Source organism: Panicum virgatum, chromosome 3N, assembly GCF_016808335.1.
Source record: "Panicum virgatum strain AP13 chromosome 3N, P.virgatum_v5, whole genome shotgun sequence".
In the NCBI taxonomy this organism is placed as follows: domain Eukaryota; kingdom Viridiplantae; phylum Streptophyta; class Magnoliopsida; order Poales; family Poaceae; genus Panicum; species Panicum virgatum.
Window position 1 is genome coordinate 68,990,417 of NC_053147.1, and position 139,138 is coordinate 69,129,554.

Sequence of the window (139,138 nt, forward strand, 5' to 3'; positions counted from 1 at the left end):
ATGTCAAGCCTGCAATTACAAAGCAACCTATCATTAGCAGCTATTTCTTCTAGGAAAATATCTACGAACACTGCTGGAGAATGTTATATTGGTACCAGCACGTTAGTGCCGGTCCAATAGGAGCCGGCACTAACGTGCCTGTACAGTACAAGGCGGGCACGTTAGTGCCGGCTAGCAACACCAGCCGGCACTAACGTGCCATCCCCCAACGGTCCGCTCGCAGGCCACAACGGTCATAAGACACGTTAGTGCCGGCTGGAAAGTCTAGCCGGCACTAACTTGGTCAATTGCAAGTTAGTGCCGGCTGGTAGTTCTAGCCGGCACTAAAAGTCCACACTTAGTGCCGGCTAGAACCACCAGCCGGCACTAAATTGCCCTGTATATCAGGCACTCCTTCTTCCCCAGCCCGACCATTTCATTTGGCCGAGCTCCTCCTCTCTCTCATGGCGTGTTAGAGGGGAGGTGCTGCCCATTTCCCTCCAAATTTGTGAGGATTTCATCCATCCAAGTGCACCAAAGGTTAGTAGCTTCTTCCACTCTTCTTTCACGGTGTTTATTCTTTGTTTCATGCTTTCTAGATAAAGAAAATAGTGATTTTAAGGTTGAGGAAAAATGAGCATAATTTTCCGATTTGTTCATTAATTTGAGCAAAATAGAATCGATTTGTTACTTTTTAGAGAAGGTTTTCTAGATAGTTTGACTATGACACATTTAGAATGATTTTTTTTGAATTATTTCACGGGGACATGTATATATGTTATTATGCAAAATTTTAAGGATTTTAAGGATGAGGGAAAATGGGCATGATTTATTAATTTGTTCATTAATTTGAGCAAGGTAGAATTGATTTGTTGCTTTTTAGAGAATGATTACTATATAGTTTGACTATCACACATTTAGAATGTTTTTTTGAATTATTTCATGGTGACATGTGTATATGTTATTGTGCCAATTTATTTTGCTATTTAGTTTAAATTTACTAGATAGGTGGCCTATGACACATTTACATTTATTTTTGAATTACTTCATAGTAACCTGTTTTTACTTTATAGGGATAATGAGCATGATTTTTTTTTAATTTGTACAGATGGACCGGCAATGGATGCACGGAAGCCGGAGCACCTCGGCATGGATTCAGGGTTTAGATTCTTTTCTCAAGGCGGCAATGGCAAATAGGTCGCCAAAGGGTTTAATGTGTTGTCCATGCAGTATTTGCGAAAATAAAAAGGAATTCCGAAAAAGAGATACTCTATGGAATCACCTGGCCTTGAATGGTTTCATGAGTAACTATAGCCTTTGGACTAAACACGGCGAAGTTGGAGTTATGATGGAAGATAATGAAGAAGATGACGATGGTGATAACAATCTTCCAGATTGGGCATGGGTTCATGAAGCAGGTGGCTTTCAAGATGAACCAATGGACGAGGGTGAAGCAAATGTTGCACAAGAGGAGCCACCTGACGAGCTAGGTCAGGCGTTGCTTGATGCACAGAAAGGCAGTGAAACTGTGAAGGAGGCATTAAAGTTCGAGAATATGTTGGAGGATCACAAAAGGCCGTTGTTCCCTAATTGCAAACCGGAGTAAAAGAAGTTGGGTACCACGCTGGAGATGCTGAAATGGAAGGCAACTAATGGTGTAACCGATAAGGGATTTGGTGAGCTATTAAAGATTGTAAAGAACATGCTTCCTGAGGGTAATGAGCTGCCGTCAACAACATACGAAGCTAAAAAGATGGTTTGCCCTCTTGGATTGGACGTGCAGAAGATTCACGCATGTCCTAACGACTGCATCCTGTATCGCGGCGAATACGAGAACTTGGAAGCTTGTCCTGTTTGCAGCGCATTGCGGTATAAGATCAGGCGAGATGATCCAGGTGATGTTGATGGGCAGCCGGTAAAGAAGAGAGTTCCCGCAAAGTTGGTATGGTACTTCCCTATAATACCACGTCTGAAGCGCTTTTTCAAAAACAAGGATAACGCCAAGTTGATGCGGTGGCACAAAGAAGACCGTAAGGAGGATCACATGATCAGACACCCAGCAGATGGGTCCCAGTGGAGAAACCTTAACCGAGAGTATCCTCAATTTGACAACGACCCAAGGAATATAAGATTTGCTTTAAGTGCGGATGGAATGAATCCGTACGATGAGTTTGGCAGCGCTCATAGTACATGGCCCGTGACACTATGTATGTTCAACCTTCCTCCTTGGTTGTGCCTGAAGCGTAAGTTCATCATGATGCCGATGCTTATAGAAGGGCCAAAAGAACCTGGCAACGACATTGATGTGTTCCTGCAACCCTTGATGGATGATCTCTTACTACTCTGGAAAGAAGAAGGTGTACGTGTGTGGGATGAGTATAAACAGGAGTCCTTCAACCTCCGAGCTTTGCTTTTTGTATGCATCAATGAATGGCCTGCACTTGCAAAACTTTCGGGACAGTCGAACATGGGATACATGGCCTGCACCCACTGTTATGACGAGACCGATAGCATTTATTTGAAACACTGTAAGAAGTGCGTATACATGGGCCATCGTCGATTTCTTCCTACCAATCACCCCCTAAGAACCGAAGGGAAGCATTTCAAAGGAGAGCTCGAAACTCGTCCTAAGCCTCTATTCCGTAATGGAAAGCGTGTGTTCTCGATGATCAAGGATGTGAAGGTAGTATTTGGAAAGGGTCCCGGTAGCCAACCTGTTCCCAAGAATGACCAAGGACATGTTCCAATGTGGAAGAAGAAGTCTATATTATGGAACCTACCTTATTGGCAAGTCTTACAGGTTCGCAACGCAATTGATGTGATGCATCTGTCGAAGAATCTTTGTGTGAACCTACTAGGCTTTCTGGGAGTGTATGGTAAGTCAAAAGACACATTGGAAGCAAGGCGCGACATGCAGCAGCTAGCTGAACGACAAGGCTTGCAACCCGAGAAGAGAGACAAATGATGCCACTATTTAAAACCTGCCAGCTATAATCTGAGCAAAGAGGAGAAGGAAAGTATGTTCGATTGCTTGAACAGTATCAAGGTCCCGTCTGGGTACTCCTCAAATATACAGGGCATAATAAATGTGAAAGAGAAGAAAATCCAAAACTTGAAGTCCCATGACTGCCACGTCCTGATGACACAATTACTTCCGGTTATACTGAGGGGTGTTCTACCGGAAAATGTGAGATTGGCGGTTGTAAAGCTTTGTGCGTTCATGAATGAAATTTCGCAAAAAGCAATTAATCCAAATAATCTAATAAAGCTGCAGAAAGACATTGTCGAATGTCTTGTCAGCTTCGAGATGGTCTTCCCACCTTCCTTCTTCAATATTATGACACACCTTCTAGTTCATATTGTGATAGAAATAACTATCTTGGGTCCTGTTTTTCTACACAATATGTTCCCTTTTGAGAGGTTCATGGCCGTATTGAAGAAGTATGTGCGCAAACGTTCTCGCCCAGAAGGATGCATTGCTAAGGGCTATGGAACAGAGGAGGTCATTGAGTTTTGCGTTGACTATCTTCCTGATCTCAATCCGATTGGGCTCCCCGTGTCACACCATGAGGGGCGACTAAAGGGAAAAGGCACACTAGGAAAGAAATGTAATATGAACATCTCTTGTAGTGAATTCAGCCAAGCAAACTTCACGGTTCTTCAGAATTCATCCAAGGTGGCTCCATATATTGATGAGCACATGAATATTATACAGTCTGAAAATCCACAGAAGAATCTTGCTTGGATTACACGGCAACATATAAAAACTTTTGACGGTTGGTTCAGACGAAAATTATTGGGCAACAATACAGTTGATCAAGAACTTCAATGGCTGGCTAGGGGACCGTCAATCACTGTCCAGCAATACCAAGGGTACGAAATAAATGGGTATACATTTTATACGAGAGCTCAAGACAAAAAAAGCACCAACCAAAACAGTGGTGTCCGTATATGTATAGTAAACAGTAATGGAGAAAAGAACAACTACTATGGTGTCATAGAAGAGATATGGGAACTTGAATATGGACCCATAGTTGTCCCTTTATTTCATTGTGAATGGGTGGCTGGAGGAGGCGTAACGAAGGACCGGTATGGGATGACCATAGTTGACTTTAAAAAGATTGGATATAAAGATGAACCATTCGTTCTAGCCAAGGATGTGACACAAGTGTTCTATGTGAAGGACATGTCGAGCAAACCGAAGAAGAAGTCGGATAAGACGCCTAAAGCAGACAAGGCTGGAAATGAGCCGAAACGGCACATAGTTCTTCCCGGAAAAAGAAAAGTAGTTGGAGTTGAGGATATTTCGGACAATTCGGAAGATTATGACCAGATTGATAACCTTCCTCCATTCTCAGTTGACGTTGACCCTAGTATCCTCTTATTCAAAGAGGACACACCTTACTTACGTTGTGATCACGCTCAAGGCACTTTCGTCAAAAGGAAGATTATCAATGTTCCAATAGATAATAATAATGAGTAGTAGTTTTATATAATTTATATATTGTATTTTCTCATTCAGTGATGTAATGTAACGCACCACATCGTATTTATCTCAATTCTCGATACTATTTGTCCAATTAGGACACAATATCATCTTCAGATAATATTATATTTCTGCATGGTATAAATATTATTTATGTTCACTAATTTTGCATTACTAGAAGCATTGAAACATTAAATTACAAACAAATAATCAAGTAATATGCGAATTGATTACATCATTGCATAGGCTAGTATTGAAAGGTTTTTTGAATATTTTTGCATGGATCAAAATGAAATGTTTTCGATTTATTACGAATAACAGAAACATAAACACATATAAACCCTATAAGCTACACAAAATTGATAATGATTGCATATTCGTTAATTTACTTCAATTACTATTAATATTGTGTTGATATATTTAATAATATGCTAAAAATTAAGATATAAATTTTGTCTATATTATTCTAATTATTAAGCCTATTATGAAGGAATTAATCAATAATAAAAATTTATTGTAAAAGAGAATTGACAGGTAAATTTTTGGTTCCCGCCGGATGAAACACATTAGTGCCGGCTGGTGAAACCAGCCGGCGCTAACTTTGAACGTTAGTGCCGGCTAGTGTCAACAAGGGCCTCACACCAGATTTTGATAAAGTCTGGAAGAAGCAACGAGAGTGGTGGAATGAATTCGTGAATTACAAGCACAGTGCTGACAGCATGGCAGCCTCGATTCAAGGCAAAATGAATGCTAGCAAAAAGAAAAACTTCCATAGACTTGGGCCCGGAGGTTATAAGGTTGCCATTCCGAAATGGGAAAAGATGGAAAATAATTTAATTGTAAAAGGAATCGTACCGCAAACCTTGAGTTGGCCCAAATGAGCAAGGTATTACTTCTATGCTCATGGAGGCACACTAGACCCCGACACTGGAATGTTTGTGACTAGCGACGTACTAAGAGAGGCTGCTCAAAGACTCGAGGACGCAATGAGGCGTACCGAAGAAGGAACCTTCCAGCCCAAACAGAGAGAATGACGAGCTGACTTACGCTCTTGGGAATGCGGAACACACTGGACGGACCCGAGGCGTGGGCGTAGTTCCATGGAAATATGGCTTTTTCGGAGATCTCGAAACCTACTGAAGCCGATGCAGAAGCAAGGCAGTAGTGGCTGAGAAGATTCATAGCCTAGAAAATCGGATAATGTCACTTGAGGCAGCAGTTGGGCAACGCTCGGACCAACCAGCTGCCAATGTGGAGATCAGCCCCTCTTCTCAGCGTCGTAGCAGTGTTGCTTCCACGGAGCACCCTAATTTGGGTGCCGACAGGCCGAGGGACCCCATTGACGACATCACCGTTAGGACCCAATGTGAGCTTCTGGTTCTTTATGGGAAAAAGCTTAAAGTTTGTGCTGAGGGTTATGCGGAAGTCCAAGAATAGGGCGGGACAATACATTGCCAGCCGATTCCTGAAGGATTCGCCAGAGTCTTTGTTGACCGAATTACTGAAGAACGCTGGGAAGACATGGACCTCCCGATCCCTATAAGTCCTGAAGAAACAGAACTACAACATGCCGTACACACATGGATCGCGTGGCCAAAGCGCGACATAAGATTGGTGCAAGCAGACACAGATTCCGCTCGGTGCTCAAGGCAAAGATCACCAACGCCAGCTGACAGGAATCCTAGTGTTGGCCCACCTTCTCCACCGCCTGCACGGGACGCCAGCATGGATCCGCCATCACCAGCCGCACAAAGTGAGCCAATTCCGGCATCATCACCAGCCGCACAACAGAATCAGAGTCAGCGACAGAAGGCATACACGGTACCTTCGGTCCAGCCATCTCAAAAGCAGCAAAGAAAGAAGAAAAAGAAGGCTCCAGAAGAGGAAGAGGCAGAAGAATCGTTTCAAACCTTCTTGCTGAAGCGCAAGCTACTGAGGGAGGCTGCGAACAAGAAGCCAGAAATAGATCCGGTTGCAAAGGCACATTTTGTTAAACACTTCATTAAAGATCCCACGAAGGAGAAAGAAAGAGAGTCGGATTATGATCGGCAGATCAGAAAGTGCTACAGCAACCCCAAGAATCGCCTGATTAATGCAAAGACCGTTCCCCAGCTCGGAGAGCAGTCCAAACAATCGATCCCTCCATTGATACTGCCGCATGAAGACTGTCCCGATGAATCAAGAGATCCGTTGACCATGGCTGGGATGATATTGCAAACTGATCTAACAAGGGCTCAATTGCTTGGGGAGGCCCTACAGAATGCCCGCGGCAGGAAAAAATTTGTACTTGGCGAACCTTTGATATGGCCAGAGTTGCTACCATTCCTACCAACGAGAATGGCCGAGTTACACAAATGGTATGCCGTGCAATCTAAAGCTAGTAAATTAGAGATGTTCCCAGCTCGGATTAAAGATGAGCATTTCTGGCGGGGGGCAGATGATGTATATATCGAGTTTGCATCACTCTACGATTTATACCATCAAGATGCCCTTCACAAGTCCCTCGTCAGTGTATGGTGCATGTAAGTATTGTCTCTCGTTTCATTATTTTAGCCTTGTGTGTTGACTGATCCCCGTTTTTCTTGTGTCCCGTAGGTCAAAAATTCAAATTTGCCGAAAGAAGAACTTCCATAACGTCGGGTTCTTCGACCCCGATATTATACACGAGAAATCGCTAGCGCTAAATCCTGGAGACATAGTCAATGTTATATACAGGGGGTTGCGTAAAAATAGCATGTGTCCCTTCATTCTCTTGCCATACAACCATCAGTGAGTCGTTCTTTGTTAGACTTTTTTTTCAATCCCTTTGTATTAATAATACTATTTAATAACTATTATAATCAACATTAATTGGTTATGCATATGTATATGCACAGCTTTCATTGGATATTGCTTTGTATTCGGATTGAGGAGCACAAGGTCTTGGTGTACGACTCGTTAAGGCAAGATAAATCAAAGTACCAAGATATCATCGAGGTGGTAAATACTGCATGGAGTCGCTACCTCCACAAACACATAGGCTTGCCCATAGGTGAAATCGAGCCTCTTCATTGGGTGACTGATTTTCCGGTATGAATATACTCTCGCTACTAATGTCATTCGCAATAAACATCAGAAAAATTCTATATCGTAACCCACGTTTGTCCATAGTGTTGGAGACAGGGCCAAGGAAACAACTTATGTGGATACTACGTATGCGAGTGGATCAACTCTTTTGCAAGTGAAAAAGGGCAAATGACAGTGGAGGCATTCAATGTACGTGAGCACAATCACATCTGCTCATTATTTTAATTCATTATTTTTTATTCTCATGTTTTTATTGAAAAATATGACAGCGTTGGCGGATGAAAGAAGAACTCATTGAAATCGCTCGGATCAGGGCAATTCAAGAAGCTATATGCGGATTTCTACTCGATGAAGTCATAAATCCTAAGGGCGAATTTCATGGCGATCTCCGTCTAAGCGTCGCCCAAGAAGATCCGACGACGAGGAAGTTGATACGTTATTATAGTTGATGTGCTTAATAATTTGTAATATCTCATGTACTTTTGAATTCCTAAGTGTTCCATACATGACAAATATATATATATAAATATATAATGTTAGTGTAATATTCTGTTCTAATAATACTGTGCAATACAAAGAGTACGACTATATAGTCACATACGGTAGAAATACGCATAGCCATACGTATAAAAATTAAAAGAAAAGAAACATAAAGAAGAAAAAACATTTAGTGCCGGCTAGTTATATCAGCCGGCACTAACGTTGCAGTGAGGACTCGGGCGGGGTCGGGCACGTTAGTGCCGGCTGGTATTTCGGACCGGCACTAACACGCGCGCGTTAGTGCCGGTCAGAGTGGCCGGCACTAACGTCTGTCACGTTAGTGCCGGCCATTTAGTGCCGGCCACAGGGACCGGCACTAAGCCATCCTGTGACCGGCACTAATGTGCCGTTCTCCAACAGTGGAAAATATTAACCTGGACTACATCCCATATTGCTTTGTCGTTTTCCATCTACAATTGTACACATATACACGTTAAATGAGCAGTGCATCAGTAACATGGTTACTGGGTCCAGTAATTGCTAAATCCATTGATAGAAAGTCAGACCATTGATAGAAAAGGCTCATATTAAACATAAGAAAAAATTACATCTCTTCTGTGCTACTATTAGCAAATTGTACCTGCTACCAAACTGAAGATTCACATAGTTCTCAATTGTATATACCACATCTCATTCAAGCAAACATTCAGTGTTGCAACCGTCTTTGCTTCTGGTCAAAAGAATAATGAGAGAAGGCTAATTACTCAGTATGTTAACTTGACAAGATTTAACACAATAAGACACCTTCTCTATAACATTGCCCCCACGAAAAAGGAAAAAGGTGTACGAGTGTACATACATCGAGAATCAAAGGAAATATTTGATTCTGCTTTGCGGCAGTCAATAATCGAGTGATTGATTTTGACAAAAAAACTTTGAAATTTAAATTACTGCTAGGGCCCAATAATAGTGAACTTGCTATGCATGTTCTTATAGCCTGCAGGCGGAGGCGGAGCGAGCCTGCAGGCGGCGCGCCCTAGCTCCTCGATAGATGAATCGATACTGATGAAACGTCGGGCCAGATGAGGGGCAATACGGGCATTATGGAAAAATACATATATCTAGGATTATCAAATGAATTAAAACAACTATAATGTCATGTATTCCGAAGTGCAAATATTTCGAATGTCATTTTAGCTAAGCGAATGTTAGAAGTCCTATTTTAGTGAAACCACTTGTTTAGAGTCCTATTATAGTAATTTTCTCGTATATGGATGGCAGCATAATAGATAATGCATGATTATTCTCCACGATATTTATGAATCTTTGCTAAATGATAAGAGCAACGATTGTGAATGAGGCAATTCAGCAGATTATTCCTCGGAACATTAACCAGTAATGAAGATCCTATGTCCAGTGAAGAGGAATCAGTCAGTCAGTCAAATCTTAACCAGTAATGCAGGTCCTATGTCCAGTGAAGAGGGCAGCGAGGTCGAGCTTGTCGGCGTCAAGGCCGGCTTCGGAGTGCTCCTGGATCATGTGCCCCAGCGTGTCGATGTGGGTGCCGGCGTGCACCACCATGCGGAGCTCCGACAGGTTGCAGATGGATCCGTTGGCCATGGACATGGTCTGGAACACCACGGGGCCCAGCCTGTCCAGCCCGGGCCCGTTTGGATCACTCGTAGCACACCTAGCACAAAGGAGAATCTTCAATGCATGATGTACTAAACGAAGTTTATTTGCAAAACCTTTTTACGGATGGGTATAACTTTGCGCGAAGAATCTAATGACGGTAATTAATTGATGATTGGTTACAGTGATACTACAGTAACCAACCTCTAATTGTGCGGTCAAAGACCTCATTAGATTCGTCTCGCAAAGTAGCGTAGGGGTTGTAGAGTTAGTTTTGCAAACTGTCTTTATTTAGTACCTCTAATTATTGGTCAAAGTTTGTGCTACTTGTGCTACGGACCAAACCAAACAGGGCCCCGACCGCAGGCAGCTCTGGCCGGTACGCGTGCGTGATGTCCACGATGCGCCCGCTGTCGTACTCCTCCAGCCGCCGTGCCTCCGCCGCTGCCGGCGCGGCAGAAACTGGGCCGCAGGTCCCTGCGGCGTCCGCGTACGCCGGGTGGGTGGCGATAAGGGCTAGACCGGCAGAAGGTGCGCGCAGATCTCTTGGATCGGCGCCTCCTCGACGAGCCATCACCGCTTGCCGTAGATCTTCTCGAGGTGGCGCTGCAGCTCCACGGGAGCTCTGCCAGCGAGAGTCGTGCCCGCGCCGCCGCCTCCCTCCGCCGCAGCTCCCCCACCGCCGCCAACGCTGGCCGCCTCCCCTCGCACATCCCGTTAGAACTGTGTGATCTGTAAAGCTTAAACAGTAAGCTCATTAAATGATCCACAGTAAAACAAATAATTAAGAAATAGAAGAAGATAAGAGAACGGGATGGAAACATTCCGTTCCCGTTCTGATCGGGAACGTGAACTGACCGTGTGATGTCGGTCCCCCCCCCAGTGAACCACAACTATAAAAGAAATAAAAGGGGTGAAACCCCGTTGAGGCACCCGATCAGCCGTTGTGGTCATCACCGGGGATTTGAAACCAACACAAACACACACAAATAAGACAAGAACAAGTACAATAAAAGAAAAGAAGATGGGAGGCCCTAATGACCAAGGTATACATTTCATGTCTTTTGTGGTTCCTATTTGAGCTAATGATCCTAGAACATCTAACAATGGCATCAAGAGCAAGGTTAGCTTCAAATTGGAACCCAATAAGTGCTCGGTTTTATGCAAAATGCCTTTGCAAATGTTCAAATTAGTTCTCTGAGTACACAAATCGTGCTTAATCTAAGTGTTCTTGTTCATGTCTCTATCTTGATAAATCACCAAGCCCGAAACCCTAATCCTAGCCAAAACTCCAAAATCATGAAGCCCCAAACCCTAACCCTAAGATCTAAAGAAAGAGGCCGGGGCTTACCTAAAGGGCCATCAAGCCCACCGTAGTCGCCATGGCCGCCGCCATGGCCGCCACTGATGGCGAACGCACGCTCGGGACATGGTCTCGAGCGGCCTCGCGGCCCCCGCGCCGGCAGCGCCGACCCCTCGCGCGCACCATGAGGCCGAGGTGGCCGGCCGCCAGCCAGATCTGGCGACCGCCATCGCCGCCGCTGCAGATCTACGCGCGGCCGGCGGGTGCCCTTAGGGTACCGTCGAGTAACGCTCGACGAAGCTGCGCGCCCACGTTTGCGGCAGCAGCTCTGGCGAGCGGAGCTCGGCGGTGCCGCCTCCTTCCTCCGGGCCAGCGAGGTGCTCCGCGCCGCCCACCGCTCGCCCGCGGCCGCCGGGTGTAGAGAATAGAGAGAGAGGGAGGGTGAAAATGACTTAGGGTTTGGGGCGGGCGCGGCTGAGCCGTCCTTTTATGCGGCCGGGGGAGATGCGCTGGCCGTCGGATTTGATCCGATGGCTGGCATGCGTTGGCCGCGGCTCGAGCCATGGCAGGCCGCGGGCGCGCCATTTTCCTGGCCCAGGCCCAGGTTTTTGGGCCTGGAGCCCGGGAGGGGAGAGGCGGTGGCCAAAGGGGCCGGGGAAAATGATAATTGGGCCGATTTTTATTATATTTTTTCTCTGGAAAATTATGAAATGGGTATTGGGCTGCATAGTATTGGGCCTAAAAGCTTTGGGCTACATAGTAATGGGCCAAAAGGGCTTATGGGCTAAAATAATGCTGAAATTAAGGTTATAAATATTGTTTTATCTTTAAGCATTATGATTATAAATGTTATTTCATGTTTAATTCTTAAAAGATGTTTTATTGTGTTTAGCAAATAATGATACAAATAGTAATTAGATTTATTATATGATGAAATTTTCTTATGTTTATTTAATATTTATGATGATTACATTATGTTTATCATTCAAAGTTATCATTTTATGTGTTCTAAATTATTTCCGCTGCAAATAATTACTCTGATTAAGTGTGACAAATAATTGTCATTCTGGCCAAAGCTGATTGACGCTTATTTGATCACAAAATTTTATTAATTCAAATCAATTCTGGCCAAAGCTGATTTGATTGAATTAAAAAAAGAAGTTCATGAAATTCAATAAAGTGTGGTTTGTATTTATTATTCTGGTCAAAGCTGATTAATAAATACTTATTCACAAAATTTTATTGTTCTTATTCATTTCTGGCCAAAGCTGATTTGAATTTGATCAATAAAAGAAGACACTCACTTAAGTTATTGATTCTCTCTTATGCAGCATCTCAAATTGCCGGTATCATTGGTAATATTGAGCAGCTTAATTGAAGCAACTATGCTTCATGGAAGGAGAAGCTGGAGATCACTCTGGTTCTGCTGGATATTGATTATGCCCTCCATAAGGATCCTCCAGTTGAGCCTAAACCAGAGGATGAAAATTATGAAGTCCTGAAAAAGGAATATGAGGAAGAAAAGACAAAATGGAACGTTTCAAATCGAAAATGCCTTATGATCATTAGAAGCTCCATTATTGATACAATAAGAGGAGCAATTCCTGATACTCAGTCTGCCAGGGATTATCTTACTAAGATTGAAGAGCAATTTAAGGGCTCCTCTAAAGCTTATGCCACCACCCTCATCAAAAGGTTGGTGGGTGAAAAATATGATGCTACTGGCAGTCTAAGGGAGCATATTATGAAGAAATGTCACATAGCTTTCAAGCTTAAGTCAATGGAGATGGAAATCTCTGATGGCTTTCTTGTCCATTTGATTATGTCATCACTGCCCCAGGAGTTTTCTCCATTTGTAGTCAACTATAATTCTATAAAAATAAAGTGGGGCATTGATGAATTGATTGCCATGTGCGTGTAAGAAGAAGAAAGGCTTAAGGCAGAAAGGATTGATCATGCTAATCAATTCAAGCATTCTGAAAAGAAAATGTATAAGAAATTTAGGAAGGAATATTTGAAGCCTAAACCTGGTCAATTCAAAGAAAAGGGGCAATCTTCTAAGCAAGGCCAGCAGAATAAACCAGCAGGTGGCTCCAGTGCAGAGGATAAAGGTAAAGGTCCCGAAGGGTGTCACTTTTGTGGAAAAAGTGGACATTTTCAGAAGGACTGAATTGGCTTTATGAGATGGCTCAGTAAGAAAGGTACTGATGTTATAACTTTTATTGATGAATCCCTTTATATTGATTATGCCACCAATTCTTGGTGGATTGACTCAGGTGCAACAATTCATGTTGTAAACTCTTTACATGGATTCGCTACGAGGAGGACCCTAAGAAGAGGGGAAAGAAGAATTAGATTCGCTAATGGAGTTGAAGCAGAAGTCAAGGCCATTGGAGACTTCACTCTCACTCTTCATACTGGCTTTAGACTTCAGCTAAAAGACGTTCTTTATGTACCCTCTATGAAAAGAAACTTAGTTTCTGTTTCATGTTTAGATGATAGTGGTTATCGTTGTACTTTTGGAGACCATAGATGTATAATTATGTATGACAATAAAGAGGTTGGTCTCGCCGTCAGACGGGAACAACTTTATAAAATATCTTTATGTGATGCCACTTATCATGTTGATTCCTCCTCAAATGCAAACATCAATACCAAATGAAAATATAATGATAATGAGACTTCTTCGAAATTATGGCACGGTAGAATTGAGCGTCTCATTAAAGAAGATATCCTCCATCCTTTGGATTTCTCGGATGCAGATGTTGAACATTGCATTGATTTCATCAAAGGGAAGTATACAAAGAAAATCAAAAAAGGTGCAAACCGAAGTACGGGAGTATTGAAAATAATCCACACAGATATTTGTGGTCCTTTTAATGGAAAATCAGTGAATGGTTTTGATTCATTCATTACATTCACCGATGACTACTCCCGTTATGGATATATTTATCCAATCAAAGAAAGATCTGAGGCATTAGAAAAGTTCAAAAATTTTAAAGTAGAAGTTGAGAATCAACATGATCAGAAAATCAAAATTGTAAGGTCTGATTGTGGTGGTGAATACTACGGAAGACATACACCCTATGGCCAAACTCCTAGACCTTTTGCAAGGTTTTTGGAGGAAAATGGCATAAAAGCCCAGTACTCTGCACCGGGTGAACCATAGCAAAATGGAGTAGCTGAAAGGCGTAATCGCACTCTAATGGATATGTTACGAAGTATGATGAGTCACTCCACTTTGCCTGTGAATTTATGGATGGAAGCTCAAAAGACAGCTGCACATATTCTTAATAGAGTTCCCAGCAAATCAGTTCCTAAGACACCTTTTGAATTATGGACTGGGAAGAAATCAACTCTAAATTATTTACATGTGTGGGGCTGCCCTGCTGAAGCTCGAGTTTTCAATCCAAATATGGAAAAATTATACCCCAAGAAAATCAGTTGTCATTTTATTGGTTATCCTGATAAGTCAAAGGCATATCGATTTTATTGTCCGAATCAGTTTACTAAGTTTGTTGAAATAAGACACGCTGTGTTCTTGGAAGATGAAGTGACCAGGGGGAGCATGACTCCCAGGGAAATTGATTTAGAAGAAAAATGGGAATATGTTCCAATGCCCATAATTCAAGATTCTATTTTCCCTGTGCATGCTGATGTTGCACCTCAAGTCCAAGGGACTGTTGTTACAACACCTGTTGAAACTCCTGCAACCACTTCAAGTGTTGCACCTAATGATGAGCCTAATAAGGATATTCAACAGCCTCCAGTTGTGATGAATGAGCAAAATAATAAGCAACCACTCAGAAGGTCACAACGAGAGAGAAGATCAGCTATTCCTAGTGATTATGTCACTTATATGAATGAAGATATGAATGAGTTGATGTTGGACGATGATCCCACATCATTTAAAGAGGCCATGAATAATGAGCATACATCTGAATGGCTTGATGCTATGAAGGATGAAATGGAATCCATGAATGCTAATGAAGTATAGGACTTAGTAGAAATCCCTAAAGGAGCCAAAATAGTAGGCTGCAAATGGGTCTACAAGACTAAACGTGACTCCAAGGGTAATATCGAAAGGTTCAAAGCAAGACTCGTGGCAAAAGGTTTTACACAGAGGGAAGTCATTGGTTACAATTAAACCTTCTCCCCTATTTCTTCTAAAGACTCATTCAGAATTATCATGGCACTTGTGGCTCATTATAATTTGGAGTCGCATCAAATGGATGTTAAAACCGCATTCCTGAATGGTGATTTATATGAAAAAATATACATGGCACAACCTGAGGCTTTTGTTGTGGAAGGGAAGGAATATTTGGGATGTAAATTGAAGAAATCCATTTATGGGCTGAAACAAGCGTTAAGACAATGGTACCTTAAGTTTGATCAAATTATCAGAGAATTTGGTTTTGAAGAGAATAAAAGGGATAACTGCATTTATGCTAAGTTCAGGGGGAGTAAATTCATCTTCTTGATATTATATGTGGATGATATACTCTTGGCCAGCAGTGATAAAAATTTACTGCTGGAAACAAAGAGGTTCCTTACCTCAAAGTTTGAGATGAAAGATCTTGGCGAAGCCACTTATGTTCTGGGCATAGAAATTCACCGGAATAGATCCAAAGGGATCTTGGGGCTATCTCAGAAGACATATATAGAAAAGGTGCTGAAAAAGTATAATATGCATAAGTGTTCAGCCTTGCCTGCTCCTATAGTTAAGGGCGATAAATTTGGAAAATTCCAATGTCCACAGAATGAGTATGAAGCTGCGCAGATGAAGTCAATTCCTTATGCCTCAGCTGTCGGAAGCATAATGTATGCACAAGTGTGCACTCGCCCTGATTTGGCATTCGTGACCGGGATGCTTGGCAGATTTCAGTCAAATCCAGGACTAGAACACTGAAAATTAGCCAAAAAGACCTTTCGCTATTTGCAAGGCACTAAAGATCTCATGCTCACATATAAGAAGTCTGATAACCTTGAAGTCATAGGTTACTCAGATGCTGATTTTGCGGGATGTGTTGACACAAAGAAATCCATGTCAGGTTATATCTTCACACTCGCAGGAGGAGCTATATCGTGGAAAAGCTCCAAACAAAGTGTTACTGCATCATCGACAATGCAAGCTGAATATGTGTCATGTTATGAGGCTACCGGGCAGGCAGTATGGCTAAAGAATTTTATCCCGGGACTTAGAGTGATAGACAGCATTTCAAAGCCACTCACGTTATACTGCGATAATCAACCAGCAGTAATCTATTCGAGTAACAACAAGTCAATGAGTGGTGCCAAGCACATTGACATTAAGTACCATGTTGTGAAAGAAAGGATCCAGAATCAGACAATAAGTATTAAGTATATAAACACTAAGTATATGTTGGCGGATCCACTCACAAAGGGCCTACCACCCAGTGTATTTAAGAGATCACGTTACCGGTATGGGCCTGGTAGATAAGCCCTTGATCCTAGATTAGTTTGGACCAATATGACATCGTGTCCCCATAATCCTAATGTGGACTTCCTCGGAGATTATTCAGGAACCATAGTCACTTAGTTCAGTAGTACTTAATTGACTATTGTAATTTAGTGTCTTGGTCGACTGTCTGTCAAAGAGTGAGTCTGTAAGTTTGTATAAGTCTGATGTAATAAGTTCATGGAGCTCCTAAGTTAAAAAAATTTGTTTCGAAATAAAGTAGTATGTTATAGTCACTGGGTTCAGTGGTGTTTGTTATTAACCATTGTAATCTTTTTGTCTTGATGTACTATTTTATTAAGAAATAAACTTATAAGTTTAAGCTTTAAGATCAAGGGGGAGAATGTTAGGGCTGTGTGATCGGGATGGAAACATCATGTTCCCGTTCTGATCGGGAACGGAAACCGGCCGTGTGATGTCGGTCCCCCCCCCCCCCCCCCCCCCCCCCCGCGGTGAACCACAACTATAAGAGAAAAAGCGGTGAAACCCCATTGAGGCACCCAATCAGCCGTTGCGGCCATCACGGGCCTTTGAAACCGACACAACCACACACACACATAAGACAAGAACAAGTACAATAAAAGAAAAGAAGATGGGAGGCCCTAATGACCAAGGTATGCATTTCTTGTCTTTTGTGGTTCCTATTTGAGCTAATGATCCTAGAACATCTAACACATCCTTCCTCCGTCGACCGGCGCTGGGCCGCGTCGCAGGTCTCGCTGCTCGGTGTGAGGGATAGGAACGGGCAGGAAAGGAACAGGCGGGGAAGGGGAGTGTGGGCGCCGCCTCGCTGGGCTAGGCAGGGAGCGTTGGTGCGGATGGATGGAGAGGGAAAGGGTGGTGTGCAGAAGGAAAGAGATCGGATTGAGGAGGTGTGAGTTTTGTGAGATTGGAGGAAGATGAAAGCGGGTACGCGGGCGGGTAAAAGCAATCGACGGTGGAAAAAAAACGGAGGCAAAGGGCAGAAACATTTTAGAATAATGGCAGGTTTTTCGGTCGTCCGCCCCTGTCGTGTCTATGGTTGACAAAAATTTTCCTGAGCAGTGGACCCGGTGTGAGAAGTGGGTGAAAATATTTTAGGTGAAGTGCTATTTTGAAAGTTTTGGTTCTTTATAGTATAAAATATATAGAAGAGATAGATAGATAGATAGATAGAGATAGAAAATAGATAGATAGATTAAGGGTCAGTTGGATCCATGCCACTCCAATTTCTTGAAATTGGATCTCATGTTGAAAATCATGCCATTGAGTGGCATGATTTTCAACATGACACCCAATTTCACGGAGTTGTGGTGGCATGAATCGAATTTTCCCATAGATTAACCTTTTTGCATTGGGGCGTCCATTGCATTGCATTGGCGCATTGCGCGTCTCTGGTAGTAGTCGTTCCATCATTTTGGAAGACCCCATACCACAAGTCATCATCCAGTTTGTCTGCTAGCTGATGGCTTTGTGATGAGCCGCGTACGTGGTTCCGTTAATTAATATAACTCGCTCGGAGGAGACACGCGTGGTGGGTCAACGAACGACGCGCGCGCGCGGTTGCTGTCAGCCGTGTGTTGCGTGGTTCAATTAACAACAACTTGGCACGCACGTAATAAGAATTATATATGTAGACGACGACTGTCAATCCATTCTGATGACGCGTTTTGTTTTTTTTATAAAAAAATCCAGCATTCTGAAAAGAGTTTCTCATTAACCTAACGGCTGGCAGTGATATCGCTGGCCACAATCTTCTCAATACAGCTAGGAAGATGGTTCCGTGCAAGATCATCCCCTGAGGACACATATAGACGACCCAACAATGCAATCGCATGAGCAGCTTTGTTACATAATTAATCTAGAGACATAGACAACTTCACTGCAGATAAACCCCCCACTGGTGGCGAAATTCTTGAGCGGCCGCCATGGACAGACGGTACGAGCTGTCCTTGTAGCCAGCGACGAAACCAGTATTGGCCGGCCGTTCGGAGACAGACGGATTAGCAATGCAATGATGATGACAAAAACAAAAAAAAATGTGTCAGCAAAACAGATTTGATCCGCGGTCCTCGTGACGTCACCCTCAGTTCAAACCCAGATCTCCTATCCTATGATGATCGATGATACGTATCTCCACCAATTACTCCTCCAGTTGAAACCCCCACCTGAAACTCCACCCAGCCTCCCACTGACATGCGGGCCCGCGGTAGCGATAACCACCCCGCGGCGCACGGGCGGTGCAGCCAACAAAGGCATTCATTCCCTTGGACTAGACGACTAGTAGAAGTGGACTCGTCTCTTTCTCCCCGGCCGGGCCTGCGGCCTGCCTTCCACGATCGATCCGCCCCTCCCCCCTCCCTTCCTATTTGAAAGGAATTCTCCTCGCCGCACCCAAATCTCCCCCGCATTCGATTCGATTCGATTCGATTCACCCATCCAATCCCCTACCCCAAAACCTCCGCCAACAAACAAACCCTAGCGAGCGATCGCCATGGACTTGGACCAGGACTCCGCCGACGAATGGGTCGTCCTCGACTCGTGCACCTCCGACGACGACGACGACCTCGTTCTCGCGCTCTCCTCCGGCTGCGGCACCCCGGACTCGGCCACCGACTCCGACTCCGACTCCGCCGCTCCCGCCGCCCACCTCCTCGCCGCCGCCTGCGCCACCGCCGCCGACGACGCCGACGCCGACGCCGAGGGCGTCTACGCGCTCTCCGACGCCGAGGACGAGTACGCCTACCCGCCCCCGTCCCCGCCGCTGCCCCGGCCGCTCGCGGGCCTCTTCCACCACACGCTCGCCGGGGCCGTCAGCTACGCCGCCTTCGACCCCGCCGCGCCCGGGGACGCCCACCACGGCGCCAAGCAGCTCGTCCCGGACCCCACCTTCGCCTCCCTCATCCACGAGGACGCCGCCGCGCTCGCCTCCACCCGCGGCCTCGTCTGCCTCCGCGGCAAGGCCTCCGGGGACTACTACGTCGCCAACCCGCGGGCCTTCACGACCGCGCGCCTCCCGCCCCCCGCGCGAGACCACTTCGCCAAGGGGGACCCCGCCGTCGTCATCACCTTCGACGTCGACGCCGACGCCGACGACGCCGACGAGGACCGCGCCCGCGGCTTCTACCGCCACTACCACGTCGCCGTCGCCTTCCCCATGGGGGAGGGCATCTACGCCTTCGAGTCCTTCTCGTCCAGGACCGGGGAGTGGACCATCGGCGCCGGGGTCGCCGCGGTCGAGACCGTCGTCCCGTTGTCCGGGGTCGCCGCGCACGGATGCGCCTTCTGGCGCACCACCATCGGACTCTTCCTCTGCTACGAGCCCGTCTCGGGATGGTCGGACCTCGTCCCCGCGCCCGAGGAGGTGCAGCAGTGGCCCATCTGGGAGCTCGGCGAGATGGAGGGCACGCTCCGCGCCATCTGCATGGACGAACGCGTCAGCGCGGTCATCGTCATCCGCCTCGACTTCGCGCGCAGCGACGCCAACGGCGGCGTCGCGTGCACTCTGGCGGGCCACTTCGAGGGGGGCTGCCTCAGGGGACGCCAGGACGTCACGCTGCTGCGCTCGCAGGGCAAGGCCGAGGTCGTCATGTGGGACCGCGCGGCACAGATGGTCGTCGCCATGGACCTCGAAGGACGCACCACGCGCACCATCAGCTTCGTCCCCGGCACCGGCTACTACGCCGATTTCATCCCCTACGTCAGCTCATTGGCCGCGGTCTCTGCCACCGGGTAAAGGTTCCGTTCCATCATATGCCCTGCTTCATCCTTTCTACTCCGATCCTCTACAATTTTTGTTGTATACTATTGCCCTGAATCCCGTCTTCTAAAATCTACTAAATCTGCTGTGCCACTAACTTCATTATTGATAGTTAATGGCCTTGTCCGATGAATCTGTTTGTTACTTTTCCGCTGGATTGATTGATTTCTATGCACAGTTACATCTCTGATGAAATAGAAATTGGTCTTGTCTCTGTTGGACCGCACTGCATCCCATCTCTGTAGATATGTACATTGTGCCATTTGCCTTGACAGCCTGTACATGCTGTTGCTTGGTTTCAGTACTGCAGTATAGTTTTTGAAATTCCACATCAATGGAGTATTGGTGGATTAATAGGGTTTTCTGAATTTGGTAGTTACTGTTTGTCTGAACATGGTTGGGCCTAATGTGATTGAAAATTTGGATCCTATGTTAGGTAGTGCTTCTGTAGATACTGCTATTTTGGTTGCCGGTTCAGTACTGTTTGCGCTATCTTTTTTGTAATCAAGTGATAACGTTCAGTGAGACCCATGCTCTGTTTCCTTTCAAATGTTGTGGTGCTTTTTCTACCTTTTCCTATGGTTTTCCTTACTGTTACCTCAGTTTGTTGTTCACATAGGAGCAGAACTGGACACTAGCAAATTTTTGGAAATAGTACGGCGATTTCATCACTTTTGATGAATGGCATTATTTCTGAACATGCTAGCTTGTTTTCGTTTGTTTGATATGTAATAAAGCCCATTGTTGCACCTCTGAATTAGCTTGTGCTGTTCTATGTCTGGATGCAAATGATATCGATGCATACCTTACTAGACGCATCACTGGTCATTTTCAATGTATGTTACATGGCTTTGATGCCTTTTGGTAGGTTTTTCTTTGTAATTTCTGTTGGTTCTTAGTATTAGCTCTGTTGCGTTAAAATGTGCAGAGTATTCCAGTTTTACTTGCATTTTGGTCTAGTTAACCAGTCTAGAGAACAACATACCTATCTGCCTTTGCCTTTGGATACCTCTTGTGCAACAATAGTATCTTTGATCAGCTTTTGTGTTATCAGAATTCAGAAATTAGTATGTATCAGTTGTTCACCTGGTTCTCTGAATTTGGATGATATAGATCTTCAGATTGTGGCATTTTAATATATTATTCAGAAATGATGTTATAATGCGATGTTGGTTTTGGTTGATGAAAGAGGAATGTCATCCTGTTAGGCACTGCATTACTGTAAAATAATCCATACAACCAGGCTTAATTCATTAACTGGAGCGTGGATGCTTGTATTTTTTTCTTGTCCAGCAATTCCAGCAATCGGATGCAACCTAAGTGTAGGACTAATGCAACTAATGAAGCTGGTGCTGAGGCTACTACTGATGCTGAGCCGTATTAGAGTAGTAATAGCTAAATCTGTAAGTATCGGTAACCTCTGAATGCAAAACGCCAAAACCTGATGAATCCATACTTGATCTATCATCTTTTTTGTTTATCTGTACAATGAAATATATCATGCCCGTTCATCCGAGTTATGTTACCGTTGTAACACTGGCTGCAGGTACAAAAGCTGGAATGATTCATTTTGATGATACGAAGGAATAATGAAAGCTTCCAGAGGTGTGCAGCATAAGGGAAAGCGAAAAGCAGCATTCTTTGAAGCGCAGTTTAGCCTGCTAGTATCTCCATCTTTTGCAGTGTCTCAAGTTGTGGTACAAACCATGTACTAGCTCCTTTTAGTGTACAAATGTAGGGAAAGGCCACTATCCGGTTCCGTCTAATAGTCAGTCCAAACTCCAAACTGGTTTAGCGAGTAGACGTTCTCTAGCCGTTTGACGTTCCTGAATGAGAACTACGATCTGGTACTTTTGATGTGGTTTCTGATGTGTTTGCCTTTTTCTATTTTTTTTTCATCATGTGCAATGCTTAGTTCGTGCAGTATTCTGCTAGGGTCGGTTGGTGCTGCTTATGTTGCTTCTGACGTTGAATTTTTTGAACTCTGTTTTGCAGCTTTATTCTGCTGTATTTTTTTTTGGGGGGGGGGGGGGGGGGGGATTTGTTGTAGCAGGGAGGGTGTTGGCAAACTAAATTCGTTGTAGCTTTCTGGTAGAAGTCGTACGTGCTGTTGTGTAATAAACTCAAATTGCGTATTTGGTTCAGCATGCATCTCATAACGTTTGATCAGAGATTCGTTGTTGGTAGTCTTTCTCCTTGGCAACCGCATACGGCATACATACAACCCAATTCGAATGCTACTTGCTAAGGCTCAGTTTCTCGAACTGCTCTGCGTTTGTACCAGAATTTGTTGCTGTGATTCTGTTGTCTGAGCGAGAGCGAGTACTCAGTCCTGGGAGCTGGATGCATAATTGTTTTTTTTTGAAGGAAAAACTGTGGAGGAGTTCTCCACAGCACTTCAATTTTCAAGTTTTATAAAATCAGTGGCGTCAGTACAGAGTTTGAGACATACTTACAAGACGGGGGGAAGGGGAGGGGGGGGGGGAGTTGTAGAAAGAACACCTAAACAAAATCTAGGTCAGAAAGAAGAGAGCCAAACTGAAACTAGTGAGAACCTATCATGCTTAAACCGATGAAGTTGAAGCCGCAATTGATCTCTGAACCTCATGGTCCAAAGGTGGACAGTTGGATGCATAATTGTTAGTATAGGTTATACTCTGAATGACAATGAAACCAAAAGGAACTGACATTTTTGTTTTGGGTCACGCAGCATTAGCTTCCAATTCCGTCTTGCAGCCAGCCCAGAGTTGAAGAGCATGCTCCTGGAGCATCAGCAGATCATGCTCTGAGGCTCAAGTGATGTGTGGTTCGAACTCCAGCAGAGATCACAATGCAGCCCCTGTTTGCTGTTCTGAAAATTTGGACTTACTGAAGTTGTGCACTGAATCTCCGGTGCTATTCCAATAGCGCAACTCTCCTGCGTATTCAAGAAAAAATTGTATCTGCAATTAATTTCTGAAACTGAATTAGGCCTTGCAGTTTCGTCCTCTGCGTCTCATGTCAAATGTGATCGGTAGCCCCCGACGATCTTTCTAGTTTTCTCTCTGTCTGTTAGTACAAAAGAGTGTGAGCTGATTGCTTTTCAGAGGACCACGCATTCAACAAAAGACTTTTCTTCTGTTTCGTTCTTCGAGAATCACAGAGCACCGAATGAGAGCTTACAGCAGCACCGACTATTTGTTTACACTATTTGTTTACCAGAAACGAGGCATGGTGCACCGCCATCTTCCCATAGAGATGGACACCCCTCCCAACTCGCCAATGGCCGGGCGCCAACAACGGCGAGCAGAGCCGCAGCCACACGATTGGAGGCAACATCAACGACGGTGAGCAGCCCAACATTACGGCCACCGACACTTTTATGTGCTTTCTCCAACTCAAACCAACAAGCTTTATTTCCTTTTTTATTGTAGGTTCATTCAACTTGTTCCTACTTTACCAGTTTCAACTACAACTACAGAGCACACAATATTTTTTTTTGCAACAAAACTTGATAAGACTAGAGAAACAAAATAGAAGGTGGATTTTTTTACTCTATATTGAGAGAGATTGCAATGAAGGTCATGGCAGATTCAATTATTGATGATTTTAATATGGTGAAAAATAGCACAGTAGAATTTAGATGATCAACTAAGATATATTGACCACTTTTACAAATAATTTGCTTTGTGTATTGCCATTGGGTAATTTATACTACAATCAATGTTAGCCGAAATGTTAAACGGTGAACGGTCGGTCATCCACCGTGTAGCAAATAGTCGGAATACACGGCCGTTTAAACGGCCTTATAAACGGTCGAAACGGTTTTATACGGTTTACACGGCTAATCGGCCTATACGGCTATCCATCGAGTAGCGTTTACACGCCGTGTAAATAGTGCAAATAGCCGTGTAGGCGAACAGTGACTACAATCATGGCTAGCTGGTATACACTTTCATGTGGATAATGAGAAACTAGGAGTAAATTATCAAATTTTTCTACCATAAATATGTTTGTATGGCTTCTTTTTATTTTCTCTCTAGTTCCGCCACTGATCTAACATAGTTATTTATTGTTGACATGATCCTGTAATAATACTATTTGTCTCATGTCTGAAGGCCAAGTTCCATCAGCGCATTACCACCAAATGCATTCGCCACACTTTCCGGCATGACAAGAGATCACATGTGTGCTAATACTTTACTTGTGTCACGAGAATAGGGTGGCTAAAGGATTGATGTAATATAGCATCCATTGTACAAGAAAGTTCAAGTGTGCAACCTCTAGGTGAGAGACTAATGTGAAATCATGTAACAGTCTTTCTTCAATTCGGTTCGGTTCTAATTAATATCTCTTAAAATTTGCTTGTACGTGATGTTTCCAACTCCTGTTCTTAACTTCTTATGCAGTGTTGAACAAGCATCATATGGCCACTGATTTTTGCCTGACTAATATGCAGTAAATCTGTTACCTGCACGCATCGAAGCAGTTTTTGTCTCACCCACGGGGCATAAGAATCAGCGATCAAAATAATGTAATCATCAGATTGATTGATGATGTAGAAACAAAGCAATGGCCTGTACTTTTGATGAAACAAAAGAATAGTTTCAGTTCTTTTGCAAGTTGTTCAGATGACAGCGTTCCACAACTTGAGGATGCGCCGTACCATGTCCAAGAATGAAACTAGCAAACGGTGTACTGCTGCTTGCTTGTTGCAATGTTCCTCAACACAACTTTAGCTCTGCCTGTTGCTGAACGTCTCTGCTGGCTGCTGCGCTGCTTCCTCCTCTGCTTCTGATTGGACCGGGTGGTGATGCTGATCAGCCAACAACCCTGCCTTTTTTTTCTCTCCGAATGACATCCTTTCCCATCGATAAAGAACCTGCTTGCTTTCCCGTCTCGACACTGGAGCGCATGCCAAAGTAGGCTGGTGAGGAGCCGTTGCAGCCAGGGTTTCATTTACCGACCGGACCGGCCAAACCGTCAGGGTCCGGTACCGGTATACCGGTCCGGTTTGGCCAGAAACCGGTCGGTACCGGTCGAATTCAAATTTGAATTAAAAAAACTCAGTTCAACCGGTTCGTACCGGTATACCGGCCGGTTAGACCGGTTTACCGGCCGGTTTGAATTCAAATCCAAATTTAAAATCGCATGTGTAGCCGGTTTGGAACGGTATACCGGCCGGTTTGATCGGTTTACCGGCCGGTTCGACCGGTTTACCAAGTGGGCCTTAATGGGCCGTCTCATTTTTTTCCTTTTCTTTTTTGGTTTAACTTTAAATGTCCGAAAAGTATGTTAAACGAACGAATTTTTTAGAAAATTTGACACCATTAGATTCGTCGCACCTTAAAGTATTTTTTGGAAATTTTTCATTTTTTTGAATTTAAATTTGAATTTTGAATTTGGACCGGTTTGGTACCGGCCCAAACCGGAACCGGACCGGACCGGTTTGACCGGTAACCGGTCCAGTTCCCGCTGGTTTTGTAAACCCTGGTTGCAGCAGGCGATCCCCACCGGCGGCACCCTCCAAAGAGATTATTAGGAGTAGACCATGAGGTCACCACCATCGGCGAGAGAGTGAGGATTTGAAGTTGCAGTTACCCCCTTCATGACATTGACAGTGCCACGATGACCTGCTGAACTGAAATTGTTACGGATCGAGAACCTGGAAAAGTGAGAACTTTTTAGTGTTCCTCAGCAGCCAGTCACCTCGAGGGTTCTGGGACCTCGCAGGCGTGGGCGATGCCAATAATTCAGTTCTTCTTCCTGCCTGGGATAGATGGAGAGAGTGCTGAAATTGGAGCTTCCCCTTTTTGGAAAGGGGTGCTGTGGGCCTGTAAAGCTGCCAAAATGGGTGTAAGATGGAGAATAGGTGATGGAAAATCAGTGAGATTCTAGGAGGATTGGTGGTTTGGCAATTGTAGTCTGGCCACTCAATTTTGGGATCTGTATATCATTAATAATCAAAAGAATCTCTGTGTAGCCGACCTTTGGGATGGGACAGACCTGAAAATCTCCTTTAGGAGAGGAGTTAATGATGTTCTCATGCAAGACTGGTGGAATTTAGTCTCAATTGCTGAATCCATTACTTTTTCTAATGATTGTGATGCTATTATCTGGTCCTTTGATTCCAGTAGTAAGTTTTCTGTTCAGACAATGTATAATACAGTAAGCTTTAGAGGAGTTCAACCTGTGTACACTCCAGTTATCCGGAACTTGCAAGTACCACCTAGGAGACACATCTTCCTCTGGCTTCTGTCCAATAATAAAACCTTAACGAGAAGCAACCTAGCCAGGAGAAGATCTCTTGAAGATGTCTCCTGTCTCTTCTGTTCTGAAATAGAAACTGTCCATCACCTCTTTTTTGACTACTGTGTTGCCCGTACTTTAAGGAGCCATGTTTCAGACATTTTTGATATCCAAATTGGTTCCAATTATGAATCTGTGGCCCGTTGGTGGGTGAGCAATAAAAGGAACAGTGTCTTAAACATGACTAGTGCTGCTTTACTTTGGAGTCTTTGGAAACTAAGGAATTCATTTTGTTTTCAGGGGGAGATATGGAGGGACGAGCGAGTGGTTTTGAACAGGATAATACAAGCACTGAAGCATTGGAGGCCGTTATGCAAGGAGGGAAACAAGGAGAAATACGACTGGGTTGTCAGCAGAATCCTGGAGAAGAGCCGGCAGCCGCTCAGACTGATTGATGGAGAGAGTGTGCCGCAACGCTGCTCAACCAGCGAACGCATATGATTTACGGTGAATGACACACAAACACAAATACGTCTTGCATGTCCACCGTACCATCGCATTGGCATGCTTACGAGCAAGTTACACTGTATAACCACATAGGGGCGGAGTCAGAATTGAAACATAGAGGGGGCCAATTTACTAATGCCGACAATTAGGAGGGGCCACATCTTATTAATGAGCAACATTAGCAATGAGATTAGGAGATTTTATGTGTAGTTACACCAACGTTATGGGGCCATGGCCCTTGCCCGCCCCCCTTGTCTCCGCTATGATCCCATCATTTGGAGTGCTGGTACGCGTTACACACGAGTTGTTGTAAACTACTTCTGGATGGGGCACTATGAAGCATTGGGGGAAAACAATTTTTTTTTTGAAAAGTTAGGAAAACAAAATATACCATGGTGCGTAAGCACTAGAGTTTGAATTCGGTAAACAATATAGCAGGCTTCTCTCTTACATGCCTTTCAGACATTTATATATACAAAGGCCGGTTTTTAACTTTAATCTAAAAAACGGTCATATTGGCGTTTTTCCAGACGCTGCATCTTATTTCTATAGCTTTGATAGCATAAGAGAAGAGATGCTAATTGCTGACCTAACCCCATACTAATATATTTGTTTGTCATCATTTATCTCAAGGCCATATATCCATGCCATTTCCAACAAACCGGTGCGGCTCTCTCTCCAACTCGCGTCATGACATCACTTTTGTGTTGCGTTTGGGTCTCACAGCAAGCACGCAGCTGTGGAGGCATGCATGAGCATTGTGGGTGGCTAAAGGCTCTATAGCATAGTGCACCAAATTAAGTTTAGGCGTGCGTGCAACTTTTAGGTGACCAACTAAACTACTTGTTGAGCCCTTGCATAATTATAATATGAAACCACGTAGCACTCTCTTCTAAGCTTCGCTTCGCTTATTGTTTCCCATGTTCCAAACTTTGGAAAGGTCTGTAGTCTAAAAGCAACTCCACTTCCTGGGCATTTGATGATGATATCTCAGAATTCTGACTGATTCTGGATAAAGATCACCGTAAATCGCTGTGCTCCACTGCCATGCTGTATGGGCGTCATAATCCATGAGTATTTTCACCTCCATTGAACTCATGTACTGTACAAAATATCCAACAATGGCAATGGCCTCACCCTCACCATGGATCATGCAAAGGTGTGGTTAACAAAGCAACAAGTTTTGGCGCTTTTTTCATTTTTATATTTTTTTTAAAAAACAAAATTTCAAAAATATATGCCGAATAGGGAAATTTTCAAAAATGGGTGCCTGTCGCCCCCCTAATGGGGGCGACAGGGTGCCTGTCGCCCATCCAGTGGGCGACAAGACCTAAATGTAAAAATTTTTTACATTTAGGTCCTGGCGCCCAGGGCGCATTAAACAGTGAACTTGTAAAATCGATATAAAATCGTAGAAAAATAAAAAAATACAAACTCAATTGTTATGGATTCTATGAAACAAGATCTACAACTTTTGTTACATAAAGTTTTTCATTTGATCAATGTATCTTGCTCTATTTTAAATACCAGTTTAATGCACTTTTATTTAAATCTCAAGATCCATCCTTTGGATGCATGTTATCTTTGGCCAGAGTGTTGCATATGGTGAGCATAGACTTGTACAAAATTGGTAGGCCCATAAAACATTTCTAGAATAAGTTTTTAAATTAGATCTTGCAATATGTCTAGTTTAAATGAGTTATTTATCCATGCTGCTATACTGAGTATTAGAAGCCATAACTTTTACAGTACCATTATTTTATTTCTTAAGAGCTATAAAAAAAGTTTGGTAAATTTTAGATAAGCACAACTAGACCAAATGAATTATTTCAGATTTTTCTAGGTACAAGAACTATTTTTCTTGATTTAGATACATTGATAAAATGAAAAACTTTATGTAACAAAAGTTGTAGATATTATTTCATAGAATCCAGAACAGTTGAGTTTGTATTTTTCTGATTTTTATACAATTTTATATCGATTTTACAAGTTCACTGTTTAATGAGCCCTGGGCGCCAGGACCTAAATATAAATTTTTTTACATTTAGGTCCTATCGCCCACTGAATGGGCGACAGGCACCCTGTCGCCCATTAGGGGGGCGACAGGCACCCATTTTTGAAAATTTCTCTATTCGACATATATTTTTGAAATTTTGTTTTTTTAAATATAAAAATGAAAAAAAATCGCCAAGTTTTGTGGTGTGTGGGCCGGATAAGGCCTGGTTTATTAGTGGGCCCGGAGCAAAAATTGGCACCAGCCCAGCCCATCTCATCTTCCAAGAGAGAACAGACCAGCAGCAGCGGAGGCGGACCGGACAGAGCCAGCCAGCCGCCTCCGACTCCAGCTCCGGCAGCCCTCCCGGCGACACAACCACCAATCAAGCAAGCGAGGCGAGGGAAAGGAATATGGCTCTCCGGCGCAGCCTCGGATCCCTCGCGCTCCGCTCCGCTGCTGCATACCTCCGCCGCCACTGCCCTCCTCCTCCTCCTCTCGCCCTTGCCGCCCCCGCTCCGACTCCCATCCGCCGCCCGCTCGCCCCACAGTGCCGGCACTTCGCCGCGCCGCCTGGTACTCAGGTAGGTACCCCCTCTTCGGTCCATTCATTTCCCCTTCCTTCATCCCCTGCCTTGTAAACTAGTGCTAGGAGGGGGGGGGGGGGGGGGGGGGGGGGGGGGCTCCCCTTTTCTTTTGCTGGGGAATTCCGTGGCAACTGGCTCTCCTTGTGATGATCCACTTCCGTCTCAACTTTGAAGGCCAACAGGAAGGGAGGCAAGGACGACGACGACGACACCACGGGGCTCCGCATCAACAACGCCATCACCTCTCCCTTCGTCAGGCTCGTCAGAGATGAAGGCCACAGTGTTGTCCCCAGGCATGAAGCTCTGCAGCTAGCTGCCAGGATGGACATGGACTTAGTTGAGGTGTGCATTTTTCACAGCTGCTCTCTTCCTTCCCCAACCCAAATCCCTTGTTAGTATAAAATTGTTGTTGTGATTTGATTCCTACAGCCAATGTTATTGATTATCAAATAAAGCTCTGTTTTTTAATGATGCCATCACCCATGACACTGACTTTACATAGTATGTGGTGCATTTTATCAAGAATTTGCTTGTAACAGAGCTAAATCATTCACATGCCGTGACAATACCTCTTTTTTTTGTGAAAAATGCCATGAGGATACTGTGTATAACCGGATGAGGGTAAAGTTTCACAAGATTTCTGTTCTGAATAACTTTCTTAATTGATATGCCATTTAGTCTTCATAAGGTTTTCTTTTCTTCCTTTGCTTTAGGGTGATGGATAAGAGATGACGTATGTACTAGGATTACTCGTTTCCTTATATTTTCTCTGAATGTGCTGTTGGTGTCAGCCCTGAGGAGAAGCAAATGTGGCCTTTTCTTCTAAATACTTAATTACTTATTTTTGTGCTCATTATTAATGTCCTGTGCAGGTCGACAGAAAATCAGACCCTCCTGTATGTAAGATCATGGATTTTCATAAAGAGAAGTATAAGAAAGAAACCAAGGAGAAAGAACGTTTGAAAACCAAGGTATTCTACACTTGTAGTGAATTTTCAATCTATTTTTCAGCGTTAGGGATTAGAACTTACATCAATAAATACAACTGTACTTTCAATCATGGGCATCCAAGTTGTGCAACGAATAGTTTTATTATGAAATGTAAACTCATGTTAGCTGGCTATTCTCTTGTAGATCTCACTCTTGTAATGTATTAATCGGATCTTTACAGTACACAGATAAATTCTGAATTTTCATGAAAGCAGTGACATCTTTTAGATGGATTGCTGTACACATGCATGTCCATGTCAATAGGATATGCACAAATTATTCTGTAAGGGGTGTGATCACAAGCGAGGTACCTTCCTGGTCATTATTGTTAAGGGTATAAGTGTCATTGTACTAGTCTAGGGTTTGGGGTCTTCTCTTGTATATATAGCCCTTTGGGCATATCTCAATACTAACAACAGAGTAGTCCATCTTCCTCATCCATTCGTGACATGGTATCACAGCTCTAGGATTCTCGATCCGGTCCGCCACCCTCGTCGTTCCCGCTGCGCCGTCCCCGGAAGGATGATTCTTCCCTCCCGGGGGCGGCATCTCCAGCCCCAAACCCATTTCTTTTTTTAGTTGCGTCGTAGCAGCAGCAGCAGGATCTTGTCGCCGTCGTCGATCCGCTCGCGGGAGGGGAGCAGCAGCCCCTGCCCGTCATGGATCCGTTGCCGTCGTCCTCTGTCTGCAGCCCGTTGCGGCGGATCCATCTGCGCCGCCGTCAGCGCCGTCCCCGCCCGCGCCGTCATCCTCATCTCCGCCGGTCGCGGAGCCAGCCATCCGCCCGTTGCTGAGCCGCCGGCCCCCTGTCCGCTGCTCGTCGCGGCCTCCCTCCTCGCCGCCGTCGCGGCCTCCTTCTGCGCCGCTGTCGCGGTCGTCCGCTGGTTGCGGAGCCGTCCGCTCGCCGTCGCGGCCTGGATCAGCTCTTCCCGGCCGCCCGTCGCGCGGCCGTCCACCGGTCGCGGATGCTGCCGCGGCCACCCGACAATCACGGCCCGTCCCGTCCACCGTCCGCCCGTGGGGGAGAAGCAGCGCCCGTCGCGCGGAGCCCATCCTCCGTTGCGGCCGCCCGTCGCGTGGCCGCCGTCTGCTCCATCTGCCGCGCCCGTCGCGCGGACGGAGTCCCTCCGTCCGCGCGCCTCCGTCGCAGCCTCACCTCTCCGCTGCTGGTTGCTGCTGCCGCCCCCTCTGTTTTTTGCGGCAAGGGGGGTGTGCGGCTCCTCTGTTCGCCTTTATTTGCTGCTGGCAAGTGGGGGTGCGGCTCCTCTGTTCTGGATTTGCCGGCCGCCTGTTGCGGCCTGTCGTCGCCGGCCGCTCCCTCCGTCATCTCGTCGTGCCCCACCTCCTGTGCCTGTGCTCACTGCTGCTTCAGCGCCGCCGCCCACCCTTCTGCAGCTTTGCCTGCCCGTGATGTGTGGGTCAAATTTGGGCCTGCAGGTCTGTTGGGGCCTCATTTTGGGCTGTTGGAGGCTCGATTGAGATGGTTTGCGCCCCATTGTTCCTGCCGTTTGTATGCTGCTGCTGCAATTTCTACTGCTTTTGCATGTTGCTTGCTGCTGCTAGTATCTACTATATTGTGTCATATTTCCATCAGTTTTCATCCAAGTCTGCTGCTAGCATTAGTGTCATTTGCCTTTGCTGCATATGCATCAACGTCGATCCTAAGTCCATATACACTTCTTCAGTTCGTCAAAGCCGTGCGTGTCCACATATCTTAGTTGCCAAATCAGCCACTTTCATTTTCTTTTCGGGGTTGGCTGCCCCATCATCAGTTGTTGATGCGATCTTTGCCCTCTTGGTCCCTTTCGGAGCCGTTTTGCTCCACATCATGATCAATGGCCGTCTATTCGTCGTCATCAACACATGTCCTCCTGCTTGCCGTCTTGCAGCAGTGATCTCTCATTCTCCTCTCCGTTTGGCTGGTTTGACACATCTCAAGTTATTGTCAAGTTCAAGACTCCAAAGCAAGGCTCGTGATTGAGGAGTTGATGTACTGGTTTGTGAAGACTCGGGCTATTCGCTGAAGTACGGTTGTGAAGGCGATACCCTCTTGTGGAGGAGATCATTTACATTGACAAGTTCAAGAGTTCAACGCTTTGATGTCGTCTTTGATTTTGGGCTTCGGATGTATCAATTTCATATTTCTGTTTAAGTCTAGTAATTAGTCTCAACTCTCCAAATGCAACGTCATTGCATTCACGTTGCATTTGAGAGGGGGTGTTAAGGGTATAAGTGTCATTGTACTAGTCTAGGGTTTGGGGTCTTCTCTTGTATATATAGCCCTTTGGGCCTCAATACAATTGATCCATTCTCCCTTTTTCTCATTCGTAACATGGTATCAGCAATTATCTGAAAACGGCCAGATTTACCGGGTATTCTTTTTTAGGTCTGCCATCTCTTAACTTCTGCGAGATTGAGGCTCTTAATTATTAAGCATTTAAGCTTGGATCTATGCAAATGTGTTAATATTATCTCCTACCTTAGTAATTGTATTTTTGCATAGCTTACGTCATAGTGTACTTTGGATCTGGTTGTGAACTTTGGATCTATGCCTGATTTTTGCAGTCTGCTATTGTCTTACGTGGTGGGGAGAACAAAGAAGTGCGATTTAAGGGGAAAACAGTAAGTAATTTTTTGCTTCTATTATTTAGGTGACTGCAGCCTATCACCTTGGCCATAACAGTTTATCGGTTTCAGATATAGTGTGGCATGCAGACTTTATTAATAATGCCACATAACTGGAGTATAGGCTTGTTTGGACTGCTGTAATCTTATGTTCTGTTTATTTGGATCTTTATGGACAACTACACCCAATGCGTAGTTGAACTTGATCTACTTTTCTGCGGCAAATTTAATCATTGGAAACCTTGTGGCATGCATCTTTACTGACAAGAACTAACCTTCTTGTGCAGGAACTAAAAGATTTGATGGTGAAAGCAGATGCAATTACCAGATTAATGGAGAGGGGCTACAGGGTGAAGGTGAGTTTGTCTTCTTTTTCAGTTCTGCAAATGCTAAGTGACAACCTAATTAATCTCTTTTAGTATCAGATCAATAGACTTGATATCAAAGGAAAAATGTTGGGTTCTGTTGAACTTGCAGTTGATTTTATCATGTTTATTATGGCCGATTGTTTGCTTTTCCCCTTTGAATCATATAATGAACTTCTGAAACCAGAGCTGTGGACCTTATATCCTGGGAAATCAAAGGGAACCCTTTGTGTTCAGTTGAGTGTCTAGTTGTTTCTAACATCTCAATGTTTTTCTCCACTGTAATGCATATAGTTGGCTTTTGATAACAGAGAAATAGGCCCTAAGAGCACCAAAGAAAAGCCTTTGGTTTTTTAGTAGTTAAAAGTTGTTTCATGATGTTTGATGGGCGATCCAGCTGATTTATGCACATAACACAAGGAAGGTAAATAGTAAATAGTGAGAATAAAGAGGGGGATTCCATGGATCTATTGTCAAGTATAGCATAATCTGTAGTGTCTCGCAGGTTTCAGCCATGGGGTTTTTGTCTTATCTTTTGATTGAATTGAGTTGCTTTTTCGTTTTGTGTGTGTGTGTGTGTGTGTGTGTGTGTGTGTGTGTGTGTGTGTGTGTGCGTGCGTGTGTGCGTGTGTGCGTGCGTGCGTGCGTTCCTGATGAAGCACAGAATCAATTCATTATGATAAGAGTAGGATTAAGGCTACATTGACTCTATGTCTTACTCAATGGAGTACAATTGGTGGCCTTATACGGCTGACATGGGTGATGTGTTTACCATGGCCTCTGAATAACCATGCATGTATCCATTTCCAAGTTGGACTGGATGTTTAGGATTTAGCTAACTAAACCCTCAACTGTGTTGTTCTACATGTCTGTAATTTTTATTCATAGTCATATGCATATATTTATCCTAAATTTTCAAATACGAACTCGGAAAATCTTAATGATGTTCCTATTTGACAGTGCATGGCCATGCCATCAGGTAATGAAGGAGAAGATTTAGGAGCACCACTATCTCGGTTATTAGGACTTGTGAGTACTGTACCCTTTGTCCCCCCCCCCCCCCTCTTCCTCATTAACCAAATGCCATCAAATTCAATAAATGAGAAAATGTCCAATTATGTTGTCAGTAAAAGCTCACCTGTTTCAATAAATCCCACCAATTGAACAGATACAAGACGTCAGCATTGTCGAAAGTGGTCCACACTTGGACTCGAAACATGCTTATGTTATTGTGAGGCATGTGAAGTTTGCTACAAAGAAAGGCGGGAAGAAGGCCAGCAAAGCCATGGAAGATGCCGCAAAAGGTAGCCATAGTACTGCCTCTGAATCGGCTATTGCTGGTAATGATAGCGAAGGTGAGACAGTTGAATGTGGTTCAGAAAAAGATGATGATCAAGCCATCTCCGGTCATGTTGACAAAACAGCTGCCCACAGAGATTCTCCCACACAAAAAGGCGGGCAGGATAGAGGATTTAAAAGGGAGTTGAATTGGTCGAAACCCAACCCAGGGGCTGACCATGTAAAATTGCACAATGCCAATGCTGGGGAAAGCAGAATGAATCCTGCACAGTGGGGACCACAAGCATCTGAACGCAGATTTGGCAATGCCAACCCTGACATGAAAAAGCGAGAGAACAACACACAGGATCAGGGAGCTGGTGAAACGAACAGGTACGCTGCTCGGAGGCAGCCGATGAGAGGAGACAACCACCGAGGTTTCAGTCAAGGGAGAACCCCGCAAGACGATAGAAGGAATGAAACTGGAGTCCGTTATGACAACCAGAGACCTCTGGAACAGCAGCATAACCGACCGTTACCAAGGTTCAACCAAGGTGGATTACCACAAGATCCGAGAAATGACAACAGAGGTCAGTTTGCATTGAATAACAACAACCAAAGGCAACCAGCAGGTGGTGATCCTAAACAAACGAGCAAGAGTTTTGGCATCTTTAGTAGTACTCCAAAACCTGCCTCATCTGAACTGAGGAAGGCAGATGGTACTGGTACTACTAGCAAGCTTGGTAATACCGACTCACCAAAAAGTTTTGGGATTTTTAGCTCTTCTAGGAAATAAGTGAGATAGGTGAGGGTTCTACCGAAGAAGAGTGGGGATATTTCACTTGGCATAATAAATACAATCCTAGTTGTATGGTTCAAACCTGCAGACATGGATGGGTGTTTTGGTCTTTTTACTAAGGAATTGTGGATGATTGGCATTTATTCAGCATAAGCAGATGTGTTGTTTTGGTGATGAAAAGGAGGTTTGGTGATAGGAAAATTTTGTTGTTATTTTTTGGTTGAGGAGCCCTTAGCTTGATGCGAGAAGTTCAATTGGTACAATTTTCTCGTTGGACGTTGGAAGAATGATTGTATTGAAAGCAGAGTAGAACTATAGTTTCTTTTCCCTTCATATTGTATTATTTTTGTTTAGATGATTGTCATGATAATCAGCTGTATAAACATTCAGAACCCAATGCAGTGTTGTTGTTATTGTTACTTGGGGCCTTTTCTTTGGGTTTAAGAAGATGCCCATGGAAGGAACGGAGTGTTGCTGTTGAACAGCTGCTGTTGGGAGGCGCTGCTGGCGAACAAGGCGACCACAAGGTGCTGCTGCTAGACGCCGTGGCTGGATCTGGATTTCTAATCTTGGCTCCTCTTCTAGCGTACCTCAATCTTCCAACGGATTTGAGGCTGATTAAAAGTCGCCATAGCGACTGCGGATACATTTTTATTTGTTTTTTCCATGCATGTTGTGCAGCTGACAGAGTGACACAAGCTTGGCCCTAGGGATAGAGAAAACACTATGCAAATGCAACAGAACTATTCCAACGAGATCACTCATCTGATTCATCGGCATTGCCTTGCCATACGAATTCAGATGTGTTGTTGATGGATAAGACATGAAGTATGAACTATGATTGCTCGTTTCCTTATCTTTTCTCTGAATGTGGTGTTGCTCTAACTGTAAGCCTTGAGGAGAAAAGGATGTGGCCGAAATTTGGTGCTTCAATTGAATGCATCTCCCATCCTCCTTTTTCTCCTGACAAGATGCTTGCTGAGGGACGATTTCTGGTAACTAGTAGAGCGCACGTGCGGCATCGCACGTGTTTAAAGAATAATGTTGCAAAAAAATAACCACGCTAAGTTTAAGTTGCAACAAGAACTTTGGCCTGTCCTGAAAAAAAAAACTAATTATGAAAATATCACGGGGCTCAAGATGAGGGAACCGTTCAACCATTGCTAGCTATACTGCAACTTACAAACCTTGCCTAAACTACTATGGCCTGATGCCATTTGCCTGACTCATAGCGCTTGCACAGTCACCAGCCAACGAGAACCATGGTCTCAATGTTGCCGAGCATCCGAACAAGCTTTTCTTGGTTGAGCTGAAACCACTGGAGCTCCAAATTGCTTTCTTTCTTTCTTTCTTTCAAAAAGATAACTACAGATTGAGAGATATTGGAAGTCTTACATAGATCAGAATGAATAAACTAAAAAGCAGATATGGTGATGTGATATACACCTATGGGACATGTCAAAAACTCCCATTGATACGCCTATTGGCTGCCATGCCACCATAATGCGAGACATGACAAACACCTGTTTCAGAAGTTAAATGTTCAACAAAATTAAAAATCTTTATCCAACAAAGCAAGGAGCAGAGGTGGTAAAAGATGTACCATGCACCTTGTTTATATCCTAAAATGAATGGATGCATGGTAATCTGTCTTCCTCAGGGACAAATACTTTATTTAAAACTATGTCTCCATTTTGTACCATTCTGGGTCCAATGCTGTTTCCATTTTTTGTGGCTTTACATAAGGGATTTAGGTATGAGTGCCAGATGATGGCTGTAAATATCCATGGCAGTGACAGTCTACAAATTGAAGAGTGGCAATTAAAGTTTAGACAAATTGGTTCCAAACATGGCTTTAAGAATATTAAAGAAAATTCCAAAATTAAAGAAAACCACCAGGGCTTTAACAATATTTGACATCTCATTCAAATATAGTTATAGCCTAGAAAATTGCAGAGGCAAGAATATTCCTGTTATCTTGATTATATGACTTACCTGGCCACAAAGTGCTGTTTTCCTTCTCCACCATTCAAGTGTTGCTCTCCAAACCTGATTGAAACCTAGCATTAAGAAGTATATGGTTGTGAAAGAAAAAAAACACAATTCATCTTGAAAATAGAGCTATCTTGGAGATCTGAAATTTCAGAGAGAAGAGGCCGCAGCTTCCACCCAAAAGAATGCTCATTCTCCTTTTTGCAATTGAAGAACTGCCTCCCTGCAATCCGTATGAAAGTCTGCAATCTGTAATTGAAGCAATCTGTAATTGAAGCAATCTTCCATTCTCAGCTAGGTGCTTCTTCTCGTTTTTAAAATTCTGTACAAAGAACACCATTCTTTGTAAATAAATAACAAAGGTAAGAGTATCTATAACTACTATTCTTCAGCACATGGTGGGGATTGAAATCAAAAGGTGTGTCACTGCAGGAATTTAAAAAACAATTTTTAAATGGACATCTAGGAGCTCTGCCATACATGTTAGAGCCTATTTGGTTACAGTGCAGATAAACTCATACCGAGTATACATAATTTCAGCCATTTCTAAAATAAGAAATGGTTACGAATAATATGACAACAAGATAACAAATGTAAAGGTGAGAACTACAAATAATAGTAGTGGTACCACACTAATGCATGAACTCAATATCTCAGGAAAAAAAACTATGTTTATGAATGAATAAAAAGTTAAAAACACACGTCAGAGGAATCAGGTTAACAATATAGATAGGCTGAAGTTAACAACTCTTTTTACCAACTGGTCATATAGACAGGCTGAAGTTAACAGCTCCTTTTACCAACTGGTCATCCAACAAGATCATTTAAACAGATAAAAAAAAATTGAAGCTCATTTGGCTGCAAATTAGTTTTAAAGTTGAGCACAAGCACATCAATCATACAAACCACATTCACAGTATAGATAAAGCTCACAATTCAGTTGAGTGGGACCTACTTTGAGTTGCTTTCTGTCAACTAACTTGCTATGCTGTCCAACCAGTCAACTAATCTAGCTGAGTGACTATAATCTAAAAAAGGGTATGGATCAAGCAAAGAGTACTACTGTAGAGGGTATCTAATGAGAATGAAATAAACCACATCAACTGGCTCAAAATGTTCTATTGAAAGCAGTACAAATATTTTTTTCATGTGATAAATTCTGGAAGCACTGGTTTCTTATAGTAAGTAAATAAGATGCCCATCTATTATTTAAACGTTTCCCTCTCTCATAATAATCCATGAAAATTACAAAATTCATCAAAAAGGTATGCACCAGTTTCAGGCATCTAAAAAATGCCTAAAGCATAGTGTAACAATCTGATCAAACTAACAGCTGGAACTAAATTCACGTGATGACAATACCAGGTCAAAACTTTTAATGAACAAATTATTCTGTTCAATATTTTGTACATAACTGCAAAGGGAAATGACTGCCTCTTGCCCTTTTACAACAGAATGTTCAACATGCAGCTGTTCAAATATCTATGATGGTATTTCATAGTCCAATTACTGTCATCTAGTGAGGCTATAAATGCCAGGGCATAGTGATACCTGTTTCAAATAATCGTCCATGAACATGATTGCATGATCATCCTGCCCAGAACTAAGTTTTAATATACGCAACACTTTGTCTTTCTTGAATGACTGCAAAACAAGAAGGCCTTTTTCATTTTTCATTGTCATAGTGATAACCAAGAAAAAAAACTCTCAGAAATTTAGTTTTTTGTTTGTTATTATATCAAATCTCTGAATCTGACCGGTGATAAAATCTAGCATGGTCACATGAAAATTCTAGAAACCAACACAGAAATACAGATAAGAAATGTATTGTTCCATAAAACAAGCAATGCACTGATGTCCCAGAAAAGAGCAATAACATGAGTTTAAAAGAAAACCTCCAAGTCTCTGTCAACTTGTGTTCTATCTATCCTTCACACTGCTATACAATTGTGACTGCAAAACGAATGGCTGCACCACAAGCTGCAAGTGATGGCAAAATAGGATGTAACTTACTCAGTACCAAAAAAAGGAAGCAATGAAATAAGTACACCTCATTAACAAGTACAAAATAAAACATGTTTTTGTGTGATCAATATTCTCTCATAGAAGGTGTTGGACTGAGGATAAAAGCCCCCACCCCTCCCACTATAACACCTGGGTTTTATGGTCGGGTTGGCTAGGTGGGGCGCTCTAACTTGGTACCAGAGCCGAGGTCCTGGGTTCGATCCCTCCAGGCCACGCAATTTCCGCTGCGCGATTTCCCCTGCGTCTCTCGTGTGCTGAGACCTGCTGCGGGCTACGCCGGGCACTAGAACCTGCTGCGGGCTACGCCGGGCTCGCACGCCGTAGGGGGAATGTTGGACTGAGGATAAAAGCCCCCACCCCTCCCACTATAACACCTGGGTTTTATGGTCGGGTTGGCTAGGTGGGGCGCTCTAACTTGGTACCAGAGCCGAGGTCCTGGGTTCGATCCCTCCCGGCCACGCGATTTCCCCTGCGTCTCTCGTGTGCTGAGACCTGCTGCGGGCTACGCCGGGCACTAGAACCTGCTGCGGGCTACGCCGGGCTCGCACGCCGTATGGGGAATGTTGGACGGAGGATAAAAGCCCCCACCCCTCCCACTATAACACCTGGGTTTTATGGTCGGGTTGGCTAGGTGGGGCGCTCTAACTAAAGGATTGGAAAGATGAGACCATATTTATAAGGGAGACAAAGTACCTTTTCTAGCTTTGGAAACTGGGTGCGCATCAATTGAAGAGCTATCATGGTATCGTTGAATGTAATCCTCTGTATCATCAGAACTGTTAAATACAGTAATAGTTCTATGACTCACGACACACAAGAGAGGCAACCAAACTGGAGAAAGAATAGCACCCACCAAGGCTTGAGCAGATTTGATCTCTGCCTAGAGGATGTTCATCATTATCATTATCACAGTACCCATTTCTTGTCCTTTGATAGGCTAATGACACTAATCTTATTGTTCCTTTGAGAGCTTCCTCAGACAAAGTACTAAGCAACTTAGCACCCTGCAAACCAGTAAAAGAAAAAATAACTTAAAATCAGTGTGCTGAGACTCGAGAAAAAAATGTTAATCAAGCACGAGAAGTGGGCTAGCATGGTTATCATCAGTCAATTGGTATGGAGTATGGACAGTGGAACTATAGTTTGGGGGATGGATTGAATAACCTCTCAGGAGGGCGTCGATACTTGGTGCGACTATTTGAATTGAACTTGGTCGATCATAAATATTAATTGATCGACAAGAACCATTCTGTAGAATCTAGAAGCCATTGATACCCTCACGGCAACCAGTGCAGAGGACGTTCTTCGTTGTACATGCCCGGTCCGCCATTTTGGACTTGATTGTCTCCCGAACGAGCTGCTCGGCGAGCAACATGCAGGCCAAGCTCAGACAGGCAGCGGAAACAAGCAAGATAACAAGAAAACAACGGCACTGCGGGCACAACGCATGCAAGGCAAGAGAGCGCCGAGGAGGGCAGTGAGGCATAACCTTGGCCTGCGAGTGCCCGGCGTGTACGCGGCGGCGGTACCGCGGCCCCGGCAGGCGTGACCGACGTGGGTGACGAGGCCGCGGTACGCGATCGGGTCGTCGTCCCGTAGGAGGCGCGCCTAGCCGCGGCACGCGAGGCACCCGCCCTTCCTCGATCCATCTGGAGAGCCGAGCCCTTCTCCTCCCCCAAACGCGCCGCGGGTGTGGCGCCCGGCCAGATCTGGCCAGCCAGACGTGCGACGACACGCTTCATGGCTGGCCGCGCGCCGCGCTCCTGATTGGGATCCCGCGGAGGCGGCGTCGTGGGGGAGGCCAAGCGGCGGGCGGCGAGGATGGTCCGGGCGACCCCAGGATCTGGTCGAGGGAGGGGACGGCGGCATAGAGGGCCCCGCGATCTGGGCGTGATGGGAGGCGGGGTCAGCTTTGTGCTTATACGTGACCTAAAATTAGTGATTTGTGTGGATAGGTAGGCTTTTCTTGATAAAAAGTGTTTTAATTGTATAGATCTGGAATTTGGCCAATCCATCAACCAAGCCGTCGTCGGGTGACCAACCTGTGCGATCAAGCCAACTTTCCCCAAATTGTTAGGCCTTAGATATATCTTAGATGGCACCTGTTTCATGTGCTATTAGTACTGGTAATGGTATTCCCCAGGCCTTGCTACTTGCTAGATAGGCGCACCACACAGCTAGTGATGTCCTCAGCCTCAGGAAAAGTTACGCTTCAAATCAGTTTGCGATGGTGAAACTGGATGTTCGCTTCTCAGAGTACAGTATGCTTACAAAAAGTTTTCCCAGCCCTGGCTACTACTGTTCCTTGATGCTATTTACTTCAGTTTCCTACGATACTTTGAAAACTACACATTCTGCTATTTTCAAAAAGTGAAGATGCTGACAAAAGAATGCCTCAATGCCACATAATCATCTCCAATCGTATTCTTGTGGCGTCACAACTATCCCAAACCTTGCCTACCTGAATGCTCTTCTTGTGTGTTAAAGTATAGAAAGTTTATATGGACACTAGCTTTAGTGAGGAAGCTATGGCGATTAAATTCGGTGATGTAGGGATTCAGATATTTGGCATCATTTGATAAAATTCGGCCACCCTTTGATGTCTATGTGCTCAGTGATGACCTTTTTGCAAACATGAATTATATGTTCATATTTTTGTATGTTGAAAAATTGTTTGTTTAATAGTTTGTGTTGAAAATACCAATGCATACCTGAGAATAGTTTGTGTTGGAAATAACAAACCATATTTGAGAAAGTTCTAGAAGAATTTGAAAATAACAAGGGAGAGGAGTTGCCATGCTTCATGGCAAAATAGAAATTCTCTAGAATTTATATTTTGCATGTGTTTGGATAAGGATGAGAGAAAATTCCAGAGTTAGATATTTTATAAAGAAGAGCGCGGAAGTTACCACATGGCAAAACCATAACATCCATGAGCATATATAAGTAGAGGTGCTCTCTTGACATGCCATGGCATAAGAGGTCTCAAGTAGGAGGTGGCATGTAAGCCAAGTAGTGTAGTTGTGTCATAGTAGGGTAGCCATGTAAAGAGTAAAAGTCATATGTTGTACTAAGTTATAGTGAATAAAGAGTTAACGCCTCTTATCCCCCGTCTAGTTTGGTACTGGAGTATGTTTGTGGCATGTTTATGTGCTCATACACTATTATTTGTGTTGTTATCTGTAGAGAAATATCCACAAATCCACAGAGGAGTAGGGACTGACGTGTTCTAGATTTGCCCGTCAAAGACACTAGGATTGATATATAAGGAGATCAAGTAGAGTATTGAGTCCACGGAGATGGCAGACTCCTTGATGAACGCTAAAGTCGTCAAACCAAAGAGGGAAACTTTGTAGACAGACCTTCTGATAGAATTGGTTTAGTTCTTTTTTCATTACATATTCATGACAGAATCATTGAAGGATATGCAAACAATTCCAAATCTGTTCTGAGCGGTGGATGGATTGGTGAAACACTTGTTGAAAGATATAGAAGGGAGAAGAAGGAGAGAGAGGACGCGGAGGAGAAGAAGAAGCAGCAAGGAAGAAGATGCAGCAAGAAGCGGTAGAGGATCTGCTGCGAAGGAAGCTTGAGAAGATGACTATACTCCAGTGAGTATTGTACAGACTCAACGCAGGAAGGTGGAGGAGGGACTAGTTCTAGTCCTAGTCACCTGCCCTAAAATCTTTCACGTGAGAACGTGCTCTTGTCATGGTTATGTGGCACCGTACATCACCATTGCTGTTATGGTTGGGAACTGACAAGTTGTGTGCCATTGCTTTGTGATGGATTGTGGACATTCTTTTTCAGGTTTTCGTTTTTGCTGAATTCCTCTGATAGTTTAATTTCAGAGAGTCCAATGCAAGTTCAAGAATTCCAGCGTTCATGTATTCTGAGCTATTTTTTACCTGTTATATATTCAATTCCCATAGACAAGTTCACCATTGGAGCTTAAGAACAAATTTGTTGTATCTACATGGTGGCCCGTCAATCTTCATGCTTAGAAATGCCACAAGAGACGATTAAACAAAGTTGCATCACCTACTAGTGCATGGTAGTTTAATGCCGTCTAGTTTGGTACTGGAGTATGTTTGTGGCATGTTTATGTGCTCATACACAATTATTTGTGTTGTTATCTGTAGAGAAATATCCACAAATCCGCAGAGGAGTAGGGATTGATGTGTTACCTTTGCGATATCATTTCTACATCTCATAATTTAACATGAAAATTAAATATCATTACTTAAATCTATCTTTTAACATTGACATCACAGGGGGTGTGTTTACACAAATCAAAACAAGTGAGGGAGAACTTCTAGATTTGCCCATCAATCATGGAAAGTCACTAGGCTTGATATATGAGGAGATCAAGTAGAGTGTTGAGGCCACAGAGATGGCAGACTCGAACGCTAAAGTCATCAAACCAAAGAGGGAAACATTGTAGACAGACCTCCTAATAGAATTGGTTTAGTTCGTTTTTTCATTGCTTTGGTGCATTGGCTGCCATGTTGAATGGCTATATGTACCTCTAAAAGAAGCACTTTAGATTCAGGGCCTAGATCATCGAAGGGTATGCAAATAACGCTAGATTTGTTTTGAGCGGTGGATGAATGGACAGATACAAAAATAGAAGCAGGAGAAATCCGACACAAAGGAGAAGAAGCAGAAGCAAGGAAGAGGAGGCAGCAGCAGGAGGAGGCTGAGTATCTGTTGCGGAGGAAGCTTGAACGCGTGACTATATGAGAGTGGATATTGTATAGGCTTAATGTCGAAAGGTGGATGAGGGACTAGTCATAGTCTTATTAGCTATACTAACATATTTCACGTGCAAACTTGAACTCTCATTATGTTTATGTTGGGTCGTACACTACCACCGCTGTTATCAAAATCCTTATTAATCTATCAAGTTTATTTAACTTTGACATTGTTCCTGCTTTGTAAGTTATAAAACAACTTTTATATTACTAGCTATCTGATTTTGGTTGCCGAGTACAAGCTGCATGAACCATGGCTTAGGAATTAGAGAGGATGTCAACATGTCATTTTTGTGCACACATAGCATCTGAGACAAAGACGCCAACATGTCCACCTCAAGCTATAGTATTGGCCCAAATTATTAAGTTTATTAGTTCATCTATCTGCTGCAAGATGTGCTTTTGCAGTGTTTTATCATGGCTTGGTGATAATAGGCAACTTGTCGTGCGGAAGGTGTTCATTAGCAAACCGAGAAGTTCTAGGGTATTGCTTTGTCGTGTCTACAAGTATGCTTCGGTGCTTGCCTTGCCTTCTTTTGAAAGTGACGCTTCAACTTGGAGTTCCTGTACTTGGATCCTGATCAACTTACTTTCTCCTCTCCTGAATCCTCGAAACGTGACTTGACGAACTCGGCTCGAACAACCTCGATTCAGCCTCTAATCGTAATGATATGCATGTTACTTTATGCAAAACATTTCAAAAATGAATTACAACTTTCCTTCTCGATGAAGTTACAATCCATTACCTAACTACCCTTCTAAAAAACCCTAACACATTTTATCCTATTTAATTAAGCCTTAAACAAAATAAAACACTAATTAAGGTTATCTTGAATTATTCTACTTAAGATAATCCTTAACTTCCTATTTATTATTTTCTTTAATTATTTATAATAATGGTTAGTAATTATCCCAATTTTATTATTATATGAGATAAATATTTAAGTATTTATTTAAATCCCTTAAGAATAAGGAAAATAAATAAATAAAATCCTTACTATTAACCTAGGGCTTTTATAAACACTAATTAAGGTCTCACTATTTTTGGTCGCACAATTTATAACAATTAAAAATAAAGTTCAGCTTTTAAAATAAATACCTCTGCTACAGTTAAGGGAAAGATCAGGTGGGACCTGGTGTCACCAGACTACTTGCTGCAATTACCACAATGCTAAAAGTTGTACTGTGGGACCAACTCGCAAAAAAAAAAACTATCCTGATTCAACCGCTCTATCTCTCGCCGTTGTGCCCAGAACCGCAGGCGGCTCGCACCAGGGCCAGTGAGCTAGAAATGGCAAGCGGGCAAGACTGTTCATTGGTCAAACACAGAAAATGTTTATCACCATTTTGTTTCATTTCTACATTGGGATTTCTTCAGAAGATTGAGAATTTGAATTCAACGTCAGGTTCCTCAATCACAACGAGTGTGACGATTCTCATCAAAAAGCTTGTGCAACCCCATAATCGAAATCAGATGGGCAACCGACTGGCTCCACATGCTGCTAAATGAATGACATGACACTACCGGTTACACATGCTAAATGAATGATGATGCCTTCCCTGAAAATGCCATGCCACTTCGACATCTATTTTGCCTTCAGGTCCTCTAAAACAACAGAGGCAGCGTTACGTCCTGGCGCACCCATCACCCCACCACCTGGGTGGGCGCCGCTCCCGCAGAGGTACAGTCCTTTCACAGGGGTTCTGTAATCTGACCTGTATGGTTTCAAAGTGCAAAGAGGCCAATCATGATCCTAAATCCATGACTTCTGAGATTCAACCTTCAAAGATTGGCAAGGGAGAAGAAGGATTAAGAGAAAACTGATATGCACGTCAGAGTTGCAGACATACCATCCCTTGGCTGGCCTCATGAGGAAAAGAGAATCCAAGCCCATTGCACCATGGAAAATGTTGCCTCCTGTCAAATGTGAATCATGTCTGCTTAGCTATGTTTTCAACCGGTAAATCAAAGCATCAAAAGGATGAAGCATGCACTACATGCAAAACAAAAAGGTTGTGTGTGGGAAAGAGTTTACCTGTTAGACCAAACTCTCTTTCAAGATCAGGTGGAGTCAGCATATCATAGCCTACCACAGATGAGCTAAAGCCCGGAGCATATTCATCAATCAAAGAAAAGCACCGCTCAGCAAAGGATTTCTGAAAATCGTTCCCATCGAAACTGTTAATAAATTCAGAAAATACTTCACTCCACATGGTGGTGTTTATTGACAATGGCTAACAGTATTGTTGGGCAATATACACAACAACCTTTGTGAACCATGGGCGTGTGCAATTAACACAGTGGATAGTGAGATCAAAGCGTGACTAGGGTCAACATACTCTGACATTAGACTCCTGCCAGCTGCCTTCTGAAAGTTTGTAGGGTGTGTACTGAACAAAAAGGTTAATAACATGCTGGCCTATCAAAATGACAACACAAAAGATGGAAATTGTGTCAGAGTAAAATTGCTTTGGACACATAAAAGAATGGCTTGATGATCCAATGCTAGTTTAACTAACCATGAATACCCTCAAGTACTTTCTTGCTCTATTAGGATTTTGGAATAATGCGATATGCCTTAGTAGTAAATTATGCCACTGCAATGATGAGGCAACAAGAAACGTGCATACCTGGTGGGGAGATGGTCTTATCCAAGACAGAAGGAATTGTCATTTCTATAACAGGTCTTTTGGATGAGATGCCACCTGCAGCTTCCCTGTATGCAAGATCAATTTCCTCCATGCTGGAGAACAAACAGAAGTTCCATATTAGTATGCAGAAAATAGCCTAAGGTTGTTAGCCCGAGTGGTGCGAAGCAACCGGCGGCACTCCACAGGTGAGGGGTTCGAACCCCCACCGGGGCGAATTTCCCCGCCTGTGGGAAAAAAACCCCCTCGCTGTGCTCCTGATAGCTTGGGCTGTCTAGTCAGCCTGGCCCGGCCTGGCGTCATGGTTTCCCGGCCCAGTGGGTAACGGTCCCGGCCTGGGTAACGGTTCCAGGAAATGGCACCAGACCCAAGGTCAGAAAGAGCCGGGGTTCGAGGGGTTTCTCGGCCTGCGTTAGAAGACCTCCTTCTTATAAGAATGCTCGGGGGGCGGCTAGCCCCTCGCAGGTCGAGTATGCAGAAAATACTGAATAAGTGCCAGAGTGACACTTCTTTTTTAATAAATAGTTCTTCACACAATCACATGGGAGGCCAGATCATCTTGCTTTTCCCTATGATAAAGGAATGAGAAACTATCTATACACTGGGAGGTCTCATATAAGATGATCATGGTTAGCATGATCATGATCTTTCATTATTCTAGGCACCAAGGACAAGTAAAAACATAGTTGTGTCAAAAGACTAAAATGCAAGGCCAGTCCTCTAACTTGTCCAGGTGTGTCATTTGGGTCCCTACACTCTCAAATTCCAGAACCAGCTCATGCACATAACAAATTTGGTAAATAAAGTTAAAATAACTGGTGAAGGGCACTATATCAGAACAGCGCAATTTGATAAATGAGATAACACATGAACATAAATGAGATAACAAATTTAGTAGTATTTGACACAGAATTTGTTTGTTCGGTTACTGCAAAGAAGAGGATCAAAGACAACTGAACACGACAATGTATCACATGGTGGATGTTGTCAAAGTAGGAAAGGTGGAGTAATATTAGTCAAATACCTTTCAGACCCAATGTGTATGGTGCCCATGTGCTCTGGACCACCTTCAGGGTTCATGTCTTTGCAACAGTGGAACTGTGGCAGCCTGTCAACAGCCACATTAATCTTTGTTGTTGCCTGCCGCAAAGAATTCATATCCTATTATTAGCAATTAATATTGCAGTATTCAGTTGTTGGAGTCACAGTTGATCAAATGATCAGTGCAGTGTCGAAACTATTCATCTTAGAAGTAATTTAAAAAATCTATTTTACTATCAAAAGCCGTGGTTAAGCTGCATCTTGGAGGCACTAGAAGTCAATAACATATAGATAGTAATGGATGGAGCAGAAGAAAAGTGGAAGAAAAAAAATTATAGTGTCAACACTATAATCAATAACATGCTGACAGGCATGTTGAGTTGTTGACTTTCTCTAAGATTTTAAGTTTTCTAAAGTTTCCCCATTTAAGGATGTCATAGACCGGCATGTCGGTGTAAATGGGTTATGATGAGCGTTAAAGAAAAATGGGTTATGATGAGGGTGCTTTTCAACTCGTTGGCTATTGTTTAGGTGCAATTCTTCAGTTAAAAACGAACAGATCAAAATATGCTTGCCCATAAGTTCTTACAGAGCTGTAATCTGCTGTCTTAATAGCGGAGAGAAAGTACTCTGGAAGAACATTAACAGGCACTAGGTCCTGCAAAAGAGACCAGATATCAGTATCGAAAAATTTGCTTAATTAGCACAAAACTATAGCTGTAATCTTCGCCATGTTACAAATCGAGTTTCTTACCACAAATGTTTTGTATGGAGTGGCATTTGATAGAACAACTGGCGAGTGCACCTCTGTTCCATCAGCCAAAGCTACCTACAAATCCCAATCTTTCAAGAGGTAGAAAGCAATGAATTGAAATATGCTTACAGTACAGGTTAATCGGAGGACTCACCCCTTCAACCTTTCCTGTAGTTTCATTAACCATCACTTGGGAAACCTAGACATGAACAATGGATCAAGTCAAGCATGGTACCAAACATGGAAGGTAAAGCACAATTACGAAAATTAACCATTGTTTCCGGCTCTAGTTGGGTTTCAACTTTCAACTCTAGCCTACCCCAACTTACTTGGGAAAGAAACGCTTGGGTTGTTAGTTGTTAGTTAGCCATGATGTATTACAAATGGCCTTTTTCTTTGGAAAATCCAGTTAAGAGTTCTTAATAATTGACCATTTTGTTTTCTGTTTCAATTTACGAAATTCAATCAGCCAAAGAGTAGCTTTCCATATCAAAAAGCTAGTATCATGCCAAAAAAATTTGGAAAAGTACCTCAGCATTTGTTACAATCTGTACTCCTGCTTCAAGAGCTGCTTTGCTTATAGCTGATGACACTGAACCCATACCACCTTGGACATACCTGAAGCAGGTGTATTATTTTCTTTATTCAAATAGCAAGTTTTCTAAAAATCTGAAACAAACGTGAGCTAACAAAACAACTAATAGTGCACCCAACATACTAACGAGCAGATTTGACTAAATAGTATGATGCCATTTTCTATAACAGTAATCCTTGAAAACTTGTTTGCCCAGCCAGTGGATATACACAGCAGTTGGCATTCGGTTCAGTTTAGTCCATGCTAGTGATCCGTGCATCAGTACATGGATTCAGGTGTAGAATAGTGAAGGCTATATTTTTCATAGTTTAATAGAAAATAACAAAGATAAGCATCTCAAAGAGTTAAAGGTAGAAGCATACGCCCAAACACCACGTCGACCACCAGTCTCCCCCATTACATGGTGCAGAAGAACATATCCAGAACCTGGAGTGTTGACACCAGCCTACAGAGGGAAGATGCAGCGATGAAAGGACAACAGTCTAGGAAAGGAAAAGGATTTTGCTTAGTTCATTCAAAGCACTCTTACCATGGTACCTATCACTGCATCAGTTGCAAGAGTCGCCTTCAAAACCTCGCTCTGTAGTAGATAGCACTCAATAAGAAGCCTTGTTGTTCACAGGTATAAGAATATTAAGTGCAGGTTGTCAATTGCAATAAAGCAATCACACAGTTGCTTCACATGATGAACAGAAGTGTCCAAGAACATATGGAAATAAGCTTTCGACCTCAAACCAGCAGTTCAAGATTTTCGATGCCGGCGAAAGGAGGAGGTCAAAGAATTCCCTGCAAACCACAAATTTTTTTTAGAAAGGGTGCTACTAAATTTACATACATTGCATTGAGTATAAATGGTGCGGATCATGAGCATTGACAAAAGGTCAGTGCTTAGTACTCACACCATGTTCTTCTGCCCCTGCTGCATCACATGCCGAAGAAGATTTCCCCAGAATGCTGACTTATCGACCCTATCCTTCATCCTGTCAACCATAGAGGTGTGGAAGTCCTGCCTCAGCTCGGGTGGAGCCGAGTCAATGACAAAGTCCATGAGCTTGCAGAACTTCTCCAGCTGCTCCTCGTACCTACACATTCACATACAGATCCTACCAATATCATTCTAAAGAGCTAAATGTGCATACAAACAGCAGGAATCTAAACATTTAATCTAAGGTCACTCCAAGCAAAACTGCACCTTGGGTACGCATTTGCATCCTTGTTGGAGAACTTGCTGATCTCTGAGTGGTTCAGCTCTGCATCCGGACCAAGAAGCAGGTATCTGCCGTCTAGGCATGGTGTGAACGATGACGGGCTCCGCGGCAGCAGCTTCAGCCCGTGCCTCTCCAACTCCAGATCGCTTAAATATGCAGGCACCGGCAACAGCAGCAGTAGTATCATCAGCATCACATACAACGCAAAGCATCGGAAGTTCAGAGTTCAGTAAACAGAACTAGCCTCATTGATTGAGGAATGCATCTACGCGCAAGTATGCAATGCGTGAATTTGAAAGCAGCGGAGGTTGTGCGTGCCTAATCGCAAAAGACGTGTCTTGGGAGGAGTTACCGGAGGATGGCGGGGCGGAGGAGGCTGAGGAGGTAGCTGCAGCGGGAGAAGCGGAAGCCCGGGACGAGGTCGGACTCCGACACCGCGGCGCCTCCCAGGACGCCCCGGCGCTCGAGCACGGCGACGGAGCGGCCCGCGCGGGCGAGGTAGGCGGCGGCGACGAGGCCGTTGTGGCCGCCGCCGATCACCACTGCGTCCCAGCGCTTGCCCCTGGGCAGCTGCGACGACGTGGGGGCCGATGACGCCGCGCCCGTGGAGAGGCATCGGCGGCGGGCGAGCAGGAGGCGCCTCGCCGCCGGCGACATCGGGGTTTTGTTTGGGTTCAGCCGCCGGGGCGGGGTCGCAGCGGTCACTCACTGCACAGGTCAGGCTCGGGGGCGTCCGGGCGTGAGAATCTTTCGCTTTCCGATGGTGATTCGTGTGCGGGTGGTGCACGCTGCAGATTTGCGCGAATGGTACATAGAAAACGGATTCCGATGAGTGCGTGTTGCTAGGCGTAGGCCGCGAACGGTGGAAGCAAAAGAAGCACGAGTTCGACTCTTATGTTTTCAACAAATAGGAGGTGCCGTTATGATCACTGCAGTAGAAAATAGTATTATTATGGTTTGTAGCAGCGCTAATAACATTTTGAGAATTCTACCGCTAAATTCTATAACTCGTTGTTCAAAATATTGGTTCAACCCCATATGTGATGCTCCTACATTGGAGCTACTATTTTTGTAGGCGTGGCTATTCTAAGGTTTTCAAATCAGTCCATGAATGATTGTATAAATGTGCCCAGATAGTAAGGGCGTGTTTAGGTCGTGAATTTTTTTGGGTTTGGCTACTGTAGCACTTTCGTTTTTATTTGATAATTAGTGTCCAATCATGTACTAATTAAGCTCAAAAGATTCATTTCATCATTTACAGCTAAACTGTGCAATTAGTTATTTTTAAATTATATTTAATGCTCCATGCATGTGTCTAAAAATTCGATGTGATGGGGAATTTTGAAAAAAATTTGGAACTAAACAGGGCCTAACTGGTTGAGAAGTATTTCTTCGCGTTTTAAAAAATTGTAGTATTATTAGAGCTTCTCCGGTGATCTTTCCAGGTGAGTTTGAATCATGTGATTAAAAAAAGCGAGCATGTCCCGATGAATCGACTCCTCCAGGGGTTGAGTCTATACTCTACTAGTGGATTGCGCGCGCGTTGCGCGCGCATAATTCCTTTGTAATCTTAGTAGTAATTATTATGGTAGTAGTAGATGTTTTGAAATACAGAGAAATTAAAAATAGTATGTGAATTTTACAATATCTAATAGGGAAATGGATAAAGGAAGGGCAGAGCTAAAGTTTTATAAATTTCTATTTTTTCCAGGTGTAAACTAATAAAATCGTAATTGGTTAGTTCGTGCAAAACTGCCCAGATAGCATATGTAGCCTAAGTATTAAAGAGGACTCACACTCAAGTAGAAAATGTAATCCAAATGTTAAGGAGGGCGGAGATATGACACTTTAAGCAGTTTGGGAAGCGCAAGAAGTATTTGAAATCGTCAAATGAGTTAAATTATTGCCATCATTTTTGTCAGACCCGGGGCAGTCCCAAGCCAAATATACCTCTGTTTTTGCTTTACAAAGCGCAGTAACTGTATGAATAAATTTGGTAGAGCTATAAGTGTCATAAGATAGGCAAAACAACTAAATTGTCCATACAGAGAGGATTACAATAGTTCGATGATAATTTATCTTAAACAACCAGTTCAGTCATATTTTGTTAAGCTAGCAAAATGCTAAACATTTACAAAGGATACCAAGGCAGATCTACATGCAGACATGCAGCTCAGGTGTAAAGGTTGCTGTCTGCATGGAATTTTAATTCAACACAAACCTACTGAATTATCACATGGAGAAGGTGCAAACACACTCAACAAAATTTGGTGGACAAATTCCATATCCCAATTAACAATACTAACTAAAATTACTCGCATTCATTAAATAAAAGAGGAATAATGTCAAGGTATTATAGGGACAATAAAAGAACTGAATTGCTTGCTCCTGTTGTTCACAATCAACTTCATGTGTGAGGACATACAGTGTTGCCTGTTCCAAATTTGAGAAGAAAAACAACCCAAAAAGAATGACAGCAGGTTCTCATTAAGCTTAACACCGCAATGAGGGCATCAGAAGACAAGAGAAAATTAGATAAATATTTTAATTTTTTATACATTAATTGGTTAGCAATTGAGTCTGACTTAATTACATTGTTTGATATACAATAGTACAATATGAGCATCAATTAAAAGGAGACCCATATAGTGTATTGCGTACCTACAGTGTAGTAGTCCTCATCTGGATCAGCATTGTAGCTGTCATCACTTGTTTGTTCTTGTTTGTACCAAACGACTCCTCAAGTTCCTTTTCAGCTGAAAGCATGAGTTCAGTACCGAAATTGCTGAGCAGGATAAGCTTTGGTTGTAAATGGTTAGAAATGAAGCTCTTTTGTTAATAAATATTGACTGGTAGTAGATTTATAAGAAATTTCATTGTATCCTAATCAAATTTACATGCAGCAGGGAACCAATATGTATCTATAGCACGGTATACAACTAAATAGATATGAATGAGATGAAAAAATAAGGTTGAGGCAGCATTCATGCACTTTCTAGTATACCATCCAATTACAACTGTGTGTTACTAATAGAGGTGCCACTTACATAGTAGCTTTGGATAGTGCAGTTTTTAAGAGCAAGGAAAGGCCTAACAGTCTAGGTAGCATATATATATATGGTTGACAGGTTTCTGGTACCCCAAAGTGGACAAAATTAAGTAAATTTTAGGATGATTTGCTGACAGGGAAGGCACATATATATCGTCCTCTGTATGCTCAATAATTGATATAAAGAGCACATAAAAAAGTATGTAACAGTATCTGTTTTTTTTATTGGACAAATCTGGCTTGGGAAAAAATGCTATGTTGTTGTTGTTGGACAAACCTGGCTGTTGGCCTGCGGTGGTAGTAGCTACAGACGTAGCTTGCTGAGGTAACGGTCTGCTAATCATCCGAGCACATGAAGAAGCTACTAAAGAAAACATGAGCACGATGGGACCTTGTAGCTAGCTTAAAATGGATGCAAATAGTAACTGAGAACTGCACAACTGAGCAAATAATTTTACTGGGCAACTTCAGTACAAAAATGGTAGCGGGAAGAAATAACCATTCATTGTACTGTAATTAGAAAGGGACGATAAATTTTACAATAATTGTAATAATAATTAAATGGTACAGTGATAAATAATAGGCAGTTTTATAAAATCGTAGTTAACAATCCAATTCACTATGTAAGCACTGGAAAAGAGATAGATTCTATACAGTTACTTTGTGTTTTTTTTTGAAAAACTCGGTTGAATAGGACGCCGCAGCGAAGACGCACTGAAATTTCCTGGAAGTGGAAGCAACAGTAGCGTTTTTTACGGACCTGAGCGACTTCGTGATGGGTACGGGACAGACAGCACTGGCGGCACTATTTACTTTACGACTTTGGTAGATTAGATAACTGCGCGGGAGCTCGTGAGGGGAACCTGCAGTGTGAAAAGCTCTGCCCGGCAACGCGGGAAGAGGCAGGTTGCAGTCGACACTGGCCACAGATACGAAATCGAATGGTAAAAAAAAATTAAGACGACGGGCCACGGAGTCCCGCACGAATCATATTAGAAATACCTACCCTACCATTGAATAAAAAAGTCCAATCTTCCTCTCCGGCGCAATGGTAGGCAGGCGCTTCACTGCATATTCTGATTCTTTATTCATTATGAGTCAATGCAAGATTGAGAGTCGATTTTCTCTCCCTCCTGCTATGATTCGGTTTGCTGCAGCGGTAAAGATTCATTTTGGGAAATTCACGTCGGAGGATGGTTCGACCACCGGAGATAACAATAAGGCATGTGAAGCATCCAAGCACGGCCGTGGACCATCTCTTCAAGTCATTGAGAGCTCCCATGTTTTGACGGCAACATGAACAATACACTAGTGTAAAACTAAACTGATTCTTGATTTCGGAGTCCGTATAAGGTCCGACGGAAACATAAGCCAGGAAACAGTATAAGTAACTTTAATTTTTTCTCTGCTCACCAAGCGGTCCCATGGTCTAGCGGTTAGACATTGGACTCTGAATCCAAATCCAGTAACCCGAGTTAAAATCTCGGTGGGGCCTTATTGTTTGCAATTTTCTTCCGTCTTTTTTTTCTCTCTCTCTCTTTTCCCCTGTCATGGTTCATGGATGGGAAAACTTTGTTACACAAGTGGCACCTTTTGAAAAATAAATTGCGTGTCCCGGATGCCAGAAGCGACAATCTTTCTCATCACTTTCTGAAAGGAAGACTGGAAGAGGATGGCGACGACACACCTTAACGCTAATCACCATCAAAGATAAGATAATCCATGGCATGGCATGCCACGGTCAGCAACGACGTGGCACTTTGTCCGTTGGGTCGCGTGCGGCGGTGGGTTCCACGTCGTCCTTGCTGCCTTGCCGTCGGGGTAGGTAGGGGCCTTGAGAGAAGGGTAGGGACGCCATTTGGCTCGTCGAGATATTTTCGGTGTCCTGCCTCAAGGGGGAGGGCTGCAGCGCCAAAAGCGGGTCAGTCTGGGCCCCACCACCTCACGAGGGGCCTGGTCGGCCCAGGACGTCAGGGTCCGGACCGGACTTGTGCTCCGGGGACACCGCTACCGACACCAGAAGAGCTGCCGACACCGCTACCATCATCAAATCAGGCTCTGTTTAGTTGGTGAAAAAGTTTGAATTTGGCTACTGTAGCATATTTTGTTATTATTTGATAATTAATATTCAATCATAGATTAGTTAGCATCATTAGATTCATCTCGTAGAAATCAGTTAGACCATGTAATTAGTTATTTTTTCAACTGCATTTAATGCTCCATGCATGTGTCCGAAAATTCGACGTGACGGATACTGCGCAAACTATTTTGGTAACTAAACGCAGCCTCATTTGGCAAATCTTGAGTAGTCAACTCAATTACAGATCATTAATTCTGACCACCCAGTGAAATGTAAGGCTCCATTTGGATGTAGATATTGAGCTCTCGGAATTGAATTGGGCATCAATATCAAATCAGACTAGTATTAGAAATAGATTACAATACCAATTCTGTTGTTTGGATGCAGATGAAATTGCTAGTTGGAATCAATTGGGGTGGTCAATACTAATTCGTGTTTGGATGTGCATATCTTAGAATTCGGAATTGGCCATCTCATCTTCTCTCCCCTCACAGCTCCGCCCCTTCCTTCACCGGCGACACAGGCCATCATCTTCTCTTCTCTCCCCTCACGGCTCCTGCCAGGCCACGGCCGTCCGAGCTCGCAACCTCTGCTACCCCCGAATCGAGTGTCGCCGCCGCAGCCAGCCGCCATCACTGAATCAAGAGCCACCGCCGCCAGATTGAGGAGGAAGGTGCGGGGGGCTGGCGTGAGGAGTCATTGCCTCGTTCCTGACCTCCAACCTCTAGCAGCAAGAGCTAGTCGTCGCACGCCTCCTCACCGCTGCCACGGCCTCCCTCGCCTCGTCCGTCTCCGCCCACACATCAAGGGTACAGGGCGGCGACTCCTCCTCCTCGTCACGCCGGCCACCCCCACCCTCCTCCTCCTCCTCAATCTGGTGTGGCGGAGCACCCACGACCGTCCTTCTCCGCCGGAGCCGTCGGGTCCGTCCTTCTCCGCCGGAGCCGCCGCACCCCCTTGGGTGGAGCTCCGTGCTAAAGAGAGAGAGAGAGAGAGAGAGAGAGAGAGTTGGGGGAGTGGGGAGGGCGATTTCTGCCCAATACGGAGCAGCCTGACTCGACATTGTGGGAGGGGGAGCGGCTGTGTAACAAATGCCGCTTGGTACTGGACTAGGATTCCAGCCACCAATGCCAAGCGCATCCAAACAGCTAAACTTCGGGTATATCAATGCCAATTCCAAATTCTGGGCCAGAATATCGACATCTAAACGGGCCATAAAGGATTTTCGTTCTGTTGGGATTATCAAATTTCGGCTTATTCCGACATATCCGCTCTCAAAAAACACTCTTGAAATTAAATAATTCAAAATTAACCAACTTTTCACCAGCCGAACAAAGGGTTTATCCATTCGATTTCAAATTGAAGTCCACACTTACACTACAAAGTGAGCATATCCTTCTTTCCCACAAGAGGCTACACGTGACAACTTTGTTCGAGGATTACTAGCATATGTTAAAAAAATACTTGAATGCTGGTTGGGGAAGTAGTTTAGGGTGTGTTTAGTTGGTGAAAAAGTTTGGATTTGGGTACTTGTGGCAGAACCACTTGAATTATCCCGGCTCAAGTGTGCTGGCCATCACCATAAAGACAACACCGACTCAAACGCACTTCAAACGGAATAATTCTTGGTCTGTCGGGTAACGTCCCGATACAACCACCGGATCTCGGATCGAACAAGCATACCCCGCATGAAGGCGAGTCCAAAGATATCACAACCATATATTTTACAACACAAGCATATCAGTTATTACAACAAGTTCAAAGTATTATTACAAGTCCAAACTCAGTAAAACAGTATACATAACATAAGTTTAAAATTCAGAGTTAAGCAGCGGAAAGAAAACACGACGGCTACAACACGTCGCAAAAGTATACCAAGCTAGCCCAAGCAAGGTATCACTCGTCGGGGTCATTGCCGGCCGGAGACGGATCCCACTCTACGGACCAGCCAGATGGTAAAGAGCAGGGCCAAGTCAGACTAGCGGTCTGGTCCTCAAAACTCATACCTGAAACAGAATTCAACAGCAAGGCTGAGTATACTAATACTCAGCAAGACTTAACCGCCAACGGATATACTTAGTCCACTTAGCTAGACTATGCAGGGTTCTGTAAGGCTCTAGTTTTCCTTTTGCTGAAAAGCAATAAAGAGTATGTCCTTAATTTCACGTTTTTAGCTTTCAACATTCTAGTTGATTAACCATTCTATGTAAGCAACTAATTTTAATCAACCATGGTAAAACTTTAGTCAAACATCAAGATTGATCATCATAACATTGCTCTTATTACTCTGTGTGGCAAAGGGATCAAGTAGTCTCAATATCCGCGAGAGACGGACGATTCGAATCGGATTTCCAACCTTGCAAGGTAAACCTAACACACACGTTTGGAACACCGTCGGGTCGTTCCCAAACAACCGTTGACCTTTCATTCCGACTTGTGGATAGGGTCACTCTCCCCGACTACAGGGCACCAACTTCCTCCCTGCACCCGTGGTGTTGCGCAACATAAACATAAATAAAAACCTATCTCTAAGAGAGAGTGAAAGGTATATCCACTCACCGGTCCGATCAGCTACTAGGCTTACCGCGTACCATATTTACGGCATGTGGCTAGTACGTTCAAACACTTAACCATCGCTACCACACACCGCGACCTTAGCAGAATTCATCAACACAGACGGGGTCTCACCCAAGGTCATGATATCGAACATGACCCCGTTCGACGTCCTTATAGTGATTGCAGAAAGTAAACAAGCAACTCCTATTAAGCTCGCGAGTGATAGGCAATCAATCGACTTTTACCGGTCCTATAAGCATAGCAATTACTCGAACTCAAGTCTAGTGTTCAGTACATAGGTTCCTAGGATCATGCATCTAGGGTTTCAATTCAAATCCTAAGAACTGTAAATGCCCAAGTAAGTAGTATATAAAGTGCGTAATTTGAAATACTAGGTTTATGTCCGGGGCTTGCCTTCGCGGTAGTCACGCTCTTCCGGACTTTGGTCCGGGTCTTCAGTCAGTGCAGTGGCGTTCAACTGGGCTTCTTGATCAGCTCCTTCGGAATCCGGGATCAGCTCGTACGTTCCCTCTGCTAGAACAGTCGTATCTATATGTGATGCAATAAACGGTATTACAAACACATACACTTCACTTTAAAGTTGTAGTCTAACAAATAGAAATCAAATTTAGCATATGGTCAATCGTTTACAGAGTAGTTATTTAACATGTCTTACTACACAAAACAACATGATTAACATCACAAAGTAAGTTTTAGTTAGTTCATATAGCAAATAAATCATGGTTTGCTAGGAAATAAGTAACTCAGCACACAAATAGTATTTAAACTCAGAAAAATTACTTCAAATAGGAAGTACAGAGAGCAATCTATCATGTAAATTTCATGCCATTTTATGCAGCCAATTATTCAGAATAAAACATTTACTCTGACAACACCTAGAACAATATTAAATTCTAAAGAACAAACTATAACACTTATGAAGCTCAAAATTTCTCATAATAGGAATCATACGCTTATGAACATCCTATAAATTTTTCAGAATTTATCTAGGCATAAAACACAAGTAATAATTTTGATAAAATTAAACCACATATGGCAAAACTAATTAGCATAAAAAGTTCTATAATATTTCTGGATTCTAAATTTTACAGACATGAACATATGCCCAAAATAGAGTTCTACAAATTTTCTCAGCTTTTTCTAAGCAAGGAAGCTATTTACCATAATTAAAGCCTACTTGACAAGTATTTAATCCAAGATATAGTTAAACAGATCTAAAATTTCCCAAAATTGTGCAACAGCAAGGTTTTAGTGACACACATGTATGGAAAAAGTTTCACACTCAGAACTATAATATTTCTACCAGCACAAATACATTAGTAAAACTAGTAGATCTAGGAATCTTGAAACTTTGACCTAGTTACTGATGTCAAAAAGGTTTCAAATTTTTACCAGGCACTAGTAACACTACAAGATACATTCTAGCCAAAACTCACATGAAGTTACTGAGTACAACTCCTAGAACAATTAAATATTATTTATTCTATTCTTTTTTCTTGGATTAATATGCAGGCCAAAACTGAAGATGTGTATATAACAAAACTTGTAGGCCTTGCAACAAGGATTCCAAAACATTTGAATTTCGATTTTTCTATGAATTTCTAGGTATTTTCAAAGTTTAGCCTAGAAACAAAAGGGAAGGGTCTGGAATCTTGCAGACATGCCCCTAGAAAGAAAAAGATGCTTGCAAATAGGCCCTTGGCCGGAGTCAGAGCAGAGAGAGGAGTTTGACCGGCTGATTCCGGCGGTTCTGGTCATCGGCGACGAGGGTGGAGGGGCTGTGGAGGCTCAGGGCACCAAGCGCTACCTGCTGATGGGTTTGGGTCGAGGAGGAGGCGGCCGGAGGAGGTGGGAGATGACTGCTGGACTTGTCTGTAATTTCTGAAAAATTCGGGGATTCTACTGTAAAACAAAAATAACTCCTAAACTAGGGCTCAAATGAAAAAGTGCCCAACATGAAAGTTGTTAAACTTTTCAAGATCTACAACTTTGGTGTTGTGCAAAAATTGATTTGATCAAAGGTTAAAGAGTTATTTTGAAAACATGGAAATGATTTTGAGTTTAATGGACTTTTGTCTTTTCCAAAGCAAATCCACCTTAAATTTAGACTGAAATGTAAAATTTTCTGCCATGTAATGATTGCACTGAATTTTGCAAATAAACCCTCCACAAAAACAACATTTGCATACCCTATTCAAATTAAATTATAGAAAAGACCTTGCATCAAATCATATTTACACAATTAACCTTATATTTTTAAAATAAGACCCTTGCTCACACAATTTAAGCACATGATGCATAAAATAAATATAGTTCTACTGTGCAGACACCTAGGGTGACATATTACTGTAGCACGTTTCGTTGTTATTTGATAATTAATGTCTAATTATGGATTAATTAACATCGTTATATTCATCTCGTGGGAATCAGTCAAACTGTGTAATTAGTTATTTCTTTTAACTATATTTAATGCTTCATGTATGTGTCAAAAAAATTCGATGTGACAGGTACTGTAGGGAAAATTTTGGAAACTAAACATGGCCTTATTACGGTGGAGTTTGAGTAGCTGATCGAAGCAAGTGCCTTCCGAGTTGGCAAGGTCATCTCACTCACCAGATGGGCTCTGTTTGGTTTAAGTGGAGAAAAAACAACATGAAAACTTTGCCATGTGTTTGATACAGCCAAACACATCAAAATTGAGAGAATTGCTACGTGCACACAGCTTGGAGGGGCAGCGGCGGCGCGTCAGGGAGCAGGCGGCTGCTCTTTGCGGGGGGGAGGGCGCATGAGCGCATCTTGCGCTGGGGGTATGTGACCGGGGACGCCTAACGTCCGTGCCACCTATGGCCCCATCGCCTGGGCCCAATTTTTACACTGTTACAACTAAACACGTGATGTTCAGATGACGCAATTTTTTCCCTCCATAAACCAAACACGGTAATGGTTTGTTTAAGGCAAGTCCTAGACGTGTGCCATTTCCGTGTGTGCGTAGCGGCCGAGACAAGAAAACTGTCCGCCCTCCCCCTTGCGGCACGGATATTCCAAATCCCAAAGGCACCAACCTCTTTCGCTGACATGTGGCCCCGACAAACCCTTATCTTGTGTCTGACCTGATCACCGTCCGATCCGATCACGACGGCGGCGGCGGCTTCGTCTCCGTTATAAAGAGAGACCCGGCTAGTCCTCGTCTTCTTCGTGCTCTCTTCAGAGGTGGGTTGGCTTCTCCTCCCCCTCCGGTTCGGTTCGGTTCGGGTTCGTGAGGTTCTTGGGGTTCCGTTCGGGGGCGAGAGGAAGAGATGGAGGCGTCGGATGTTGAGTACCGCTGCTTCGTCGGCGGCCTTGCCTGGGCCACCGACGACAACTCGCTCCACAACGCCTTCAGCCCCTACGGCGAGGTCCTCGAGTCCAAGGTCCGCCCCGTCATCCATCTGCCCTCGCTTCCTCTGTTCCCTCTTCCCTGTATGGTGATTTCCTTTGGGTGGGAAGAAAAAACGAGATTTTTGAAGGAGGAGAAATGGGGAGCTGTCCAGATCTGCGGTGCTGGAGGGTTTGCTGAGCTAGATCTGCTTTTTTTTTTCTGACATGAGCTCGTGCCGTCCCTTGCAGATCATCCTCGATCGTGAGACCCAGAGGTCCCGCGGCTTCGGCTTCGTCACCTTCTCGAGCGAGCAGGCGATGCGCGACGCCATCGAGGGGATGAACGGCAAGGAGCTGGACGGCCGCAGCATCACCGTCAACGAGGCCCAGTCCCGCGGCGGCCCGCGCTCCGGCGGCGGCGGCGGCTACGGGCGCCGCGAGGGCGGCGGTGGCTACGGCGGCGGCGGCGGCGGCTACGGTCGCCGCGAGGGCGGCGGCGGCTACGGCGGCGGCGGCGGCGGCTACGGTGGCCGTGGAGGCTACGGCGGCGGCGGCTACGGTGGCAACCGCGGCGGCGGCTACGGCAACTCCGATGGGAACTGGAGGAGCTGAGCGGTGGGGCCCGCGTGGCCAAAGTTATCCTGTGCTTTCTACTGTTACCCGAGTTATCCTGTGTCATGATCTACCTGTGTTTGGTGTCTGTTTCGTGTTCGTTGTTGCCCATCTGTGTTTTTGATCGCAAGCTCCGTCGTGCTGTTGTCTGTCAGAGCTATCTTGATCTCCATCCCATGAACTTGGGTGTTGGGATTGGAAGCTGTTATCTTGCTGTAACTTGTTACCGTTTCAGTTAATCAAATGGAAAAAAAAGGTGCTACTTGGTGCTGCAAATGATTGTCCTGTCAGCTGCCAAGTTCTTTGCTTTGGAGTGTGAATGAATGATATTCTTGGTAAAAGTGAAGAGCACTGGGATAAAGTTTTGCATAGCTTTAAGGCTGTCCACTCTACAGTGCCAAACAGTAGATTTACTCCTCCATTTCCTCCTATCGCTGTGGACGGTCTAACACGCAGATCTGGGCAAAAGTCGACGCTAATCACCACAAATCTGGGGATAAGTGATTAGTGCTAAACATGACAAAGATCCTCACACATGGTGCTAATCTTCGAATACTTGATCTCCAGTTGCCATCACAGAGATAGAATCCAACTTGTGTTTTTCTGTTTTTCATGATTAATCCTAGCAATAACAAGTACAGAACAAGATTCCCCTGAAGATTGTTACCGAGGGAATCACTTTTGCATCGAGTCTAGCACAACAAGCCTGAACTCGATACTCCATCATCGATAGTCCTCTTCAGTCGAGGACGTAGATGCGCGAGGCGACGTCTTGAACGAGCCAGTCGAAACCCTGAAGCAGCCCGTGGCCGGTGTAGGCGCTGCATCCGACGATCTGCCAGTGCCGGCTCTTCTCCATGGCTGCCAGATCCAGGACCTGAAAAAACACACCAACCAAATCACTACAGGATCCCAAAGATCGCACGTGTACGGCTGCAGCATGAACACGGGTTACTATGAACTATATTAGTAGTAAATACGCTGCTTGTCGGATCTCTATGTCCAAATCTGGTGGCTCAACGCTCAACTAGACTAGATGCATACAGCCAGATATATAATACTATGAACTTGAGAAACACCATCAGAAGGACGAGTACCTTGGCGATTTCTGCAGGTTTCAGAGCGCCCTGAATGTCCTGCTTGTTTGCAAACACCAACAACGAAGCTCCGGCTAGTCTCTGCAATCATCGTCGTTGACGGTGAACAGTAAGTCAATAAACATGACATCATTTACGGGTAACTTTAGACTTCAGGGCCAAAATAGTGGTCAGCTGGAAGCTAACTGTCAGCATTGCTGACTAGATGATGCATGCACCTCTTCTTTCAGTAGATTGTGGAGCTCCGCACGACAGTCATCAAGCCTCCGGACGTCAGAGCTGTCAACTACCCAAACCAGCCCATCAGTCTGCTCAAAGTAATTCCTCCAGTATGAGCGGATCGTCTTTTGTCCCCCAACATCCCATATGTTCAGCGAGTACCTGTGACAGCCATCATTTTGTCAATCTGCAGCAATTTTTGACCCATCTCATTTCTATACTCAAGGTGTTTTTCAAAACCAGTTCACCATAAGTTTCAAGCAGCAGTTGAAATTTTGGCAGATAAACCAAATTTTCACCTATTCATCCTAATAACTGCAGATTGCAGTTAATCGAATACTAGAAGCACAAACCACAACAGCAAGGCGTTTTCAGAAGGCAAACTCTGACTACATATAGACATATAGTACTGTCCTAAACAAGGTGCCACAAGAACTTCCCTACAGAAGTACACTAGAGGCATGCCTTCAACTTCCACACTGTCAATATTGCACTATAGTGTATCTGGAATTATTCACAACTGCTAAGATGGGGGTGGCCTGGTTCTGTAGACCGCTCGTCAACGTTTTCCTATCCCTAATGAATTGGCAGCATTCCTGCCATTTCTTTCCAAGGAAACATTATCGAAATTTGTGCATTTGACTCCCATAAGACCAGAGGTGAACAGAACCGCTTCCATGGGAGCTTGATGTATTAGCTTGCTCATGCTGACATTGATGCCAAAATGCAGTTTTGAAGAACTATCAAAATGGTTCACTCTTGGAAAATAAGCATTAATATAAGAACCACCACCAAAATATTTATATATATGCCACTGCTGGCTAGGGACCTTTATTTTTTTTGTACATGTGGCTGTTAACATTATGATTGCCACATCACTAATCCAAAAATCACAAGTTTGCATTGTGAAAGGGCCATGTAAAGTTTATCTTTGGGGAAGGCTAGCAAGTCCTGGCACATAGGAAAAGGTGAAATACAGTGCACACTTCCAACAGTTTAGGAAAATGATCTAGTATGATCCTTCTAACAAAATGATCTAATATCGAGTCATCCTAAAAAAATACTTTTGTAATTTAATTACAATCAACTCAAATCTAGATGCTCTATGGTTGATATTAGCATTGCATGTATGGGGTTATAACGTTACTGAATTCTTCAGAATACTTTTTTAATACAAACCAGCAATTTGTTGTGTCATATAGCATTCCAATGATCTAAGCCACTAAAGAGTTATTACCAAATACAATGAAAGGAATACATACTTACTTTTGATACTTGATGGTCTTGATGTTGAAGCCAAGGGTGGGGCTGATGACACTGGTGTCCTCCCCATTGATCTTCAGCACAATCGTTGTCTTACCTGAATTGTCCAGGCCCCTAAATTATCATATCATTGACCCACCAAAAAGCAAAAAGAATCATGAATGTGAACCAAGGACTCGATAATGGGAATCCTTCAATGCAGAAAGTGAACATAGACTGCATCTAAACCCAAGAATAAATAACCGTATACATTTGCTGGGGCCATGGGAGAAATAAAAGGGTTGGAATCAGAGGATAATGCTTACACCATGAGAATCCGCATCTCCTTTTCCTTGCGTTTGATCTTTCTGATGATGCTGAGAAGACCCATCCTGGAGGGACGGCCCAGGGGTTGAATCAAGAAGCAAGGAAGATAAAGAGAGTTTGAAAGGGGACTGAATTATCTTTTCAAAAAAAAAGGGAACTGAATTCTTAAATGCAGTAGAGCCAAGTTTTGTGGTCTCGCTCAGGTCACTATCACCATGTATTCGAGCATCATCCCCAGGGTTCAATTCAACACAGCTGTGCAAGGTCACAAACAGAAACAACATTTCAACAGTGAGAATGAAACTTTAACACTGTAATCGTCAGCTTGCGTCTAAATTACACAGATTTAACAAAAGAGTGGTATTTATCTGCTGTGAACAAATCTCGGTCTTGACAACCAATTTTAAAAGATGCTTAAGTTGGCACGTAATTTTCAGAATGGTGATTTTCCATTTTTTTCACATTAGTCTCACACGAAATCTCCACTATTGTAAAACTCACACGAAATCTCCACATTAGCTTCATTCTGAAACTACAGGAACTGCAAGAGCACCCTTCAGAGTGTTGCCATCGACTAAACTCAACTCCTACCAGACACTACTTGGTTCAGAATCATCCCACAGACCACAGAAGCAAAACATCCTATGAACTAGCGCAAGAAGTTGAGAGCAATCGGTGAAAGAATCCTATTTGTTTTTGTTTTCGCTCACCTATGAAGAAGCGAGGAGGATGATGCCGTCCCGCTCGTGGACTTGGCCCGTGATGACAAAACCGGCGGGATCGAGCTCGCAGTCTGCAGGCGCCAGAGAGAGACCGGGGAAGCCTGAGAGGAGGAGGAGGAGGGAGCCGTCCTGCTCACGGCCGTCGCCGGCGAGATGCCGGAGACAGAGAGGAAGGGTTGTTGGTGGGCTAGCTGAGAGGCCCCGAATCTGTTGGTCTTGATGGGCCGAATACCATGTTTGATGGGGAAAGTCCATGCTCGTCGTGTAAGCCCATGTTTGAAATGATGATGTTCGGTGCGAGAATAGTGGAGTTCAGACGCAAAGCCATTCCATCTTTTTTTTCTTTTTCTTTTTATAAGAAAAGGCAGGAGGGCTGCTGCCATGTCATTCAAGATAGTAGAAGTCCGAGATTACAAATAGTTGATAACATAAATAAATAATCAAAGTAGCCATTCCATCTTTTCTCAACCATCATGAAAATAGCCATGAGATGAGACCAGGCACGGATAAGCCCCTCCACCTGATGTTGCTTGCCTTGTCTATCAGAGTGTTCATCGAACTTATTAATAAATAAATAAGGGTGTCCTAACAACTTCCACAATCCAATTTACAACTCAGCATGTAATCCAAACAATGTTAGTTTTTGGTTCAGCTTTCACAATCCAGTTTTCAGAATCCCACAAATCGGTGGTTGTCGATCTCTTGCTTTTACAAGCTTGTCCTTGTTAAAGCTGCAAGATGTGAGGATCCAAACAGCCCAGCTTTTACAATCCTACAAGTTTAAAAGCCAAGCTTTCACAATTTGGCATGGATCTAAACAGGCCCTAGCTGATTCCACAATCCTAAGCCTTTGACCAACAATACAAAATCTGTTACCACTGTCAACTGTTTGTTGTCGAATGAGTTACCATGGATAAATCAACAGAGCTTTCTAAGGTGAGGCAGTAGGCAGCGAGCAAGGCTCTTTTTTTAGAAGCAGGTTAAAATGTAACGTGTTGCTATAACTGGTGAGATTATTGTAGCAACCGATCTGTATCTGGAAATGCATTTTTAGAGGCGAATGATGCCATCACCCGCTCATGATAACGAGCCTGAAAATAGTGGTCATTTCTCGGAGAAGGTGATGACATCACATATCCTAAAAATGCATTTATAAGGACGGGTGATAACATGACTCGCATCTACAAATGTTCTCTCGCAAAAAAAAAAAATCATAACTTTTTTATATAAACTTGGATGAAGATAAATTTTATATCAAAATTGTAGAGCTTGATGAGATATACAATTTTGTAGTTGATAATTTTTTCTTTTAAGATCATTTTATAGTCCAAAAAATTATTATAAGTTCTCTAGTTTAAGAATCTACAGGTTTTGATTTGTTTTCAAACAACCTCGAATGTAGAATGTGGAGTAGTTCCAAACTAAAATTTTAGTGGTAATTCTAAAATTTTTATAGTTTATGTATTATTTATTTAAGAACATTTAGTACAACAAGATCATTTACTAGTTGTGCCCTACATATGGCTATGGCTATATAGTAATATCTCATACAACTCAAGTCATATTTTCAAGTTTCCATAAGTTTAACCTTTTATATACACTGAAATATATTTGATATATTTTTATATTTATAGTTTACAATAATCATAGTGTAGAAGTTTGAATTTTTTTATTTTTGTTCTGCTATATTTAATTATTTAAATGAATTTTTGGATTAAAATAGTTTTTACCTGCCTTTTTCAGCGGTGCAAGTTACGTGGCATGGTCATATCGTAAAAGCAGGTACTGCCTAGAACATGAATTTGTACGGAATGAACATGCATGGTACACCTTATAAAGTAGCTTATCAATGTATTTGCAGGTACGAAGTGTACGTGCATCATATCTATATATCATCAGTTCCGTGGGAATCACGGGACAGGCTGGCGGCCATGCCCTCATGTACCCTACAGCACAAACTAACAGTAGTAGCGAAGGATCAGGGTCCTGTTTAATTTTTAGCCTTCATTTTTTAGCTCTTTAAAATTATCTCTCATGTATCCAACAAGTGGAATAATTTTAGACTAAAGTGAATTAGCTTTCCTAAAATCCTTAGCCCCTTCAAGAGGTGCTAACGGGACTAATTTACGTGAGCCCCACAAAAAAGATGAGTCTGTACGCACGTCTAGATGTGGAAATGGAAGAGCCCATGAATTCAAACAGCTCACCTTGAAGTAATTCTTAACCTATACTACATTCATAGCTAAATATTAGTACACAAAATTATTCCTAAACTAATATTTCAAACAGGCCCAGGATCAGAGGACGGATCGGATCGGAGGTCGTGTAGCCAAATTAAACAAACCTTCCCGGCCCATTAATCAAATAATTGAATGATCGGTTGTTGCTGCGATCTGATCACTGCCCCCATTCGTGCGTGTCGTAGTTGAATGAAGAAATTAAAAACAATACATCTATCCCTTTTCTTAAGCTTGAAAAGAAAATCCGATTTCTTCGGATCACTACAACTCCGTCGTCATCTCAACAGCTCCGAATCCACAATTCATTTATTCTTGTTCAGAAAAGAAATAAATAACCCACACTCAACGACAGTACCGAAACCATTCTTAGTTGTCAATGCTTTCTTTCTTTTTTTTATTTCTCTCAGATACTCTCTATATATATATATAGTATTGATATATGGACCCCGGAGTTCAAATACGATTCAGTCCCCAACGAGCCGAACGCAGACAGGGGAAAGGAGAAGCCGACCCATCGGCTCGAGGCCGCCCGCGTACAGGAGCACCGGGTCGGGAGCCCGTTTGGTTCGTCCGTGCACCCAGCCTCCCACCTCCGCCCGACGGTTTCGCGGTCGCCGTTCTCCAATCCCCACACCGCCGCCCGCCACCCCCCCACCCATCCCACCGCCACCTCCCCCACCTCCCGGCGGTTACCAGCTCCTCCTCCTGACATGCCGCTCCGCAGCTCCTCCATCGACCCCGCTGCTCCAATTGCTTCGCGAGGCCGGGAGCATTTCGTCGCGTTGCCATCCCGAGTTCAACGCCGGCGTCGCCATCCCGAGTTCACCGCCGGCGTCTCCCTCCCGAGTTCACCGCCGGCGTCGCCCAGTTTCTTCAACCTCTGTGAGCGGGCCGCGCTCTCACCCGTCGGCGCGGTGGCCGTCACCTCTGCGGCGGAAGCTCCCCTCCCGCCTAGCGACCTCCTCTCCGAGCTCTCCTTCACTGCCGAGAAAGCCCGTTATCCCGAGCTAACCTTCACTGGCGGATATCCTCGGCGCCGGAAGGGTCCTTCCCCCACTGGATTCCTCCTCGCCTGGGAATCCCGTCCTGCCGTCACCTGATCCTCATCCGCGTGCGGCGGACGATCCCCTCCCGCTGGGCGCCCTCCTCCCCGCCGGGGAATCCTGTCCCGCCGACACCTTCTCCTCCGGTCGGCCACTCTCAAACGTGAGTTTGTCCTCACCTTTCCTTCGTGTGACCAGGCCGCCGCGCAGACCAACCCGCACTTCCTCCGGTCTGTACGACCAAGCTGCGCAGGCCAAGCCACCGCGCGAATGCTACTTCTTCCTCGCTCCGCTCCTCTCTCGCGGTATGTATGGCCGAGCCGCCGTCATTGCCGGACTTGCCAACCTCCCCCCACCGACAATCCTGCCCCTCTCCAACCTACTTTATCGACGCTTGTTCAGTAATACACCCCCACAGTACATGTGTAGCTGATTACCCAGTTCTATGTCAGTACGAACAGCTAGCTATATATCGAAATTTCATGATTCTATCCTACAGTACATGTGTAGCTGATTACCTGTTCATGTGGACAGGATATCAATGGAAGGCTCCTTACTGTAAATAAAACAGCTCCTAGAGGCTCTCGTGTGGAAAGACCTCCCAGACAATTTGGTGGTCCTTTCAGGATTTATGTGGTCAATCTGCCATGGCAAGTGGATGACTCTAGATTGGTGCAGTTGTTCAGCGAGCATGGCAAAGTGGTTGATGCCAGAGTTGTCTATGACCGAGAATCTGGGCGTTAGCGGGGATTTGATTTTGTAACTATGGCAACGCAGGATGAATTGGATGATGCTATTGCTGCCCTTGATGGACAGGTCAGTGTCGATTCCCTGCCATTTGCATAACCATAGTAACTGGATGGAGCAAATTTGGTAGTACTGAAATGATCAGTATCACAGTGAGGCTGAGGCAATGCTATCTTTTCCTTTTTCTCTAACCTGGCCAAATTAAGGTTCAGTATCACAGTGAGGCTGAGGTAATACTATCTTTTCCTTTTTCTATAACCTGGCCAAATTAACATACCATTGTTTGTTTTGTAGATCTGTTTGGTATAAGGTACTGATTTTGTAGATCACTGAAAACAAACATTTGCACAAAAAGAGCTGTAGGTTTCAGACAATACCATTGCATTCAGGTTTTTGAAAACTGCCAGGCTTTAGCATCTGACATTCTGACTTTACTCCAAGGCTTTTCTGAATCAGATGCATGATGCATTCCATCATGTTTCGTACAATTCTTAGATGTGGAAGATGGTGCTGCAGAAGCAGCCTCTACAGATTGCATTGCCTCCTTAGCACGCTTCAGATTCTCTGTGCATACTCGATGAAAAACCTATTACATCGATGGATGTCCAGATATGATAGCTTTCACCGTTGCAAAATCCTATAGAATTTCTCTTGACCATTCTATTCATATGTGTGTCCTTTTTTTTTAAAAAAAAACATGCCTACTATATCCTTTTGAGCATCTAAGCATCACCGCATCTTTTTTCTGCGTGTTGATGACTGGCTATAACTTTTAGATTAAATGGTCTTTGACATCCTACTTTTATTAGGATGATGGTACTCAGCGTTTGGAGGTTGTCAGGGCTCGTAATGCAGATGGCTCTATTTTACGCCTAGCAAGTGAGGACTTTGAGAAGCAACCTGGACCATGTGGATGTGAATGCTCAATCAGGATTATCTAACAAATCTTGAACTGTATGTGATGCTGCTAGCAGGAAGGATATTAATTGTAAGATATTTTTTCTGCAGATACTTGGACTGAGGAGATCCGAATGGACTCGTCCAACAGGCACTAACTTAACTATTGTTGTTGGTGGTGAGGTAATTACTCATAATTTTTCCTGGTTCGATTGAACTATTTGCACATTGATAAGTGCCCATTTCATTATATTTATTGTTTTATCTTTGTGTAATCTGAATAAGCTGTTTAAAGTGATTCCAGAAAATTTTGATCAAACGGCCAAGAAATGGTGGGCCATTCCTTTGTTTTGTTCTTATGGTTGAGTATTCCTGATACAATCTGATACGTGTGTTTATTGTTTTTCATCCAAGCAAGTGATTATTTGATACTTCTCCTTGATCCATATATTTTACTAGATATTTGAGAAATGTCAGATTCACATTTAGTTTGATATTTTGATATTGCATTGGTTTGGTTAAGCAATAGATCGATTTTTATGGTTTTTTGTATTCTCCTTTGAGCCAAATCCGATGGCTTGGATTCCATGAGACACTTGCATAGGCTAAGGAAAACCAGGATGAGAGCAGTGCCACATCAGCGATGTACAAGCGGGTGCTCGTGCAGGTGCCCGCTGCTGTACTTCATTGTGCTCAAGATGACGGAACCCATCTATGAATACCAGGAGGCTTCAGTCAGTAATAATATTTTTATCATTTGTTTACTTCTGTTGCAAAGAAGGAGCATCTTGTAAACGGTTGAGGAAGTTCAAGCTTGAGTTTTATGAGGCTATGCCTTGAACTAATTTGGAATTGTGTACCGAGAAGGAACTTGATATCCTATTGCCAACTTATTTTCCTGTGTTCATACATGCGTCCATGTTTCACGTGTATGGATGCATTCTGGGTTTCGAAGCATAAAAAAATGTCTTTGGTGAAAAAAAGGTTGATGATTAGAAATATGTGCTTTGACTGATTCATTTTAAATGAAAATCCGTCACAAATACAAGTCACATCTTTAAGGTTCAGTCTGAGAATTCCCCCCCTCACTAGTCACAATATAAAATTTGGGTTTCGAAGCATAAAAAAGCTACATGTTCAAACCATGGTTCCTGGGACGTCGTCTCGTCAAAAAACACTAGGCTAAAACAAACTAAAAGAACGTGACAAAAAACACACCTAAAAAAGGCAAGAAAAAGGAACTGACCACGTGAATTGGAATGGAAAAAGAAAAAAAAAGAAAAAACCTGCTCGGGGAAGACCGTCTCATGCGCGTGCCTAGCTCCGTCGTGTAGGCTGGGTTGGGCTGCTGTCGGATAGGTCTGGGTACCAAATAACCATTTGGAACCCGGGGTCCAAATAGTGGTGCCCTATATATATATATATATATATATATATATATATATATATATATATATATATATATATATATATATATATATATATATATATATATATATATATATATATATATATGCATCTTTCTCTCGTGCCGTGTGATACGATGCACCGGATCATGGAGACATATTTTCTTCGGTTGTTAGCATTGCTGTGCTGGTTGATTTCTTTATAGCTCATAAAGTAAAATAAGTATTTCTCCAAGATCAGCCACAAGATAATATATATTAATAAAATTAATGTACTTACTCCTACCACCAACTACTTTAATTATTTATTCAGGGCCCTAGCTAGAGAAGACATACATACTGTATCCGCATCCATTATTATTAATTATTAAAATGTCAGCACCGCTGTACTTGTGCGAGTGTTATTTCCAAGATCATATCTATCTCTACACGCAAAAAAAAGATCATATCTATCTCTAGTTAATTGTTAATCTCGGCAAAGAAATCTTATCTGTACTGCAAGATGGTAAAAAGATGGCCCAATGGAGTTATGCAGTTGTTTCAGTGTAGCAATTTGGCTGGCATAATAGTTGAGAAGCTTTAGAACCTACCTTATAAACGAAGCTACTAATAGTTTTTTAATGAAATGATGCAAGCCATTTTATCGAAAGTCTAGAACCCTGGTGGTAGACAGATGACCCTTATTTGAGCCGTGCATCGGGTTTAGCATGTTTTGGATTAATCACCTAGTCATAGTGAAGAAGAAATGTAAAATTATGTTAGTATTTGGCAATATGCGGTTCTTGATAAACAATTTTGGAGAATCTGTACATGCATAAATAACATCACGAGGGATATGCATGGCTAAACAACATGTCATTCCCCCAAACCAGGGGTTGGAATCCTAGAATCTTAGTCATTTGATTCAATCGGAGACAAAATGAGGGAGGAAGTGAGAGGAGGGCGCTTTACTATGAGACACTACGAGATTCTGCATGTTTGCTGTGTGCCAGGGGCACACTGCTGGGAAATGCACGCAGCAGAGGCTGCTGGGAAGCTGCTGCACGGCCTAAGCCTTGAAGAATAGGCGTCGGCGACTTCTTAGCACACTGCATTCTAATGGTTCAACTTGGAACAACATCACGAAGGTGATCGGGAAGACGATGCGGCGGATCTGCCTGGCGCGCAAGAACGCCAACCGGCTCGAGCAACGGTGGCGCGAGGGCAACGCATAGGAGAAGCGGCCGAACGGAGCAGAGATGGCGCGGCCGACTCGAACGTCGGAACCCGGTGGGCAGGGCGGAGGCTAGCGGCCAATGTGAGGAGAGAGGTGCGCTAGGCGGAAAGGCAAGGTGGCGCGAGTTCCAGAGCATTCGTGAGGGTCCGGTTCGTGGCTTAACGGGCAAGAGACCCGCGAGGATCCTGACCGGATGGTTCACATTGCTCCATAGTTTGATCCGACGGCTAGAAAATTACCGGGCGACGTGGTTCTATCAAGTGCCCACTTTTGGTGATATACAGCTTGTTCAGCTGGTCTGCAATCAGCTGGCTGGGCAGGCTAAATGTGCCTGGAGCTGGTTTGCTGGCTCAGCTCCAGCCAAGCCAATTCTAGCCAACCGAATGGCGGATAGAGATACCATCATCCAGATAAGATGTAACTTGTATTAAATTAAAGACTAATTTAATGGTCTTGGCTATATATATATAGTGATCTTTAGAAGTTCGTGTGTTGTAGATATTGTCCGGACATCGAAATAATAATAGGCTCCTAGAAGGTTCGATATATGCTTTGCAAGATCGAGATGCTGATTTTAGAAATAAAATCAGACGTACTTGCGCTTAATTAATTAGTTGGTTGTGATTAGTTTATCGGGGCGAATTTCCACCTGCGGGTAAAAAAATCCCCTCACCTGCCCCATGTCCAAAGCACTGTGGAGCCCGGCCTAACTCACAAGGCGACATGCAGGGGTTCGGGGTTTTTTTTGGCCTGCTATGAGAAGGTCATTCTACCTCTCAAACAATGCCGTGGGGGCGGTCTTATCCCCCACAGATCAAGTTTTTTTACTGTGGGTGAGAAACCGAATGATATATATGCTTATGGAGGATTTGCATGGCTTGTGTATGTACTTGTTTGTTTTTCTCAATTGCAAGAATAGTGCACAAGTACACATACGCCTCCTATCATACAACAAATCAAGAGCTCTTTTACAATGATTCTAAAGTATTAATGGGTACTCTTAGGTACTTTTACCTTGAACTTTTTTCTAGGCGTTGATCTATGAAAAGTATTTATAAAAATTAAATTAAATTAGTATTCGATCTTACTTTTTGGTACTTAGTCCCATATTTTGAAAGTATCAGGTACTTTATTCTAGATATTTTTAGGTACTTTCTACCTTCACACTGTTGGATTTTATCAAATGAACGGCTCCTATTTTATTGATTGAAACGCTTTTTTCCTGTCTTCACGGAACAACTACCATAACTCTAATAATACATGGTAGGTGTGTGTGCACGCGTGCACGCATCTTTGCAGCAGCAAGATTGGAAAATGGAAACAATATATATAATGCATCTCCAACCAAGACATGTAAAATAGAGATTCTCCCATGCCAGGAACTACTATGTACCAAAGGCACGTGAAGGAAATCAACTAGTAGTGAACATCTCAGTATAGTTCCAATGCATAAGGTGACAAATAATTGTACTTTACTCTTACAACTACGTGCCAACCAATGCACAATAATCAACTCCAAATGATATTGTTAATCACAGCTTTGTCCGGAGATTATTGGCTCGAGGTCTACGCCCACCATCGACGATCCTGCAGCTAGCCTATCCTGTTTCTGAGTGGAGCGGACAATCTTTGGATTATAAAGTATATAAAACAACAAAATTAATTAATCTTGCATGATGACACAGTAGCTTCGTCTCTACTTTAAGAGATTGTTCAATCTTCATGATACCCTGACGACCGACGATTATGTATGCATCATATCTTATAACATATATGCGTGTCTTTTTTCTTTTTGCAAAAAAAAAAGAGAAAGGATGCATGTCTTGTTAATTCGATCGACACTTTTCGATCAGCAAGCTAGTACGGATGGTAATATTTAATCTAATATTTTTTTGAAGAATATTTTCTTCAATAAGATATAATGAATGTATAATCTTGATGTCATTTGTTCTCAATTATCAGAGCTCATGCATCTAATTTATTTCAGTTGGAATTCTGTAATATTCCCACTCACATGCTTTTCGGTTAGTTACACAAATTATTTCGTATGAAAGGATATTAATTATTATGAATGTGTTCTGTCTAATACTACTACAGAAATCATTTTATAGGCGGGCAAAAATGTATTTTTAGGAGCGGGTAATGCTAAATGATTTTTAAGGCGAGTCATGGCGTGACCCGCCCCTAGAAATCCATGCTCCGTTCTTACAAAAATCCATGTCTAGAAAATAACTTATGACTCTATGATATTTTTTTATATTAACTCTGAAATTGATTTGTAGGGGTGGGTGACGCCACCACCCGCTCTAAAAATATTTTTCCATTTATTCAAAAATTTATTTAAATATTTACATATAGCAAAACAAATAGTGAAACTTCTACACTATAGTTATTGAAAACTATATAAATAAAAAAAATATACCAAGTATATTTCAGTGTATATAAAGGTTACGATCGTGGAAACCTCAAAGTATGTCTTGATTTATATGAGATATTGTATAGTTACTTATAATAATATTTTGGACCATTAAATGACCTTAAATGAAAAGTTTTTCAACTACAAAGTTTTAGATCTTGTCATTCTCTACAATTTTGATATAAATTTTGACTTCATCCGAGATCATATGAAAAAGTTATGATTTTTTTTTACATGATACCATTTGTAGAGACGGGTCATGGCGTCACTCGCCCCTAAAAATGCTCTTTTTAGGGGGCAGGTGATGACGTTACTTGCCCCTAAAGGTGCGGATCTAAAGGTACAATGATTGCGCTCTATTTGTAGAAACGTGTTACTTTTTTATCCGCCCCTAACAAAATAGAGCATGCTACAAATTGTTTTTGTAAAATAGTGTAGATAAGAAATCACTGGAGTTGAAGTGAAATAATTTCGTAAGTTTAGCAGCAGAAGGTCGCATGCATGCATGCACTGCTTGTGGTATTATAAAAAAATAAGGCACTAAATAAGTAAGTTCTTTATTAGAGAATAAATGTCACTCGGAGATAGTAGTAGTTGTTGGCTGCACGCAGCTGCTTTAGTTCTTGGGCCCGGTTTTAATAATGGCATGGCACGTGAGCATGTCTCTCTAACAGGTCATCTAGCTGTTGCCTCGCTCGATCAGCTAGCTACGTTGCGCAACGTCGACCGGCCATCCACATGTCGTCGTCGTCGTTGATGGCGCTGAATGCTAGCTTTCACTGTGTGTTCAATTTTGCCGGCCTTGTGCATTGTTGGAGTTAGCACACACGAGTAGTAGTGCGTGCACGCAATGCAAGCAGCGCGTCAGATCAGATGGATCTGTGCATTTATATTAATTTATATATATGGGGGACGAACAGTCGAACATCATCATACATGCCAAAAATAAATGGGACGATGATGGCCACAAAGAACTGAACGTGCATGTAGCTTTTTTTTGGATCCACAAAGAACTAGTGCTAAAATTTAGCACTTTTATCTATTAGCACTAGTTCCTCCAAACGGAAGTGTTATTGGATGAGTACTTTAGCAAAGATTTAAAAATTTTAGTATGTGTGCATGAGTTCTAATTAATATATGCTGAAGTTTAGCACTAGATCAGTTTTGTTATAATTTATAGCACGCACGCACATCAGTATCAAAAGCCGCAGGGGTCGCAACTTTGTTACCGAAAGCAGGGCCGGGGTTAGCAAGCTGATCAACGTGCCAACCTATACATCAAAGCACGCGTTTAAAATCTTTATTTGTTTTCTAACAGCCGCAATTTGTAACAAACTGGTACATATATATACTTGACTAGCAATATGTCCGTGCGTTGCAACGGGATACAAGGCGATAGTGATAAACCACCATAGTGGTGACACGGTTGGCATAGCCAAAGATCCATATGTTCGTGGCGATGATATCCAAAAGACAAACATGTGACTACCGCCATTTTACTCCAGGATTTAGCATCTGGAGTTTGATTTAGGGAAAAAATAACTCTTGGAGGTCGTGCACACGTGGGTTTCTTCAATTTCATCTATCATCTATTACCATGTACTGTTCAACCCCAAATTTTAATAGGACAGGCCAACACACATATGTAGTTTTTGTTGGAGTAATGGGCTTGGCCCATTTATTCTAAAGCATTAAAAGAATTTAAAGCCCACTATTAATGCTAGGGAATCAATGTTTAATTCCGTACCGGGAATTGAGGAGGATCTCAACCGACTTAAAAGGTGGACTTCTTGTACACCACTTGTGAAGCCGGTAAGAGGAGGACAGTGAACCACACGCGCGCGCGCGCTCGCTCGCCTCGCCGAGCGTGGCCGTGGCCGTGGCCGTTGACAGCAATTAATCGTGCGATTAAACGTGCAGTTAAATCTGTAATTAATGGCCATAACCGCATCACCTAAATGACTCTGATGGTGTCCAGGTTCAACGATCCTGAGCACCTGAGTCACTATATAAGGAGTGCCATTCCCCTCATCCATCCTGCACCAGAGCACTGAGGCAACTCGGCTCCTCTCTTCTCCCTCTCCAGTTGCAACAACTGAGTTCCCCAATGCTAATTTCTGCGCGCACAGAATTAGCGTGAGCAGGCCTCCGAAACCTTGCTCGCCTTGAGATCCTGCACGGGATAGGCGGGCAATCAGGTTTTTGGGTAACGCTTTAGCGTGACTGCTCAAAAATACTAAGGCTTTGCCCGATTGTACGACTACTTCCTGGTGGACGAGCCGAACGACTACGTCGACTACATTCTGGTGGCCGAACGACTACGTCGACTACATCTTGGTGACCGTTCGTGGGACTGCACTGCGAACTTCTTCCTGCACCGATTTAGTTCGACTACTTCGACTGAGGCCAACCGAGTAGATGTCTACTCCAGTTGGTAACAGCGCAGCCAATGCCTCCGGCAACGGCCCCGCTTTAGGGTACTCCCTGAAACTTTGGTTATTTATATTGTTTATGCTTATATGTGTGATAAGTATAAACATGTTCACATGTTTTATTTTACTCCTTAAAGGCATAGAAATATTGCTAATTTATACATTTAATTTTGGAATTAAAATATACCGAAAATTGCCTAGATTTCTAACAATCCAAAAACCTGATTATGTTAATAGGCTTTCGGTATCTAGCTTTGCTGCATCAATCAAACCATCACCTTTTGATGGTTCAAATTACAAACGTTGGCAAGAGCGGCTTATACTGTGGTTAACACTATCGAGAGTGATCCATGTGAAAGAGGGTAAGCCTGAACAATTCTCTCCAGAGGAAGGGAGTGCGTTCGATGAGGCTGATATCCTCTTTCGAGGCTTGATCATTAGTGTTCTCGGTGATAACCTGGTGGATTCTTATATCCGGCTGCCAACTGGCAAAGCTTTGTGGGATGCTCTTGAGGCTCAATATGGAGTATCTGACGCCGGGAGTGAGTTGTATATCATGGAGCAGTTCCTTGAGTACAGGATGGTCGAAGACCGTTCTGTAGTGGAACAGGCTCATGAAATACATACTCTGGCAAAAGATCTCAAAAATTGCAGCAAAGAGTCCCCATGTGTGTTACCCAATAAGTTTGTGGCTGGAGGTATAATCTCTAAGCTGCCACCTTCTTGGAGGGACTTTGCTACTTCTCTAAAACATAAGAGACAGGAGTTCACAATAGATGGACTCATAGGGACTCTTGATGCTGAGGAGAAGGCGAGAGCAAAGGACATACGTGGGAAAGGAGTTATTGGTGCTTCAAGTGCCAATCTTGTTCAGAAGAACAACTCCCATAAGAACAAGAAAAAGCCACCGCAGAACCAACCAAAGACTAAGAAGACAACCACTTTTAAGAAGAAGAAGAAGACGGGAGCTTGCTATGTGTGTGCCAGTACGGATCACTTTGCTGCAAAGTGTCCGAACCGCAAAGGCAACGACTCCGCCAACATGGTTATTAGCGAGCCTGGAGGAACTTCGGGGTACGGTAATTTATTACCTACTGTTCTTTCAGTCTTTGGTTCACCCGAGTGGTGGGTTGACACTGGTGCTAATATTCATGTTTGTGCTGATGCTTCTTTGTTCTCTTCTTACCAGACCGGCGGGACTTCCTCCTTGCTGATGGGGAACGGATCACATGCGCGTGTTCTTGGTGTTGGTACGGTAAATCTGAAGTTTACTTCGGGGAAGACCGTGCAGCTGAAGAACGTGCAGCATGTCCCCACCATCAAGAAGAATTTAGTCAGCGGCTCTCTACTGTGTAGAGATGGTTTCAAATTAGTCTTTGAGTCCAATAAATGTATCTTGTCTAAGTTTGGTACTTTTGTTGGAAAAGGTTATGAACGCGGAGGTTTGTTCCGTCTTTCTTTGTCAGATGTTTGTAATAAAATTGCATACAATGTTATTAACGTTGATGAAACAAATGTTTGGCATTCGAGGCTTTGTCACGTTAATTTTGGTTGTATGATGCGCTTAGCTAATTTGAGCTTAATTCCAAAGTTCACTTTTGTCAAAAATTCTAAGTGTCATGTATGTGTTGAATCAAAACAAACTCGTAAGCCTCATAAGACCGCGGAGGCAAGGAGCTTGACACCCTTAGAATTAATTCATTCCGATTTGTGCGAAATGAATGGAGTGTTGACAAAAGGTGGTAAAAAATATTTCATGACTTTGATTGATGATAGTACTAGATTTTGTTACATCTATTTGTTGAAGTCAAAAGATGAAGCTTTACACTACTTTAAAATCTATAAAGCTGAAGTAGAAAACCAACTTGAGAGAAAGATCAAAAGAGTTAGGTCAGATCGTGGTGGCGAGTATTTCTCAAATTTATTTACTTTATTCTGCGAGGAACATGGTATTATTCATGAGAGGACGCCTCCCTATTCACCTCAGTCAAATGGGGTTGCCGAAAGAAAGAACCGCACTCTAACGGATTTGGTTAACGCCATGTTAGATACAGCGGGACTTTCCAAGGAATGGTGGGGTGAGGCTATATTGACTGCATGTCATGTCCTAAACCGTGTTCCTACAAAGAATAAAGAGATAACTCCTTTCGAGGAATGGGAGAAGAAAAGGCCAACACTGTCATACTTACGTACATGGGGTTGTTTGGCAAAAGTGAGTGTGCCAATAACCAAGAAACGTAAGCTTGGACCTAAAACTGTGGATTGTATCTTTCTAGGTTATGCTATTCACAGCGTTGGATATAGATTTTTAATAGTGAAATCTGGAGTACCTGACATGCATGTTGGTACTATAATGGAGTCCAGAGATGCTACATTTTTTGAAAACATTTTTCCCATGAGAGATGAAACAAGTTCATCTAGGCAAGAGTTCATCAAGGATGATGGCTCTGCTGAGCCGATAGAACACAATGAACATACACTTGTAGAAAATCCTGAGGAGGATAACAATGATGCTCCGAGAAAGAGCAAGAGACAAAGGACTGTAAAGTCTTTTGGTGATGATTTCATTGTATATCTCATAGATGATACACTCAGAACCATTGAAGAGGCATATTCATCTCCTGATGCTGACTATTGGAAGGAAGCAGTAAGGAGTGAGATGGATTCTATTATGTCTAATGGAACCTGGGAGGTCGTTGAACGTCCTTATGGATGTAAACCGGTTGGATGCAAGTGGGTGTTCAAGAAAAAGTTTAGGCCAGATGGTACTATTGAAAAGTACAAGGCTAGGCTTGTGGCCAAGGGTTATACACAAAAAGAAGGAGAAGATTTCTTTGACACTTATTCACCAGTTGCCCGATTGACCACAATTCGAGTGTTACTTTCCTTGGCAGCCTCTTATGGTCTTCTCGTTCATCAGATGGACATTAAGACGGCTTTCCTCAATGGAGAGTTAGAAGAGGAGATCTATATGGATCAGCCGGATGGGTTTGTATCAAAGGGTCAAGAAGGAATGGTTTGTAAGTTGTTAAAATCTTTATATGGTCTCAAGCAAGCGCCTAAGCAGTGGCATGAAAAGTTTGATAGAACTTTGACCTCTGCCGGCTTTGTTGTGAACGAAGCTGACAGATGTGTGTACTATCGCTATGGTGTGGCTGAAGGAGTGATTTTGTGCTTGTATGTGGATGACATACTGATCTTTGGCACTAGCCTTAATGTGATTAAGGAAGTCAAAGAGTTTTTATCTCAAAATTTTGAGATGAAGGATCTGGGAGAAGCTGATGTTATCCTTAATATAAAGCTGGTAAAAGAGATCAATGGTGGGGTGATTCTTACACAGTCTCACTATGTGGAGAAGGTGTTAAGTCGCTTTGGTTATAGCGACTATAAACCTGTCTCAACACCATATGATGCCAGTTTAATTCTTAGAAAGAACAAAAGGATAATGCGAGATCAGCTGAGATATTCTCAGATCATTGGTTCATTAATGTATTTAGCGAGCGCTACAAGACCTGACATCTCGTTTGCTGTAAGCAAACTGAGCCGGTTTGTTTCAAACCTGGGAGATGATCATTGGAAGGGTCTTGAAAGAGTAATGCGCTATCTGAAGGGGACAATGAACTATGGAATTCACTACACCGGGTACCCAAGGGTACTAGAAGGGTATAGTGATTCAAATTGGATTTCTGATGCTGATGAGATAAAGGCCACAAGTGGATATGTGTTTACACTTGGTGGTGGAGCTGTTTCCTGGAAGTCTTGCAAGCAGACCATCTTAACGAGGTCAACTATGGAAGCAGAACTCACAGCATTAGATACCTCCACTGTTGAGGCTGAGTGGCTTCGTGAGCTCCTTATGGACTTGCCGATAGTTGAAAAACCGTTACCGGCAATCCTAATGAACTGTGACAATCAAACGGTTATTGTCAAGGTGAATAGTTCAAAGGATAACATGAAGTCATCTAGACATGTGAAAAGACGGTTGAAATCTGTCAGAAAATTGAGAAACTCCGGAGTTATAGCCCTGGACTATGTTCAGACGGCTAAAAATCTGGCAGATCAGTTTACAAAGGGTCTTTCACGAAATGTGATAGACAATGCATCTATGGAATTGGGCTTGAGACCCACGTGAGTCATTCTATAGTGGAAACCTGTCCTATGTGATCGGAGATCCCGTGAATTAGGATGGTGAAACAAACTAAAGTCTGACTGTGAGAAGAGAACCTTTGTGAAAAGGGCTCATTCCGTGTATAAGGTGCATTTCTCTTCTAATCTGTATGGCAGGTTGGTCTATACCTTAATGTGTGCCAGGTGGTTTCTTTTAAACAAATGAGTTGTTTTCTTGAAACAAAGATGTTGTCCTACAGAACATCTGAAAGGAACACACCTATATGAGTTTGACCACTGGTCATGGTCTATGAGAATGGGGTATTCTCTAGAAACTCATGAAGGGCCTGGAGTATGACTTATAATCTCCAAACCGCGGGGATGCTTTTGCAGCCTAATACCAGTGTAGGGCTCTGGTCAAACTTGTTTGCACAAAACTGGCAATTCAAGGCATAGTCCATTGCACAGTTGTGAATAAGTGTAGCCTTTGTCCTAGATGGAAGTTCAACTTAACAGTCTCTGTCGAATACTGGTATATCAATGAGAGAATGAGGGTATTTCTAGTGTGGCTTGAATTTCTTGGTGGGGATTGTTGGAGTAATGGGCTTGGCCCATTTATTCTAAAGCATTAAAAGAATTTAAAGCCCACTATTAATGCTAGGGAATCAATGTTTAATTCCGTACCGGGAATTGAGGAGGATCTCAACCGACTTAAAAGGTGGACTTCTTGTACACCACTTGTGAAGCCGGTAAGAGGAGGACGGTGAACCACACGCGCGCGCGCGCTCGCTCGCCTCGCCGAGCCGGGCCGGGCCGGGCCGGGCCGTGGCCGAGGCCGAGGCCGAGGCCGAGGCGAGGCGCGGCCGGCCGGCCGGACGTGCGGTGCGGTGCGGTGCGGTGCGGCGCGGCGCGATGTGATGGCTATTTTGCCGTTGACAGCAATTAATCGTGCGATTAAACGTGCAATTAAATCTGTAATTAATGGCCATAACCGCATCACCTAAATGACTCTGATGGTGTCCAGGTTCAACGATCCTGAGCACCTGAGTCACTATATAAGGAGTGCCATTCCCCTCATCCATCCTGCACCAGAGCACTGAGGCAACTCGGCTCCTCTCTTCTCCCTCTCCAGTTGCAACAACTGAGTTCCCCAACGCTAATTTCTGCGCGCACAGAATTAGCGTGAGCAGGCCTCCGAAACCTTGCTCGCCTTGAGATCCTGCACGGGATAGGCGGGCAATCAGGTTTTTGGGTAACGCTTTAGCGTGACTGCTCAAAAATACTAAAGCTTTGCCCGATTGTACGACTACTTCCTGGTGGACGAGCCGAACGACTACGTCGACTACATTCTGGTGGCCGAACGACTACGTCGACTACATCTTGGTGACCGTTCGTGGGACTGCACTGCGAACTTCTTCCTGCACCGATTTAGTTCGACTACTTCGACTGAGGCCAACCGAGTAGATGTCTACTCCAGTTGGTAACAGCGCAGCCAATGCCTCCGGCAACGGCCCCGCTTTAGGGTACTCCCTGAAACTTTGGTTATTTATATTGTTTATGCTTATATGTGTGATAAGTATAAACATGTTCACATGTTTTATTTTACTCCTTAAAGGCATAGAAATATTGCTAATTTATACATTTAATTTTGGAATTAAAATATACCGAAAATTGCCTAGATTTCTAACAATCCAAAAACCTGATTATGTTAATAGGCTTTCGGTATCTAGCTTTGCTGCATCAATCAAACCATCACCTTTTGATGGTTCAAATTACAAACGTTGGCAAGAGCGGCTTATACTGTGGTTAACACTATCGAGAGTGATCCATGTGAAAGAGGGTAAGCCTGAACAATTCTCTCCAGAGGAAGGGAGTGCGTTCGATGAGGCTGATATCCTCTTTCGAGGCTTGATCATTAGTGTTCTCGGTGATAACCTGGTGGATTCTTATATCCGGCTGCCAACTGGCAAAGCTTTGTGGGATGCTCTTGAGGCTCAATATGGAGTATCTGACGCCGGGAGTGAGTTGTATATCATGGAGCAGTTCCTTGAGTACAGGATGGTCGAAGACCGTTCTGTAGTGGAACAGGCTCATGAAATACATACTCTGGCAAAAGATCTCAAAAATTGCAGCAAAGAGTCCCCATGTGTGTTACCCAATAAGTTTGTGGCTGGAGGTATAATCTCTAAGCTGCCACCTTCTTGGAGGGACTTTGCCAAGGCGGCGCGATGAGGCAGGGCTGGAGAGGGGCAGGGGGCGCACGCACGACGACGAACGGCGGCGGCGGGCGGAGATGCCGCCGGCGGGCCTGCACGGCCAGAAAGAGGGCCGGATGAGGAGGGGAACGGGTCGAGGAGGGGGAGGATATGCTCCCCAAGCGAGGAATCGACGAGGGACTCGCCGAGGACGACGAACCGCGGCGGCGACGGAGCTCGGGGCGGTGGTGGCAATGGTGGATTGGGGATCGAATGGATAGGGTTTGAGGGGTCCGTGGAGGATAAGGGCGAGCGGCAGGATGCGCGAGGGAGGACGAGCGTGGCACGGCGCCCAAGGATGGCCGGCGCGTGTCCCCAGGATGGCCGGCGGTGGTGGCGACGTGCGGCGCGCCGCGATTCGTGCTCTGCCCACGAAGTAGAGTAAAACCGGAAGTTCCGGTTTTTGAACCCGGAGGTTCCGGATTTTGAAATTTTTCCAAAATCTGGGATGTTACACATACCCCGCTCCACATCCTCACTATCCCTGCCGCGCACTATCGAGCTCTGCTCCGCACTCTGCTCATTCCCGTTTCTCTATCTGTGCTTGCCTAGTGCCTACAACTATAATCCGCTCACTGCCAACCCCTCCTACGCACCCCGCTCCACTTCCTCCCCCTGCTTGCAAGCATAGTCACGCGCTGCCGAGCTCTGCTCCATTCGCAGAGCTTCTGCCGCTAGTAGCGTCGGTGAAGGCGTGGCCGCCATGGGCCACAGATCTTCCTTTAATTTTCTTAATTTTCCCGGTTGATTTCTAGTTGCCCATGATTTATGGGTTCGCGGGATGCTCAAGTGCTGCAACGGATAGACGCCAGGAGAGGAGATGAGGAGGGCAATCGTACCTTGCGCCTCGAACGGGGAGGGAGACCGGATGGTGAGAGTAGCGGGGTGCGGGCAGGGAGGGGCGGACGCGGAGCGGAACAGAGATCTGACTGTGTTTTAGGGTGGAGGACCCACATGTAAGCGACTATTGATGGACCAAAAGTCAAAGTACCGCAGAAATGGTCCGCTCTTTATAAATAGGTAAAGATTCGTCAACTGTCAACGTGGCTAGCAAGCAACCGATAATCATAATAGCATATTTATAGTATCACAAATAGTAATAGTATATTTTTGAAGTGCGATAATTGTAATGGCCGGGCCGGTACACCATTTAGTACTGGTCACAATGCTCGGTACTAAATGCACCACCACCTAGAAAAAATGTGCCAAAATAAATGCGTGTGCACTCGTTGGATTCGAACACGTGATCTGTAGCCTCGCGCGTAGCCTGCTCTACCATTCCACCCACATAACACATGTGAGTGCATAGGAGATGCTTTCCTTTTAAAGTAACCCGTGAACTCCTATTTAGTATCGGGCCAAGACACTGAACGGTACTAAATGTCACCCTTTAGTACCGGTCGGTGTCACTGAACGGTACTAAATGGCCGCGACATTTTACTACATGGCCAGAACACCAGCTGGTACTAAAATATGACATTTAGTACCGATCGGTGGTACGTACCGGTACTAAATGGTCTCCGGGGACCCAAAATTTCTAGCGCATGGTTTTCTTACCACACTCCACCTACACAGCATATGCGACTCTAGTTAGTACATATATTAGTAGTAGAACTGAGAATAATTATATTGTTATAGCTAGCTGCAAGCTGTGTTATTGCGAAAACTCATAGTCAGGGAACTGTTAGTGTTATTGGAGTGTGTTGGTTGATCGATATGACCATACCAGGGCCAGCATGCTTGCACTGTACACTACTACAGAACATGTCTTTGTTCCAGACCATTTGTCCCGGTTGCCTTTGGGCCCGGGACAATAGGTGGCTTTTGTTCCGGGTCCAACGGCTAGCCGGGCCAGCGGGGGGGGGGGGGGGGGGGACAGGGGCCTTTTGTCCCGGTTGGACAGGAAAAAGGGGCCTTTTCTTTGAGATTTAAATGAGTATGTGGATAGTAGAAATTTTTAGAATGAGTGTAGACGCTTCATGTGATTTACTTGTATATATATGACCATATTGTGGATATTTAATTTTTGTATTAATGAATGAATTAATGAAATGAGTATATTAGAATTTTTTGTATTATGAATGGATTATTTTGACACTCAAGTGATGTATTCGTTCATGCTCACACTGAAACCATCTAGAAGCTTAAAATTTTTTATTTCGAAACAAGTATACATCGTTAATCTCCATTCAACGGTGATGGCACTATATTTTGGGGATACACGATGTGTTATAAGGACGTCACCAATGGGCTGGTCGCAATACCAGTACTTGCGGTTAATACGTACACAGTATTTGGCACAGTCAGCGTGGCCGTTGTTGCACTGAGAGCATATCAACGAGCATGTTGTTTGTGCCAAGTGCTGTGTTCCTATCAACCGTAAATGTTGGTGTTGCGACTGGCCTATTGGTGACGTACTTGTACATCACCGTGTCCCCCCGAAAGGCAGTGTCATCACCGAAGGGTCGAGGTTACTGACATATACATTTTCTGAAATAAAGTTTTTTTTCTTCTAGAGGGTTTCTGGATATTGAAAAGAGTATTCTCCTGGAACTGAAGGGTGTCAAAATAATTAGGAGTTATAGAGATTTCTTTCAATTAATTAGAGATTTCATTTTTTTATATGTTTTCATTGTTATTTGCAAGAGTAATTAATCTGATCATTGTAATTGTAATAGTAAATAATATTTGCATTGTAATTGTAAGAATTTATAATTTTGTGAAAAATAAAAGTGTTTTCCAATAAAATATGGTTTCAGCAGCTGGAGGGAGTGGCGCCGGTGGGGGTGATCGTTGTCCTTCTGGAGAGAAGGGCACAACTCCAGTAGGTCGTCGGTGCAAGAAACCTAGTGCTTTTCATAGGGCAGCGCTCTGTTATTTGGAAAAAGAAAATAGAGAATGTGTGGCAAGGGGCGAGGAACCTCCGTTTGAACTTGAGAATTTGTTGCGGCGTTACAGTTCGTCACCACCAAACTCGGAGGTTTCAGCTCCGCCACCTTCTTCTGCGCCAGCAAGAAATCCGCACCACCAAACTCGGAGGTTTCAGCTCCGCCACCTTCTTCTGCGCCAGCAAGAAATCCGTCAGAACATTCTGCTTTCCCACGCAAAGACGGTTGAAAACCTATGTGTTGTTGTGCGAATTTTTAAGTTGCATGTTGAGTACTACTTTGTTAAGTTCTATAATGGATTAAGTACTCCTTTTAATTAATCATGATGTATGATGGATATTGAAGATCTTTTAATTATTCATGTTTTGTTACATTTAGTTTAATTTAGGTTTGATATATTTTATTTATTCGATACGTGTAAAGTATTCAAATCGATTTCATTAAAATGCAGATGGACCGGCAATGGATGTACAATGCTGACCGACGTTCGAACGAATTCATTGAAGGCCTGCATTATTTTTTATCTGTGGCTGAGACAAACAAGCAGAATGGTTTTATGTGCTACCCGTGTGTTCATTGCAAGAATAACAAGGATTACTCCTCTTCAAGAATCCTACATAGCCACATTTTCGCAAATGGTTTCATGAAGAAGTATGTTTGTTGGACGAAGCACGGAGAACAGGGGATTACCATGGAAGACAATGAAGAAGAAGATTTTGACGACCAGTTTCCCGGGAATGCTGGATTCGGTGCATTCGATTACGATATTCCCATGGAAGAGCCCGAAATAGATGTAGCAGAAGATGATCCCAGCGACGATCTGGGGCAGGCACTGCACAATGTGCGGGCAGACTGTGAGAGCGAAACAGAGAGGTTGAAGTTCCAGAAGATATTAGAGGACCACCGTAAGTTGTTGTACTCAGATTGTGAAAATGAATTGAAGAAGCTTGGCACCACCTTGGAGTTGCTGCAATGGAAGGCGACAAATGGTGTATCCGATAAGGAATTTGGTGAATTACTGAAACTTGTTAAAAATATGCTTCCTAAGGACAACGAATTGCCTACCACAACGTATGAAGCCAAACAACTTGTTTGCCCTCTAGGATTGAAAGTGCAAAAGATACATGCATGCCCCAACGACTGCATCCTCTACCGAGATGAGTACGAGAATTTGGATGCATGTCCCGTATGCAGTGCATTGCGTTACAAGATCAGAAAAGATGATCCTGGCGATGTCGAGGGGGAGCGTCCCCAGAAGAGAGTTCATGCGAAGCTCATGTGGTATTTGCCTATAATACCACGTTTGAAGCGTCTGTTTAGAAATAAAGATAATGTTAAGTTGATGCGATGGCACAAAGAGGAACGCAAGCAAGACTCGATGTTGAGACACTCCGGTGATGGGTCGTTGTGGAGAAAAATAGATAGAACGCACCTGAATTTGAATTGGATGCGAGAAACATAAGGTTTGGTTTGAGTACGGATGACATGAATCCTTTTGGTGAGATGAGCAGTGGTCATAACACTTGGCCTGTGACTCTTTGTACGTACAATCTTCCAACATGACTCTGCATGAAACGAAAGTTCATCATGATGCCAGTGCTTATCCCGGGCCCAAAGCAGCCAGGAAATGACATTGATGTGTACCTAAGACCATTGGTCGAAGAACTCTTATTGCTCTGGGGCAATGAAGGTGTACGGATGTGGGATGAATACAAACAGAAAAACTTCAACCTACGAGCATTGCTGTTCATAACGATCAATGACTGGCCTGCTCTTAGTAACTTGTCAGGACATTCGAACAAGGGATATAAAGCATGTTGGCATCTTAGCTTCTTAGATGCCCAAACATGGAGCATGAACAGTATGAAAATGACAATGAAAGTAGGCACTTAATTCTCCAGTAATAATCAGAAAATTCAACCCTCTACACTGTGTTGAGAGGGGGCTATTTATACCCCTAGCCCTCGGCCAGGTTTTCCTAAATTGCCCCTTCCAACCCATTTACAGCTCACAGCCGGTTTTGGGGTAAAATTACAAGGTGAGAGGTGTACAAGTCCGACCTTCTCACGTATTCACATTTTACACGCACGCCTATTCCCGACGAAGGTCCTAGCAACCTTCATCTGGCTTGTGTTCTGTCCTTGATACGCTTCGGGCTTCAGGATCCTTCGCAGGCCTCTCTCCCGGATGTTATTCACTCTTAGCGAACAGCCATCACCTTCGCAGACGAAGGTGAGCCCACTGTCCCTTCGCAGGTCCTGGCCTTCGAGCTTAGGCTTCTGGGCGGTCGACCGTCTCCTTCAGCCTCCCAAAGGTGAGCTCCCTGGCTCTGGGCACCCTTGCAGACGGCGATCGCCCTTCGGGTGCGTTTGTCTCCTGGCGCTAGAGCCCTGCAGACACGCAAAGAGATGTTTCCAGGGGCGGGATTAACCTCTGGGCGCTCTCCCGAGGGTCCAATCCCCAACAGTAGCCCCTCGAGGGCGAGGTCCAAAGCCGGCGGTCCGAACCCACATTACTGACAAAGATTGCTCGCTTCCTTCGGGGAGGTCCCGAGGAAAAACGTCTCCCGAACTGTCGGCTGCAACGGTCGATTTTGGGTTTGAACGTGTCGGGCTCTGATTGCACCGCTCAAGTGGCCGACTCCTCGATTTTACTGTTGGCACTGTAGCTTTCGCCTGCCTATATAAGCGGAGGAGGGGGGGTGAAACCTGTGCCCTCTTGAGCCTTGCTTACCTTCGATGCCTTTTTGTCATAAAGCGCTTCTTTCGAAGGTTCCGTTTTTCGTGCGTAATCAAGCTGCTCGTTTTTCTCGGTGTAAGTATATTAGCGGTTCATGGCTCGCACTAGGCAAACAGCGAAGTTGATCGAAGGTTCGTTTGAACCCTTTTTTTTCTAATTTGCCTTTCTTCGCTTTTATGTAGATATGGCATTCATTAAGAGGGCGGTTCTCCATGCAGACTCTGATCCAGCTCCCGAAGGAGAGATGGGTGCTTCACGGCCGCCTCAGCAACAACAGTCTAGCAAGGGCCTTTCGGCGGTGTCCGCGGCCGTGTCGGAACTGATGGCTCTGGAGAAATGTAAGACTTTGATTTTTGAGCCATCTGTCGTTTCTCAGAGCACGATAGACTTCTACGTTTCGAAAGGCTATTTCGCCGAAGGTGTTTGTCACCCTCCAAGGGCGGAAGTGATTCCTGTACCGAAGACCGGTGAGCTTGTGGTTTTTATGGGTTTTTTTTACTGCGGGGCTTAGACTTCCGATGGATCCACTTGTGCCGAAGCTTTTGGAGCCATTCAATGTGAAGCTGCACCGTTTTACGCCGAACGGGATTGTTGCTTTGGCCAAGTTTTTGTGGGTGGTATGGACCTTCGGAGGAGAAGTGTCCGTGGATGCCTTTTGTTGGCTTTTTCAGCTGCACTGCCAGCCTTGCAAGGTCTATGTGGACGAGGACACCGAGCTTAGCGAGTTTCAGAACGGCTGTTGCACCTTCATTCCTCGCAAGCCGAACAAGAAGACTGGCCTAGAGAAGGTTATGCTTTCGACGGATTATAAGAACAAGTGTGAGGGGAACTGGTTGGGATACTGGTTTTACGCCAAGATTGGCTTTCCTGATCCCGAAGGTTCTGGTGAGGAGAAGTATCTGCTGGCTTCGGACATCGAGATGTTCGAACACGTCTATCAGCCTGCCTTCAGCAAGCGTGGGCCAGGTTTCAAATCATGCCTGGAGGCCTTCATGACGGCTTGCCAGATTTGTGGTGGTAGGGATGTGGTGGAGGAGTTTTTGGCTGCGAAGGTTTGGCCTTTGTCTGCTGGCTGGTCTCCGTTGAGGTTCGAGCGTAAGTGTTTTGCTGGTTTGAAGTATGATGTGACGTCTCCGGTTTTTGGGCTTCGGAGACTCGAAGGTTCCAGCGACGAAGTTATTGTGGCTGAGCTGGAGCGGCAGGTTGCGGAGATATTAGGTCCTTAGAACAAGAAGGAGTATGGTTCTTTGGTGGAGGTGTGTGGAGTGAACCTTCGGTTGAACTGGTGTTTGGCTGAGATGGGTGTGGCTTACGAGCCTCGGCCGGTGCCGGCGAACGCCATTCCAAGAATGACGCCGCCTGGGAACGTTGGTTTGGATGTTCCCGGGCCGAAGTCTAAAGGTAAAGCTAAGGTGGAGGAGGTGGGGAGCTCCGGGGCTACTGGCACGTGGGGGCGTGGGCATGGCCGAAAACCTTCGAGCACGAAGGTTTCTGTTGCAAGGGCTGAGAGCGCCAAGAGGAAGGCTCGAGATGAGGAAGTTTCTTCAGGCGACAGCAGTACGCCCTCATTCATGGAAGAGCTCATGGGGACGGTGGGCAGGGGGATCGTAGTTCCCGAAGGAAGGCTTTTTAGATCACGTTATGATCTCAGCGACGAGTACGGGACCATGCTTTTCGGTTTCGGCCGTCGGGTTGAGGTGGCGAAAGCGTTGATTAACCTTCATTGTTCCTCCGAAGGTACGACGAAATGGAAGAGGATTCAAAGCCTCGTCAAGACTGGGGCCAAGCCTGCGGACCTTCCGAAGCCGCCCGGGCCGAGGCTGACTGTCCCGACGGCTGGCGCCCCGAAGGATCCGGCTCTGATGACGACGGCTGCACAGTCTGTTCTTCCTGTGGGCGTCGAGGAGGGGGAAATCTTGGTTGGTGAAACGCTGATGTCGCTCAGGGGTGGAGAGGTTCTTGGTGGTTCTTCTACTCCACCTTCGGACAAAGAGGTGGAAATGTTGGAGAGAATGGGCTTCAACGAGACCGGTGAGCTTCGCCTACTTGGCTTTTTGTGAGTTCCTGGCTTGTTCGTGGCTCTCGAGGGGGTTTTGATTTTTGTTGTTTTTGCGGCTGTGTCTGCGTCAATGCAGCAGCTCTTGGCCGTGATGCGTGGGCCTGGGACCACCGGGATCCTTCCCCCGGTGAAAGGTAATGTGGCGGAAGGTTTTTAATCCTTCGCCATCTTTTTGGGTACCCAAAGGTAATAGTATTTTTTATATTGATGCAGAGTTTAAAGCCGCAGTAACAGAGACGTCCACCTCCGACGCTGCCTTTGTTGTGGCTGAGTTGAGTGAAAGGCTCGCCTTTGCCAGCCGGGTTTTGCAGCAAAAGGCTAAAGTTGACACGAACCTTGGGGTGAAACAGGCCAGCGAGAGGCTGAGCCTAGCCGATAGGCTAAGGCGGACTGAGGCGGAGGTTCAGTCCCTACAGGATGAGAACCGGCGATTAAGGGGGAAATGTACGAAGCTAGAGTCAACTGCTTCGGATAATGAAAAAGTTCTAGAGAGCCTTCGGAAAACTATGGAGAGTGACACGAACGAGAAGGCTGCTCTGAAGAATAGGATCACTGAGTTGGAGTTGGCCCAATCTAAGGTGGATGAGCTCAAACAAGTGTTCACGGGGGTCACTACTCGGGCTGAAGGCGTGTACCAAGAATACAAAAAGGCTCTTGCTGCGCTAGGAGCGGAGCCTTTACCCATGCATGAGCCGGCCAAAGGTTCTCAGGTCATCGTTCAGCTCTTGGATTGGATGATGTCTAAGTTTGAGGGTCTCGGGGAGGTGATGAGCGTTGCAAATGACAACGCGGCCTCTGTTTCCTTTGAGGGGCTTGTTGGAAACCTCCTTCGCACCGGCGCAGTTGACCTTGTCCGACTGCAGGAGGGTTTTCAGTATGTCCCCTATGAAGGTTTGGCTGAGAAGGTTGCAAAGATTCAGGAGGTGAAGGTTGCGTTTTTTGAACAGTTCTGGGAACCTTCGGGCAAGGTCGCCGTTCGGACTCTGGCAGCAGCTGCTACTGAGGTAGGGTTGGTTCTATCAGCCGTTCGTTTTTCTTCTGTTTGTTTTTTATTAAGTTTGTCTATTCTGTGCAGGGGCCAACTCCTGATCAACCTTCGGAGGACAATTGAATGTCCGAGGCTCGCAGGTCTCCTTCGGGGCATGACGCCGGTGGTTCGTCGGGGGCTCTGGTCTAGAGATTGGTTTGTAGGAGTTTGCTTTGGAAGTTTTTGGTACTTGGTCTGTAAATATTCCCATGGTGCAGGATATGAACAGCGCTATGTTGTTGATGAGCTGGGAGGCTTTCAGCCTTGCTCGTCCCGGGTGCAGCGTTGCAGAATACTTGTGCTGGTCCGGTCGTGATTCATTGTAATCTCTTTTGCTTTTTCGACTGAATGTGACCTTCGTGACGCTTCTCGAAGTGTATGTTATTCTCGCAATTGCCTTTCACAGGGCTTCTTATTGCACATCCTTCGGGTTTTTTTTCTGTGTGCATCCTTCGAGGTGCCTTTTTGCGTGCATTCTTCGAGATGTCTTTCTGCGTGCGTCCTTCAAGATAACTTTCTGAGTGCATCCTTCGAGATGCATTACGCGTGTGCGTCCTTCGAGATGCTTTGATGTGTGCATCCATCGAGGTGCGTTGTTATGTGCATCCTTCGAGGTGCTTTGATGTGGGATGTGCGAGGGGAGTTTCAAGAAAAAAATGTCTCCCCCTTCCTTGCGCATGGCTCATCAAGTTTCAAGTCTCTAGTGAGCTTCGGGTGATTTTTTTGGGAAAACATCTCCGCCCCTTTCTGGCATATTCCTCCCGAAGGTTTGTTAGGTAATGTGGGACTGGGCGACACACGCGGGGATTTTGTTTTTGGTGAGAAATGTCTCCCCCCTTGCCTGCATGTTGTTATCCCAAAGGATCTTTTCGAAGGTTGCTTTCTGCAGGGGAAAGCTCCCTTAGGTAGCAATTGGCCGGCTTTGAGTATGAGAAATGTCTCCGCCTTTTGTTGGATGCCGGACGTGTCCTTCGAGAGGTAAGTTGCTGACGTCCAAGGCGACGCTCGTTAGGGTTGTGTTTCTTTTTGGAAAAACTTCTCCCCCTTACTAACGAATCGTCGCCCGGGAGGCAGTTTATGAAAAAAGGGGGTTTCCCTCCTTTTTGTGGAACTTCGATAGATGATTTGTTTATTAGCGAAGCAACGTGCGCAAATTTTTATTTTGGGAAAAACATCTCCCCCCTTTCTTGCGTGCTGTTGTCTCGAAGGGTTTTGTTCTTTCTTGTATTTGTTTCGGGTAGATCGAATGATGGGAGCCGAGGGTTCAGATGGAAAAACGTCTCCCCCCTTTCTGGCATCCATCTTTCGATTCTTCCGATGGTATTTTTGGTTCGGACCTTTTGAAAGGTCTAAACCCCTTGGCGTTCGTTTTGCACTTATTGTGCCCTTTGTGCCGAAGGTTTTTGGGTTCGGACCTTTTGAAAGGTCGAAGCCCCTTGGCGTTCGTATTGTACTTATTGTGCATTTTGTGCCGAAGGTTTTTTGGTTCAGGCCTTTTGAAAGGTCGAAGCCCCTTGGCGATCGTTTTGCACTTTTTGTACCTTTTGTGCCGAAGGTTTTTTGGTTCTGTCCTTTTGAAAGGTCGAAGCCCCTTGGCGATCGTTTTGCACTTATTGTGCCCTTTGTGCCGAAGGTTTTTTGGTTCGGTCCTTTTAAAAGGTCGAAGCCCCTTGGTGATCGTTTTGCACTTTTTGTGCCTTTTGTGCCGAAGGTTTTTTGGTTCGAACCTTTTTAAAGGTCGAAGCCCCTTGCGATTGTTTTGCACTTATTGTGCCCTTTGTGCCGAAGGTTTTTTGTTCGGTCCTTTTGAAAGGTCGAAGCCCCTTAGCGATGGTTTTGCACTTTTTGTGCCTTTTGTGTCGAAAGTTTTTTGGTTCGGACCTTTTGAAAGGTCGAAGCCCCTTGGCGTTCGTTTTGATAAGTATGCAAAGTTTGCAGATTCTGCATACTTTGCTAACTTACTATTTTATGCAGCATGTAGATGCTGGCCGAAGCTTGCCATTTGGGCTGCTTAGGCGAAGGTCACACTTTGTTTGGGGGGAATTCATTGCATTGAAATAGTTTACAATTGGTCTGTCTCGTCAAAAACCTCACCTCCGGTGTGTAGTTTCCCCCTGTGAGAAAAAGAGTACGGCCCTTTTATAATGTAAAAAGAACTGAAAATATCTGCGAAGATCCGCAATCGCTTATAGTTCGCGATGCGGCCTTTTTACATGCTTATATGTAGTACTTTTTAAGGCTGTCCGCATTCCAAGGATGCTGCAGCTCATTGCCTTCGGCGTCGAACAGGTGATATGACCCTGGCCTGTTGCTCTTGATTACTAGGAATGGACCTTCCCTCTTGGATTGAAGTTTGCCGGAGGTTTCGGCGTTTGGCTTTCTTTTTAGGACCCAATCTCCGACTGTGATGCTCTTTTTCACGTCCTTCTTGTCCCTCCACTTCGTGGTTTCTTGTTGATACTTTTCTAGGTTTTCTGAAGCATGTAGGATGTCTAGTTCCATGAGGTCTTTGTCATCGAGGGGATGGCCTCAACTTGGTGGGTCACCCTTAGGCTTCGGTTTTTAAGCTCCTTCGGAGTCATTGCTTCGGCACCGTAGAGTAGCCTGAATGGGGTGAACTTTGTTGTTCTTGATTCTGAGGTGTTGTGGGACCAAAAGACCTTCAGGAGTTCATCGGCCCATTTGCCCTTTTTCTGATCAAACAGGCACTTTTTGATGCTGCCGAAGATGATGTCGTTGGCTCTTTCGACGGCCCCGTTGGATTGCGGGTGGTACACCGAGGCAAAGATTACCTTCATGCCCACACTATAACAGAATTCTCTGAAGAGCTGTGAATCAAACTGTTTGCCGTTATCGACAGTGATCTCCCTTGGGACCCCGAACCTGCAGATGATGTTCTACCAGAAGAATTTTCTGATTGTTTCTGATGTGATGTTGATGAGTGGCTTGGCTTCGAACCACTTTGTGAAGTACTCAGCAGCAACTGCTGTGTACTTGTAATTGCCCTGAGCTGTGGGTAGAGGTCCCACTAGGTCAATTCCCCATCTTTGAAGAGGTCAGGTCGGAGGTATCAGCTGAGTTGACTCCGAGGGTTTAGAGGACTTCGGGCCCATCATTTGGCATGCTTGGCATGTTTTCACTATGTGCTGAGCGTCCTTCAGCGCCGTTGGCCAGAAGAATCCTTGCCTGAAGGCTTTGGAGACAAGTTGTCTGAAGCCAATGTGGGATACACAAAACCCGGAGTGAATTTCCTTGAGGAGCTCAATTCCTTGGGTTGTCGAGATGCACTTTAACCATGGGCTGGTGACGCCTGACTTGAACAACTCTCCCTCGGAGATGACATAGCCCCTCGCTCTCTGGAACATTTTCTTCTCCTCTTTCTCATTTGGCAGCTCGATGTTTCCCCGAAGGTACTCCATTATAGGTGTTCTCCAATCTTCGGCTGAGATGACTGAAACTTGTTTTTCTTTTTTCGGCTTGACCGAAGGTTCTGTGATTTCTTCAAAAAATACATCTGAGGGTAATTGTTCCTTTCTAGATGCTGCTTTTGCCAGCTTGTCAGCTTCGTCGTTCATATGTCTGGGGATATGGACAATGTCAAAGCCCTTGAAATGCTTCTCCATGGCTCTGACGGCATCGAGGTACTCGATGAGTTCTGGTTTTCTTGCCTCTGAGTCTTTTTCAATGTGGTCTCTGACAACCTTCGAATCTGTTCTGACTATGAAGTTTTGGTGGCCGAGGGCTTTCATTTTGTGAAGGCCCAGGAGCAAAGCTTCATACTCAGTGGTGTTGTTGGTTGATGATTCGAGGTTGCCGAAGCTTAGGCGCGCCGCGTATCTTGTTTTTGCTCCTGAGGGAGATTTTATGATTGTAGCCACGCCTGCTCCATCGTTGCACCAGGCTCCGTCGCAATGCACGATCCAGGTTTCAGTCGAAGGTTCCTCCTTGAAGGTTGGGGAAGTCCAATCGGCAATGAAATCTGCCAATACTTGTGACTTGATCGATGTTCTTCTCTCGAAGTCTATGTAGAACTCAGAGAGTTCCGAAGCCCATTTGGCAATTCTGACTTAGGCCTCTCTGTTACTGAACAAGTCATGCAGAGGTTGATCTGTGACTATGATTATCTTGTGAGCATCGAAATAGTGTCGAAGCTTCCGAACAGACATGACTACTGCATATGCAATTTTCTCTAGCTCTGAGTACAGGAGCTTCGAGCCTGCAAGGGCTTCAGATACGAAGAAGAAAGGTAGCTCCTTCTTCTTTCCCTCAATTTCTTTCTCGAGAACGAGCGCTACACTCATAGCAGAGTAGGATACTGCGATGTACAGGAGCAACATGTCCTTCGGGTTAGGTGCGGTCATTTTGATCATGTTCTGGAGATAATTTTTGAGTGCCTAAAGGGCTTCGCTTTGCTCGAGGCCCACTCGAATTTGTTTGCGTTGCGAAGGACCTTGAAGAATGGTAGGCTTCGGTCAGCAAAGCGAGGGATAAATCTATTTAGGGCTGCTATCCGCCCTGTGAGTTTCTATACATCCCTGATGGACTTGGGCTCCTCCATGTTCTAGAGAGCTTTTAATTTGTCAGGATTTGCTTCAATGCCTTTGGTGGACATGAGGCATCCTAGCACCTTTCCTTTATGAACTCCAAAGATGCACTTGTTGGGGTTCAAGGACAATCCTGTTTTTCTTAGGCTTGCGAAGGTTTCGGCCAGGTCTGCCACATGATTACCTCTTATTGAACTGGTTACTACAATATCATCAACATAAGCCAAGACATTTCTTCTGAGTTGGTGCTCCAGAACCACCGAAGACATTCTTGAAAAAGACTGTCCTGCATTTTTCAATCCTTCGGGCATCCTAACGAAGCAGTAGGTGCCGAAGGGGGTTATGAAGCTTGTTTTTTCTTCATCTTCTTTCCTCATCCAAATCTGATGGTATCCAGAGAAACAGTCCAGCAGAGACATCAGTTGACTGTTTGCCGCATCATCAACGACTCTGTCGATTCTTGGCAGTGGAAAGTCATCCTTCGGGCAGGCTTTATTGAGGTCAGTGAAATCGATGCACATGCGCCATTTGCCATTCTTCTTTATGATCGGCATGGTGTTTGCCAGCCATGTTGGGTACTTAACTTCTCGAATAACATTTGCATCTAGAAGTCTCTGGACTTCGGCCTTGACTGCTGCGACTTTTTCATCTGCCATTTTGCGAAGCTTCTGCTTCTTCGGCTTGATGTTTGGGTTGATATCCAAGCGATGCTCAATGATATCTCTGCTGACACCCCGTAGGTCGCTGGCGGACCATGCAAAAACATCTTGATTCTTGCGGAGGAACTCGAGAAGCTCTTTTTCTTCCTCGGGCTCGAGGGTTGCATTGATAGTCACCATTTTGTCGGGTAGATGCACATCAAGGGGGACCTTCTTGACTTCGCAGTCTTTCTCGAAGGTTGCTTTCTCGCTGTCTCTCTGCTGCACTTTGAAGGTAGCGGACTTGGATTCAGTCCGAAGGTTGTGGACATTTTTCTGGCCTGCGGTGTATCCCTGCTCTAAGTCCCGTGCAAGCTGCTGGTCCCCGCAGACGGTGATGACCCCCGTGGGAGCTGGAATCTTCATGCACAAGTACAGTTGATGAATGATAGCTTCGAACTTGTTGATTGTCCCCCTTCCTAGGATTGCGCGGTATGGGTAGGGATCTCTACCACATCGAAGGTGATGTGCTCTGTTCTTGCATTGGCTGTGTCTCCGAAGGACACAGGGAGTGATAGTTTGCCGATTGCGTTCACTCTCTTTCCTTCGAATCCCATTAAAGGGATATCCGAAGGCTGAAGCAGGCTTCGGTCGATGCCCATCTTGTCGAAGGTGGCAAAAAGATGATGTCTGCAGAACTGCCAGGGTCAACTAGTATCTTGCCAATCCTCCAGCCCTGAATGTTTGCCTCGATGACAAGAGCATTTGTGTGTGGGTAGCTGATGAGGTTGACATCTTCTTCGGAGAAGGTGATCGGAGAGTGTGACCACTGGGTTCTCTTGGTTGGACCTTTGGAGACGATGTAGTGGACTTGCCTAAAGTAGTCTCTGCGCTGTCTCTTGTTTTTGAAGTCCAGGGTGGAACCTCCGGAGATGGGCATGATCATCCCGAAGGTTGGTAGTGCCGCGGGTTGGCTATTTGTGGTTTGGTTTTCTTGTTTTGGCGGGTGGATTGGGGGTGGTGGTAGCTGCTCTTGTGTTGGCTGAGCTTGGTTGGTGGGTTGACTGGGTTGTGTTTGAGAGTTTGGCTGCGGCTGCCAGTTGTGATTGTAGTTGAACTTGGGTGGGCGATATGCTTGGGTAAATGGGGGGTGGAACAAACGAAGGTTGTGTGTACTGTATTTGTTGAGGTTGAGTTTGTGGAGTCTGAGGCCATGTAGTATGCCCAACTAGCTTGGCTTTTTTCTCGGACACCATTCTCTCAAGGGTCTTCTTCTTCTCCGGGCACTGGTTTGTTCTATGGTCAGAGTCAGACCCGTGGAAGTGACAGAAGAATTTTTTGGGTTCACGCGAAGGTCCGCGACCTCGGCCCCTTCCTCTGCCGCGACCTCTGCCCCGTGCTTCGGATGAAGGTTGCTTGTCATTTGAGTGTTGAGGTTCCGATTCTGGTGGTATCATGAAGGGATCAAAGGTCAACTGTTCCTCATCATCTTGTGAGGGTTCCACAGGTAAAATGAGTTTGCTGAGCTGGCTGCTTCTCTTGCTACCATGTTTGCTGATTGTAATTTTCTGCCTGACGCATGATTCTTCTTTGCTTTACCCTTCTGCGATGGTCAGCGTCTGACTTCGCGTACTTCTCTGCTTCTGTAAAGAGCTCCTCCAGGGTCTTCGGGGGCTCTCTTGTGAGATGAGAAGCAAGCTGGCCAGGCAGGAGACCTTCGATGCATTTCTCAATCGCATCTTTCTCTGGGAAATTTGGGATTTGAGCCTTCTTCTGAACGAACCTCCAGAAATAGTCATAGAGAGGCTCGTGGTCGTGCTGTGGGCACTTGAAGTCTTTCACAGTGTTGGTATTTAATCTTCTGAAGCCCTGGAAGTCCTGGAGGAGCCTTCCTTTCAGCTGGTACCAGTTATTAATTAATTGTTGGGGAAGGTATGAGTACCAGTTGGCCACAGAACCTTCACAAGCCATGACGAAGGACTTGGCCATGGTTGAGTCGTCACCTCCGGCCGAAGCAATGGTTGCTTTGTAGGCCATGAGGAACTGAGTTGGATTAGTTGTAGTATTGTATTTGGGGAGCTGTGTGGGCTTGTAGCCGCGCGGCCATGAAGTTCACTGCAGAGCGACTGAAAGTGGCGAGGTCGGGTCAAATGGGAGGTTGACCGGTGGTGGCCTTCGGTCTTCATTGTGAGCGAAGGTTGTCTGGTGGATGATGCGATTTTCTTGTTGGGCAGAACCGTCGGGCATTTCTTGGTATGCCCTCTGCAAATTCTCAACTTCTGCCTCCATTTCTGCTAGTTTGCGCCTGGCCTCGGCTAGCTTGTTTACCTGGTCCAGTGCCATCTTTTTAGTCGTGAGTTGAGCTTCGATGTTCCTTTTCTTCATTTCAAGGGCCTTGAGCTTGAGTGCTGCTTCTGTGAGTTCCGCGGATTGGGTTTGATGAGCTTCGGTGTTTTCGGTGTCTTCAACCGGATCTCCATGAAGAACAGCTTCGGTGGTGATGTCTTCAATTTGTGGGTTGGCTTCTTCGTGCTGTGGTGAAGAGCCATCAAGGACATGGCCAGGCTTAGTGGAGTTGCTTGTGGTGCCGGCGGGGGCTTTCCTCTTCGCTGGGGCCATCGAAGGTTGTTTTTCGAGCTGGAACGGTGGGCGCCGCTGTTGGGATCTTAGCTTCTTAGATGCCCAAACAGGGAGCATGAACAGTATGAAAATAGCAATGAAAGTAGGCACTTAATTCTCCAGTAATAACTAAAAAATTCAACCCTCTACACTGTGGAGAGAGGGGGCTATTTATACCCCTAGCCCTCGGCCAGGTTTTCCTAAATTGCCCACTTTCAACCCATTTACAGCTCACTTACAGCCGATTTCGGGGTAAAATTACAAGGTGAGAGGTGTACAAGTCTGACCTTCTCACGTATTCACGTTTTACACGCACACCTATTCCCGACGAAGGTCCTAGCAACCTTCGTCCGGCTTGTGTTCCGTCCTTGATACGCTTCGGGCTTCAGGATCCTTCGCAGGCCTCTCTCCTGGACGTTATTCACTCTTGGTGAACAGCCATCACCTTCGCAGACGAAGGTGAGCCCACTGTCCCTTCGCAGGTCCTGGCCTTCGAGCTTAGGCTTTTGGGCGGTCGACTGTCTCCTTCGGCCTCCCGAAGATGAGCTCCCTGGCTCTGGGCACCCTTGCAGACGGCGATCGCCCTTCGGGTGCGTTTGTCTCCTGGCGCCGGAGCCCTGCAGACATGCAAAGAGATGTTTCCGGGGGCGGGATTAACCTCCGGGCTCTCCCGAGGGTCTAATCCCCAACAAAGCATGCACACACTATTTAGATGATACCGATAATATATGGTTGACTCACTGTAAGAAGGTTGTATACATAGGTCATCGTCGATTTCTTCCCATCAGGCATTCTGTACGAAAGAAGGGCAAGCATTTCAAAGGCCAAGCGGACCACCGAACAAAACCGATGCACCGTAGTGGTAAAGACGTCTTCGATATGATAAAAGATCTAGAAGTTATTTTTGGAAAGGGATCTGGTAGCCAACCTGTTCCGAACGAAAACGGAATGGTGCCCATGTGGAAGAAGACGAAATCTATATTTTGGGAGCTACCGTATTGGGAAGTCTTAGATGTTCGTCATGCAATTGATATGATGCACCTCACGAAGAATCTTTGCGTCAACCTGATAGCATTCTTGGGAGTTTATGGAAAGACAAAAGATACACTAGAAGCACGTCAAGAATTACAACGTATGGAAGAACGAGATGCCTTACATCCACAACAGCGAGATAATGGACGAGAATACTTAAGTCCTGCCAGCTATACTCTTAGCAAGAAAGAGAAGAAAAACATGTTTGACTGCTTGAGCAGTATAAAGGTTCCATCTGGATACTCATCTAATATAAAAGGAATCCTAAATTTGGCAGAGAAGAAATTTACAAATCTCAAGTCCCATGACTGTCACGTGCTTATGACTGAACTTCTTCCAGTTCTGTTGCGGGGGATTCTGTCTGATAACGTATGGTCAACCATCGTGAAGCTATGTGCCTTCCTCAATGCAGTTTCTCAGAAGGTAATTGACCCAGACAATTTGATAAAGCTGCAAAACGATGTGGTGCAATGCCTTGTTGGCTTTGAGCTGATATTTCCACCATCTTTCTTCAACATCATGACACATCTTCTAGTGCACCTTGTGAAAGAGATTGATATCCTCGGACCAGTATTCCTACACAACATGTTCCCATTCGAAAGGTTCATGGGGGTACTCAAGAAATGTGTTCGTAATCGAGCTCGTCCAGAAGGAAGCATCGCCAGTTTCTATGGAACTGAGGAGGTCATTGACTTTTGTGTTGACTTTATTGATGACCTTAAACCGATTGGGGTCCCTGAATCGCGATATAAGGGGAGATTAAATGGAAAGGGTACATTAGAAAAGAAATCTTATGTCTGCACAGATGATTTCTCATTCAAGAAAGCGCATTATGCGGTTATTCAACAATCATTCTTGGTTGACCCGTATATCGAGGAACACAAGAAGATTCTGCTCTCCGAATTCCCGGAAAAGTCTGAGGCATGGATTACACGTGAGCACATGAACACTTTCGGTAGCTGGTTGCGGAAGCATCTAATGCATAACTTGGATATAAGTGAACAACTGTTTTTATTGGCTAGGGGACCATCTTGAAATATCTTAACATACCAAGGGTACAAGATAAATGGTAACACATTTTATACGATATCCCAAGATAAAAAGAATACCAATCAAAACAGCGGTGTCCGTATGGATGCCACGAACAATAATGGAAAAAAGGACACATATTACGGCTACATTGAAGAGATATGTGAGCTGGATTACGGTCCCAATTTCAAAGTGCCTCTATTTCGTTGCCAATGGGTTAAACTATCTAGAGAAGGGGTAACAAAAGATGAGTATGGGATGACAATAGTTGATCTCAACAATCTTGGGTATAGAGACGAGCCGTTTTTCCTAGCCCAGGATGTCGCTCAGGTTATCTACATTAAAGACATGTCCAGCAAGCCAAATCAGAGGATAAACAAGCAAAAGGATGAGCCTAAGCGACACATAGTTCTATCAGGGAAGAGAAACATCATTGGAGTGGAGGACAAGACAGACTTGTCAAAAGAATATAATAACTTTGTTGTCATTCCACCTTTCGAAGTAAATGCTGATCCATATATCCTACTAGCCAATGATGATGCTCCATACTTGCGCCGTGATCATAATCAAGGGACATTTGTCAAGAGAAAGTCTGTTACCGCTAATCTTTCATGTACTTGAATCATTTCCTATTATTCTATACAAAAGTAATGACAATTCGAATACTTTTATTATATATATACTGTACAATTATCCTTTATGTGTTATATATATATATCATTTTTTATAGTTTTCACTTAATTATCAGACTCAAGTATAATTTGCATACAATAATATGGATTACTCAACTAATTTTATTTATTTCATGAAATTACATTCACATTAACACACTATACTCTCTCACTAACACACAGAATCTCTCACTAACACACACACTATCTCACAAACTCACGCACTACTCAATAATGTCATGAAATTGCTAATTTTTATGTAAAACTCACTTTTTAAACGTTAATATCGTGATAGAACCCACTTTCTGTCGAAAAGCAAAAGTTTTTAAAAATTTATTCACCTAATATATTTTTGCATGGTCAACATAAAAAATATGATTTCAAAAAATTTAGAAATTTCGTTGACCCAATCACTTGAATGAAAACTAAACATTTTTGTTGTGTGTCTCAACTCTATATAGAGATAAGAAATTTTTTCCATAATTTTTGGAACCATAATTTTTTTAACTGAATTAACAAATGAAAGCCTATTTTAAAAGAGAAGTAAAAAGAACCAAAAACAAACAAAAGATTTGGCGAGAATGAGGGAAAACGGGCCCAGATCCACCCGGGACTAAATGTGGGCGGGCTGGGAATTTTCCCGGCCCGCCTAAAAATACTTTTTGTCCCGGGTGGAGCCACGACCCGGGATAAAAGGCCCTTTTGTCCCGGGTGGTGGCTTCACCCGGGACAAAAGGCCCCTTTTGTCCCGGGTGAAGCCGCCACCCGGGACAAAAAGACCCCTTTTGTCCCGGGTGAAGCCGCCACCCGGGACAAAAAGGCCTTTTCTCGCGAGTCGTAGCTCCACCCGGGACTTGGTGGTTTTCTTGATCTATGCCGTGCCGCCGTCCTCCATTGCTCCCACCGCGCCTCCTGCTCGCCGCCGCCGCCGTCCCCAAGCTCCGCCGCCTCATCGTGCCGTCGGTGCCAAGCTCCGCCGTCCCCGAGCGCCGTCGACGTCCCCCATCGTCCCCCCCCCCCCCCGAGCGCCGCACGCCCGAGCTCGATCCACCGCCCGAGCGCCGTCGGGCCTCCTCCACGCCGCCGTTCCGCCCCTTTGGAGTCGCCGGTGAGGTTCGCCGCTGTCTCCTCCACCCTGTGCGCGCCTCCCCAGGCCCGCTCCGGCCCCGCCTCCGTCGCGCCGGCCGCCGCGTGCCTCGACGCCGCCGCCCCTGCGCGCCGCCAGCTACGCCTCGACGTCGCCATGCCGCCGCCTGAATGCTACTCCACCCGCCGGCACGCCTCGACGCCGACGCCGCGCCGTCGTCCCTGTCCCCGACGTGGTATGGGCCGCCATCCATTTCCTTTTTTCTTTTACTATATTATTATATATATATTATTTGTTTTTATTTGTAAATATTAACTACAATTTAATTATAGAGATATTTTTGTTGAATTTAATTAAGGTATAAGGTTTTCATTATTTGATATTATCTAGAATTTAGTTATTAGATATAGTGAGAATTATGGAGAATTTAGAGAGAAATATAGAAGGAAATGCTTTTAATTATTTAAATAGAGAGTGTATAATGTATTAGAGAATTAGAGAGTGTATAATGTATTTATTATTTAATTATGTCATTCAAAGACTTTAATTATCATGTATTCATTATTTACATATGTCATTCATAGACTTTAATTTATCATGTATTTATTATTTAATTATGTCATTCGAAGACTTTAATTACATGTATTCTTTATTCTTAATTGAAAGGTGTCATTTATATTACTTATTTATATTCACCGACGCTCTCTCCTTCTCACCGATGCTCTCTCACTCACTCACTCACACACACACGCACACACACGCTCACTCGTTCAACACTCAAACCATTACCAAACGTAGTCCCCTTCTCGTTACCGCTTGGAAATGGTTAGAGTATTTGCCATCTTAACGTCCATGTAAACATAGTCCGATCCAAACGTAGTCCCCTTCTCGACCTCGTCCATGTAAACGAATTTCGATCCAATCCTCGCAAATATGTGCATTTTTTAGAGAATTTTCTTAAGGGTTTTATTTGTATTCATTTTTTAGTTACGATGGACCCGCGACAATAAACAGATGCGGAAGATGAACAGTTCCTGTTGAATATGAATGCCGAAGGTGGTGGTGCACAAGGAGATGCCCCTGAACAAGCTGATGATGGGAGCAATACCGACATATATTTGAATATGTCCGGTGACGGAATTGAGGCACCATCCATTCAGGATGACGCTGCTGGTGAACAAAGTGCTAATGTACATATCACAACTATACTTACTTGTATTGAAAATCATATTTTCATCTGAATCTATATGAATATTATATAAATATATGAATGTTTTTGTATAGCCGTCCGGATCATCGTCGCAGCAGAAAAAGACGAAGCGAGGCCCGACAAAGAAACTGGAAGGGCGGTACATTATAACGGAAATTGGTCCAGATGGTGAACCGATCGCTCCAGAAGCTGCCGCCAAAAAAATCGTAAGACAATCCGAATGTATTGTCAGGGACCACATCCCGATCAGCTTCAGGCTATGAAAAGCTTCCAATCCAAGCGAGGAACGAGATGCGGTACCCGAGAGAGAAAAAGAATGGTGCTGGCGGGAGCTTAAGAAGAACTTCACAGTTCCAGCTGAATCAGAAGAGATATGCAAGCGCTGGACCCTGAGCAAGATGGCCGAACAGCTGCAATCATTCAAGAAAATTTTGACGAAGAAATATATCAAGACCAGGACCACGCCCATGTTTACCGGCGAGCTCGAAAAGCTCAGGGGTCACTGGGATGCATTTGTGCAATACAAGTCTTCAGGTCCTGGGCTTCAAAAGGTGTAGAAGGCCAAACATAATGCCTCGAAGAAAGTGTACCATCACACTCTAGGGCAAGGAGGCTACAAGCTTGCAATACCCAAATGGGAGAAGATGGAGCAGGATCTGCTTGACAGAGGCATCCAACCTGCAACCATGAACTGGTCTGAAAGGTCAAGGACCTGGTTTTATGGTCACGGGGGAATCTTAGACCCATTGACTGGGGCCTGCATCTATGGGCCAAAAATCCAGCTAGCAGCCTAGAGACTACAGGAGGCCATACAAGCAGCGGCCAAGGGAACATTCCAGTCGGATACAGAGAGGGACGAGTTGACTTACGCCCTTAGGAATCCAGAACATCCGGGCCGCACAAGAGGCAAATGCTTGGTTCCATGGAAGTATGGGTTCAGGGATTACATTGAATCATATAGAAGTCGGCAAAGAAGAAAGAATAATGAGCGGGAGCACTTGCGAAGGCTAGAGGAACGGCTCATGTCACACGATCAAAGACTGGAGGAAGAGGTTCAACGCCAAGTGGCCATAGCAACGAGCCAGCAACAGCAAGCGCAACCGGTGCCTCCAGAGCCTAATGTCGCAGCCGATCATCTGTCTCAGCGGAAAAGCAGCTGCGCTTGCACAGACGTCATCGTTGAGACAACGGGGATCCATGCCGCAGTTGAAGCAACGGTCTCGCAGCGATTTCTAGTGGATGAGATCACCCAGCGGACACCTTGTGACCTGCAGACTGCCATTAAGAACTTAATGTTCACTATTGCGTACGGTACCGCCATGCCAACCCAACCAGGCAACGTGTACCACAGGTAGCAAATTCTGGTAGGATACACAAGAGTTGGCGTGAGCAGGTGTGTCAGGGTTGAGAGACGCTCGAGCTTGATATTCCTGGAGGCGATGGGGAGAGGACACTAGTAGAAGCCATTCATGGCTACATCCTATGGGATAAGCGCTACATCATCCTAAAGTCCTAAAGTCGGATGATTGAACACCAAGACCGGCATCTCAGCATGCCTCTCCAAGGCCGGCATCTCCACAAAACTCCCCAAGGGCAGCACTGTCTCGGCAATGTTCACCGGCACATTCTTCATCACCATCATCTCATGTGCCGATGAACACTCAAGCGTCACCGTCACCTCCTTGGTCACCCCCTCCGCCGTCGGCAAAGAAACAGAAACAGTCGTCGGCAAAGAAACAGAAACAGCCGCCGGCAAAGAAGGTAGCTGCACCGGCTAAGGAGCCTCCAAAGAAGAAGGAAAAGGATAAAAAAATCAAGGAGGCTCCTATTAAACCCTGGGACATGAGCCTTGAAGAATGCGATCGGATAACTCAAGAAAGAGTTAAAGAGAACTTCAAGCCAAAACCGAAGCCGGAGCCCGAGAAAATGGTAAATCCGGGAGATTTGAAATTTTTTAAGGGAATGTACGAAGCAAATAAGAGAAAATTAATTCTGAGAGATCTCCTTCTGACTACAACCGCGCAATTATCAAAACTACTGAGAAAAAGAAGGGATAATCAAAGTCGTCGTCGTCCGACGTTCCACAGCTCGGAGCCCAAAAGAAACAATCAATAGAGCCTCTCGTAGGGGGACAGATGACGCAACAACAAGACTTTGTTACATTTTTGAAAGAAGCAAACCTGACGGCGGCTCAGATTGCAGGGGGAGAAGATATTCCAAAGGCCGATGTGGTCGTCAAATGGACGTATGAGCTGGGCAAATCTCTTGTACCCCTCGAAGTAGTGTCCGTGCTTCCAACGCAAATGTATAAGCTGCACCAGCACTACATACGTGCGATGGCCGATTACATCTTCATGCAGGGCGCAAAGATTAAAGATGACGATTTCTTACGGGGGAGGCCATTATAAGGATAAACTGGGAAGAAGTTTACCAACTATTCCATCAGGAGGACCACGACATCTCTATGGTCGGCTTGTGGGTTCTATAAGTATTTTACTCTCCTTACGTATTGTTTTGCATGATCTCAACATACTGATCCCTTGATTTATTCGGTATCATGTAGAATGGAGATACAAACTTGCAGGAGAAATGGATACTCTCACCTCAGCTTCATCGACCCAATTACTTATAATTGGAGGCTTCTATGTGACAAATCCGATGAGATATTCCAAAACTTGTTCAAGTACATAAGCGTTCATCACAACAAGCAAATGGTATTGTTTCCTTACAACTTTGCGTGAGTGATTCCTTCCATCTAACTCTTTCTATTCTGTATCATCGAATTGTTTAAACCTTAACTATTCCGTATAATCTTGCAGTGAACACTGGGTCCTAATGCTCATACTTGTCAACATTAGCATCATGGTGGTTATGGACTCATTAAGGAGACCTCCAGAACAATACAGTGATCTTCTTAACATGATAAAAAAGTAATTCTACCACTACTCCGTCGATGACCGATACTTTGAATCACTTTGTTACTTGACTATAATTGTTCTAATCATGCACAGGGTTTGGAAACAAGTCGCTAAAAATCATCCAGGCAAATTGGACAAGGAATTGAAGATCAAGACAGATTTTGCGGTACGCACTTGGATGATTCGTTGCACGTTTCATTAGTTTTATTATATATTCATGTAAATATCTGATAATTTCTTCTCTCTTAAAGTGTATGAGGCAGAAATAAGGCACTAATTTATGCGCATACTATGTATGCGAGAACATCCACGGTCTGGTAGGTCCTCCAAGGGCCTTGGCAGATTGGGAGGAGGAAGTAAGTAAAAAATTTATTAATGTTTGAACTCGTATTTTAATTAATCGAAATTAATTATCCCCCTTTTCCATAGGTCGAGGAGATGCGTGATAAACTCATACCGGAGGAAAAGATTATGACGATTCAAGAACAATTGTCCGGATTTATTGTTGAGGAAGTCCTTGATCCAAAAGGCGAATTCTACTATGATGGACAATCTCACATTGATAATCGCAGCAAATATGATAATATACACATATATATAATTAAGAACGAATATACCTATGTAAATATATATGTGTGTGTATGTATTATATTTCTATTTATGAGTATGTATGTATTATATATTTAAGCCCTCCAATAATATATATGTATATATATATATGTTTATATATGGAAACTATCTAGGACAAATATTATATAAGTAACTATATATATTAGTGAAGATCTTACACACTGAATTCCAATACATAAGTTTAATTGAAATGCAAAAGTATAATTGAAATAGAAAAAGAATTAAGAAAAGAGAAACAGAAAAAAATGGACCTTTTGTCCCGGTTGGTAACACCAACCGGGACAAAAAGATGTGCCAGGCACGTGACGCTGGCAGCCCCTTTTGTCCCGGTTGGTGGGTGCTTTTTGTCCCGGTTGCCAGACCCGGCCTTTTGTCCCGGCCTGGCGTTCCCGGTTGGGAAACCGGGGAAAAAAAAAGTTTCCCAACCGGGACAGCATTGATGTTCTGTAGTAGTGGTATGTAGTGCATATGCGGGATGTTGGCCCTGCGGACTGCCACATATCATGCAGAATCTGGTTGAGCTGTCCAGCCGTATAGTAGGCCCCCCAGTCAATATATACATATATGGCAGCTTATTGATGGCCAGCGAATTTCCTGTATTTGCGTCGACCAAAATAGTATTCTAATTTCCTTAATTATGTGTCAAAACAAATTATACAACACATACGACTAGTATATCCTAATTGACAAACCACAGCATATACAAGTTTTAAGCCTTTTCTAAATGTTGCATAGGGGGGCAAAATGGTTACTAAAAATAGTGAACTTGTTCTTCGCTAGCTACCTGTCGCCGATCTTATCATACGTACACAATTAACTAACTGAAAATGCTAAAAATAGTTATATGCTCAAGTAGTATTTTAGTAGTTTAAGATTTTTTTCAGGGACTCCTCGTCGAACACAACTCAAGAGTGAGCAGTAGTTCACTGTTGAAATTTAATTAGGAAAAGAGAACATGCCATGCAAGTGCCGCCTGCTGCATTTAGCTAGCTAGCTAGATGCAGGCATGTATCATGCAAGTGCTGCTAGCTTGTGTGAACCCTAGAAACGGTCACTGAGCCTCCACAATTAACAAATACAAGGTACAAATCAGTAGCCGAATATAAAAAAAACGATCGAGCTAGCTCCAGTTGACTTGGACCGTGCATCCACGCTACGACTGCACACATCACAATGGTAACAAAAACACGGCAATGAATATATGTTACTTTATGCCGTGCACAGGGTTTCCCTAACCGGTTTGACCGGTCCGGTCCGGTTCCGGTTTGGGCCGGTACCAAACCGGCCCAAATTCAAAGTTTAAATTTAAATTCAAAAAAATGAAAAATTCTTGAAAATTTTCTAAAAATACTTCAAGGTGCGACGAATTTAATGGTGTCAATTTTTCTCAAAAATTCGTTCATTTAGTATAGTTTGCGGGGATTTGAAGTAAAAAAAAACGTGGATACAAAAGTATACAAATACAATGTAAAAGTAGTACAAAAGAGGGTTGGAGGGTTCATTTAGACTAAAATATGTTATACAAACATTTATTTAGTATACTTTGCGGGCATTTGAATTTAAACCAAAAAAGAAAAAATTTGAATTTGACCGGTTACCAGTCAAACCGACCGGTATACCGGCCAAACCGGTCGGTTCCCAAATGCGCCGGACGATTTGAATTTGCACTGGAATTTGATCGGTTTCTACCGGTTTCCGGTGAAACCGGTCCGATTTACCGGAACCGGAGTGCTCCGATTTGGGGTGTCCGGTTGGGGAAAAAAACCCTGGCCGTGCATCCATCTCTATACATAGCAACGGCGCGAACACGTACCTATACGCAGTTGAAGAACAAATTATGCTGTTGGGCCACCACACCTATTGATTGCACACATGCATCGTGTCAGATCAGCAGTAGCTCAACCTCCTCATCAGCTGATAATTTCCCTCGTTCTATTTCATTTTACAAAAAAATCTCGCATGCATGGTGTACTAAATGAAGTTTATTTATAAAATTTTTTCAGGAATGGGTGTAACTTTTTGTGACGAATCTAATGAGATAATTAATTGGTAATTTGCTACAGTGATGCTGCAGTAACCATTCTCTAATAGCGCGGTCAAAAGCCTCATTAGATTCTTCAGGATCACTAGCACGGGAGTTCTGAAGTTGGTTTTGTAAACTGGCTTTATTTGACATCGTAATTTGCGGTCAAAATGTCACTATTGGGCCATTCATCAGCACACATTTAGTGAGTGAGTGAGTGAAATTATTGCTCCAATGCTTTAGCTCTCAGCCTAACAGGCTTTCTGTGACAGTAGTAGTAGTGTAAAAGAGAAGTACATGCATGTATATAAACCCTATGGTACCACATAATATAATATTTGGAGGGTTAGGCCACACAACAACAGCTGGGAGGAAACTAATATTTTATGTAGATCTAGAGAGAGACAGCGAGAGAGAGTTGTGAGGACGAAATCATAGAGGAACAAGGCAAAGGGGGTACATTGACAAGAGAGAGGGGTATATATCCAATCCATATATATGCACCAAACAACAGAGCAAAATCATTTTAGCAACACTCCTGCTTGGGTCTTCTTCTCGATCTCTGCTGGATGCTCCCGAGTTCAGATATGCTAGCTGCAGAGAGGCATCATCATATATAGCATCAGAGATTTGAGGAGTAGCTTTTCTCTTCCATCTGCAGGTACTTCTCGGTTGCAAGGTCGGCCAGCATAGCTCATCTCTTCTTCTAGATAGGAGTCATCACCTTTTCTTGTTTGGCCAGCTTGTTCTTTCTTTTCTTGATTTATTGGCTTGCTTATTTGTTCTTCAACTGCGCATATAGATATATAGACGCGCATGCTCTCAAATCATCCAGCTGGTTCGATTCGCTGACGATCTATCTGTTGCACTGTTGCATGCCGATCTGTCTGGGCACCTGATGAGTGGCTGAGTGCCTGACCCCGGCCGGCGGCCCGGCTCTGACCTGTGATTGATCTGCTGATTGATTGCTTGGCTTGGCTTTTCTTCAGCTTGAGCTCAGCTTTTACCTGGCTTGCTTGGAAACCACTTGCAGAAGCAGCTTGATTCAGCAGCTTAGTTCTTCTTGATTTTTATCATCTTCCGTGCACAAACATAGCATTTCTTGATTTGCTGGTTAACTACATCCGCATGATCATTTCTTGATGATTTCTCGTTCCTGATTTGTTGATTAATAGATCTATATCGACATATATCATATATGGAGGACTCAAGCACCTTCCTCCAGTGGGCAATGGACCAGCTGCACCATCAGCACCCCTCTGCCGCCGCCGCTTCTGCATACCACGACGGCGCCGGAGATGGGGAAGTTATCTTCCCGTCGCTCCATGCGCTCCGCAGCGGAGCCGGCCAGACCCACTCCCAGTCCCAGCCCGTGGCCGCCAGCGTCCGAGTCCGCGACCTGACAGTGCAGGTGGACCACTTGACCAACAGCTCTAGCTCCGGCGACAGCCCGGGCGCAGGCGGCGCTGCCATGGACCACGACGCGGCCGCCGGGTGGTCCCCCCACACCGCCCGCTCCAGGACTACCGGCCTTGGCGGCGGCGGCGGCGGCAACAGCTGGCCCGTGAGCTGGAACTTCAGCGCCGTGTCGGCGGAGCCAGCACGCGAGAGCGGTGGGGGCGTCGTCGCGCTGCCAGACGCCGCGGTGCCCGCGAGGGTGGCGCAACTCGCATCTGCGGGGAGGAGAGGGAGCAGCAGCGCGGCACCCCCTGCTGCTACGGCGCCGGCATCATCGTCGCCGGGGCCTGTGCAGGACCACATCATCGCGGAGCGGCGGCGGAGGGAGAAGATCAACCAGCGGTTCATCGAGCTCTCCACCGTCATCCCCGGGCTCAAGAAGGTTAGCTCGGTCACCATTTCTTTCTTTCTTTCGATGACCGATTCAGCTCAGCTGCAATGAGATAGCTACTAGTTTGTTGATCGATCTCCTCCCCTTCTTCTTGATCAGGGGTATTAATTTCTTCTTCTCCTTGATCTCATCCCTCCTCTCCTTCTTTATTTCTTTTTTTTCTGTCTTTAATTTCGTGCTTGCTTTTATTAGCCATCTCACCAAAAGTAATGTTTAATTTCCAACTTTGCCATCTCACCAAGATTGCATGTATCATGCATCTCGCTCAACATCAAAAGTGCATATATTTACAGTAACTGACTCACTGTAGGGGCAATAATAATCATTTAGTACGAATTATGGACATATATAGTACAAATGGAAAGCTAGCTAGAATATTAAGTTATTAGCAGCATCAAAAGTGTAAACATGGAGCATATATTATTGGTTTCTAGAATAAATTTCAAAGTTAAATTATGCTAGGAAATTAAAATCAAGCTGCAGAAACAACATGCATAATCCACAGAGTTTAACTATCATTTAGTACGAATTATGGACATATATAGTACAAAAGGAAAGCTAGCTAGAATATTAAGTTATTAGCAGCATCAAAAGTGTAAACATGGAGCATATATTCTTGGTTTCTAGAATAAATTTCAAAGTTAAATTATGCTAGGAAATTAAAATCAAGCTGCGGAAACAACATGCATAATCCACAGAGTTTAACTTACAAGGTTCGTATAATAATATAAACAAACGAGTAATTATTGCTAACTCTCACTAGCCTGAATTTAAGCTGATGAGAAATATAATAATGAGAACAAGAGTGAAATATGTATTTACTTCAATCAGTAACAAAGTAATTATTAATTTACATTATTGTTGCAGATGGACAAGGCAACCATTCTTGGGGACGCGGCGAAGTACGTGAGGGAGCTGCAGGAGAAGGTCAAGACCCTCGAGGAGGACAGCTCCCACAGCGCCGGCAGCGGCAGCATCCAGTCGGCGGTGCTCGTGAAGAAGCCGTGCCACCTCCGCGACGACGAGGCCATGGCGATCAGCAATAAAGGTGGCGGCTCCGGCGGTGTACAGCCGCCGGAGATCGAGGCACGGCTGTCGGAGAGGAGCGTGCTGCTGCGGATCCACTGCTACAACGCGAGGGGGCTGCTGGTGAGGGTGATATCGGAGGTGGAGCAGATGCACCTCTCCATCACCCACACGAACGTCATGCCCTTCCCCGCCTCCACCGCCATCATCACCATCACAGCCAAGGCAAGTAGTCGCATCATACATATCATCTGCAGATGATCTATGGATTAATCCTTTAATTTGCATATAGTAAATGATATATCTAATAAGGACAATTGCACAAAGCTGCATGCAGTACACATGTACTTTACATGAGCTGTTAGTTAAAACGTTAGGCTCATTAATTATATTATTAGGAGTGGATTGGTACAATAAGTCAGCTTGCAGACACTATGGAAACCACTTTTTCCCTGTGTATCAGTTATTTACGTCAATTGAAAAGTAGCTAGATGAAAATTTGACTTTGCATGTGCTTTAATTGAAACGGCAGATAAAAAAATCATGTGGGAAAATAATCGATATATATGTAGAAACTGTGAAAAGGGTGGGTTGAGTTTTCATTTAATGTCAAAAAATGTATAAAAGCTTCATTTCACTTTTGTAAAATGTCAATTTGGGGGGGGGGGGGGGGGCAGTGTGACGCGACTTCCAATGCAATATAACGTAATAGCGATACTATGTAATAACCAGGACTTATGGAAAATAGAAAAAGTTATATGAATAATAATTGAAGTTACCGTTCTATGCTATTATATATGATCAAACACTTAACGCGTTATTTTGATCAGTTTTTTGCTCAATTATCTTTCAGGTGGAGGAGGGGTTCACGGCCACAGTAGATGAGATCGTAAGAAGTATTAACTCCGTGCTGCACCAACATTACAGCAGCAGTTCTGAAGAAAAAGAGGATAGAAGAGTAGACCACTGCTAGCTAGCCCTAGCTTATTTTGGTGAGGGAAAACGCTTAGAAGAGGGTCATGCGTTTCTCCATCCTTGTGGTGAAGGACATCTAATAATTGTTGAGCACGCAAGACTCTCTCATCTGGTGATAATATAAACAACTGATGGAGATGATCAGATATAAACTCATGGTAAGAGATCACATTCATCACGGTGGCATGCATCAGCTTGTTTGATCAATGACGAGGATTTCTCAACCACAAGTTGCAAAGTTTCGGTCGAGTCGTACTTGCATGCAGTTGCTCAATCAAAATCACTGATGAGAGAATCAAAATGACCTTTTGCTTCATATGTCCAATGAGACACATGTTGTTTTCCCAAAAAAAAAAAAGAGATGCATGTTGTTTAATATTGCTTTTGCAAGTTGCAATGTTTTAATTTGCATCAATCCCGGCCCTTTCAAATATGTACGCGCTTGGTACCGAGAAAAGTATTTCTGGAAAATACTAAATGATTACATTAGAATAGGGACAAACAAATCTGAAATGATATCCGCCTGATCTTGTCGAATAATTTCATCTCTTATTTTAAAAGTATATATTTAATTTGTTTTAAATCAGTATATGAGTGCAATATAATCTGGTATGCAATCTTCTTTATATGCATATGCACCTAATACCTAGTACCTTGCATATGGGTAAAAAGGTGTGCATGTGCACCTAATCATGTTGTCAGTTGTCACCAACATGAAGATGTCATTGATATGCATATGGGCACCTAATCAGTCTTTTATATAATATAAGGAACATCCAGACGTTCACATATCCATTTTACTAATGATCTGACTCTTGTACTCTCAAAATTAAGCATGCGGATTCTTTTTCAGATTTGTTAATCATAGAACCAAAAAGAAGAACCAGAATCCATAGATCTAACAGGTCAGATGAATGTTGAACCGATATACAGGGCTGAGAAAATGCATAAGGGGTTTTCCTCCTTGTGTATAAGAAATGCAGCAAGGAAAAGCATACCTCAACTACTTCTGTCCCGCCATTCTGTATGCGAGAAGTGAGGTAATTAACCTCTTCTGAAGTGAATGAGCAGGCAGGATTCACCTATGTGTAAAACAAAATAAGGTGAAAATTGAAATTGATCCTCTACAATTTCTAGAATGATTACAAAGTCAAGAATTTTGTATCACTTCAAATTACTCCTAACCTGTGAAAGGAGTGGTAATATCGTAACTCCAGCATGCCCACCAATGACAGGAACATTGACTTCTCTGGGATCAAGTCCAAGAACCTCTCCCTGTAAACAATGGAGGGGAATCAGAAAAGCTGACAATACAGAAATTAGTATCAAATAATAATGAACCATGGCAAACTCTGTACAAGATTTGAAATGCATACCACAAAAGTGTTGGCTCTCACTACATCAAGTGTAGTAACCCCCAAAAGGCGCTTGGGATCATATGTCCCAGCTTTCTTGAAAACTTCAGCAGCAATTGGAACGGTAGAATTGACAGGATTACTGATCACATTCACAATCGCCTTGGGGCAGCAATTCGCGATTCCCTCGCAAAGAGTACGTACAATTCCAGCATTGATGTTAAATAGATCGTCCCTTGTCATCCCAGGTTTCCGAGGGACACCAGCAGGAATTATCACAAGATCCATCCCAGTTAGAGCATTTTCCAACTGTGGCTGGCCCAAGAATCCACGCACCTGTATAGAATTTCAAACCTAAGTAATTAAATCCAATGATCAAACTAGTTTATGATCCAAGAAACAAATGAATAACAGAACAATGGCAGAGCCAGGGATGCAAGCGGCAGCCCGCAAAACCCACATATAGGCTTAATTAAGTGGGTTGCCGCAATAACCCGCGAAAATTTAACCTATATGTGGGTTCGCGGGCTAGCCCACTTGCATCCCTAGGCAGAGGGCATTCAAGAACATCTCAGAACTGATGAAACTGAAATCCAATGAAAGTTCCACACTTGTTAGGAAAATGGTGAGTAGGATGTTGTTTTTGGCGAGGCAATAATTCACTCTTCTATGCAGGTTCTGTTCCGGGACACATGATGGACTTGCTTCTAGGCGTTGTTACAAAAGGGGAGGAGCATGGTGGGGATATTGTGTACTGCATGCCACTTTGCCAGGAATGGATGGAAGTTTAGCAGTAGAATCGTGTTCAATAATGAACTTTTTCATATTGTTGAGCCTCTATTATTCAGAGGTGGTTATTGGCTATGTGGTAGATGGAGTCTACATCATATCAAATGCTTTGTAATAGGAAACGGCTTGTACATCTTTGGATGTAGCGGCTGGGATTTGTTACACCATTATCTAAAAAGGTAACGGTGTAAGTTGAGATTTAAACAATGATAGCTGAATGGTCAGGTACCAAGTCTCTTCCAAGGTTTTCAGTACAAATTTTGACATGACATGATTTATACAACTCCAACTTAAATAGGCAATAATTCACTCTTCTATGCAGGTTCTGTTCCCGGACACACGATGGATTTGCTTCTAGGCGTTGCTACAAAAGGGGAGGAGCACGAAGGGGACAATAAGCCTACTGCATGCCGCCTTGCCAAGAATGAATGGAAGTTTAGCAATAGAATCATGTTTAATTTAATAATGAACTTCTTCATATTATTGAGCCTCTATTGTTCAGAGGTGGTTACTGGTTATGTGGTAGATGAAGTCTACATATCAAAAGCTTTGTAATAAGAACTGGCTCTGTACATCTTTGGATGTAGCAGCTGGGATTTGTTACACCATTATCTAAAAACTTAACGGTATAAGTTGAGATTTAAACAATGATAGCTGAATGGTCAGGTACAAAGTCTCTTCCAAGGTTTTCAGTAGAAATTTTGACATGAAATGATTTATACAACTCCAACTTAAATTTCAGGGAAATTCTTATTTGTTTCCTGAAATAGCAGCAAGCTGGTTAATGCTGAACTGCTTCATTTTAGTAACAAGTACAGTATAAAAGGCCTATGTGCTTATATGAGTGCAATATAATCTGGTATGCAATCTTCTCTGACTCATGCATGAGTCATGCATCCAAAAAGGAAAATATAATTACACCGTATAAAGGTCTGATCCTCACTAAAAGAGAATATTATAAAGGTACATGCATGGTTTATTACTTTGTTAGTTAGACGCTCTTTAATTATGTAGCATTTGTTTAAGAGATATCGCGTGATCTGTACAGCACGTACTGCAGATACGGAAGCCTCCTCCTCCGATTCGGTCATCAGAAAATTAATTAAAGATCTCTCGACGGGAATTTTTTTTGTGTGGTGTGATATACGTACAGGGAAAGCTGTTGGGATATGCAGTGTAAAGTTGGCACAGTGCTGTTTGCATAAAATGCAACATGTCTTTGGTTGGTATAGCAAGCCAAGATCGAAGATATGATCATCGAGATCAGGTACTGCAATTATTGTATTATATCTATCTATCCTGCAGTTGTTGGTTGTTGCATACCAATATCTTCATGTCATGAATCACGTGTATCTGTGTAGACAAATATTATTAATATACGTGATCTGGTCCTGATCCCTCATCTCAAGGGATAAAGAATGATGATTTAGCAACCTTATTAATGATATGATTTCGAGATATTTGTTGCAATCCTATTGGATTTTTTTTTTCGCTAAGGAAGCATCTTGGTGATGAACACTGCAAAGCTTCCTTCTTCTGGGGACCCGGCCGGCCGTACGTCTGGTCTTTGCCGGACAAAAAAAAATACTCTACTGAATAAGGGTTCAGTACCAATTCAACTGGAGGGACATGGACTAAAAACTTCTGAGCTGGGATCAGCTGGCAGATCAGCATATCTCAAGCAACTTTTGTTTTCAACTTTTTCTGTCGTCTAAAATTACCAAGTTACAGTTTAGTTTAGCTAAAGCTAAGCCAGTTGATATATAGTATATTATGACATCTATCAGTAGGCAACTGAACTGGGCACATGCATGGCTAAAAGCAGCTTTCAATAATTGGTGGATTAGCCATGCTGCCTTGGTATATTTTATTGCCAACAAAAAGCTTATCAATTTGGAGGTTGCAGGTAGACGCCGTTTCGGTGTTCAGTTGTGACTGGCTGCATGCGTAGCTGACTGCAGACTGTAGTGAAAGGAAGCACCATCATCATATCATCTCAAGAAGAAGAAAAAAAGAAGACTGCATGTAGAGGATCGGAAACACATCATATGGATCGAATCTGCGTCATCGTGGCAAATAGGGCTGCAAATTGGTGATTTTTAGGTGCACCTCCAATTCTCTTTAATTCAGAATTTTGTACTAATTCTTCAAATTGAGATCTAATTGATACCCCTAGTGGCAAAACTGAACCTCGCTTTGAGACGTAAATTCAGAGATTAAATCCGGATGCAGCATATCCTCTCCTACTTCAGTTTAGAGTGGTTGCCTTGCGCAAAACCCAAACTAATGGCATTTATATTTTAGTCGAGGGAGTAGTTGCTGAGTGACAATTAACGACTTACTAGAAGACTTTCAGGTGAAGTTGAAATTTGAACTGTGTGTGCGCGCGCGTGCTTAATTGCTCTTCAGCACCCTTATCGTCTCCATAAGGGGATTGGGAGGGATTGAGGGGAATTTTGACTTGTTAGGATTTAATTCCTCCCAACCCCTTCGATCCCCTCCAAACCGAACATGCTCTTAAGCTAGCTCCTTCCATGGTGCAGGGGGCGGGGGGCTGGAGCTCCACGTTGGATCCACCCCTGCCTCTTGCCCATACCAGAGAGTCAGTGTTGTCATCCAGCGGTGACTAGTACTAGTATACTATCTTGCAGTTTTATGATGCCATGCACACGTGGCATCTGCAGCTGCTGGTTTGATACCCAGCCCAGCAGAGGGGAGGATAACTGTACGAGTTGGAGTTGGCTCATCACGCACACGAATCCCATGACAGGTACGGTTTATTATTGATGTGACTAATTAATTAAGGCAGTGAAGCTCAGCTCCCAGTAGCAGCCATTAGAAAATCCATGCCTTGCGTGACTGAACTCAACCACTTGCCCTGCCTGCTTGTTCCCTATGGCGACGCCATCCTCGATCTAGCTCAGAGGTTGTTTATTGGGTTGCCGCCGCCATTAAAGGTTCTTGCTGCGACGCATGAAAGCCTTGCTTTGGATCGAGCACGTACGACGTGGTGCAGTGTCCTCCGATCCAGCCCCAAAGGAGTAATAACCTTTGCCAGGATAACATTGTTTTCTTCCTTCCTGCATTGCATCGTGAAAGCAACAGCGCTGCATGCCAAACATGGATACCAACCACCACCCATCTCCAGTCAGATCTATCACGTTGGGTCTCACCATCATTACTACATTGAGCATTAACAATCTGCAGATTCAAACGGTACCAGAGGAGGCAATGCTGTCCGTCATATATGAAACAGCGGTGCCAACATATAAACCCATCACACCGAGCAATCGGTGTACAAGTTACCACTCTGTTCGGCTGGCTTGTCTGCCAACCAGCCAGTAGTATTTTTCTCACACACCACATCAGCACCAGCCATCAACCACCAGTCAGCCAGCAGTACTTTTCTCTTACAACAAATCAACACCAACCACCAGCCACAACCAGCCGAACAGATTGAGATCATACAGTCCATCTGATACCGTAAATATATAGGGCAACATTCAGACATTAGAGACCCATCTGTTCAGAAGCAACTTTTATTACCAGATTTTTCTTTTTTTGTGACCAAAGATTTATCCTTTTTAGTACAGCCGTGTAGATTATTCATTCACGCCATGTACACAGTTTTACAGAGAGATTACAATACAATGGTTTCCAGCAGGAAGCCAAAACAGAGCACATCTTTCTCTATGTTGGGGTTGGACATTTGCTAGATGGCCGCCTCACTTGTTGATGAAAGAGACGCCCTTCTGGATACTCTGGGCCAGCTCTTTCTTTGCCTTCTCCAGACCAGCTCTGCATGATAGTGATGTGTGAAAAAGATGAAATGATGTAGTAGGTAGTCAGTAGAGCTCCAGGACATCAATAACAATTGCGGTGGTCCTTATACAGTATGGTATGATGAAACAGGTTTGGATGGCACTGAATCGGTTGTAAGCCATGTATTCTAGTATATGTGTTACTGTGAGCTGTAGGTCCGTGTCCAGCAGAGAATAACGCATGAAACTGGCTTATTGTCAGCATGAAACTAGGACGTGAAAGGTCAATCATGATTCACGAAGATTGAGGTGAACATGCAAGACAAACTAAGTGTTCTAAACAAAGCACAGCCAAAGAAAATTTGCTGTGGCAGTTACCTGCCGGTGGTGTTGGCTGATAGATACAGAATATCTAACCTAAATGCATGCTGCAAACAGGAATACATTAAAGTTCGGAAAGTGGAGAGAGCAGACCTTTCAAACTCATTCAACGGCCCAAGCGGCAAAATTTCCTCAACGCCAGAGCGCCCTAACCGAACTTTGGATGCAAAGAAAGGTAGCTCCGTCACCTTAAACCAAGACAAGGAAAACAGAAATACTATTCAATGGAGATGGTTAAAACGGAAATTGAATCATGATAATATTCAGTATACACGGAAGAAGAACCTGAGAAGCTACATAAGAGCACTCCACTATTCCAGCATCACCACGCAATCCTCTTAGGCAAGCATCTGCAAATTTAGCAGCTGCATACGCCTACAAAGCAAGTTTCAGTGTTAACTGAAGCAGCACTACAAACTACGAAATGTGGACACAAATCTTGAAACAAGTGGCAGAAACAAACCATTGAAAGAGTTGCTGATCCTGCTCCAGCTTTAGCCTGAAATATATTGGGAGTACGATGAGACCAAAAGAAAAAAAAATGAATTTTTAGAATTAACTGCATGACAATCAAGAACAAAACTATTTATGAGAAAAGTATGAGACTGTCACCTAGCTAAAACCCATGTCAACAACTAGTGCCACCAAAACCTAGTACCTAGCATATGGGTAAAAAGGTGTGCATGTGCACCTAATCATGTTGTCAGTTGTCACCAACATGATGTCATTGATATGCATATGCGCACCTAATTAGTCTTTTATATAATATAAGGAACGTCCAGACATTCACATATCCATTTTACTAATGATCTGACTCTTGTACTCTCAAAATTAAGCATGCAGATTCTTTTTCAGATTTGTTAATCATAGAACCAAAAAGATAGAACCAGAATCCATAGATCTAACAGGTCAGATGAATGTTGAACCAATATACATGGCTGAGAAAATGCATAAGGGGTTTTCCTCGTGTATAAGAAATGCAGCAAGGAAAAGCATACCTCAACTACTTCTGTCCCACCATTCTGTATGCGAGAAGTGAGGTAATTAACCTCTTCTGAAGTGAATGAGCAGGCAGGATTCACCTATGTGTAGAACAAAATAAGGTGAAAAATGAAATTGATCCTCTACAATTTCCAGAATGATTACAAAGTCAAGAATTTTGTATCACTTCAAATTACTCCTAACCTGTGAAAGGAGTGGTAATATCGTAACTCCAGCATGCCCACCAATGACAGGAACATTGACTTCTCTGGGATCAAGTCCAAGAACCTCTCCCTGTAAACAATGGAGGGGAATCAGAAAAGCTGACAATACAGAAATTAGTATCAAATAATGAACCATGGCAAACTCTGTACAAGATTTGAAGTGCATACCACAAAAGTGTTGGCTCTCACTACATCAAGTGTAGTAACCCCCAAAAGGCGCTTGGGATCATATGTCCCAGCTTTCTTGAAAACTTCAGCAGCAATTGGAACGGTAGAATTGACAGGATTACTAATCACATTCACAATCGCCTTGGGGCAGCATTTCGCAATTCCCTCGCAAAGAGTACGTACGATTCCAGCATTGATGTTAAATAGATCATCCCTTGTCATCCCAGGTTTCCGAGGGACACCAGCAGGAATTATCACAAGATCCATCCCAGTTAGAGCATTTTCCAACTGTGGCTGGCCCAAGAATCCACGCACCTGTATAGAATTTCAAACCTAAGTAATTAAATCCAATGATCAAACTAGTTTATGATCCAAGAAACAAATGAATAACAGAACAATGGCAGAGGGCATTCAAGAACATCTCAGAACTGACGAAACTGAAATCCAATGAAAGTTCCACACTTGGTAGGAAAATGGTGAGTAGGATGATGTTTTTGGCGAGGCAATAATTCACTCTTCTATGCAGGTTCTGTTCCGGGCCACATGATGGAGGAAAATGGTGAGTAGGATGTTGTTTTTGGCGAGGCAATAATTCACTCTTCTATGCAGGTTCTGTTCCGGGCCACATGATGGACTTGCTTCTAGGCTTTGTTACAAAAGGGGAGGAGCATGGTGGGGACAATATGTGTACTGCATGCCGCTTTGCCAGGAATGGATGGAAGTTTAGCAGTAGAATCGTGTTCAATATTGTTGAGCCTCTATTATTCAGAGGTGGTTATTGGCTATGTGGTAGATGGAGTCTACATCATATCAAACGTTTTGTAATAGTAAATGGCTTGTACATCTTTGGATGTAGCGGCTGGGATTTGTTACACCATTATCTAAAAAGGTATAAGTTGAGATTTAAACAATGATAGCTGAATGGTCAGGTACTCAGTCTCATCCAAGGTTTTCAGTAGAAATTTTGACATGACATGATTTATACAACTCCAACTTAAATAGGCAATAATTCACTCTTCTATGCAGGTTCTGTTCCTGGCCACATGTTGGATTTGCTTCTAGGCGTTGCTACAAAAGGGGAGGAGCATGAAGGGGACAATAAGCCTACTGCATGCCGCCTTGCCAAGAATGGATGGAAGTTTAGCAATAGAATCATGTTTAATTTAATAATGAACTTCATATTGTTGAGCCTCTATTATTCAGAGGTGGTTATTGGCTATGTGGTAGATGGAGTCTACATCATAATATCATATCAAACGCTTTGTAATAAGAAACAGCTTGTACATCTTTGGATGTAGCGGCTGGGATTTGTTACACCATTATCTAAAAAGGTAACGATATAAGTTGAGATTTAAACAATGATAGCTGAATGGTCAGGTACAAAGTCTCTTCCAAGGTTTTCAGTACAAATTTTGACATGAAATGATTTATACAACTCAAACTTAAATTTCAGGGAAATTATTATTTGTTTCCTGAAATAGCCGCAAGCTGGTTAATGCTGAACTGCTTCATTTTAGTCACAAGTACAGTATAAAAGGCCTATGTGCCGAACTTTATATCCTCTAAGTTTTGACCAAGTCTTAAAGGCCTACTAGCATAGTAGCATGGAACTGTGGTGGCAATCTGTCTTCTGAATCAAATTACCAGAATCTCTTAAGATGATTTGAAATAAAGATGGGATACATGCAATGGCAAGAAGCATACCACAGCACCAGTATTCATGTGGCTAATGTCAGCTGTGACACCAGGTGCGTTGACAACATCGTATAGATGGAGCACCGAAACGAGAGGGTTCATCTTCATCAGTAGCGCAAGTGGCTGCCCGATTCCACCAGCTGCACCCAAGATCGCGACCTTGAAGCCTGGCGCCGCCCCTTTTGCACGGCAATTGGATCCCATTAGGAGGGGTACCTCCTCCATCTTCAAAACAAAGCACAGTAGAAAATTTAGCAGAGAATGAAAACAGAGCTCAGAAAAAATAGCAGTACATGAATTACAATCTTTTAGCTTTCATCAACCACTACAATTGAGCCTAGATTTGAGTGTGAAGGTAGAAACTTGTAGCCAATACTATATCAGATATCAAAGTGACTAATCTGAAAAGTGAAAACAATTGTAAAATCTCTAGACAGGTCGTAATCAATCAGTATACAGGTATCAGAAAGGGATAGCTTGGGCTCATCACCAGATTCGAGTCATGTTTGTTAAAAGCGTGAGTTATATGTGATTTATCAGGTAGTGTCATTTAACTATCCACAGCTAAGCTAAGCAGAAAATTTATGGATTGCTGTAACTGGAATGATGATATTTGCTACGAGACTGAAACAGATTCTGCATTTTATCAGCATTGCGCCCCTTTGGCACACAGACCATTCACCCACAATTCAGTACACATGCGAGAGCATTGGTACAGCGCATGATGCAGCAAACACCGTGCCGTTTATTCTACATTTGGCAGTACACACATTCGGGAACATCAACTGAATCAGCATCCCGAGCAGCAATTTACTACTAGCACTTGAGGAAACAGAAGAGATGGCCCCAATTTTGGCACAAACGAAAGCCTGGTGGGCAGGCAACCCCAATCGACGAACGATCCTAGACAGTGTTTGTACTAGAAAATGAAATTCGGCTCCCCAGACCAAAAGGAGCCTCCTTTGACGCCAAGGTCCCAGCTTTCGGGAGCGGCGGCCGCCTTCGCCGCGGCTAATGAGCCCCTTGACCTTTGGGGCGGGTCGGAGCTTGGTTCTCCAAGAACCCGAATTGATAGCGAAAGCTGGGGAACTAGCAGGTGAGGTGACGGAGAGGGCAGGTAGCGGCAAGAGCGAATCCAAGCAAAGCGCAATCACTCCCTGATTGGGAAGACCCCGGGCAAACCAATCAGGCGAGCCGGAGAGGGGCCCAAGGAAGAAGGGAGAGCGTGGTGACGAACCTGAGGGTGAGAGGATGCGGGTTGCGGGCGCAGGTGGGAGGCGAGCGTGGCCATCCGCCTGGCCGCGGCCCCTTGCTGCTGCTGCTCCATGGTTGCCTCTGGGCTCTGGCTATGCCTTGGAGTTTCAGATTTGCAGAGAGAAAGCGAGAGTCGGAGATGAGAGGAATCTTCGAAGACCTAAAGCCCCCCCCCCCCCCCCCCCCCCCCCAAATTGAGCCACGTAGGCTCAAAAATCTCGGCCGTCGGATTGCTCGTGGATGGTTCGGATTGTCTAAGGCTCGACAATTTTAAAAAAAACCCCGAACTTTATCAAAATTAATATATAGTGGCTCGGCAATTTTGCAAAAAACCCTCGAACTTTATCAAAATTAATACATAATCTAGCTCACACTCAGTTAATTTATAGAAACCCCCTTGAACTTTGTAGAAATAGCATTTGCTCAAGCCACCTCGCAAACAGTTTTACAGCAACCTCCTCGACCTTTATAGAAATACAATTTGAGCCACGTCATTCGAAATTTTTCGTCCGTCGGATCGTACATGGATGACTCGGATTATCCATGAGACTCGACAATTTTATAAAAACCCCTTGAACTTTATTAAAATTAATATATAGTCCAACCCACACTCAATTAAATTTATAGAAACCCCCGACCTAAGGGGGGAATTTTGCCCCCTTCCCCATTGAGACACGTAGGCTCAAAAATCTCGGTCGTCGGATCGTGCGTGGATGGCTCGGATTGTCTAGAAGGTTCGGCAATTTTACAAAAAAAACCCCGAACTTTATCAAAATTAATATATAGTGGCTCGGCAATTTTATAAAAAATCCCTCGAACTTTATCGAAATTAATATATAATCCAGCCCACACTCAATTAATTTTATAGAAACCCTCTTGAACTTGGCAGAAATAGCATTTATTCAAGCCACATCTCCGGCAATTTTATGACCACTGTTTCGATCCAGCCACCTCTCAGGTAATTTTATGACAACCAACCCGCGATTCATATATTTTTTACAAACCAAGCTCTACAACACTTAACCCACGCTCGACAGACTTTTACGAAAAGGCCCTAAACTTCCTAAAAATGTACCCATAGCCCAAAACTTTGCAGAAAAGGCCCCCCAGATTCATGACGATCAACCCACGACCTCTGCATTCTAACTAAATAATAATACCCTAAAGTTTCTATAAATTAATCTATAGCCTAAAATTTTGTGAAAAATATTCCCAGCCTTCATACCAATCACTGGACTACAGGTCATGGCGCGGCAACGCCGCGCCAGTCTTTCTAGTAGGAAGACCGGAAGAGGGGGTTGGTTGCAAAAGGTAGTGCTGGTTCCAGGGACAATGCGTGCACGTTTCCGATCGAGTTCGTTGCGCCGCCGTACGCGAGAAATTTCGATATTTGACACTAAATTTGCAGGCATCACGCGATATAACATCAGGTTCGCAAACCTTTCGAAATATGTTATCGGGGCTGCGAATTGTTTCGATTCATGACATTTTCACTATTTTTACCCTATTTGCAAATTTCTTAATTCTTTTTAATTTAACAGCCCATGTCAAATGACCATTGTACCCTTGTCTCATCTCATATTTTTCGCCCGCGCATCGCTTGCAGCGAGGTTTCCTTTTTCTTCCGCCCAAACACCGCCTTCTGTGCGCTTGACTAGCGCTTTCCTTTTTTTCCTCCACAATCGCCGCACGCCGCTTCCTCCGCGCGCCGCACGCGGTCGCCCGTCGCGATGCCACGCCGCCCACCACGGCACGCGACCACGCCGCACACATGCGACACGCCGCCCGCCGCGACGCCACGCCGCCGTGCGACCAATCGCTTGGCCGTGGATGCCGCCGCCGCACGCACGCGACCACGCCGCCGGCCATGACACCACGCCGCCGCACCGCCATGCAAGACGACCACGGAGAACATCCACGGCGCGACCAATCGCCTCCACGCCGCCGCACGTGATGGCGACGCGATCATGCCGCGATGACAGCGCACCATCGGAGGCCGGGACATCGCCGCGGCACTACGCGAGGGCCCAGACATCAGAACCGCCTTTACCGAAGGCCCCTTCATCGCGCGTCCTCCCAAGACATCGCAGTTGCACTGTGCGAGGCCCCAGACAACGGAGCTGTTTCCTCCCCGCGGTGGGGTGGGGGCGCTACGCACCACCACCGGCGGTGGGCGCCGGCCCGGTGCTGTGCGTCCCCATCCGAGCGAGCCTCCACACACAGGTACTGGCCATCCTGATTCTACCACCGCTCCTGCTCCATCGCTTTGTTTACCGTGTTCACTGGAATCTTCATGCCCACAAGTTGTTTGATGGTATGCCTCAGGTCTTAGTTATCTGAGTTTGAAGTTACGCAAGTTGTGATGCAGGTTAGTCAGCTGACTTAGAAGTTACTGAAGTGATGATAAGGTTTCTATATGTCCTATTTGCTGGTTTACATTTCATCTTATTTCTTCTATCAGGTGAACAGATCAAATAGGGGATTCAGTGTACTCCAGGATGACCCTTTTGCTATGCACACGGACCCTAAAGGTCAGGATTACATTGCTGTTCTTTTTTTGGTCTTTTCCAAAAGGTTGGAACCAACATCGATTTTAGTTTTATCTTCAAGTTGTTGTACTCCTCTTACCTATACATAAGATTTGACAGGCAACTTTAAGATCGAGCAGAGGATATCTTGAATTCTTGGTCGGAGCTTGAAGTTGAATGTATCCTGCGTGACCACGTGAAGGAAAGCAATTGGCAATTCCTTCAGAAGCAAATTGTAAAAGCCTGGGAAATGGGTGGTATGCACTCTTCTCGGAATCTTGTCAAACTAATTCAAAAAAAGTGTACCATCTCAAAATATTTTCTCATTTCAGTTTGAATACTCTTTGCTTTCTGCACTTAGTATGCTTATGACTCAGGTTGATTGCACTATATGCATCCTGTTACATGATGCTTTTTGAAACTTCTTTAGTTCTTAATGAAAAACTAGATGAGACAACAGTGATTGCTTACATTGAGCAAGTGGTATTAGGCAAATGAGTAATCCTCAGTTGTGCATCTTGTTTTTTTTTTCACTTGAACCATCTTAATTCTTCTTTTATTTACATGTTTTGATATTCATTCATAATTCATAACTAGAGATGAGGAGTAATTTCCAGCTGCATACCTTACCACTCTAGGTCTGCATAGTATTGTATCATCTCTTCATAGAAACACATCAAGATTTGCTTCTTCATACTAATCTGATGAAACAAAGTAAATACGCTATTGCCATAGGATAATGCATGTTTTACTGAAGTGAATTAGTGGATGATTTGCTAAATTGTTGCATTCTTTATGGAGCTAAACATTAAATTATTCCTTTCCTTCACCTCGCAACCACCATCGCCATCACAATGGGCATAAGTAATTTCATGTTTCCAGGACTTCCATGACGCCCTTGTTGTGTTCTAGGGACCTGCCGCCGCTGGGTGCGAATTTAGCTAGGATTTTTTTTAATTTTTTTTCCTTTTCTTACCTACTTCATAAGGGGGATTATTTAGATTTAGAATGGAGTGGATTGCTATATTTTTAATATGAAAATAATTTAGTTGTTTTAGTAATTGTTCAATGTAATTCAACTTTTCTTTGTTATATCAATTTTTAGTCTCATTCTATTTTTAAATATAGTTAACTCTTTAAGCACATGCTATTTTTAAATATAATGATTTTTTAAACACGTGCTTGTGGCACGTGCACCTCCACTAGTAGTCAACAAACAAAAGAAAGAAAAAGAGTAAATTTCACCAGCGGTCCCTGAACTTGTCCCGAGTTCTCATCCCGGTCCCGGTACTCTCAAAATGCACGTCTAGGTCCATGAACTTGTCCCGAGTTCTCATCCCGGTCCCGGTACTCTCGAAATGCACGTCTAGGTCCATGAACTTGCTAATCCGTTTCATATAGGTCCAAATCTCTATAGCATGCTCTCCAAACAGTACGATTAAGTGAACTAACAGGTGGGGCCCATATGGCAGTCACACCTCTCCCTTCTCCCTCCTCCCTCTGTATGGGCGCCGCCGGACCCCACCCCTAGCGTCCGTCGCCACCCGTGCGCCTGCGCTGCCACGATGGACCTCAGCTCCGCGCCGCCCCGGTCCTCGTTCATGCCCCGCCGCCCCTCCACCGGCCCCACGCCCTCCCTACCCAGCCGCGCTGCCGTCAAGACCGTCGTCCCACGCGACCCTCGGCTACCCCGCTCCCTGGATGTCGCGCCAACCCGAGGGCGGCGCCCTCCATGGCCACCACCGCCGGCGCGCCCTGGCGGGCGAGCCCCGCTCCGGTCCTGGTCCCGGTCCAGCGCTCGCGGGCCCGCACAGCGCCGCCCCGGCCGGCGAGCCGGCGACCCCCTCGCCCGAGCCTGCCCCCTTCCCCATTCTCAAGGTTGAAGATGGCCATGGCCATGGGCGGCGACGTTGGGAGCAAGAGAGGAGGGAGAAGGGAGAGGTGTGACTGCCATATGGGCCCCACCTGTTAGTTCACTTAATCATACTGTTTGGAGAGCATGTTATGGAGATTTGGACCTATATGAAACGGATTAGCAAGTTCATGGATCTAGACGTGCATTTTGAGAGTACCGGGACCGGGATGAGAACTCGGGACAAGTTCAAGGACCTAGACGTGCATTTTGAGAGTACCGGGACCGGGATGAGAACTCGGGACAAGTTCAGGGACCGCTGGTGAAATTTACTCAAAGAAAAAAGGCCGGGTATTTCCACCATCCATCGACCGTCGATGATTAGCTAGCTAGCTGTGTGCCGGAAAAGGAAAACCAAATTACGAAGGAAAAAAAAAGGTAGGCCGCAAGTGCTTGCTGGTACTGTCTTTTATTAGTTGGGTTGGCCTCCAATGCGCAGCAATATAATGCTGGAGTTCAATACCTTGTCTGGTCTAGTTCCAGGCCAATATTCAGAAAGCTATACCTAGTAGTACGTAGTAGTAGCTTTGTCGACTGCAACTTTTTTCAACAGTTAACGCTTGGGATCGGATTGGATCTCTTCACGACAACCAACAACACCTCTATGTCTACTGCCAAGATGGGCGTAGGTGCACCATGGAGCGATCCTAGAACTATCCAACGACCCATTCAGCGAGGTGAGGAGCACCAAATGATCCGTGGTTGCACCAATAGTTCTGGTGGGTCGAACCATTTAGCTTGCTATTGCTGGGCTCGTGTGTGCGCCACGCCTCCTCCGCTACACGCTGCCCGTACTGCCCCTGTTACAACTCCGACTCGCCTGTCTCTTCTTTCCTCGCCACGGCGTCGCCAGCCAGCGCCCGCACATGCTTGTCGAGCGGGTTGATGAGGAGCCGGAGCTCGCGGTTGCAGACGGGGCCGAGCTCCCGCAGCAGGAGGCGCTGGTCGCGGGAGTCTGCAAGGACCATGCCGCACCAGGGCGCTGCCGACGGGAGGGGACCGGCGCCGGGGATGATGCTCGCGACGGGCATGAACGGCGGCTGCGGGGAGAGGCACGGCACCTCCGCGCCAGCGGCGGCACACGGCGGTGCAACGGATGACGTCGCGCGGCGCAAGCCTACTCCGTCTGTCCGTCACCGGCATCGGGCGCGTGCGCTTGCAGTAGAGTCGAAGCCGGGCGCAGGGGACAGGGAGCGCTTGCGGCAGACGACTGACGGCGGCATAGCAAGGCGCGGCGTGGTAGTTGGCGAATCGGGCGCCGCGGTGGCAGAACGGGGAATAGGAATTTGGGGATCCAATTCTTGCGGCCGCGGCGGCGTTGTCGGGAGGCGGCGGCATCAGGTACGTCGAAGGGGTGGGTCGAACCCCCGATCCCTTGGTTCAATGGTTTTTGAGGTTCTGATCCAATAGGAGTCCATTAGGGTTGTTTCGATGGGCTGGATCAGTGATCCATTGGTTCCTCCACACCCATCTTTAGTCTACTGTACCCGATGGATCGATCATCCGACGACTGCCGGCCTGGGTCTTCAGTCGTCACTGATCAATTATTAGTTGTAACTGCTGATTAAACACCGCCAGTCCAGTCGTACTAGTCGCTATATTAGCCCTGTAGGGACGCGATGCTCTGCTCTGCTCTGTCTTGCAATTGCCGCATGGCGTGCGGACGCAAACACTTGTACATACATCCGCTCCTTGTCACTTTCATCCATCTTGTTTTGCAAACAATATAATTAGCAAACATCTATATCAAATACAAAAAGAAAATTGGTACCTATGTTTATGATGAAAATGGATCATGATGCCAGCTAAACACAAAATTAAACAACAACAAAAAATTTGACATCTGCCCCAAGCATGCAAAATTAAATGCTCATACTGTCATTTTACGAGTCACGTCAATGAATGATGCTAATTACCTTGCCCAAGAGATATGATAGTACCTATGTTTCTGATGAAAATGGATTATCATGCCAGCTAAACACAAAATTAAACGAAAAAAAAAGCTTTGACATCTACCCCAAGCATGCAAAATTAAATGTTCATACTGTCATTTTTGTTCCGTGTTTTCTTTTGTGGTGTGGTATTGATGTTTTAGCTCGCTCTTCCTCCCTCTTCCACCATATATAGAATGTGAAAAGGCATTATGAAAAGTTAAGAAAATGTGTTACGACTTGATGATAGATGCTCCGAATGGAATAAGTTTTTTTGTACAAACTAATACAAGGCCAGCGAGCAGTCAACAGTCCTAGTTACATAATATATTGGAAGAGAGTAATCATGGATTAAGTTTATTATAGGAAAAGAAGTAATTAGGGTTTCCAATTGCCGAGTCAACTGCAAAAGTGTAGAGACACAAAGTATGAGTACTCGTACACCGGCCGATGATAAGGACTGATATTGATGCGGCTTATCATATATTTCCTTTTGATGACGAGGGATACGCCGTGCGCATACGTAGCACTTTGGACTTAGTCATTTCCCTTTTCCAAGGGAAATCAAGGCGATATTGGTAGGGTAGAGGAGAAAGAAAATGGAAAGGAGAAGCTCGATGACACTTGAAACTAAGTTGCGATGAAGCTAGAAATAAAGCAGGTGCACCCATGCCGGCGCAGATTAAATTTAATTTAGTTTTATTTGCTGAAGAAAGAAAGAAATAAAACTGCACGAGCGAGTCCGACTAATATAATATAATAATCTACACGAAATGGAACTAATTAGTTTAATCAGAGTTATTCCACTCATGGCCGGTTTGGGTTGTGATGATAGTAGATGTGTGAGTGGGGGAGGACAAGATCATGGAAACCAGCAGGCCATCTGTAGATTGCGAGAAATCCCTGCGATGGCGACGGGCAAATCCGATCCTTGATGAGCTAGGCTAAGGCATGCATGCATTTCAGGACGGCCGGGGTGAGCTAGTGACAGTAACATCTGCCGACCCCCTGTTGCTTTTGCAGTACTAGTATAGCTGGCCTGCATGCCTTCTAGAAGGTAATTATATTAAGGCATTTGCATTTGCAGGGTGCAAATTACTATTCTAACCTGGTCAAAGGCCGGATACTTGTCTAGAAGGTGGTCGTTGTCTTGGGGGCGTCAATCAGTGAGCCAGTGGCATCTGCAGCAGCGATGAGTCCTGTGATTCCTAGCTAGCTTTGCAGCGACTGACAGGTGCAGAGTTTTGAGTGCGGGAAGGAAGGAAGGAAGGAAGGATGGAATGGAATCGGAACTTGTGCAGCGTGCGTGAAAAAGAGAAGCTGTCAAGCAACCAAGGACAGACAGAGAGCGATGGAGGAGGAAGATGCCGTTGCGTTGCCGTGGGTGGTGAGTGTAGTACTCTACAGCATGTATGCACGTGTGGGATTATGAGATGTTGGATCGGTGCGGTGCCTGCCGCTGCTGTTTTGGCTGCGCTTTGCTGTGTTAGCTAGCATTTGGATGGAGCCACGGGAAGCGCGTACGCTTGGCCAAGTCTAATAGCTCATGTCCCACCACTCCTGTGGTCTGAAAACTCTGAATATTATCTGAATTTCTCAAGGAATAATTATGTTAGCCCTGCAGGCACAGCCATGAAAGATGCGGTGGGATCCAATGGTCCATACATTTCCTCTCTGAATATTTAACCAGGTTCAGCACCAGAAGATGGGACAAAATTAAAGAAAAAAACTTGCAGTCTAGCAGTGTCAATAAGATATGCTGCTCCTGCAGTTACATGTAGGACGCACGCACGCATGGCGGCTTTCTGATCAGGGGGGAGGATCGGAGCTAGCAGTTGCCACCTCGATGGAAGGGAAGGGGAAGGAAAGGGTAGCATCATGCAGCGATTCCAGAGGAGATAGACAATCCGAAAAGGAAGAATCATGCAGTGATCTATCCATGTGCTCGCTTTGCTTTGCCTTTGGGGCACGCACGCAGACGCAGGCAGGAGGTCGCGTCGCGTCGCGTCGGAATTGTTTGTTTACGACCACCGCCACCTCAGCTGCTGTTGGCTGTTGGTGCGTGGAAACGAAACGCGGTGGAGACAGAGGCCAAGGGAGTCAAACGGGGCGGCGCCTCCAGCTGCTGCTGCTACATGCTCTGCTTTGCCTTTGCGGTGCCGGTGCTGTCGTCGTCGGCCGCCGTCTCCGTCGCCGCTTGCCACCCACCCACCCAAAAGCATGACCATTCAAGCGGAGGTGCTGGAGTGGAGTGACCACAGCAGATGGATCGGAGACGCCTTTCTGTCCGGACACGACTCACACGATCATCCATCTCCATCCTCTTCTCTGCTCGATCGCCTCCAATCCATCGTGCACGCGCGGGCGGCACCACCAGCGTTTTCGTCTCCATCTAGTGCCTGCCTGCCGCTGCCCGAGTGTGGGTGTGCGTGCGTGCGTGGCAAATCGAGCGGCACCACCAAAAAGCACAACCACCCACTCGCCTCATCGTCTAGTAGATCTCTTTTCCTCCCCATCCTTTTTCTTATATCCTCCCAAACAATACCAACAACAGCTGATGCGTGTCATGGCATATAAAAACTCAACACAAAAAAAAAGAGAAGTATTATTTGCATGCATAGAAATGCTCAATGCCCCATGATTGCTACTGCTACCTCTGCTCCTCCTCTGCATCTACAAGTGACACTACCCTATAAATAGTATTGTTCACCTACAAATCCAGCTCGTGTTACATGATATCAAGCGCAGAGATCAACCATGTCTTTTTTTTTAACAAAAGAGATCAACCATGTCAGCAGTGGTGTGTTCGCTGCAAATGCACACGACGCACTCTGCACTTTTTTGTGGCCTGCCTGCGTGCTTCAATTTGTACGGAGTATGTTACTCTCTCTCTCGTCCAGTGCTGCAGATCGAGTCACACTATATATGGCACTAGTCACAGCTAGCTCAGCTCGGTCATATATCAGTCCAAGTGACGAGTCCACTCTGCTTGTCGTCGGCCGGCGTTGCTTCCTTCTCGTACATCTCTGACTGCACCACTTCTTATCCCCTTCATCATCAGATAACGACGACCACCGGCTAGTGCTAGTGCTAGTGCTAGTGCTAAACGACTGACTTTTACGACGCAAACCGCTGCGTGCTCATTTTCCACAATATAATATAATAATAATTAAACCTCATCCTCATTCCATTTGTTATTTCAGTTTCTAGTTTGTGAAAAACAAGTTTTTTTTTCTGAAAAGTAGTAGAAAAACCAGATTAACCGTCTGCCCAGTTTTGTTCTAGAAGTGTCGTGGGAATTTTAGGGTACCCACAGCCGGGTGACGGATCGCACCCGCATATTTCTAGTGAGGGAGGACTCGGGGAAGTACTAGGCGGTTAAGCTAATCTAGCACTGAGGCAAGCACACAAGAACACACGATCTAGAGTGGTTCGGGCCGCCGGAGCGTAATACCCTACATCCACTGGGAGAAGTATTGTTCTTGGTTATGTATGAATCTATCCTCTGCCGGGCCTTGGCCTTTTTTTCCAGCCTGAGTCTTCTTCTAGCGGGCGCCCCCCTTTTATAGATCAAGGGGTGCAGATACATTGGTCGTTGGGGCCCCGACAAGTGGGCCCAACGTGACTGTGTAGCATACTGCGCAGAGTACTGCTACAGTAGTTGTGAATCTTTTCTCCGATATGCTTCCATGCCCTGCTGCCTCTCTGACTCAGGGGGGTCTTCTCTTGTCCCGTCAGCAAGGTGCCCGTTGGGGAAACGTAGCTTGCGGCGTGGCCTGTGGAGGCTATTATGTAGGCGTCATAATGGGAGAAGCCGAGCCGTCGTGTCCATCTGTCATGGCAGACTGACAGGCGCGGCGTGGGCGGCGCCAGCTGCTCCACTACACGTCTTGGTAATACGCGATCAATAGTGTCCCCTGGTCAAAGAATCGCCTCGGCTTCTGCTATATCAATGCGGACGTCCACCTACCGCAATGAATGCAGTGATAGGTGAACCTTAGTATGGAGACCAAGCGGCCTTATATATACGTCTGTGCTTGCAGACACGTGGCAGCTCCGGACCTCTCCGGGGCGGGGTGTCAATTCCTTCCCTTAGTGAGGGGTCCGGTTACTATACATGGGGTCCGGGACTCCGCGGGGGTCCAGACCTCTACAGGAGGTCCGGAGCCCCCGGCTGTTTGGGCAGAGCGCCTGCTTCTTCCGGAACACGTGATGCTCACAGACCTTCCCCAGCCGGGGGACGGGTCCGGGACCGTTGTCGGGTGAACAGGGCTCCGGACCGCAGGGGTCCGGCCGTTTAGACGTAGTCAAGGATATCCACAAGGCTCTTGTCTAGACACAGCAAGAGGGGGTACCCTAGTCTTGGGGTACCGACAGTGGCCCCCAGGCCTACCTCGGGAGAGGTACGAACCCGCGGGTGTGGCCTACTATCGTGATGTGTTTCTACGCAAACTTGATTGCGTCGGTGTGCTCATGCAGAGAGCGGGCGCTCCGGACCCCTGAGGCCGGTACACCGGTTGCCAGGTTCAGGTACTAGAGCACTCTCCACCGGGCGACGAAGGTGTAGGCTTAGGGTGCAGAGCCAAGCTAAGCGGCTACACAAACCTCGGATCGCTCAGGGAGCAAGCACCACTTCCCGGACCCGGCTCTTGGCGACCGTGGACTTGAGACGTTGCTGACGACCCGATGAAATATGTCACCGGACCTTATAGTAAGGTGCGAGAAACCAAGCCTTATACTAGAAGGGAGCCCGGGACCTCTAAAGACAGCAGTCTCGGGTACTAGAGTACTTGTAACAGGGTAGTGAAGTACGTAAACTTAGGGTACATTACCAGGCTAAGCTACGCGGAGCTTCTCTACCCCAGGATACGGGTACTACTTCTCCGGAGCAGGTCCTTAGGGGTCCGAACTGCCTTCCAGCTAGAAGGGGTGTCCCCACCTGGCCACAAGCCAGCAACTTACTTGGATTGTTAGCAACAAAAGGAAGATTCCGCTTAAGAGGAAAGAAAAGCTAAACCAAGGCGAAAAAATGCAATCAAGGTGGAGCCTAGATAAAACTGAGAAAGAAAATCTCCTTTATTATTGTGGTTGTCATGGTATACATCAGAGGCCGGGATTACGAGGTCGGACCTCTACCGCTCCGGACCGCTTTTTGCCTGTTTGTGTGATAGGGCCAGAGGTCGGGTTTACAAGGTCGGACCTTGACCGCTCTGGACTCACACGTAGGCGACACGTTATTACAAATGAGGATTTTTCTTAGTCTTATCTAGGAGTAACCTTCGGCTGCATTCCATACAGCATGTCCTTCTCTGATTGGAAGTGGTACCGCTACTCCTGGATTCTTCATAGTCGTCGGAGGCGAAGGCGCCCTAGATGTGCCTGGACTGCATCATCTACCATCACCTCGGGAGCTTGGGGGACCACTCCTTGCCTAAGAGCTGTCATATGCTTAGGTAGCATGAGACAAATTCTTTGGCTTTGAATGGGAGAGGCCCCCTGCCGTCGCCGTCTGTCACCGGGAGCCAGCCCGCCTGCCGCTTGCTGCGGCAGAACCTGGTTTTCCGCCCTGGTGAAGCAGGAGAACGGGTGCTCGTATGGACGAGCACGGAGCGTGGAGAAGGGCGGTCGTTCGCCGGCTTGTCCTTGGTGCTAGCGCCAGGGGCCCCCGCGCCTGGTGGCGGGGTCCTGTCTGCAGCAGCACCAAGCACCTCGGGTGGTGCCGGAGACGACTCGACGACACGGCCAACTTCCTCCGGGATGGCCGTTGGCTCCAGGCTTCATGTTGAGAGAAAGCCTTGAGCCGACGTCATGCCACCGCAGAGGAAGCATGGCCGTTGCTTGAGAGAAAACCTTGAGTCGATGGAGGGGCGGCAGCGCCCAGCGGTGCCTCCGCTGTGCGCCGCTGCGCCGGCTCTGAGGTGTCGCAGTGGCGACACACAGTAGGCGCCGCTGCCGTGCGCCGCCGATCTGTGGGCGTTGCCGCGCCGGCGCCATGGCATGTGGCGTGGGTGTCACCCTGGCTTCCTTCATCTTCTCGTTCGCCGTTGCAGAGGATGAACACAGCTCAGAAGCCTGAAGATCCAGCCAACGCCTGACCTCCCCACGGACGGCGCCAAATGTCGTGGGAATTTTAGGGTACCCACAGCCGGGTGGCGGATCGCACCCGCCTATTCCCAGTGAGGGAGGACTCGGGGAAGTACTAGGCGGTTAAGCTAATCTAGCACTGAGGCAAGCACACAAGAACACACGATCTAGAGTGGTTCGGACCGCCGGAGCGTAATACCCTACATCCACTGGGAGAAGTATTGTTCTTGGTTATGTATGAACCTATCCTCTGCCGGGCCTTGGCCTTTTTTTTCAGCCTGAGTCTTCTTCTAGCGGGCGCCCCCCTTTTATAGATCAAGGGGTGCAGATACATTGGTCGTTGGGGCCCCGCCAAGTGGGCCCAACGTGACTGTGTAGCATACTGCGCAGAGTACTTAAATGGCTACAATAGTTGTGAATCTTTTCTCCGATATGCTTCCATGCCCTGCTGCCTCTCTGACTCAGGGGGGTCTTCTCTTGTCCCGTCAGCAAGGTGCCCGTTGGGGAAACGTAACT

The 139,138-nt window shown here is 44.6% G+C and overlaps 11 protein-coding genes and 3 long non-coding RNA genes across 30 annotated transcripts; 7 read left to right on the forward strand and 7 right to left on the reverse strand.

Annotated features, from left to right (window-relative positions):
- Nucleotides 1-6,626: 6,626 nt before the first annotated feature.
- LOC120663961 lies at nt 6,627-7,440 on the forward strand. Its single transcript, XM_039942915.1, has 3 exons — nt 6,627-6,987; nt 7,061-7,234; nt 7,385-7,440. The coding sequence occupies exons 1-3, from the start codon at nt 6,662-6,664 to the stop codon at nt 7,404-7,406; spliced, it is 522 nt and encodes a 173-aa protein (XP_039798849.1). The 5' UTR covers nt 6,627-6,661; the 3' UTR covers nt 7,407-7,440.
- Nucleotides 7,441-9,457: 2,017 nt separating this feature from the next.
- Nucleotides 9,458-10,217, reverse strand: LOC120668085 (cyclase-like protein 1). Its single transcript, XM_039948029.1, has 2 exons — nt 9,994-10,217; nt 9,458-9,701 (listed from the first exon to the last, which is right to left on the reverse strand). Exons 1-2 carry the CDS (start codon nt 10,215-10,217, stop codon nt 9,458-9,460), a joined length of 468 nt encoding a protein of 155 aa, XP_039803963.1.
- Nucleotides 10,218-18,689: 8,472 nt separating this feature from the next.
- Nucleotides 18,690-27,095, forward strand: LOC120667051. Of its 5 annotated transcripts, none has more exons than XR_005672053.1 (3): nt 18,692-20,142; nt 21,458-21,567; nt 21,711-22,030. XR_005672053.1 is itself a non-coding variant. In XM_039947062.1 (3 exons), exons 1-2 carry the CDS (start codon nt 18,899-18,901, stop codon nt 21,546-21,548), a joined length of 1,329 nt encoding a protein of 442 aa, XP_039802996.1. In that variant the 5' UTR covers nt 18,706-18,898; the 3' UTR covers nt 21,549-21,567; nt 21,711-22,030. The 5 variants fall into 5 exon arrangements, 4 of the variants coding, with proteins under 4 accessions (XP_039802997.1, XP_039802999.1, XP_039802998.1 ...); XM_039947062.1 differs by having other exon boundaries at nt 18,706-20,136; XM_039947063.1 differs by lacking the exons at nt 21,458-21,567; nt 21,711-22,030 and adding an exon at nt 26,693-27,095 and having other exon boundaries at nt 18,690-20,136.
- A 2,097-nt stretch (nt 27,096-29,192) lies between these two features.
- LOC120667052 (translation initiation factor IF3-1, mitochondrial-like) lies at nt 29,193-35,955 on the forward strand. The gene is made up of 7 exons (XM_039947066.1): nt 29,193-29,476; nt 29,654-29,821; nt 30,352-30,450; nt 33,035-33,091; nt 33,382-33,450; nt 34,420-34,488; nt 34,628-35,955. Exons 1-7 carry the CDS (start codon nt 29,306-29,308, stop codon nt 35,531-35,533), a joined length of 1,539 nt encoding a protein of 512 aa, XP_039803000.1. The 5' UTR covers nt 29,193-29,305; the 3' UTR covers nt 35,534-35,955.
- A 581-nt stretch (nt 35,956-36,536) lies between these two features.
- On the reverse strand, nt 36,537-41,501 carry LOC120667053. 5 transcript variants are annotated; one of them, XR_005672058.1, is made up of 9 exons: nt 41,043-41,497; nt 40,718-40,910; nt 40,407-40,557; nt 40,247-40,315; nt 39,424-39,508; nt 39,080-39,172; nt 37,532-37,850; nt 36,983-37,059; nt 36,537-36,901 (listed from the first exon to the last, which is right to left on the reverse strand). It is a non-coding gene; the product is annotated as an uncharacterized LOC120667053 (long non-coding RNA). The 5 variants fall into 5 exon arrangements; XR_005672054.1 differs by adding an exon at nt 37,147-37,336 and having other exon boundaries at nt 36,576-37,059; nt 41,043-41,501; XR_005672055.1 differs by adding an exon at nt 37,147-37,336 and having other exon boundaries at nt 36,576-37,059; nt 40,247-40,329; nt 41,043-41,496.
- A 4,121-nt stretch (nt 41,502-45,622) lies between these two features.
- Nucleotides 45,623-51,323, reverse strand: LOC120667055 (pyridine nucleotide-disulfide oxidoreductase domain-containing protein 2-like). 3 transcript variants are annotated; one of them, XM_039947067.1, is made up of 16 exons: nt 50,907-51,323; nt 50,539-50,700; nt 50,246-50,428; nt 50,075-50,132; nt 49,876-49,926; nt 49,709-49,791; nt 49,282-49,369; nt 48,906-48,950; nt 48,752-48,826; nt 48,587-48,655; nt 47,981-48,096; nt 46,939-47,051; nt 46,648-46,727; nt 46,344-46,464; nt 46,159-46,225; nt 45,623-46,023 (listed from the first exon to the last, which is right to left on the reverse strand). In XM_039947067.1, exons 1-16 carry the CDS (start codon nt 51,209-51,211, stop codon nt 45,894-45,896), a joined length of 1,746 nt encoding a protein of 581 aa, XP_039803001.1. In that variant the 5' UTR covers nt 51,212-51,323; the 3' UTR covers nt 45,623-45,893. The 3 variants fall into 3 exon arrangements, 1 of the variants encoding a protein (XP_039803001.1); XR_005672059.1 differs by having other exon boundaries at nt 45,897-46,023; nt 46,344-46,486; nt 50,907-51,281; XR_005672060.1 differs by lacking the exons at nt 45,623-46,023; nt 46,159-46,225 and having other exon boundaries at nt 46,576-46,727; nt 50,907-51,281.
- A 1,533-nt stretch (nt 51,324-52,856) lies between these two features.
- Nucleotides 52,857-54,056, reverse strand: LOC120667056. Its single transcript, XR_005672061.1, has 2 exons — nt 53,881-54,056; nt 52,857-53,310 (listed from the first exon to the last, which is right to left on the reverse strand). It is a non-coding gene; the product is annotated as an uncharacterized LOC120667056 (long non-coding RNA).
- A 7,383-nt stretch (nt 54,057-61,439) lies between these two features.
- Nucleotides 61,440-62,505, forward strand: LOC120667058 (glycine-rich RNA-binding protein 1-like). The gene is made up of 2 exons (XM_039947070.1): nt 61,440-61,670; nt 61,867-62,505. Exons 1-2 carry the CDS (start codon nt 61,557-61,559, stop codon nt 62,227-62,229), a joined length of 477 nt encoding a protein of 158 aa, XP_039803004.1. The 5' UTR covers nt 61,440-61,556; the 3' UTR covers nt 62,230-62,505.
- A 228-nt stretch (nt 62,506-62,733) lies between these two features.
- LOC120667057 (ADP-ribosylation factor-like protein 2) lies at nt 62,734-66,087 on the reverse strand. The gene is made up of 6 exons (XM_039947069.1): nt 65,825-66,087; nt 65,114-65,369; nt 64,812-64,922; nt 63,545-63,707; nt 63,327-63,407; nt 62,734-63,106 (listed from the first exon to the last, which is right to left on the reverse strand). Exons 2-6 carry the CDS (start codon nt 65,176-65,178, stop codon nt 62,969-62,971), a joined length of 558 nt encoding a protein of 185 aa, XP_039803003.1. The 5' UTR covers nt 65,179-65,369; nt 65,825-66,087; the 3' UTR covers nt 62,734-62,968.
- A 2,643-nt stretch (nt 66,088-68,730) lies between these two features.
- On the forward strand, nt 68,731-71,672 carry LOC120667059. 3 transcript variants are annotated; one of them, XR_005672063.1, is made up of 3 exons: nt 68,731-69,566; nt 69,654-69,935; nt 70,676-71,672. It is a non-coding gene; the product is annotated as an uncharacterized LOC120667059 (long non-coding RNA). The 3 variants fall into 3 exon arrangements; XR_005672064.1 differs by having other exon boundaries at nt 68,731-69,424; XR_005672062.1 differs by having other exon boundaries at nt 68,731-69,935.
- A 40,388-nt stretch (nt 71,673-112,060) lies between these two features.
- Nucleotides 112,061-115,917, forward strand: LOC120667060 (transcription factor MYC2-like). The gene is made up of 4 exons (XM_039947072.1): nt 112,061-112,370; nt 112,885-113,549; nt 114,426-114,809; nt 115,438-115,917. Exons 2-4 carry the CDS (start codon nt 112,908-112,910, stop codon nt 115,555-115,557), a joined length of 1,146 nt encoding a protein of 381 aa, XP_039803006.1. The 5' UTR covers nt 112,061-112,370; nt 112,885-112,907; the 3' UTR covers nt 115,558-115,917.
- Nucleotides 115,918-116,344: 427 nt separating this feature from the next.
- LOC120667061 (malate dehydrogenase, glyoxysomal-like) lies at nt 116,345-117,268 on the reverse strand. The gene is made up of 3 exons (XM_039947073.1): nt 116,936-117,268; nt 116,745-116,834; nt 116,345-116,641 (listed from the first exon to the last, which is right to left on the reverse strand). Exons 1-3 carry the CDS (start codon nt 117,200-117,202, stop codon nt 116,360-116,362), a joined length of 639 nt encoding a protein of 212 aa, XP_039803007.1. The 5' UTR covers nt 117,203-117,268; the 3' UTR covers nt 116,345-116,359.
- A 3,958-nt stretch (nt 117,269-121,226) lies between these two features.
- Nucleotides 121,227-126,318, reverse strand: LOC120667062 (malate dehydrogenase, glyoxysomal). Its single transcript, XM_039947074.1, has 9 exons — nt 126,151-126,318; nt 124,923-125,138; nt 123,219-123,533; nt 123,031-123,120; nt 122,844-122,927; nt 122,309-122,344; nt 122,131-122,220; nt 121,939-122,033; nt 121,227-121,501 (listed from the first exon to the last, which is right to left on the reverse strand). The coding sequence occupies exons 1-9, from the start codon at nt 126,238-126,240 to the stop codon at nt 121,429-121,431; spliced, it is 1,089 nt and encodes a 362-aa protein (XP_039803008.1). The 5' UTR covers nt 126,241-126,318; the 3' UTR covers nt 121,227-121,428.
- Nucleotides 126,319-127,814: 1,496 nt separating this feature from the next.
- Nucleotides 127,815-129,805, forward strand: LOC120667064. Of its 5 annotated transcripts, none has more exons than XR_005672065.1 (4): nt 127,816-128,390; nt 128,629-128,698; nt 128,816-128,952; nt 129,578-129,805. XR_005672065.1 is itself a non-coding variant. In XM_039947075.1 (3 exons), exons 1-3 carry the CDS (start codon nt 127,998-128,000, stop codon nt 128,845-128,847), a joined length of 495 nt encoding a protein of 164 aa, XP_039803009.1. In that variant the 5' UTR covers nt 127,815-127,997; the 3' UTR covers nt 128,848-129,805. The 5 variants fall into 5 exon arrangements, 1 of the variants encoding a protein (XP_039803009.1); XR_005672068.1 differs by adding an exon at nt 128,493-128,535 and having other exon boundaries at nt 127,836-128,390; nt 128,816-129,805; XM_039947075.1 differs by having other exon boundaries at nt 127,815-128,390; nt 128,816-129,805.
- Nucleotides 129,806-139,138: the final 9,333 nt, after the last annotated feature.

What these genes read in the sequence shown, in the direction of transcription:
- LOC120667052 (XM_039947066.1), top strand. Translation starts at nt 29,306, where the DNA reads ATGGCTCTCCGGCGCAGCCTCGGATCCCTCGCGCTCCGCTCCGCTGCT. An exon ending in CCGCGCCGCCTGGTACTCAG is followed by an intron (nt 29,477 to 29,653) that starts GTAGGTACCCCC and finishes TCAACTTTGAAG; the next exon opens with GCCAACAGGAAGGGAGGCAA. An exon ending in AAGAACGTTTGAAAACCAAG is followed by an intron (nt 30,451 to 33,034) that starts GTATTCTACACT and finishes TGATTTTTGCAG; the next exon opens with TCTGCTATTGTCTTACGTGG.
- LOC120667057 (XM_039947069.1), bottom strand. Translation starts at nt 65,178, where the DNA reads ATGGGTCTTCTCAGCATCATCAGAAAGATCAAACGCAAGGAAAAGGAG. An exon ending in GAGATGCGGATTCTCATGGT is followed by an intron (nt 64,923 to 65,113) that starts GTAAGCATTATC and finishes ATGATAATTTAG; the next exon opens with GGGCCTGGACAATTCAGGTA. An exon ending in ACAATCTACTGAAAGAAGAG is followed by an intron (nt 63,408 to 63,544) that starts GTGCATGCATCA and finishes CGATGATTGCAG; the next exon opens with AGACTAGCCGGAGCTTCGTT.
- LOC120667062 (XM_039947074.1), bottom strand. Translation starts at nt 126,240, where the DNA reads ATGGAGCAGCAGCAGCAAGGGGCCGCGGCCAGGCGGATGGCCACGCTC. An exon ending in TGAGAGCCAACACTTTTGTG is followed by an intron (nt 123,121 to 123,218) that starts GTATGCACTTCA and finishes CATTGTTTACAG; the next exon opens with GGAGAGGTTCTTGGACTTGA. An exon ending in GATCAGCAACTCTTTCAATG is followed by an intron (nt 122,221 to 122,308) that starts GTTTGTTTCTGC and finishes CTTGCTTTGTAG; the next exon opens with GCGTATGCAGCTGCTAAATT.
- LOC120668085 (XM_039948029.1), bottom strand. Translation starts at nt 10,217, where the DNA reads ATGGCTCGTCGAGGAGGCGCCGATCCAAGAGATCTGCGCGCACCTTCT. An exon ending in CTGCCTGCGGTCGGGGCCCT is followed by an intron (nt 9,702 to 9,993) that starts GTTTGGTTTGGT and finishes CCTTTGTGCTAG; the next exon opens with GTGTGCTACGAGTGATCCAA.
- LOC120667061 (XM_039947073.1), bottom strand. Translation starts at nt 117,202, where the DNA reads ATGGATCTTGTGATAATTCCTGCTGGTGTCCCTCGGAAACCTGGGATG. An exon ending in TGAGAGCCAACACTTTTGTG is followed by an intron (nt 116,835 to 116,935) that starts GTATGCATTTCA and finishes CATTGTTTACAG; the next exon opens with GGAGAGGTTCTTGGACTTGA. An exon ending in TATTACCACTCCTTTCACAG is followed by an intron (nt 116,642 to 116,744) that starts GTTAGGAGTAAT and finishes TTTTACACATAG; the next exon opens with GTGAATCCTGCCTGCTCATT.
- LOC120663961 (XM_039942915.1), top strand. Translation starts at nt 6,662, where the DNA reads ATGGCTGGGATGATATTGCAAACTGATCTAACAAGGGCTCAATTGCTT. An exon ending in CTCGTCAGTGTATGGTGCAT is followed by an intron (nt 6,988 to 7,060) that starts GTAAGTATTGTC and finishes TGTGTCCCGTAG; the next exon opens with GTCAAAAATTCAAATTTGCC. An exon ending in CTCTTGCCATACAACCATCA is followed by an intron (nt 7,235 to 7,384) that starts GTGAGTCGTTCT and finishes GAGGAGCACAAG; the next exon opens with GTCTTGGTGTACGACTCGTT.
- LOC120667060 (XM_039947072.1), top strand. Translation starts at nt 112,908, where the DNA reads ATGGAGGACTCAAGCACCTTCCTCCAGTGGGCAATGGACCAGCTGCAC. An exon ending in TCATCCCCGGGCTCAAGAAG is followed by an intron (nt 113,550 to 114,425) that starts GTTAGCTCGGTC and finishes TTATTGTTGCAG; the next exon opens with ATGGACAAGGCAACCATTCT. An exon ending in TCATCACCATCACAGCCAAG is followed by an intron (nt 114,810 to 115,437) that starts GCAAGTAGTCGC and finishes ATTATCTTTCAG; the next exon opens with GTGGAGGAGGGGTTCACGGC.
- LOC120667058 (XM_039947070.1), top strand. Translation starts at nt 61,557, where the DNA reads ATGGAGGCGTCGGATGTTGAGTACCGCTGCTTCGTCGGCGGCCTTGCC. An exon ending in GCGAGGTCCTCGAGTCCAAG is followed by an intron (nt 61,671 to 61,866) that starts GTCCGCCCCGTC and finishes CGTCCCTTGCAG; the next exon opens with ATCATCCTCGATCGTGAGAC.
- LOC120667051 (XM_039947062.1), top strand. Translation starts at nt 18,899, where the DNA reads ATGGACTTGGACCAGGACTCCGCCGACGAATGGGTCGTCCTCGACTCG. An exon ending in GCCGCGGTCTCTGCCACCGG is followed by an intron (nt 20,137 to 21,457) that starts GTAAAGGTTCCG and finishes TTTCTTGTCCAG; the next exon opens with CAATTCCAGCAATCGGATGC.
- LOC120667064 (XM_039947075.1), top strand. Translation starts at nt 127,998, where the DNA reads ATGCCGCCGCCGCACGCACGCGACCACGCCGCCGGCCATGACACCACG. An exon ending in GAGCGAGCCTCCACACACAG is followed by an intron (nt 128,391 to 128,628) that starts GTACTGGCCATC and finishes TTCTTCTATCAG; the next exon opens with GTGAACAGATCAAATAGGGG. An exon ending in TATGCACACGGACCCTAAAG is followed by an intron (nt 128,699 to 128,815) that starts GTCAGGATTACA and finishes AAGATTTGACAG; the next exon opens with GCAACTTTAAGATCGAGCAG.
- LOC120667055 (XM_039947067.1), bottom strand. Translation starts at nt 51,211, where the DNA reads ATGTCGCCGGCGGCGAGGCGCCTCCTGCTCGCCCGCCGCCGATGCCTC. An exon ending in CTACAGGAAAGGTTGAAGGG is followed by an intron (nt 48,827 to 48,905) that starts GTGAGTCCTCCG and finishes TGGGATTTGTAG; the next exon opens with GTAGCTTTGGCTGATGGAAC. An exon ending in AGACAGCAGATTACAGCTCT is followed by an intron (nt 48,097 to 48,586) that starts GTAAGAACTTAT and finishes TCTTTGCGGCAG; the next exon opens with GCAACAACAAAGATTAATGT.